General features: G+C 46.7%; 1 protein-coding gene and 1 long non-coding RNA gene across 8 annotated transcripts in view; both read right to left on the bottom strand.

Annotated features, from left to right (window-relative positions):
- Window positions 1-31,837: 31,837 nt before the first annotated feature.
- On the bottom strand, window positions 31,838-113,378 carry LOC134911864 (uncharacterized). The gene is made up of 4 exons (XR_010176913.1): window positions 113,147-113,378; window positions 57,795-57,854; window positions 33,229-33,928; window positions 31,838-32,084 (listed from the first exon to the last, which is right to left on the bottom strand). It is a non-coding gene; the product is annotated as an uncharacterized LOC134911864 (long non-coding RNA).
- Window positions 113,379-133,086: 19,708 nt separating this feature from the next.
- VEGFA (vascular endothelial growth factor A) overlaps window positions 133,087-144,179 on the bottom strand; it is an 18,206-nt gene continuing 7,113 nt past the window's right edge. The window contains exons 4-9 of one of the 7 annotated variants that reach the window (XM_063918885.1): window positions 143,889-143,965; window positions 143,761-143,793; window positions 140,570-140,635; window positions 137,458-137,595; window positions 136,468-136,558; window positions 133,087-135,311 (exon numbers count right to left, since the gene is read on the bottom strand). In XM_063918885.1, the coding sequence (XP_063774955.1) occupies window positions 136,510-136,558; window positions 137,458-137,595; window positions 140,570-140,635; window positions 143,761-143,793; window positions 143,889-143,965 (363 nt within the window). In that variant the 3' untranslated portion in view covers window positions 133,087-135,311; window positions 136,468-136,509. The remainder of the gene's footprint in view (window positions 135,312-136,467; window positions 136,559-137,457; window positions 137,596-140,569; window positions 140,636-143,760; window positions 143,794-143,888; window positions 143,966-144,179) is intronic. The other 6 variants (XM_063918886.1, XM_063918888.1, XM_063918889.1 and 3 more) reach the window with 6 other exon arrangements.

The following is a 144,179-nucleotide window of genomic DNA, read 5'->3' as shown; positions in this document are numbered from 1 at the left end:
AGGCAGCGGGGACGGGCAGTTACAGCCCGCTCCCCTGCCGCACGGAGACGGGCGGCCAGCGGCCGCTCGTCACGTGGTGCCGATGCGCGCGGCTCGGCCGGGCCGCGCGTCCCGGCGCTCGCAGCGGGACGGGCCTCTCCTCTCCCTCCTGCCTCGGGCGTCTGCAGCACTTCCCCTCCGGCGGCCGGCGGCCGCTCTGCACGTGGCGCGGGTGCGCGCGGTCCGGCTGGGCCGCGCTCCCCGGCGCCTCCCGCGGGCGAAACGACTTCCCTCCCTCCTTCCATAAGTGCCTCCGGCCCTCCTCCTCCATCCCCGCGGTCGGCTCTCGGCGGCGTCCTGGGGGCACAAGCTGTGCCGGACGGCCGCAGCAGAGCTGCGGGGGGCGAGGGGGGGGTCAATATGCAGCTGGGGGATATGAGCCCAGGGCAGCGGGTAGCGGCTCCCGCTGTCCCCGGGACAATACAGGGCCCCATACTACCCCCCTCCAGCGGGGGGTTTAGCACACCGCACCTCAATTTAAATAATATTGGGCCGTTTGGGCCTAGTGTCGCCGGGGCGGGGGACGTGGCAGCGGCGGCCGCCACACCCGCCCCGGCGGCAGTCACATGGCAGGGTTTTCCCCCGGCCTCGGTGGCCTGCTCGGGCTCCTCCTGGGTGTCAGACGCCCCGACGCCATTAACGGCGCCCCCGCTCGTCGGTTTTCAAACCCCTCTCCACGCCCTTCCCGGTCCTTTTCAGTTTGGGTCCACACAGACATCCGTCTCGGCGGCTTATATGACGCCCGGCGGGGCGCTTTCGGTAGCAGCGCAGCAAGGCTTCGCGGGGAGCCAGTCCTTCCCCGGGGGTTTTGCGTGGCCTCCGGCTCCAGCATTCCCCTTAGCCGCCAGCATGCCTTCCATGGGCTTCATGACGGTGTCCGGCACACAGTTTTCCCCGCACGGGGCCAGCGCGGGCGCCGGCGTGCAGTCCACGTGGTCGGTCGGTGGCCCCCGAGTCGCGGTGCCCTTGCCGGCCTTTGCGGGCCTGCAGTCAGGGCAGGCATCGGGCGGTGGGTATCAGGTGGCACAGAGTTGGCCCCCTCTCGCGGCGCCCCCTCAGTTCCTTCCGGCGTCATACGGATGGGCGGGGGCGGGCGGCTGCCCGCCGCATACGGCGTGGCGGCCGTCTTACCCCGCGAGTTTCGGTGCAGTGAGCGGGTCAGCCTTTACGCAGTCGATCGGGTACACCTCGGCGGGGGCCCCCTCCCTGCAGCTGCCGGGCGGCCATCCGCCACGGAACGGGGGGACGGGCTCTCCGCCTCCGCATTTGCGGACAAGTGTTAATGATGTTCTGGTTCCCCCGGTGCCGGTTGTCCCCTCTTTTTCTCCCTTGCAGGTTCCGTCTAATTCAGGGGCTACGCCCGTCACGAGGCGAAGGTCACGGACAAGCGCGACTGCGAACGTGGAGGTACGGCCATCAGCGGAGGCGGGTGCAGCGGACGACGCGGTCCGGGTCCTTCAAACTCCGGTGAGCTAAATATTCCTTTACACGTTTCAACTTGTAGTTCCTCGTCTTCTAGCAGCGTATCATCCGGCTCTCCGCGGCGCCCGCGTAAATTAGCTAGGCTCATCGCGCGGCGAATGGCCAAGGAGGCGCACAAGGTGGCCGCTCCTGCGCAGGTGGTCCCCTCCGACCCTCCCCGTTACGGCGAGATGGTACATTGCGCCAACACGGCAGTGACAAGAGGGGTTCGTAAGCGCATGCGGGAAAAAATACGTAAGGGGAAGTATGTAGACATATTCACCCTTACAGAGGAAATGCGGCAGGGTTTTGACGCGGCCAAGAAACCGGGTGGTATTGGGGAAAATGCGTTTCGCAATTTTCACCAGTGGCTGCGTGGGTTTTTGGTGTTCATGGCTTGCTACACGGAATCGCGTCCCGCGGAGTATGCCAACTTGGTGAAATATTTGTTTTTAGTACACGATATGTACTTAAAATCCAAGGGTTCCGCGTGGCGGGATTACGACGAGAAGTTTCGTCGCAATCAGGATGGCAACCCCATCCTGCCCGCGGGTTTTAAGGATGTTGAGGTGTGGTTGGAGGTCACGCAGCAGGTCAAACCCACCCCGGACGTCACGGCCAAGAAGCCCGGGGCGGCCGGGGCGGTGGCTTCTCGATTGACGGGAAAAGGCAAGTGCTTTGCCTACAACGACGGCAAATGCGGCAAAGGAACGGGCTGTCGTTTTCGCCACTCATGCAGGTTGTGCGGAGCCAGTCACCCGGCCAAGGAATGCACCGCGGCGACAGGCGGTAAGCCTGCCGCTTCCACCGAGGCCGGTGGAATTGGCAAGTAAGGCCTTCTCCCCGATTATAGTTCCCGAGTTGCAGCGCTGGCTTACCTTGTACCCCGATGAGTCGGCGGCATTGTTTCTCTTGCAGGGCTTTCAGCACGGTTTTCGTTTGCCAATCCCGGATTCGGTGTATGTGGTTGCACGCCAGAATTTGAGATCGGCTCGGGAATTCCCGCAGGAAGTCCGGCGGAAGGTTGACGGGGAGATTGGGCTGGGGCGCATGGCTGGGCCCTAAGCCCTTTCCCCGTTGCCCTCCTTGTGCATTTCCCCAGTAGGGGTAGTGCCCAAGAAGGCCATAGGTAAGTTTCGTTTGATACAGCACTTGTCGCACCCGCCGGGGCTGTCGGTCAACGACGCTATCCCGGAAGCCCAATGCAGAGTTCGATATCAGTCGTTTGACGACGCGCTGCGATTAGTGCGGGATTGTGGTCCGGGGAGTCTGTTGGCAAAATTGGACGTGGAGTCGGCCTTTCGGCTACTCCCGCTACACCCAGATTCCCTGCGGTTTCTGGGTTTCAAAATAGGGGGCGAATTCTACGTCGATCGGTGTCTCCCCATGGGTTGCTCTGTCTCCTGCGCCTACTTTGAGTGCTTTAGCACGTTTTTGCACTGGTGCGTCCAGACCGCCTCCGGGCAGATGGGGGTGGCTCACTACCTGGATGACTTTCTTTTTGTAGGCCCCGGAGACAGTTCGGTCTGTGGGGACATTCTCTCGGTGGCCAGGTCGTTATTCTGCGCTTTAGGGGTGCCGGTTGCGCAGGATAAGTGCGAGGGTTCTTGCACTTGTCTTAGCTATTTAGGTATCGAGATTGACACGGTAGGGGGGTGCTGTCGCTTGCCCGAGGATAAGGTGCGGAAACTATTGGGTTTGATTACAGACTGTTTAGGAAAACGCAGGGTTCGGCTTAAACAGGTGCAGTCCTTGCTTGGTTCTCTCAAATTTGCGTGTCGGATTATCCCCATGGGTAGGATTTTCTGTCGCAAACTTGAGCGGGCCACCGCGGGGACGGTTTCGACAGAATCACTCCGTGTACCTTTCCCGCGAGATCAAGGATGATTTGCGGATTTGGGTCTCGTTCCTGGTGTCCTTCAACAGGGAAGTGTTGTGGCCCGCTCCTTGTTGTTCCAGTAAGCAGCTGCAGTTGTTCACGGATGCTTCAGGCAGTCGAGGTTTCGGCGCGTTCTTCGCTGGCTCATGGTGCGCTGCGGCCTGGCCGGCATCTTGGGTAACGCGTGGGTTTACCAAGAACCTGCTTCTGCTGGAATTGTTCCCGATCTTAGTGGCGCTTGAGTTATGGGCCGGACGGTTCGCAAATAGGGACATTTTGTTTCTTTGCGACAACTTAGGGGTAGTGCATGCGATTAATAACCAGCGTTCCTCATCTCCGCAGGCGCTGCGATTGCTAAGGCATTTAGTGTTGGTTTGTTTGCAGCGCAATATTAATTTTAGGGCTCGCCACGTACCTGGAGTTGACAATGGAATTGCGGATGCATTGTCCCGGTTCCAGTTTGACAAATTCAGGACGTTGGTTCCGGGAGCGGAGGCAGAGGGGTTACAGTGCCCACCTTCTGTCTGGCAGATGGTCGAAGCGGTCTAACGGCGTTGGCCAGGTGTGCACTGGCTCCCTCTACGCTACGAGCGTATGATGCTGCATGGCGGGATTGGTCAGCCTTTCAGAGTAGGTACGGGGTAGCAGGTGAGTCCTCGGCCGACGCCCTGTTGACCTTTGTTTGGGAGCATTACCAAAACGGTAGGTCAAAAGCGGCCATGGCTACTGCCCTTGCGGGCATCGCCTTTCACTCGCGACTCCACGGGACAACGGACCCCACGGGGTCGTTTGTCCTTTCCAGAGCGCTGAAAGGTTGGGCTAGGTTGCACCCGGCGCCTGCGGATTCACGTAGGCCTATAACGTTGCAGCTGCTAGCGGAATTGCTGCGTGTGCTACCTCGGATTGCGTCCTCGGAATTTGAGGTGGCATTGTTTAGTAGCGCGTATGCCCTGGCCTTTTTCGGGGCTTTTCGGGTGAGCGAGCTAGTGGCGAGCAGCAAGGCGTCCCGGGAATCGGGTCTGCTCTACGAGAATGTGCGCTTGCAGGAGGGCCTGTTGCTCTGTAGGATTGTGCGGTCCAAGACAGATCAAACAGGTCGGGGTCGCTGGTTGTCCTTGGAGGCTCAGGGAGGTATGGGCGTTTGCCCGCTGCGGTTGACGCAAGAGTATGTGCGGTTAAGACCTCCGGGGGGCAACCAGTTGCTGGTGCACGCGCAGTTGGACCCTCTGACAAAGTTTCAGTTCTCATCGGTGTTCAAGAAATGTTTGACGGCGTTGGGCTTGCAGGAGGCGGACTTCGGTACTCATTCCTTTCGGATTGGGGCGGCTACCCATGCGGCGGCCGCTGGTTCATCACCAGCGGCTATTCTGGAGTTGGGTCGCTGGAAGTCGGCCTCCTATAAGTCCTATGTCCGTATAGATAAGTTATAAGTGCGCCTGTTGCGCTAACCCAAAAACGTGTTTACTCGTCGGTTTTTGAACGCTTACCGTTCAGGAATCGAGGGTGTGAAGCGAATTTTTAAAATTTTTCCTCCGAGGGGGCCTAATTTCAATTGGCTGTTCTACCAAGGTCCACGGGAGGTTTTTTGAGTTTTCTCCTTCACTTGGGTTTTATTGGTTACGTTGTGTTTAAGTTACAGATTATGTGCATAATCTGACATTAGGATATTTTCTTTTACAGCTGTCAGCAATTTTGGAGACCACATATGGATGGTTGGTCATTCATATGTTTTTTGGGCGGAGAAACATCCCATGGCATCTAGGGCGACTGAGATTTTTGGGTCCCGGCAATTTAGATGGTTAGGTGTTAGGGGCATGTTATGGGGTGATTTGTTGCGCGTCCTTTTTTCTAGGGAGCGCCGCTGGGGTCGCCCCAGTTGTATTATCATTCATCTGGGTGGTAATGATCTGGGCCGAGTTAAAGGCATAGACTTGATTTTGTCTATAAAGGCGGATGTGGTGGCGATACGTTGTCACTGGCCTGGGGTATGCATTGTCTGGTCGGAAATGGTGCCCCGTTTCCATTGGCGTGGTGCGGTGCGTTTCTCGGCGCTGGAGAAAGCATGCAAAAAGGTGAACTCGACGGTGTCTCTGTTTGTCAAGGCCATAGGCGGAGTGGCAATTAAGCATCCTCTGCTGGTGCTGCGGAACAGGCAGTTCTATAGAGACGATGGGGTTCACCTTTTCGCCGGAAGGAGTGCAGTTTTTTCTGGAAGATATTTTCGGTCTTTTTCGTTAGAGCTAGTTAGTTTCTGGTTGGTTAAGGTTCTGTTTGCGGATGGCGGTGGCGGTTTGGAAAACCTTGGTGGCGGGAAATCGCTGCCAACCAGCTGTCACACAGGCATAAGTGGTCATTGTGGGGCTCCCTCTTTAAATGGACGGCAGGTGTGTCCTTTTCTTGCGGTTGGACATTTAGACGTTCCCCTGCGGGAACCGAACGTTTGCCAGAGAAAGAGGGGTAAGGCCAGCACAATGCGGGTTATGCGGGAAGGAGGCGGGGTATGTGTACTCCCCTCCTTGGTTTGGTGGTTTTCATCTAGGTGACGGGTGCTGGTGTTTGGCAGCGGTTTTCTGTTTGCCATCCTCCAAACTAAAGTTAATATATATTCAATTCAATTCTAATTCGGCCTCAATTATTAGTTTAAAGAGTTGGTCAGCGATTAATAAACATCGTCTGACCTTTAACTCCAGCTACTGTGTCCGTGTCTTTATTTCAGTGTGTGGTGTGGTTTTATTTAGTGATAAGCTAGCTTAAGTAAAAGGTTTATGTAATCACAATAAAGTTATGAGCGGCTTAGATAAGCTGAAGGCTGCATAAGCCTGAGGCCATATAAGCGATCAACTTTTTGTGATTGGTTGTTAAATGACTAAGCAGTTGCTAGGCAGATCAGTTTTCCCGGTTGGTTTTTTCCTATTGGTTTAAGGGGTTGTGCATCAGGATGAAGAGGAGGGTCTTAGGTTAGTATATAGGGGGTGGCCATCTTGCTAGACTCCCTCTTGCCTTTCAGTTTATGCCCGCCCGCCCTCCCAGAATGCGTCTACGTTTTTTGTTCTTGCTGTGGGCTATTGAAAGCCAGATTGGCGGGAAATCGCTGCCAACCAGCTGTCACACAGGCATAAGTGGTCATTGTGGGGCTCCCTCTTTAAATGGACGGCAGGTGTGTCCTTTTCTTGCGGTTGGACATTTAGACGTTCCCCTGCGGGAACCGAACGTTTGCCAGAGAAAGAGGGGTAAGGCCAGCACAATGCGGGTTATGCGGGAAGGAGGCGGGGTATGTGTACTCCCCTCCTTGGTTTGGTGGTTTTCATCTAGGTGACGGGTGCTGGTGTTTGGCAGCGGTTTTCTGTTTGCCATCCTCCAAACTAAAGTTAATATATATTCAATTCAATTCTAATTCGGCCTCAATTATTAGTTTAAAGAGTTGGTCAGCGATTAATAAACATCGTCTGACCTTTAACTCCAGCTACTGTGTCCGTGTCTTTATTTCAGTGTGTGGTGTGGTTTTATTTAGTGATAAGCTAGCTTAAGTAAAAGGTTTATGTAATCACAATAAAGTTATGAGCGGCTTATATGTTATATGAACCTTAATTACTGAAATCATGTACAGTTACTTACTATATATAACTTCATAGCAGTGATGTGCCCTTTTATCCCACAGTCCTAATTACACAGTGATCTATTGTGATCAGCAAATGTCCACATAATCGAGTGATTAATAACAGCACACAGTGAATTACAGCCTTATCGCACTTTTCACCAAAAGAGTTGGTAATCACTAACCTAACAGTCCTGCGCACAAACATATCACAGCCTGTAATGGATTCACTTGACTATTGGCAGCCTGCGTCACTATTGGGATATTTAAATGAGTGCACTGCTGGGATCCTTTGTAGTGAAACAAAATGTAAGCAAGATGCATCGTCACTTTGAGAGTGATAAAATGGAGAGTGATAAACGTCCAGCCGATCAGCTCCTAACTGTCATTTTTCAAACAGGGCCTGTGACATGGCAGTTAGCAGCTGATTGATTGGTACTCTCTCCATTTTATCACTCTCCAAGCAATGATGTATCTAGCCCTGAGTCTTTAGGTTGCAGCACTGTTATGCAAATGTTATGTATAGTAATGTAATTGTGACCAACACAAATTCTAGCTTTATCTCGCCATGGGGCATGTTTATCAATTATCCAGTTTTAGACCTGATAATTATAATTTCTTACCATCGCTTATCACTGCAATAAGTAATGAAGTATCACCAGGATGTATGAATAATCACATCTAGGGACATGGGCTCCGATAAGAGCCTATCCGTGTCATCGCTAACAGGGCCGGTTCTAGACCTTGTGGCTCCCAGTGCGAACTTTTCCTCTGGCGCCCCCCCCCCCATTCAAAACAGGGACAGTGCATGCCAAATAGGGGCGTAACTTAATGATGAAGGGGCGTGGCCACAGAATTGCACCAATTCACATTAAACCGCACAGTGGTGTCCAACAGTCCCATTACCACAGAGTAGTACCCCTTACACACATTATGCCATGTTAGATCCCTTTGCACACATTACTCCACAGTGCAGCAGAGCACCTTATACATATTGCACCAGGTAGAGAAAATCAGAGAGATTGATACTACACATCATGTACATAACACTTTATATCAGTTTTATTGGAGGACACGGCTGCCACCCAGGCCCCTCAGTGGGGGCTCCTACGATAAGGAGGACTCTAGAGCAGGGCAGGCTCGTACAAGGAGGGACAACCGAAGGTAACCCTGATACCGGCAGCACAGGAGCCCCGGGGCCACTCCCTCAGTGACACTATGGACCAGTTCTGTGCTCATGCTGCGGGGGTGAGAGCAGCGCATCCCATGACGAGGATGCCTGTAGTGTACACCACTGGTGCCACCCAGTCCCAGCTGCTTCATCTGCCCCTGGTGCCAAGTAGGGAGGCCAATCCCAGGCCGTTTTTTTCAATCCCGGGATTCGGGATTGCAGTAGGGATCAGTGAAGGTTGTAGGGAGCAGCGCTGGAGGGAGGGTGTAGGTAGCAGTGCGGGAGGTAGGGAGGGTGTAGGTAGCAGTGCGGGCCTCGGGAGGGAGGGTGTAGGTAGCAGTACGGGCCTCGGGAGGGAGGGTGTAGGTAGCGGCGCGGAAGAATTGGTAGGAAGGCTGTAGGGAGCACTGAACTGCACGGAGGGAGGCTGGGTGTAGGTCGCGGTGCGGGAGAAAGGCTGTAGGGAGCACTGACTGCACGGAGGGAGGGTGGGTGTAGGTCGCGGTGCGGGAGAAAGGCTGTAGGGAGCACTGACTGCACGGAGGGAGGGTGGGTGTAGGTCGCGGTGCGGGAGAAAGGCTGTAGGGAGCACTGACTGCACGGAGGGAGGGTGTAAGTAATACTACTTACTATTAGGCGGGCGGCAACCATGGACGCACTGAACGCGGCGGCATTTCAAATGAAGCGCCGGCCGCCAGCCAACCAGAGCTGGCGGACGGCAGCCACTCAGGGAAGCGGCAGCAGCAGTCGCTCCTTATTGCCTGCCGCTGCTACGGCAGCTTCCCTGATTGGCTGGCGGCCGGAGCTACATTTGAAGTGCCGCCACGTTCGATGTATCCATGGCTGCCGCCCGCCTAATATTAGTAAGTAGTATCACCTACCATCCCGCACATGAGCAATGTAATCCAGTGAGAATCAAAGTCAAATCGCTGCATTTTTGGGCCCAAATCCTGGGATCCTCCCGATCCCGGGATTGGCCTCCCTAGTGCAGAATGACTTCCCCATAGTAAGGGTGCCCTATCATTGTGAATGCTGGCATCGCCGCCCTGCAGCATCATGCTTGCAGTTACTCTCGCTGCAGTTTCCTATTACACCTGTGCCTTATGTCACACTAGCCAGACAGTGTCAGAGGGCGGCTGGCATTGCATTACCCCCTCAACAGCCCCTCTCAGTTGTTCCTGTTGCTATAACCACCAGGTCCCCCCATATTAACTGAGCAGAGACAATGAGAAATGTAAAGATAATATGGGTATGTTGTACAGTAGAAATTAGAAGCTCAAAGTAGTAGTTGTTACATGGAACAGAGTCCCAGTGGTGGTGGCAGAGGTAAATAAGTAAATAGCTCACAGAAAGCTGAGATTTAATAGAAGAAAAGTACTTCATATTATCACTGTTTCCTCACCTGGCTTACAGTTTTGCAATGAATGATCATCATAAATAATCTGGAACTTATTAAAAGACAGGGGCCGGGGGGCAGTGCAGGAACAAGCCGCCCTGATCATGCTGTGTGCCAGTGCTGTGCCGCCTGCCGCTGATTCGTGCTGAGTCTGACACTGTAAAGCCCACCGCAGCCGCCCGCCTCACTGATCGTGCCGTGCCGCCCGCCTCCCGCCTCAAGCCAGCGTGCTCTTATCAGTGCTTCTTCCTTCCTCGATGCGGTGCGCGCTGACGTCAGGCGGTGCGCGCTGACGTCATCGCGCACCGTGCGCAATGCATCATGGGAAAGTGGGCGGAAGGGAGGGAGGGAAAGTGGGCGGAAGGGAGGGAGGGAGGGAGGGTCGGTCAGCGCTGATTGCGCTGTGCTCACTGCTCAGAAAATAACATGGCGCACGTTAGGATGCGGCAGCGCCCTCGTAGATGCGGCGCCCCGGGCAAAAGTACTGCTTGCCCGGGGCAAGAGCCGCTCCTGATCGCTAATATTACTTCACTTCTGCACTACTGCGCATGCAGCCTCCCTGGTGACGTGGGTGTATGTACACTACTGGCATAGGGAGGCAGAAAGAAGAAGTAAAGTGATCGCATATGAAATCCCTTTACTCCTTACTGATCGCCAGGATGGGCTCCTAGTAGGAGACCCTGGGATCTATTCATGAAACAGTGAAAAGTGTGGAGAAGTGAGCCAGTGGAGAAGTTGCTCATGGCAACCAATCAGCTGCTCCGTACAATTGTATAATATGCAAATTATAAAGGTTACTTACTTCAATGCTGATTGGTTGCCATCGGCAACTTCTCCACTGGCTCACGTCTCCACACTTTTCACTGCTTCATGAATAGACCCCCCTGTCCTGGCAAGTCAGACTAATTACATTCCAGCAATCTAAGGCCTAGATTTATCAAGCCTTGAAGAGAGATAAATAGCACGGTGATAAAGTACCAGATAATCACCTCCTAACTGCGGGTGGTCTTCAGTATGCCGGCTGTCGGGATCCCGGCGCACAGTATACCGGCGCCGGATTCCCGACAGCCGGCATACCGACACTTATTCTCCCTCGTGGGGGTCCACGACCCCCCTGGAGGGAGAATAAAATAGCGAGGCGCGCGTAGCGTGCCACCTTGCCCGCAAGGGGCTCATTTGCACTCGCCACACTGTCGGTAAGCCGGCGGTCGGGCTCCCGACGCCGGTATGCTGGTCGCCGGGAGCCCGACCGCTGGCATACCATACCACACCCCCTAACTGCCATGTTACAGGCTGTGTTTGAAAAATGACAGTTGAAGTAACATTTATAATTTGCATACTATAAAATTGTACAGAGCAGCTGATTGGTTGCCATGGGCAACTTCTCCACACTTCACTTCTCCACACTTTCACTGCTTCATGAATAGACCCCAAAATGAAAATCAGAGGGACACATGTATTAACCTGTAGAAGTGATAAAGCAGTGATAAAGAAGTGATAAGTGGAAGGTGATAACGCATCAGCCAATCAGGACTCCTGTCATTTTTCAAACCCATAATGATTGGCTGGTGCGTTATCACCTTGCATTTATCACTTCTTTATCACTTCTCCAGGCTTAATACATCTGCCCCACTGTTCCAGCACAAGCTAACTGCATTTAAATTCCAGATTGAGGTGATATACAAGCTCTGCGCTCTTGAGGAGGCATTCCGGTTGGAGAGCGGGGAAAAGAGTGCGGGAAGCAGCCGCGATCATTACTAGAAGCACACAGAGGAAATCGGAGTATAAAAGATGAATCTGCAAAGTGCTCTCGTCTTTCATACATAACTTCCTATATGTCACACTAATTGCACTGGATTCTCTGCCTCTCTGTGTAACATATGGAGTTCTCAGCCAAAAACAACATAGGAAAATGAGTGAAATGTCAGCAGACAAATTGCTGGCAGTAATTACTGCTGTGTCTTTGTTCCCAGCATCGTGTGTTCAGCGTTACAGCTCCTCCCGGAGAGAGATCGCATCTCAGCAACCAGAGATCTCACTGGGGCCGCTCCACAGTTCACGTCAGGCTGAGACCTCCAGCTACACAAATGGGGGCAGGGGGACAGGACCGCCACTCTCTCCTCAGGGGCCCCTGCTGTTGTCTGCCATAGTAGCAGCACATGGGAAGTTACGCAAAAGTCTGGAGACCAAAATGACCAAAGTTACATGTTCTAAGTCTGCAAATGAAACAGAGAACATTTCTAGGTCTTCACAGTGACCACAAAAATGCTTCACACAAACACAAGCGGAGGGGCACACAATCGCTTCTTTTACACGCATCATCATGTCTTACTGTCCAAGGGGCAGATGTACCAGGCCTTGGAGAGAGATAAAGTGGAGAGATACGGTCGGGTTAGGGTTTTGGTGGCTAAATGCATCCTAGATGCCTGAGCAGATAGATCAGTACTGTACCTGCTTTCTACGCGATGAGGTAATCAATTCTAGACTGAAATAGTAAAAATCGCCATTGCCCATTTATGGGGCAGTTCCAGATTTAGCAGTTGGTCACAAAGCTCCTGCCTCTCCTTAACTGATTGGGAGTTATGCCCTTAGCCGGAGGTGACAAAGGGGCATATATATGTATCAGAGCTTGAAGATAGATAAAGTGGAGAGAGATAAAGTACTAGCCAGTCAGCTCCTAACTGCCATGCTACAGGCTGTGGGGCATATGTACTAAAGAGAGTGACAAAGTGGAGAAAGATAAAGCACCCACCAATCAGCTTCTAACTGTCATGTTACAAGCTGTGTTTGAAAAATTACACTGGTACTTTATCTCTCTCCACTTTAGAGAAAAGCTTTGTACATATCCCCTCAATCCAGTATCTCCAGGATGTAAGAAGGGGTGACTGTAGAAGATAGCATCCATTTTTATTTTATTCTGAAAAACAGCCCCCGTACTTTTCTATGGGGGCTGCTAAGCTGTTAAAATAGCGTATGCACAGTAGTGCAGCCGGTATATGAACACGGCAGTAATACGATCCGACGCACAGACAGGCCCCTATCAAAGTCTCCGTCTCTGGATGTGCCTGTTGATAAATTCCAGCCAAACTTATTGCAGCGATATGTGGAGATAAAAAGTTAGAAAATTTGGGAACAATTGCCAAATAATAGTAAATATGTCCCAAAGAGAGTTCACCTGAAGGAAGTGTCAATATAAATAGAGGTGGTAAAGCGTTACCAAATACAGATCAGAAATCGTTTGCTTATGACTGAAGACTGCACTGAGCTGCAGTGACTTCTATTACAGAGGTAATGAAACACTAAAGTTCCACACACTTATCAGAAATGAAAATACTTCAGATAAGGCAGTGACTGTGGGTGGGGCGTGATTTTTCCTATACACATTACACTTCTGGTCAGTAACCCTACTGAAGCAATCTGCTGGCAGTTAGCTGGAGCCAAATATGGTTGATAATTGATATAATAGTACAGTACCTGATCAAGGCAAACACTGTGTTAAACAGCTTATGTTCTGCAATGAGACAGTAATATGTCTGTATACTGCCCCCTTTACACCACCAAGCTTACCTACCACCAAGCTTATCCTTTATGCCAGTGTTTCAGACCCAGTCCTTAGGGAACCCAAACAGTGCATGTTTTCCAGATCAATTAGCAGGAGCACAGGTGTGTTCATTGACTCTAAGGGGTCTATGTACTAATAGGCCCTACACACTGGCCGATTTTCAGAAAGATATGAACGATTTTGTTCATAAATGAACGAGAACTCGTTCATATCTTTCAGTGTGGAGACTCCAGCGATGAACGATGCGCTCGTTCATCGCTGGTCTCCCGTCGGCTGTGCATGCAGGCCAATATGGACGATCTCGTCCATATTTGCCTGCACTTCAATGCAGCCGCGTGACGGGGGGAGTGAAGAAACTTCACTCCCCCCGTCACTGCCCCCCCGCCGACGGGTCGCTCGTCGGCCGTATCCGCCATCGGGCAGCTCGGCGGCGGGTCGGCCAGTGAGTAGGGCCCTTAAGACTTGGATAGAGATAAAGTTTACGGAGATAAAGTACCAGCCAATCAGCTCCTAACTGCCATGTTACAGGCTGTGAGGATTTACTCGCAAAGTGAGGGACAGGCAGGGAGCGTTTGTAGAAAGTATTGGCGGCGTGGCATCTTAAATGCAGACGTATCATCATCGTTTCGAGGGCACGCCGCAGTTTGCGAATGCAGTCCCATATGCAGTTAAATGGCTCTGGCGTCTTAGTTTGGCGACCATGGCGAACACGCAGCTTGTCAAACCGGGTTCGGTTCTCCAGAAATCCGAATCCACCCAAATTTACCAAAACCCGGTACAGATCTCCTGAGAAGATCCAATCAGAACCGAGATCCTGTTCAGATCTTCCCCGTGATTCGGTATTCCAATTTGAAATTCAAATTTCGGGTTTTTGAGTGCAAAAATTACATGATTTTAGCTGTTTTTATTGATTTGTATCACTGAATATCAATTTTATTATAAACTTTTTAACCAGACCAAAACCGAATCTGAACCAAAACACTTGAGGGTTGTTTTGCAGAACCACGCGCATCTCTACTCAGAAGGTCAATTATCGGCCAATGGGCTACCGCTGTGAATATGGGCCCCTCAACCCTCTGGGACCTAGGCGATGATGCAGCTACAGTATATACCTCAGCGGTAATATTTATTTAGGTAGCACCACGATATAATGCAGTGTGCTGTACAGAGTATAGTTAATTATTCACATCAGTCCCCTCCATATTGAAGTACTCATTATTTATTCTAAAGATCAAACTGTCTCAGGGGTCGGTCGTTCCATCAATGCCGAATGTGGTTCTCAAGTGGGGACGTAAAATTTAATGACAAAATTTCTGTAACGGTATCACTAACAGTTTACAGCCTTAGCCCTTAATTAACCTGTTTGCCCTTTATTTTTAATTGTATTCATCGTTACGGTAATTGGCCTCGTTCACTAGGCAGCAACAGCTACATACACTGTTATATCGGGAGTTCTGGACTCCAGTTTTACTAAGTATATTTTTTCATTATTATTGTTATTATGCAGTAGAATGTTTATAAGGTTTACTTTCAGTTTGAGCAATATTTGTTTATTGCTGCATTATTTGCAGCTGGCTGGACCGTCCTGCACACCTGGTCATAGCTCCGTTGTCTTAGCTGGACATAAATATGGTGTTATTTCAATATACTGTAAATAAGTAATGGACAAAAGGTCACAACCTATGAAAGTGATGTTTTTATTGTGATCTCTACTAATAAAGGGCTACATTTACTATGTGGCGCTATTCAAAGCTACTGAGTCTTTGTCGGTTTTGACCGTTGTATTTAAAGGGGTAATAATATTAAATATAAAACACGTGTTTAATACTATTGCCCCTTTTAATCTAACAGCCAAAATGATAGCGATACACATCAAATTCTGTATGTCTCAGCCAGTCATACCATGTAGCCGTGTTTTCTAAATTTCTAGGAATGAGGATTTGAAGTCCAGCATTGACCGATCCCCTTGAACCACTCATAGAACGGGATCCGGTCTGAAGATCGACAGTGTCTAGGTCGACAATGTTTAGGTCGACCACTATAGGTCGACAGTCACTAGGTCGACACGTTTTCAAGGTCGACCGGGTTTCTAGGTCGACATGTTATAGGTCGACAGGTCAAAAGGTCGACATGAGTTTTTCACATTTTTTTATTTTTTTGAACTTTTTCATACTTAACGATCCACGTGGACTACGATTGGAACGGTAACCTGTGCCGAGAGCAGCGGTAGTGGAGCGAGGCACCTTGCCCGAAGCATAGCGAGCGAAGCGAGCCATGCGAGGGGACACGGTGCACTAATTGGGCTTCCCAGTCACTGTACAGAGAAAACGACACCCCCAAAAAAAATGAAAAACTCATGTCGACCTTTTGACCTGTCGACCTAGAAACCCTGTCGACCTTCAAACCATGTCGACCTATAGTGGTCGACCTAAACATTGTCGACCTAGACACTGTCAGTCTAATGATCCACACCCCATAGAACATGGAAGGCAAAAGGATAACAGCTCCAGCTGCATTCATTAAGGCGTTTATTAATTTATTGCAATTGTACCTTAACAACACTTTAAGCTATCTTTTCAACTAAGAATAACGACATAGACACAACTGCATTGGATTAAAAGGTCATTGATATTTATTAATTGGAATGACCCTATTCGTAAAGGGATGGCAAGAAAGGCGCTACATTAACCAGCTCCAGTCAATTAGATCTTATAAAATGGAGGGAACTGAAACGCTCCAGCTGGAAAATGGCGGCGACTTATACGCCCCATCTATATATAAGCATAATATGCGCTGAGAGGGGCTCACCACCCTTTACTATTGCACAGTGCGGACGCTCCCGCAGAGAAGTGCCCACTGTCCCCCCGCAAGGGCAGGACACACCTGCCGTCCTTCAAAAGGGTAAGTGCCCCACAACAACCACTGGTCAGTAGCGCCTTCTGAAGAATTAAGCAAGTCGAATGGTATAAAGTTAAACATTGTTTGGGTGAGTCCAAACCGAACAAAAGGAATATTAATATTCAAATTCCCTTTATATACCCTTACAGAGAAAACCACCCCTATACTCCTTGATAGGCTAAACCTAGCTAACCACAAAAATAAACAAAACTTGATCTGCCTAGCAACCTACTGACCTAAACTTAACCCATCACAAAAATATAAGACTTAAATAGTTTTGTGCCTAATCTAAGTGTTTGAGAAGTTCTTTTTGAAACTAAGATTTCTGTATGTCCATTAAATAAAAGGGAGTTTCTGTTATTGCCTCAAAACATTTCTGACAACTTGTCTTTCTACACCTGTCCCTTTTCCTTCCCTCCCACTCAGTCCTTTTCCCACCGTTTCCGTCTGGCTTTTGCTCCATTCACTAATGAGCTACTCACAGCTAAATCTAGGGGTCACTTTTCACTCTTAGGTGTAAATTTACTAAGATGGGAGTTCTATTTAAGATTGGATGTTGCCCATAGCAACCAATCAGATTCTACTTCTCATTTATCTAGCACCTTCTAGAACATAATATCTGGAATCTGGTTGGTTGCTATCGGCAACATCCTTATACTCATCACCAATCAGCTGCTTCTGACACAGTTACACCCTCTCCTTCTCCAAACCCTCTGTTCTCATTGGCTCCATGACACAGCCTTTATTGGCTGTCTCCCCAACTTTTTTAAACTGCACCTTCTCTGTCTGTACTTTCAACTCTAACCCCCCCCCCCATACTCCCTCTTCCTCTCAGTGATCCCCAAAGCTCTGTACTTTGTCCCCTTATCTTCACTCTCTACACCTCCTCCCTCCCTATTGAACTCAACTTATTTGGTCTACAATACCACCTGGTGCTGATGGTACTCAAATCTATCTCTAAGACGGAACTTATTTCCATCCTCCCACTCTTCTCTCTGCTGCATGGGGGTCATCCTTCACTCCTTCCTCTCCTTTGCCCCCCAAATTCATGCTATCTCCCAATTCTGCTGCTTCCACCTCTGCAACATCTCTAGAATACATCTCTTCCACATCCATGGATATATTAAATATTATAATTATGTCCTTGTCATCTCCCACTTTGGCTATTGCAGTCTCCTATTCTTTGGCCTTCCTCTTTCCTCTCCCACCTTACATCTATCCTCAGTGTTACGGCTCATCTTATCTTCCTATCACATTGCTTTGGTTCAACCTCTCTTCTTGAATTCCTTCACTGGCTACCCTTCCCTTGCAGAGTACAGCTTAAGCTACTCATCCATCAAGTGTGGGACAATAGACCTTAGGAATTTGTCCACCCATGGAGGACATGGGATTTAACTTGTATGAAATGTTCTTCAATGAGGATCCATTGTTTGATCCTCACTGGACATCTCTACTGTTTGCACTAGATGGGCAGAATGGTAATGATTAATAAAACTGGGTAATTGGAGACATCCGTCCAACTTACACCTAACCAGAATTTCCTGCTGAAGTTTGGTCTCTACCCCATCCCCTCCAAATACATCCCTCAACATTTCCCTGAACCCCACCTGAGTAGAGTGATTGTGAGTATGACTGTGCTGACTTTGCACACATTTTACATATGCAGAGAAAATGTGCAAAATCAGGCATGGTGATACAACATGCCTTTGCTCTCTACACTGAATAAGAGAGATTGTATTCTACTCAAATCATTGCAGTACTGTGCTTCAGACCAAGCTCGGCCGACCACATAGCAATGTGTTTATATGTAAGATCTGAACACTTTGGGCAAAGGAACTAACAAGTGTTGAGTCTTGGTACAATGACTCTCAATGCAAAGTTAAACTTCAATGACAGTAGCCACGCTATGGACCACCCATAATGGATGACAAGACTATGGATGGAGCAAATGTTCTGTAGATCTTCTGACATCTTACATTCAATCACAACAGTCAATGTGGGAATGATAGATCAGAGTAACTGCAAGGTGCTGGTGTTCTAATGGGAACCAGTGATCCTGGAGCACTAGTGCATCCTCTCGCTGGGCCTCCTGGGCATACAACACTTGCAGTTAGTAAATGATTGACCATAAAACTAATATTAGTAGCTGAGATCAGCATAGTTCTGTTTCATAGTTATTGACCACCATGAACGCTGAGGTTGAAAGAGAAGCTATAAATACCAACATTTCACTGTTATCTGCACTGACGATATTCTGGCCGTACTCCAGTAGACTGTGAGAAGATCCCATGTGCCGCTCACCAGCCTCCTCTTGACAGCTATGCTGATAATTTTTGTTATTTTTAGCCATTTTTCCCATATTCAATTTCCTAGAAAACAATTGAGGTAAAACTTGTGTGTAGAGTTAGAGTCCTATAGAAGCAATCATATTATGGTATGTGAGGGACATCGCACAGCAATTCACCTCCAAATAGGTGCTAATCCCCCCCACTGGGTCTGTGTACCACCCCTCTAAGGAGCAGGACGATTAATGCCCAGTGGTTCCAGCCGCCTAACCTCTGAATTAGCCACCACCGAAAGCTGAACATATGGTCCTTGAATTGCCAGGCCTAAACGATGGCTTCATACTAGGAACGGGCAGCACTTGCTGTAGTAGTTTTTGTACCTAAAGCAGAAGGTTTATGAGATCCTTCTTTAATTCTGCAAAGACTTGGTTTAACAAGATGGGAGATTCCTCTGCAAGATACAACAGAGCTCCCTTATAACACAAGTTTTCTGGATTCTTACAATATCTTAGTGGACATGGAACCTTAACTGGAAGCCAGCATTCAGTTATGCCAGGTCCTCTCATAGTGCTCTCTCTATGGACAGTGCACGCCTGTTGAGGTGTAGACAAGCAGGGCTATCATATTAGCTGTGCAGCATGGTTGGCATAGTGGGTAGCATGACTATGTGGTATGTGTGATATACAGTGCCAGGTTTGGGTCTGAGATAATGAACTGCTTTCCAGTAGGAAGGGTCACCTACTTGCAGGAGCTGGAGCACCACCCCTTCAGAAGATCAAAACCTCTTTTTCACTTCTGCCATTGTACTAGTGGCGTGTCACAGAGTCGGAGGCCGTCCCCTTCTTTCAGACTGCTCGCACGGGTGGATAGGGCACAAAGGGATCTATGTATTAAGCCTTGGAGAGAGATAAAGTGGAGAGAGATAAAGTACCAGCCACTCAGCACGTGTCATTTTTCAAACACAGCTAGTTAGGAGCTGGTTAGCTGGTACTTTATCTCTCTCCACTTTGGAATATGTGTGCGCTATATGAGATAATGAATAACTATATACAAAGGTTTGGCTCGTACTATCAGTGGGTCTTCTGCGTGTTTCAGGGACACTTTGTACAGGAATTGGTCATTCTAGGTAATGTAACACAAACATTCCGACACACTAGAGTGCCACATGTAATGCAGATAGTCCCGATGTCACTTCACTCTCCTATTTTATCCAGTACGACTAAGCCAAGCTGCATACTGAAAAATAAATGCACATTTCTGAAGGCTGAACACAGTGATCCTAAATTGGTATCAGGATGGAGTCTGATGTGACATTTTCACTCTACATCATTTACAAACTTATCCCGTGCGTATAAGAAGTTGTGGATGTATTAAATATCCGGATTGGTGGAACTTTGAAAGTACTGCACTAGTGTCTGTTTCGACCTCCAAGAAGCTAAACTTACTATCTGACAGTTCTTAAACTGATTCATAATCACTTGCCTGGTGTGGTTGCATCAGATGTGACCACACAAGGCTGGGCTTTCCCTGACATGGTCACTTCTGATGCTACCAGTTAGAAAGCCCACTGTGCAGCTGCTGGAAGACAATCTTCCTGCAGTTGCTGCTATCAGAGGGACCTCCCGGCCCTTCTACTTCCTGTTTCCCTCCACCAGTGCCTGCCGTGTTGCCATTCACTACTGACAGCAATACCCAGTTTGCAGCTGCAGACAGTAGCAGCCTTCAGGGTATATGTACTAGAGCATTACCTTCCCTGTGCACCTCTTTCCTGTGCTCCTCTCTACAGCCACTGGAAAAAAGAAAGTTTGCAATGGTTTTTTATGGGCGATAAAATCTTATTGGATATGTTATAACTAGATTATATGGGGATGGGGGGGGGGGGGGGGCTGGACTGCATTACCTAATTCTAAACATCATAAGAGGTGCTATAACGCTGAGACTTGAAGTGCCACACAGAAAAAGACTGGAAATGCAGGTGCACACTGTAAACACTAAGACCACTGGCAATCAGAACAATTACAATAAACTCTGCAATTTAACATGGAATAAAGCTGAGGTTCTTAGCATAATTTTTGGCCAAAACAATGTGTGCCCACCTACCACGGCCAGGTGACCTCATCAGATGGGTCCCTAACATTCCTAAGGTTAAAGGTCCCGTGCTCTGGACTTGAATCTTTGTAATGTTAGGCACCCACCTGATGAGGTCACCTGGCCATGGCACGTGTGTCCATATTTTTTGGCCAAAACTTATGCTAAGAACCTCAATTTGACTCCATGTTAAATTGCAGAGTTTATTATAATTGTTCAGATTGCCAATTTCTGAGCGATTTCAGACAAAATATTAGCCAGTTCAGTGTAAAAACAGCCAAATCGTTTCAATTATGCACATTTTACTACCACATTTGCAGCAGCTCCTGTATATAGGCCCTCATTCCGAGTTGATCGGTCGCAAGGCGAATTTAGCAGAGTTACACACGCTAAGCCGCCGCCTACTGGGAGTGAATCTTAGCTTCTTAAAATTGCGACCGATGTATTCGCAATATTGCGATTACTAACTACTTAGCAGTTTCAGAGTAGCTTCAGACTTACTCTGCCTGTGCGATCAGTTCAGTGCTTGTCGTTCCTGGTTGACGTCACAAACACACCCAGCGTTCGCCCAGGCACTCCCACCGTTTCTCCGGCCACTCCTGCGTTTTTTCCGGAAACGGTAGCGTTTTCAGCCACACGCCCCTGAAACGCCGTGTTTCCGCCCAGTAACACCCATTTCCTGTCAATCACATTACGATCGCCGGAGCGATGAAAAAGCCGTGAGTAAAATTACTTTCTACATAGCAAAGTTACTTGGCGCAGTCGCAGTGCGAACATTGCGCATGCGTACTAAGCGGATTTTCATTGCGATGCGATGAAAAATACCGAGCGAACAACTCGGTATGAGGGCCATAGATCTATGAACTGGAGTTGTAGCATCCAGCTTGATTCCCATGGGGGGAAATGTATCAAGCCTTGGGGGGAGATGTATCAAGCCCCGAAGAGCGATAAAGTGGAGACGTTTTCCAAAGCAATCAGCTTCTAACTGTCATGTCATAGACTGTGCTAGATAAATGACTGTCAGAATCTGATTGGTTGCTGTGGACAACTACTCCACTTGATCTCTCTTCAGGAGGGAGATGTACTAAGACTTGAAAAGTGAGAAATTGGAGAGTGAGAAAGTACCAGCCAATCAGCTCCTAACTGCCATGTTCCAGGCTGTGTTTGAAAAAAGACAGGAGCTGGTTGGCTGGTAGTATATCACGCTCCACTTTATCACTTTTTACGGTTTAGTACATCTGGCCACAGGTCTTAATACATCTCCCCTCTTGTCACTTTCTGCTCTGGCAGCACCAGATAGTGACTGTAGTCTGTAGTATCAGTGAAGGAGTATCCTATTTGCTTCCAGTAATAGCTGTGTCTGATCTAGTCCTTGTATATTGTGTGTTCCCCTCTCAGTGGGGGTCATTCCGAGTTGTTCGCTCGCAAGCTGCTTTTAGCAGCTTTGCACACGCTAAGCCGCCGCCTACTGGGAGTGAATCTTAGCTTATCAAAATTGTGAACGAAAGATTAGCAGAATTGCGAATTGACACTTCTTAGCAGTTTCTGAGTAGCTCCAGACTTACTCGGCATCTGCGATCAGTTCAGTCAGTTTCGTTCCTGGTTTGACGTCACAAACACACCCAGCGTTCGCCCAGACACTCCCCCGTTTCTCCAGCCACTCCCGCGTTTTTCCCAGAAACTGTAGCGTTTTTTCGCACACGCCCATAAAACGTCCAGTTTCCGCCCAGAAACACCCACTTCCTGTCAATCACATTACGATCACCAGAACAAAGAAAAAACCTCGTAATGCCGTGAGTAAAATACCTAACTGCATAGCAAATTTACTTGGCGCAGTCGCACTGCGGACATTGCGCATGCGCATTAGCGACTATTCGCTCCGTTGCGATAAAAAAATAACGAGCGAACAACTCGGAATGACCCCCAGTGTTCCTGGCGCACATATGTGAAATGTATTTTCTTTTCCCCGTTACATTGGCCTAGTAATAATGACGCAGACACTCCCTCACAATCTCCTGACAGTAAGATAAATACGGCTGACTTATTTCAGCAGTAATTATGTTTTTACACCATAGGCCTATTGAAGATTGACACATAAAGGAGAATTACTGCTAATAAAACCCTTTAATTACTCTTCTTACCCATTTAATGCCAGAGTAATTTATGGGAGAAAGCATCCCCTACTGTGTAATACAAGGATATTACAGGACACATAAAGCAGAAGGCAATGGCGGAACGGTGACTTCAGTCATCCTTGTATGTCACACTAATGAGGCCATTATTCCTCAATACATGAAAGAGTCGCTTTTGATAAAGAGATGAAGCATTGTGGTATGTTTAGTACTCTAATTAAAGAACACTTTAATATACTTATTTCTCTGCTGTGTTGGAATGGCTGCTGTGACACTTCACTCTATTTGCTTTAGTATTGTTCAACAAATAGTATCAACTTCAAAATATAAAATACATAGATACAAAGTGGGCGGTAACTTGTACAAGTAATGATTCGTATCCATAAATAAATATTTACTTTCCATATATGATTTAGATGACAGTTGTCCATCAATAAATCGGATGACGTATTAGGTGGAAAAGAAAAAAGACAAGTGCCTTATAACAGAGCGATAAAAGGACTTAAATGCCTGTGTCTGGCTCCGCCCCCTAAACTTGCAATCTAATGATGTCACACATAGGGGGCGTGGTCTGCAGCACTGGTAAGTAAAGAGCTGAATGGGGCATCCTGAGGAAGCTCCATTTGGCTGCACAGACTGCAGACACCTTGCTAGCTAGAATCAAGGGCGATGGGGAGGCTACGGTTCCAGCCAGGGCCGATGCTAGAGTGTTTGGCGCTCACCTGCAAATTATAAATTTGCGCCCTCCCATCCGTAAAAAAGGGACAGCACGTGACGCAAAAAGAGGTGTGGTCACACAAGGAAGGGGCGTGGCCACAATGGTACCCACAATTCAAATTACGCCACACAGTATTATAATCTTATTTACTTTTCCCCAAACATAGTGCTCATGATTCATATTATACCACATAGTAGTGCCCCTTATTCACGTTACATCACACAGTAGTGCCCCTTATACATGTTACACCAGACAGTACTACCCATACACAATGCCCACAGTAGTGCCCCTTATCAGAGGTGTAGCTAGGTGCCATGATGCCTAGAGCCAGGGTATGTTTCAGCACCCCTTCCCTGTATTGATTTGGGGGCATGTTACATTTGAAAATAAAAATATACTTTAAAATCTGCGACAGGGCCAGTTCTAGACTTTGAGGAGCTCAGGGCGAAAGTTTCCTTCGGCACTTGCCATGCTCAAAAGAGGGACATGGCCACAGAATAGTAGTACCAATTCACATTACACCTCACAGTAGTGTCCATTAGCCACACTATACCGCATAGTAGTGTTCTTCAGTCACATTACACTGCACAGTTGTGTCTATTAGTCACATTACACCGCACAGTATTGTCCATTAGTCACATTTCACTGCAAAGAAGTACCCTTATACATGTTACCCCACACAGTAGAGCCCTTTATACACATTACACTATACAGGAGAGCCCTCCATACATGTTATGCCACACAGAAGAGTCGCTTGTACACATTACGCCACAGTAGAGCACCGTATACATGTTATGCCAGGAAAAACTGCATATACACATTATGCCACTTAGAGCCCCTTATACATGTTATGCCAGGTAGAGCAGCTTATACACGTTATGCCAGGTAGAGCCAATTACACATGTGATGCCAGGGAGAGCCCATTATACACATTATGCCAGGTAGAGTATATTATACACGTTATGCCAGGTAGAGCCCATAATACACGTTATGCCAGGTAGAGCCCATTATACAGATTATGAAAAGCAGAGCCCATTATACAGATTATGACAATAAAATCACTTTTTGTACACACACAGGTGCTCGAAGGGGCCAATGAAATAAAAACCTCTACGTGCATCTGTGCTTATACAATTTCCAGGCGCAACAATAAAAAGATTATATCAACAGATATCCTAATTATTCAATCTCAATACAGTGTACTGATCGCCAACCATTAGAACAAACTGCTCCCACTTAATAGCCTGAAGTGAACTATAATTATGGAACAATTAGATATCTAAAGAGAGCGCATATATTCCAATAACATTTATTGTATAAAAAAAAATTATTTTATTTTTTACTTCTTAAAAATCAACATAAATAATGCATACACATACATAACAACACTTATTATGCTAGGAGACACTGCAGTGTCTAATAATCAATTTCACAGCTCCAACATGATCTCAAGATTCCTATATAACATGGCAGTCCAGAGTCAAGTATTAAAAAGTCTCTTTTTATGCTCCTGTGGCCAAAGATGTTTTATGTCCCGTTGTTATTTAAATGGCCTAATTTCTTCCTATGGCTATAAGGAATATATTTGATGACCAGAAAAATGTGTGATTTTTGATCCGAGCGTATTGAATTGTAATTTATGGTGCAGTTTCTAGATCAATAAGACCTGGTGTATAAAATCACCAGGAGCCCGCTGCGCCAAGCCGCCGCTCTAAATCACTTTTCTATTGCCAGCGTGTAGTGTGGTCCGAACAGGTACAATGGGGGTAATTCCAAGTTGATCGCAGCAGGAAATTTTTTAGCAGTTGGGCAAAACCTTGTGCACTGCAGGGGGGCAGATATAACATGTGCAGAGAGAGTTAGATTTGGGTGTGGTGAGTTCAATCTGCAATCTAAATTGCAGTGTAAAAATAAGGCAGCCAGTATTTACCCTGCACAGACACAAAATAACCCACCCAAATCTAATTCTCTCTGCAAATGTTATATCTGCCTCCCCTGCAGTGCACATGGTTTTGCCCAACTGCTAAAAAATTTCCTGCTGCGATCAACTTGGAATTACCCCCAATGACCGGATAGGTCAATGCAGGGTTTCTCACCTCACTTCCCCGCTGACCGCATCGTGAAGCCTCTTACAGGATGGAGCGGCCGGCAGCTGCAGCGGCACAGAGCGGGACGTCTCTCCACCGGAGGGGCCCCCGGACAGGTGGCCTCCCTTCTCTCCGGCCAAATGGACCTGATGGTGGACGTCAAAGTCAGCTGTGTTAGTCTGCCAGGTGTATTGATTGCTCGTAGCCAAATGGGATAAATGCGGCCAGGGTAGCAGAACTTAGGAGTCAGCAGATGGTTCCTAGCACGGTGTCTGATCCTTAACGCGTTTCTCCGTTATAGCATTTAGAACGGTTTCCTCAGAAGGTATACATCAGTTGTTCACACTCTGATATTTAAACATACTGTCCTCCAATCGTGTGCTAACACTCATTATGACATTCAGGTGTGATAAAGTCTTCTATGCATAGGTAATCTTATGACAAAAGCGATTCTCTTTATAAAAGTGCATTATAGGGAACATGCCCCTTATTAACATTACAATACAGTGTAATACACATATTATAATTTTATTAATATACATTTACTCATTAAAAAATTAACTATAAAAGAAATCTATTAAAAAAACCATTTCATAACTATAGCAACACGTAGGTCTGTGAGAGAGACAAAAGGAATATTGTGGAGACCAATATAAGAGATAAATGGATGTGAGGCACCACTTGTTATTTATGGTTAATATAGCCAAATGGGTAGAGCTTCTGCCTAGCAGTCTCCAACCCCGGGATCAAGACCTACTCACCACCACTTTCTATTATATTAAAACTTTATTTTAATGAGTATTATTATATTCTTTATTTTTTATATATATAAATTTATATCTCAGCTGGTTCTTCTCATTTCCATTACTCTCTCTATGGGGTAAATTTACTAAGGTCCCGATTTTGACCGAGATGCCGTTTTTTCATCAAAGTGTCATCTCGGTAATTTACTAAGCAATAATCACGGCAGTGATGAGGGCATTCGTAATTTTTTGGAAGTCCAACAAAAAAATTACGAATGAATACACCATCGGTCAAAACGCGGCTGTTTAACTATGAATCTCGGTAATTTACTAAGAAGTGCAAAGCAAAAAAAAAACAAACACTGCCGTGAAAAATTACAACTCGTAAAAAAGTGCTAAAAAAAACAGACCTGCTTTTTTAATCCGTGATTGTATAGGCATGCACTGATCCATGAGATCCGTGCATGTATATCAGTGGGAAGGGGTGGGAAAGTGATTATGGTGGGAACTTTCTGCTCAGCGGTGACGTCACTTTAGGTCAACCGCAGGGCAGAAAGTTCCCACCATTGGTTACAATGGAGCGCATAGGCGCTACATTGTAACACTGCCGTGTGCCGCCTGTCAGACAGTACAGGAGCACACAGCCGATCAGGAGGGTGCTACAACGTAGCGCTCCCTGATTGGCTGAAGAAACCCACTTAGACAATCAGTCAGAGTGGGTTTCTGGCATTCGGGGAAAGGAGTCCCATGTGAAAACATGGGGCCCCTTTCAGTTCGTGGCTCGGCTTTCCGTTTTGTTATTTTATTCAAGTACCTGGATTACAAATGGTTGCCCCGAGGACCCTGGGACCCGGGATCTGGTGAGTAGAATTTATTCAACAGGTACCCCTTGGATTCTACTGGAGAAGAGGACAGACCCTCGTGTGAACATAAGGTAAGTATGTATGTATGTTTGTGTGCATGTATGTAATAAATCTTTACTTTCACGGTGTGTGTGTCTTGTCTTTTTTTGGGTATTTTTTTAGTAGTAGTACTACAGGTACCAGCGGGCCCGTTTTTCCGCCGCATGCTGGTACTTGTGGTTCTCCAAGTACCAGCATGCGGGGGAGGCTTGCTGGGCCTTGTAGTACTGCTACTAAAAACAATATCTTTTCATTTACAACAAAGGCTATCAGCCCCCCCATCCGCAGCCCATTGGATGGGGGGGGACAGCCTCGGGCTTCACCCCTGGCCCTTGGGTGGCTGGGGGAGGGACCCCTTGATTGAAGGGGTCCCCACTCCCCCAGGGTACCCCGGCCAGGGGTGACTAGTTGGATATTTGATGCCACGGCCGCAGGGCACTATATAAAAGTGACCCGCGGCTGTGGCATTATCTGTCCAGCTAGTGGAGCCCGGTGCTGGTTTTAAAAATACGGGGGACCCCTACTCTTTTTGTCCCCCGTATTTTTGGAACCAGGACCAGGCGCAGAGCCCGATGCTGGTTGCTTAAATATGGGGGAACCCCTGTCAATTTTTTCCCCATATTTCTGCAACCAGGATCGGCTCAAAGAGCCCGAGGCTGGTTATGCTTAGGAGGGGGGACCCCACGCAATTTTTTTTTGGGATTTTACAGTGTTTAATTTAAAAAAAAAAAAAAAAAATGAACCCCAGCACGGATCACACAGATCCGGCCGAGATTCATTGTAAAAAAAGTCGGCAGTGTTTTGCTAATCACTGCCGTAAAAAACAGAAAAAAAAAACGAATGACATCGACATCGGAAAACCCGAAAAGGCTAAATACGGCAGCTTAGTAAATTAGACGTAATCAATTCAAAAAGTTGCAATTTTACACTGTCGATGTCATTCGTGATTGAACTTTGACCTGAAACGGGAAAATACGAATCTTAGTAAATTTACCCCTATGTGTCATCCACGCTACATTAAGGTCCTATCTACAAAACCCAAGTAGGTACATATTTTATTATAAATAAAGATTTAACCCTTTAACAGCCCAATTGAACTTTAGGAGGCTAATAATGACATACGAACTAAAAGGATCCTTGAAGACAGTCAAATCCCCCAGATATAAAACTCAGTTCTAACTTACTTCATCCCTCTTATTTCTGTATATGTATACCACTACATATGTATCTCTAGTGGCAAATATACACAAAATCATTCCAAAAAATTCATTATACCATCATCTTCTTCTTCTACTGGCAGGACCGTTTCTTGGGGCAGGCGAGCAGTGCAACCGCACTGGGCGCCCACCGCGGCACTAACTGTGGCTCCCTGCTTCCCCCTCCTATTTCTCCCGAAGTAACCCGCTCGAGGGGCAGAGTTTCGCGGAATAACGCAGTTGCGTCGTTACGTCACGACGCAGCCCCGTCACTCCGCGAAACTCCCCCCCCCCTCCGAGCGGAGTACAGAGGGGGATCCAAGTTAAGAAGAGGGAAAGGCCGGCGCGAGGAGCGACTGGTGAGGCGGGCCGAAGAGCTGTAATTGCCTCTGTAAGTATTCTCTCTCTCTCAATGTGTAAAATGGGGACACCTGCCGTAATGCGTGAAATGGGGACTCTTGCCTGCCATAGTGTTGGGATTTAATGTATCAAGGGCATTGCAGTTTGTGGTATAATATGGTGCAGGGGGCATTACTGTGTGGGGCTTAATATGGTAGAATTTTTTATTCCTGTGGTGGTCGTGACCTGTTGGAGCAGGGTCAAAAACTGGATTGTGAGGTAGTCTTTTCAGACGAGGCCATGCCCATTTAAATGAGGCCACACCCATTTCGATGAAGCCACGCCCCCTTGCCAGGTGCGCGCGCAAGTTTTTTTTTATCTAGGTGTGTGTGGGGGGGGGGCACATTTTTTTATGTCATGGGGGGGGGCGCATTTTTAAATCTCGCACTGGGAGCCAAATTGGCTAGAAACAGCCCTGTCTACTGGCCCCCCTCCATATATTTACAATAGACCCGAAAACCCGATCTGAATAATGTTGAGCAAAAACCCACCAACTATTATTAATTCAGATGTTTTACCCATCTACTAAAATATTTTTTTTTCTTATTTCCTTTGTAGTCTCATATGTTGTTCATTTCTATATTATCATTGAGACCCAGAGGAGATAGGGAGCCCAATGAAAAAATCCAAAAGGCCTCTCTTTTGCTTAGTCTATTATATCTGTCGCCACCTCTAGCTGTACTGGGTATATGCTCAATCCCCTGTAGCACCAGGCCATCCAGGTTACCCTCATGTTTGTTTTTAATATGTGCTGACAAACTATGTGTTCTAATCCCTTTCATTATATTTCGTCTATGTTCAGAAAAAAACCTAGTGTTAAGTTTTCTAATGGTCCGCCCTACGTATTGAACTCCACATCTACAGGTAATTACATAGATCACATATGTCGTGTTACAATCAATATGTCCTTTAATCTCAAACTCAGTATTATAGGTAGTGGAACGAAAATGCATGCTGTTATGTGCCATGTATTTACATGTCATACATTTTGAACGGCCACACCTGAAGCAACCCTTTTTCAAGGGGAGGGCATTAAGCCACCTGTTGTCCATTGTTTTAGGTAGAGAAGAGCTCACATAATGGCTGGGGGTAAGATAGCTCTGTAGGTTTCTAGCTTTTTTATTAGATTATGCAAGGTAAAGCCCATTATAAACATTATGCCAGGTACAGCCCAACCACCTCATACCTACCACCCCACACCCACCCCGCTACTGTAAATGTAGTACTGTACCTTCTGCATCCACACTTTGTAGGCATAACTCTAATTGATGCTCTGTCTTGGACTCTACACACTCCGGCTGAGTGGCTTTGCTTAATGGATGCTCTAGCTGCAAGCACCAGCCAGGGTGGCAGGCAAACGGGTGGGCTCATGTGGATGTGCTGGTGCTCCTCTGTTTGTCATCTCTTCCCCCCGTGGCTGCTCCCAGAATGCCCCCAGCACGGCTCCATTGGCATTCTGAGAAAGTGGGAGGGTCGGGAAGACGGGATCAGCAGCACTGTTACCAGTAAATAAAATATGACAGCGGGCAAAAGCAAGCGGGGCAACTGCGGAGTGCCCTCTAACCTTTTTGCTGCCCTGAGCTTGTGCTCCACCAGAGTCGCCCTCCATACACTCCTTCCCCTTATACACATAATGTCCGCATTAGAAGTGCCCCTTACACATAATGCCCACAGAAGTATTGCCACACATAATTTTCACTGTAGTATTGCCCCTTATTCACAAAATGTCCACAGTAGTAGTGCCCCTTACACATACTACCCACTGCAGTAGTGCCCCTTACAAATAACGCCCACAGTCGTAGTGCCACACATAATGACCACAGTAATAGTGCCCCTTACATATAATGGCCACAGTAGTGTCACACATTGGGGGGTATTCATTTGTTTTAAAAGTCAGTTGGATGTCTGTTTTTTCCTATCTAATAGACAGGAAAAAACAAACACCCAACAAACTTTAAAAAAAAACACCCAACCAACTTTTGAATTCCCCCCCATAATGCCCACAGTAATAGTGCCCCTAAGATATAATGGTCACAGTGGTGTCACACATAATGCCAAAAGTATTATGTGTGCCCCTTACACATATGTCTGCACAGCGCGGCCCCGGTACCTGCAGGAGGTCCCAGCTTGGGCGCTGCACCTCCTCTGCCTTCTCCTCCTCTTCCCTCTTGGAGGCTCTGTTATTCCAGCAGCAGCGGCTCTGTAGGATGTTGGCAGTGACGCTGAGAGGGGGGGTTAGGTACAAATTACCCGGGACTGATGAATGGTCCCGGTGGGGGCCCTGGTCCGCTGCACTCCTTCCCTTCCTCCTTACTGGGAAGCAGTAACAGCATAAGCTCTCATCTTGGCAGCGTGTGCTGTGCTGCAGTGCCAGACGCAGAGAGGCTGCTGCTGAGCCGCTGCCTGTTCCTGTATGGGCAGGTGGGGGGAAAGTGATCACACTGATCACGCTCCCCACTCACATTGCCCCTACCTTAGGGCTCTAACACTAGGAAAACACTATGTCGACATTATGGCCATGTCTGCACTGTGTATCGGGTTTAGCCCTGCAAAGGACTGTTCTGGGTGCACAAACTCCGTTTTGGGTGCCCAAAGGGCCTAATTCAGAGTTGATCGCAGCAGCAAATTTGTTAGCAGTTGGGCAAAACCATGGCCCTCATTCCGAGTTGTTCGCTATTTTTTTCGTTCGCACAAGGTATGCGGAAAATTGCGAACATGTTGCAAAATAGCGAATATCCGCCTCCAACGTATTTTTGCTAATTCGTCCGCAGTATAACACAAAGTGGGCGTACGCCAAATGACATCGCAGCAATGCGAAACCATCGCATTAACACAAACCGCAACGTAAAAATACAAAATTTTCGTAGATTTACACATTCTTCTTAAAAGTGCACACTTTTGCGGAAAAACGCACAACAATGGGTTTTTTTTTCTATTAAGTGAAATTACACCTTTCAGTTTAAAGTCCACAAGCCCTCCTCAATTACGAATCCAATTAGTGTAATGAATGACAATGGTCCTGACCAATTAAGTCTTCAAAGAATACCAGAAGAACACTTTGTAGGCATAATTGGCCATAAACATTGATCTGGAAAAATTACAAATATAGATATGGGAAATGTGCCTGGTCTAATGCAAATGTTTGAAGTATCGTGTAGATGTGTAGTGTGTGAATAAATGTGTTTACATGTATTTATAATCCATAACCTCCTAACGGTTTGTTTGTTGTTTTTTTTTGGTGTATTTTTATGAAATTATTCTTAAGTAAGATGTGTGAACTGTTTTAGGTCACCAATTTCTGCATGCCAATGTGCTGTTCCTTTATAGCATAAATAAACATAACACCCGCTTAACTTCAACAATTTTTGTTTTGTTTTTTGTTTTGTTTTTCTGAAATTAAAATGTGAACAAAATAAGAATTATAAACTTAAAAAAAATTCTCAATTGCCTCAATATCAGCAATTACTGCCCTTAAATTGCCTTTAGGCGTTGTAAAAGTGCAGGCAAACTGGTGGGATCTCCAACTGCAGCATCTGAAAAGAAGAGTCAAAGAAAACATTACTAACTTACTCACATTACCTATTATACAAGCAAGGCACAAAGCACACTTTAATGCAGGCATGTCCAAACTGCGGCCCTCCAGCTGTTGTGAAACTACATATACCAGCATGCCTTGACACAGTTTTGGGGTCAGAGAATACAAAAGCTGTGTCAGGGCATGCTGGGATGTGTAGTTTCTCAACAGCTGGAGGGCCGCAGTTTGGACAGGCCTGCTTTAATGGCAAAGTGACTACATCATGGCTGTTTTAAGGATAAATCAGTAGCAGAACAACACACAAGCCTGCTCAGCAATGTTTTTTTTTTAATTATTCTTTTTTTATAAAGTGTACCACACCATGGGGTACATTTACTACTATGGGAGTTCTATTTAAGATGGGACGTTGACCATAGCAACCAATCAAATTCTACATATTATCTTGTATAAGGGGTCAAAAAAATTACAAGTATAATCTTATTGGTTGCTATGGGCAACATCCCATCTTAAAGAGAACTACCATCTTAGTAAATGTAACACCATGTTGGCATTCATTCACATCTGGAGTGAAGGCAACTTATCTTTTTTTGGGTTGGCCCTGCATCATCACACTGCATATCAACATCTTCAGAAGGACAACATATCCTAGCATGGCCACACTCCCTGAAAGCCTGCCTTACTACATAAGGTCAAACAGGTTTTGAAAAATCAAATAATCATTTTGTGAGTGTAACTTTCACAGCACAAATCATTGTGTCGTTAGGCTGGCTAACAAAGTGAAGCATGTGAGTTGAAAGTGCAAATATTATGAATACCCAGGCACAAGTGTAAAAGACCAACAACATACTAAACTCCACTCAGGTCTAACTGTTTCACTGACAACCTAGCACATATAAACCCTGTTGTCCTGGCAACACTGTCGACCTAATGAGTGTCGACCTAGAGTGGACAGACAAAACATTGCACACATAGACACTGTACATCTAATGATACTCACATAAATGTAAACGCAACATCTAGACCATGAAGAAGAACACAAACATTTTTCCTTGGGCCAAGATTGCCCACAGTACAACACTGCATGTTTTGTAATTGTAAGTGTAAGTAGGTAACCAATACATTTTAAATTTTAAAACACTTACTCGCATCTGCCACATGCGGACTCCCCGGAATATCCGCAGGGGCTTCTTCGGCCCATTCACTGGGTGGGGAAGGCGGCTGGATGGGGGAAGGAGGCTGGATGGGGGAAGGAGGAGGGATTGGGGAAGGAGGAGGGATTGGGGAAGAAGGAGGGATTGGGGAAGGAGGAGGGATTGGGTACCTGCTTTCAGAGGGTGGGTCTGATTGAGAAGGGGAGGAGGGCGGAGAGGGTGTTTGGGCAACAGAGGGGGAGGGGGCCAGTGATGGGGTCTGGGAAAGAGAGGGGGAGGGGGGCTGAGAAGGGGACTGGGAAGGAGAAGGGGATTGGGCAACAGAGGGGGAGGGGGCCAGAGAGGGGGTCTGGGAAAGAGGGGGAGGGGGGCTGAGAAGGGGACTGGGAAGGAGAAGGGGATTGGGCAACAGAGGGGGAGGGGGCCAGAGAGGGGGTCTGGGAAAGAGAGGGGGAGGGGGGCTGAGAAGGGGACTGGGAAGAAGGGGATTGGGCAACAAAGGGGGAGGGGGCCAGAGAGGGGGTGGGGGGCTAAGAAGGGGACTAGGAAGGAGAAGGGGATTGGGCAACAGAAGGGGAGGGGGGCTGAGAAGGGGACTGGGAAGGAGAGGGGGATTGGGCATCAGAAGGGGAGGGGGGCTCAGAAGGTGACTGGTCAGGGCTCCCAGCAGCAGCTTGCCGTTGTGGTGGTCCTAGAATGACATATGTAATATTTTGGTTGTAGCATGACAAATTTTAACAACACCATTTTTCAATTACACTGTTCTGTCCCATGTTAAAGACACAGGGGTAACATTAATAGGTTTTTCTAATTTTTAAACTGGTGATGTTGGCCATAGCAACCAATCAGATTATACCTAACATTTATTAAGCTGTTTATAGAATGTAATAGATTGAATCTGATTGATTGCTCTAGGCAACATCACCAGTTCTAAAAACCTCCCACCTTATTAAAATTACACCACTGAGCAAGTTATTGGGTTCAGGTGACAGCCTGTGTAGCAACTCTGTACAACAACATGCACTTTTTCAGAAGCACTTTGCTACACAGTCACACCACACACACTGTGTCATGTTTATTCTACAATAGTTCATTGTCAGTGTGCAAATTTTCACACTATCACTTAGTGAAAATATGCAAAGTTTTTGCTAATAATCTCAGTGTTATGTAATGTATTAAACTTACTGCGTCTCCGTAATTCCCGGATTTGTTGGCGGAGTTCCGCCAACAGGTCCGGCGTCCGCCTGCGGAGGTCGCTCCACCGCCTCTCTAACTGTATGATGGTCCGCCTGCTGCGGACGCGGGTCCTCAATAAGCGGCGGACCTCCGCGTAGGCCTTGCGCTTTACCCTATTTGGGACAAAGGGCCCTGCGCGGCCTACGCGGCGGTCCATCACTGCCACCAGGACGCGCAGCTCGCAACGTGTGAATGCTGCTGCGCGCATCATGGCAATGGCGTTTTCCATATATGGGCTTATATTTATAGTTTGTGGTTGCATGTGATTGGTTGGAAATGTATGGTGTCATCTGTAATAAACTTTATTGATATGTGTACATTGATGTGCAGGACAGTTTGTATAGTTCTCATGGGCGGTGATTCGCACACGCGGACACACACACACAAACACACACATATCATTCAAATATGGCTTCAAATCATAAACATATTAGTCTTCACATATATATAAAATAAAAACATTTTAAAATAATAAAAACCATTGGATACAACAATCTTACACAACATACATGAGAAGGAGAATATTGCATTAAAAAATGTACTGAAAAAATATAAAATACTCTCAAAACTCACTCAGAAATGTGCTCACTCAGAAATGTCCACCGTGCTTCAGTAATTTTACGCATACACCCACACACAGGCTGCATGCAGGGCGTTCATATAGCCAGTGCAGCAATTACTGGACCAATTAGCATAATATACACCTGCGCGGAATTCCGCACCGGAAAACGCAATCAGCTATAAATAGCTGAACACTCGTGCATACACACATGCTACCAGCAACATGGCTACTCGTGAGCAGACGGCAGCAGAGATGGACGAGGTGCAGGAGCAGATGGCAGCTTTAGCACACAGAAGCTTATCACTGCGGATGCAGATGCTTGAGTTTGCAAATGCTGACTCTGAAATAGCAGGACCCAGTACTATACAAACTCCTTCTTCTGCTACCCAGGAGTTAGGAGTGAATCCCCTGCCAGACATAGCTAGTGGGGAAACTGAGGGTGATTCTGGACTAGCAGCTCAAACACAAACTACACAAGCAGCTAGTGAAGGGGAAGATGGTGATGAAGGTCAGGATGATAGTTCACAGGCTACTTCAAAAAGAAAGAAAAGACAGCCCGCCTTCACTAAGAGGGAGTTACGGATTTTGGTCACACAGGCCATGCAAAAAATACATCGAGGACCCAAAAACATGGGTGCTGCAACCAAAGACAGAATTTGGAGGGACATCACTAATTCTATTAATGAAGTCGGCTCAATAGTCCGCACCTCGCAGGAAGTTCGAAGACGGTAAGTGTATATTGCCAGTCCATTTTCTGTGCCAAGTATTAGTAAAAAGTATCTTAGATGTGTTGTTGCCTATAGCAACCAAATGCATAGCATGTGTACTATATATTAAAGCAGGTTTCCAAAATTTAACACTACCTTGCCCCTATTTTTCACCACATATGTAGTTGGGCCGACTTCAAATCCCGCCTGAAGGGCAAGAGGTCTGCGGAGTGGAATGCCTCGAGGGCAACAGGGGGAGGACCAGCTGCCACTGTGGAATACACAGATCTGGAGGAGATAGCGATGGACTGTGTGAGCTACGAGGAGGATGTTGGGGTGTCTTATATGGACACGGACCTGCCTGAAATACTCCATGCACATGACTTGCCAGGTAAGTTTACACACATATTTTTTTTTGTTTACATTTTTTTGAATACAAAAGTCTCATATTGTTTTTATCTACTCTTTTTCCACTCATTCTTCTATTTGCTTTGCACATAACACATCACAGGGGGGTGAGCAGGTAGAGTCACAGGAGGGTTATGTGGCTGAGGCTGAGGTGGAGGGACCTAGTGTGTCTGGCAGTGTGGGACCACAAATCCCACCCATCCAGATTCCAACTGGCCCCCCCACCCAACCCTCTGCTATCCCGGAAATCCTGACTGAAATAGCCAGGTATGGTGAGAGCCTGAATGCTTTTCAGGACAGGATGCTCCGGGAGGTAAGCCAGATACCTGTCCGGCTCACTGAGCACAGAACCAGTGTGGAGCAAGGTGTAGCTCAACTCTGCCAAGGTCTGGCAGAGATCAGGCAGGGACAAGATCAACTCGCCTCCTCCTTCCATGAACTTGCCAATTCCTTTCGGCAAGGGCTCCAGGACATTGCTGTCTCCCTTGCCCACAGTGGCAGAGAGCCAGCCACATCGGCTCCCTCCCCTCACCCTGCCCAGGAAGAACATCCCACTGGGCAGGGCACTCGAAGGTCGCTCCGCAGACCAAGCCAAGAAGAACATCATCAGGCGGGGGGGAAAAAGAGAAAGTGATGTCTCTCCAGATGGGCAGCACCCATGTTTTACATGTTGCCTCAATGTATTTTTTTATTTTGGCTTGTGTGGCCAGAATGTAGAACTCCCTCAAAGTGAAAGGTTTTCTTAAAATTGTAGCCTGTGAGTTATTTGTGCCTACACCTGAGCCATCTTCCTCTTCCTAGCGTGCTGTGTATGTTTGTGTTTGTGTGTTTGTTCCGGAATCTACCTCAGTTCCCCTAAATGTTTAGTCTGGCTGGGGGTTCACTTACTTAATTGAAAACATCATATTTTGTTAGAAGAAGGGGGTTACCATAGTACTGGGTTCTGCTATGTGCATATGCCCAATGCCATCTGCTTGCTGCTATGTCCATCTCTGTATGTGATGCTCATTTGTAGCCATGTTGTGTAGTTGATTTTGAACTTTTTTTGAAGTAAAAAAAAATTACTTTACAATTGTTTGTGTGTTTTATTAAAGGTTATGCACTCATTAAAACTGAGCCCTGAACATGGTATATTGACATTTGTGGAACAAGGGAACAATCAGAATATTAAGACAAACATTGCATAGTGTAATTTTAAATCTGTATGCCTTGCACAACACTTAATTGACCATATAAAAAAAAAAAAAACTTGGATTACTAGGGCCAACATGCCATAGTATTAGATATGGACACATATTCACAAAAAAATAAAAAATAAAAACATATTAAGTCACATGAAATGTAGGCTGCCTTATGGTGCTCATGTTATTTGGTATGTACAAAGGAATATGTCTATGTTGAGAAGATTTAGCTGATGTAGTTTATAAGTATTGTTTAGTCACATTTGAGATTATTAAACAAATAATTAAAACATGCATTTAACATCAGTTAATTTTTATTGGTACAAAAAATACAGTGCATTATTTGTGAGTGTGTCAGATTTGTTTGTGCTAACAATACAAATATGAAGTGGCCATATAATTGCTGTTTGTATTATTTTGTAAGAGCAGTGTTTTGCGAGTAAATGCTCAACAGGTGAATTCAGTTGCTAATTAATTGCTAATTAGAGCAGACACACACTTGTAACATTACTTCGCAAGTGCTGAGTAGCTGCAGACTCACTCTTCGGCTGCGTCAAGATAGCGAACATTTGTTATGTACTTTTAACATAGGATACGCATTTTTGCCAAAAACACGCCTACTGCTGGATGCATACTCCCACACTAGCCGCCCACTTTCACGCCCATTTCGTAGGATTGCGAAGCCGTGCCTCTGCCACGCCTCCGTCACTCCCCGTTTTCGTTTGTGTATTACGAGCAGTTTTTCTTATAGTAATTCTGCACAAGTGTCGTATCGCTATCTTTGCGCATGCGTATTTCCGCTTTTGCGCTTGCGCAGTATGAGATTTTCCTGCCGTTTGCGATGCGATGATCCGCTGCGAACAACTCGGAATGAGGGCCCATGTGCACTGCAGGGGGGACAGATATAATGTGCAGACAGAGTTAGATTTGGGTGGGATGTGTTCAAACTGAAATCTAAATTGCAGTGTAAAAATAAAGCAGCCAGTATTTACCCTGCACAGAAACAAAATAACCCACCCAAATCTAACTCTCATTGCACATGTTACATCTGCCCCCCCCCCCCCCTGCAGTGCACATGGTTTTACCCAAATGCTAACAAATTTGCTGCTGCGATCAACTCTGAATTACCCCCAAAGTGCTGACATCATACATTTCAGCTCGCCACCTCAGGAGACTGCGAGCTAAAATGTCCGCACCCCCCCTGACGTGTATCAATTCAGGCCCTTAAGAGCAACAATTGAATTACTCTGTCGGGTGCCATCTAGTGGCAGCCGCAGGGAAAAAACTATTTCATTACCCCCTGCATGTGTCTGGTTTGAACAGTCCTGTCTAGTCGATCTTTAAGTTTCCTCACATCATTCATTTGTACCTTACAGGTACATTGCTGTACTGGGTGTTGCCCGTGGCTTCCTCTGAGACAAAGTCACTTCTGCCTTTTTTTCTTCAGGTGTTTTAATTGCATTGAGGAATCTAAAAAGCATATTTATTGCATTTGCCATTTTTTACATGCAAATAAAGTAAACAATTAAATTATCTTGTTAAAACCAGGAGATAGTCATTAAGTTTCACAGCCAGTGGTATACGTATCACTTAGGAGCCTGGTTGCGCCTGACCCCCACCACTCACCCCATGGCCATGTGACCCTGTAGGTCATTTATCAATGAGTGATAAAACTCGTTGTGAATGATAAAACTTGTTGCGTCTGATAAATGGTACTTCAGCCAATCAGCTCCTAACTGTCATGCGTTTGAAAAATTTCAGTTGGGAGCTGATTGGCTGGAGCACCATTTTTCATATGCAACAAGATTTATCACTTGTTAATAAATGGGACCTGTAGTTTACTACTTACCCACCTTTAGTACCGATGTGATGATATATAGCCTATCCTGTTCCCTGATATATACCAAATTGAATAATGAAGGTTTTTATCAGAATTGGTACAGCAGTTTCAGCGTTAGCCTTGAACAGACAGACATACAGACATTCTAAAAATGGCAAATTTTTTCTACTTACCCTGCAAACTATGGGGGGATTCAATAAAGGGCAAAGGGTGCAAATTGTTGTTGCGGCTGCATTTAAACGCCAGCAATGGCAGCCCGACTTTACCCTTCACCATGATTTGCTCAAAGTGCTCCCTACCCTATGGGTTAGCAAACACTTTGGAATGAGATCCCGCTGCCACAAAACGTGGCGGCTGCCACCACACATATTCGGCCGGACAAATCCATTCACCCTCAGTTGAATTCCCCCCATGCGTCTAAGTTAAAATCACCTAAAAAGTACAGTTACAATTTTATCTATACGTACTGATTGTGCATTTGAAGGTTTTTATTACATCAGCATAAATGTGCTTATCTATATAAAGTGCCTCTGGCTAGTCCAAATTAAGTCCATCTGAACATAAAGGCTGACACTCATTCTGAGGTCACCTCCAACCAAGGGCCTAATTCAGTAAGGATTGCAGCAGTTTTGCCAATGCAATCCTTGGCAGTGCAAATGCTGGATTTGTGCATCTGCAATGCGATCGCAGCTGTGATGAACATCTGTTGCGATGTTCATCTGTGAAAGCAGGCTGAGCTTACTCAGACTTGCTGTCGCAGGGCGGCACACAACGCAGTCCTTGGCCTCGCCAGTCCCACAAGACACGCCCCTGTTACCGGCAATGCTGGCTGCCCCCACCGTCGTCCCTTCCTGTGAATGGATGTGCCTGTCAATCATACAGAGGCGTTCGCATCCCTGTGATGCGGTCGCAGGACCCCTTCTGCACATGCACGGTTCCCTGACCATGGGGAAACTGCAGTAAGGATCATATAAGCGATCTTTACTGAATTGGTGCCCACAGGGCCATAACTAGGTGTGGGCAGATGGTGCTTTGCCCACAGCGCATTTGCCCTGTGGGAGCACCATCTACATCCACCCTGATTAGCCAGCTGTCTTTGCATTTTTAGAGTTCAGACACCTGCTGCTCTGGCTGCTGTGTACATTACAGCAGTAAGTCTATCCCCCGTGTGCTCCACCCCCACCCTCCTGCTCTGCAACGTGACAAGGGACTTCTGGAGATTGGAGGAGCAGTGCTGCCGGCCTGAAGCGTGTCCTGCCTGTCTGCTCTGCTTGCGGCGGCTATCTTTGTTTCCATAACCTGCATACTGAGCAACATCTGAATCGGTGCACTGCGGAAGTCCGGTGCCCTTTCTCCCAGCATGCTCAGCCATAGACTCCTACAATTACTCCACACCTCACCAACCCTCCTGCAGCCCCACAGTCACTGACTGAACCATGACTGTATAACAGCTGTAGCTCCTGCATAGGGTCCCTGGCACCCTCTGGATCCTCAGGTGTGAGTTTATATGTCGTGACTCTGTCCCTCTGCTGCATCTTTGTGACTAAAACCTCCTTCCTGGAGCAAAAAACAAAAACAAAATTGGGCGCTAGTGTTTAAATCAAACGCTAGCCGCACGTTCCTGGGGCCTGGTTTGTAAGCCTCCAATTAATTAGAACAAGAAAAAACAATTTGGAACTGCGCTTAGCATTTAATTATAGCTATTTTATTTGTTATAAAATTAAATAAAAAAAATGATAAAGATAAAATTAAACAGATTATACAATTATACAATTACCGGCCGGATTTACCTAACCTTAGACTAACCTAGTGGATGACAAAATAAAACTAATAAAGCATTACGAAGAATATCAATCGACAATCACTCGTAAGAAGGCACAGTTCCTGTCAAATGAGATCACAGCAGCAAACAATAGGCCAGCTCAGCTTTTCCGCACAGTAGAGATGCTTTGCAAGCCAGCATGCCTGCAGACTGATGAGACCCTCTCCCAGGCAAGATGCAACGAGTTTGCAAACTTCTTTGCAGATAAAATATCCACCATCCGGGCTGGAATCTCCACAGTGCCATCAAAGGAGTGCCAAACAACAAAGCCTGCCAATATAAGCTACCTGCCTTCATGGACCAGCTTTGACCCAGTGGATGTAAAGGACACTGCTGAAATTGCTCGAATTTTGCGTCCCACCACCTGTGATCTGGACCCAGCCTCAACCAAGCTTCTAATAGGTTGTATGGATATAATTGGTCCTGTCTTTACAAAAATTGTTCAATGCTCTTTGCAGACAGGCATTTTTTCTGGACCCCTAAAGGAAGCAATTGTTAGACCGCTTCTTAAAAAACCTAATTTAGATCCCGACTGCATGACCAACTACAGACCGGTATCAAACCTTCCTTTCCTAGGAAAGGTTATTGAGAAAGTTGTTGCAAATCAACTGGAAACCCGCCTGACAACCCATGATGTTTATGATCCATTTCAATCAGGATTCAGGAGAAGACATAGCACTGAAACAGCCCTGGTGTGTGTGTTAAATGATCTTCTGATGGCAAAAGACAGAGGTGACTGTTCAATATTAATCCTTCTGGATCTCTCGGCAGCATTTGTTACCGTGGACCATGGGCTTCTGATTGAGCGACTGATACATTTCTGTGGTCTGGATGGCACAGTCCTAAGCTGGTTCAAATCATTTCTCACAGGCAGGTCACAGAGAGTATCATCTGGATTATACTCATCACCACCAGTGCCATTGCCATGTGGTGTCCCACAAGGTTCTATACTATCCCCCATGCTTTTTGCAGTATACATGCTCCCAGTGGGCGAAATAATCAGGCGCCATGGCCTGGTCTACCACTGCTATGCAGATGATACACAACTGTACTTGTCCTTTGCTCCGGGCACTGATAACCCAATAGCAACCCTAAATGGCTGTCTAGCTGAACTACAGGAGTGGATGAGCGCCAGTTGGCTGCGACTGAACCCGGATAAAACAGAGGTCCTTTTGATACGACCGCAACATCAAAGGACAAGACTGCAGCATAGCCAACCAACTGGACTTACACTGGGGGATTCAGAATTACAGACCAGTGATCGTGTGCGGAATCTTGGCGTTGTCCTGGATGGTGGCTTGACACTTAAACATCAGATATCAGCCACAATCAAATCCTCATTCTTTCACCTGAGGAACATAGCCAGAATCAAGCACTTAATTCCCTCAGATGACATGCCAAAAGTCATACATGCATTTGTATCATCTCGTTTAGACTACTGTAATGCCCTCTACCTTGGTCTACCAGCAAAAGAATTGCAACGCTTACAGCTGGTGCAAAACACAGCTGCCAGGCTATTAACCAACCAGCCCCGTTCTAGCCACATAACACCCATCCTCTACTCCCTTCACTGGCTGCCTGTAAGATGGCGAATCATCTTCAATATTGGCTTACTGAGTTTCAAAGCATTACATGACCAAGGCCCAAGGTACCTGAAACAGCTTCTGACCCCATACTGCCCCACTCGATTACTGCGATCTGTAGATGAAGGACTTTTAGCAGTACCTAGAATCTACCGTAATTCATCTGGGGGTCGAGCTTTTAGTAATGCGGCTCCGACTCTATGGAACTCACTTCCCCGCACAGTGCGAGAGGCCCCAACTATAGAATCCTTCAAAAGTAGACTCAAGACTTTTCTGTTTACTAAAGCATTTCCATAGTGTCCCTTTTAGTATCTTCATGCTTCTGTATTTTATGAAAATGTACTTCATTATTTTCTGTACTATATTATGATATGTATCTGTTAAGCGCCTTGAGTCCTATTGGAGAAAGAGCGCTATATAAATAAAATTATTATTATTATTATTATTATTATTATTTCTTGTATTATACAGTCAATACATAAAACATTTGGTATGTATAAAATACATGATTATTGCGCACAGCGAGAATTCCTCTCCTGTAAATGTATATTCATGCACAACGGGGTATACTCCACTAATTAAGAGAAACCGCTTTGATAACAGTTATAACTTCGCAGGCGTCCCTGCACTGTAAATTGCCTCATATAATGTCCGTTTAGTTTAAAGAAGAAAAATTAGTGAATTATTACTTAGATTAATAAATCATTCCGGGCTGTCCTGAAAATGCAGATAACAGCACAATATTTAGACGTATCTTATATACTCTGTCCTTCCTTTAAGCAGCGGAATATAACAACAGTCTCTGTGTAAAATATAAGGGAGTTCAGGTATCAAGATGTCCAAATGTCAGCACAACGGTATTCTCAAAGCTGTTATGTTAAGCTGATATTGTGATCATCCCTTTATCCCCAGGTGCCGCACCAGCCTCTATATTGTGATGTAATTTCGCTCAGATAAAGGAGAGCCCTCCTTATTCCCCCTTAGCACTGGGGTCCGGACAACCGGGTACTGAGACAAATGATGTAATGGAGGCAGCAAGCGTTTCCTGGAATGATTGAATATGCCGGCCGGCTATAAACTCACTTGTTTTCACATACGCGTTTCTCCGCCTTCATGTGTCCTCTGCGGCTTCCTCAGTGTGTAAGCCGCCGAGGACACATGAAGGCGGAGAAACGCGTATGTGAAAACAAGTGAGTTTATAGCCGGCCGGCATATTCAATCATTCCAGGAAACGCTTGCTGCCTCCATTACATCATTTGTCTCAGTACCCGGTTGTCCGGACCCCAGTGCTAAGGGGGAATAAGGAGGGCTCTCCTTTATCTGAGCGAAATTACATCACAATATAGAGGCTGGTGCGGCACCTGGGGATAAAGGGATGATCACAATATCAGCTTAACATAACAGCTTTGAGAATACCGTTGTGCTGACATTTGGACATCTTGATACCTGAACTCCCTTATATTTTACACAGAGACTGTTGTTATATTCCGCTGCTTAAAGGAGGGACAGAGTATATAAGATACGTCTAAATATTGTGCTGTTATCTGCATTTTCAGGACAGCCCGGAATGATTTATTAATCTAAGTAATAATTCACTAATTTTTCTTCTTTAAACTAAACGGACATTATATGAGGCAATTTACAGTGCAGGGACGCCTGCGAAGTTATAACTGTTATCAAAGCGGTTTCTCTTAATTAGTGGAGTATACCCCGTTGTGCATGAATATACATTTACAGGAGAGGAATTCTCGCTGTGCGCAATAATCATGTATTTTATACACACCAAATGTTTTATGTATTGACTGTATAATACAAGAAATCCGGCCGGTAATTGTATAATTGTATAATCTGTTTAATTTTATCTTTATCATTTTTTTTATTTAATTTATAACAAATAAAATAGCTATAATTAAATGCTAAGCGCAGTTCCAAATTGTTTTTTCTCCTTCCTGGAGCTATTGACTCCCACAGTGTTGTTGTTTTTTTTACTTACTCTCTGGACATATTGAGCTGCTTGTACTGAAATTCCCGGGGCCCTATAACCAGGTGTGGGTGGGCGGAGGATGCATCGCACAAAGTGCATTTGCGCTGTGGGCACACTATCCACATCTACCCCAATTGGCCACCACCAGTTGCAGCGCTGCCTGCTATAATAGCAGTGTTGTGGTCAGCTCCTCTGACAGATGCACAGCTGCTGATGTACATTATAGCCGGCAGTGCTGCTCGGTCTCCCCGTGTGCTCAGCCACGCCTCCTCCTGGCAGGGGATGCTGGGAGCTGTGCAGGGGATGCAGGGAGGATGAAGTGGCGGCAGCTCCAGCAGCAGAAGCAACTCTGTACCACAGCTACAGCCATCACCAGCACAGGGACATCCCCCCTCAGCCGCCAAATGCAGAAGCCTCCCTAGGCCATGCCACTGCGCCACGTCACCAGTCATCTTCACATAGGTACCGCTGTGTGTGTGTGTGTGTGTTTCCTTCCTCTCTCTCTCTTTCTCTCTCTCTCCGCCCTCCCACCCCTCTTTCTGTCTCCTAACCACCACTACTCTCTCTCTCTGTCTCTCTACCTACCACCCTTCTTTCTCTTTCCCTCCCTCCCTCCCTCTCTCTCTCGTGACTCTACCTGGCGTAATGTGTAAAAGGGGATTCTACCTGCCATACTGTGTAAAAGAGGACTCTACCTACTGTAATGTGTAAAAGGGGACTCTACCTGGTGTAATGTGTAAAAGGGGACTCTACCTGGTGTAATGTGTAAGATGGACTGTACCTGTCGTAATGTGTAAAAGGGGACTCTACCTGCCCAATGTGTAAAAGAGGATTCTAGCTGCCATAATGTGTAAAAGAGGACTCTACCTGCTGTAATGTGTAAAAGGGGACTCTACCGGGCGTAATGTGTAAAAGAGGACTCTACCTGCTGTAATGTGTGAAAGGGACTCTACCTGGCGTAATGTGTAAAAGAGGACTCTACCTGCTGTAATGTGTGAAAGGGGACTCTACCTGGCGTAATGTGTGAAAGGGGACTCTACCTGCCATAATGTGTGATAGGGACTCTATCCGGAGTAATGTGTAAAATGGGGCTCTACCTTGCATAATGTATGACGGACTGTACCTGGCGTAATGTGTAAAAGGGGTTCTACCTGGTGTAATATGTGTAAGCGGCACTACTGTGCTGCATAATTTGAATAATGGAGACTACTGTGCAGCGTAATATGAACTGGTATTATTTTGTGGCCACGCCCCTTCACCATGAAGCCATGCCCCTGTGCACGCCTACTGGCCCTATTTTAAAATATTCTGGGGGGCACCAATGCTATTTCTTGCACACAGCGCTAAAATGTCTAGTTACGGCACTGGGTGCCCAAGTGCATAAATTATGATCAGTTAAGGAGAGGGAGGAGCTTCTGACCAGCTGCTAAATCTGGAACTATCCATAAAATGGACAATGGTGATTTTTACTACAAAGGGCCTGATTCAGCAAGGATCGCTAAATAATGCAGACGCGAGTTAATTTGCGTTTATTTGCGATCAATCATCAATGTGCTAATAGACACAATACACACCCACAACACAAACCTGCAATAAAAAAACTTCAGTACATAAAAGAGCAGACACCTGGAGTACCTAGTTATTCATCGATGCGTGTGTATCCATCAGCAACTTTGTTCGCAATTTAGCGGACATTCGCAAACAGACCATTGGATGTTTTGGGGGTTTCTGTCTGCCTAACCGAAGAAATATCTAATAGGCCCTTACACACTGACCACCGAGGTTCCCGTCGGCCGATACGGCCAACGGACAACCCGGCGGCGCGGGCAGGGGGGAGGCTGAGACGGGGGGAGTGAAGTTTCTTCACTCCCTGACGTCACCCGACCCCATAGCCCTGCATGCTAATATGGACGATATTGTCCATATTGGCTTGCAGGCATAAACGAGCCGGCACCAACGATGAACGGGGCCACGCATTGTTCATCGTTGGTGCATACACGCTGAAAGATATGAACGATAAAAGTTTTGTGTAAAACAAGACTAGCCCTGCAGTTACTCTGTGTGATGGATCCAGCGATGAAGGTCCCGGAATTGATGTCAGACATCCGCCCTCCAAACGCCTGGACACGACTGCGTTCGGATCTCCACGCCCGGAAAACGGTGAGTTGACGCCCCCCGGAACGCCTTCCTTCTGTCAATCTTCTTGCGGTCGCTGCTGCGACTGCTTTCTTCATATGCGGCGTCGCTGTCCGGTGACGCCCATCGTCGGGCAATGACGCGCCTGCACAATGCGGCTGCCGCGCATGCGCAGTTCCGACTCGTTCGCACCACTGCAATGAACCGCAGCGTGTGAATGGGTCGGAATGACCCCTCCATGTGCACTGCAGGGCGGGTAGATATAACATGTGCAGAGAGAGTTAGATTTGGGTGGGTTATATTGTTTCTGTGCAGGGTAAATACTGGCTGCTTTATTTTTACACTGCAATTTAGATTTCAGTTTGAACACACCCCACCCAAATCTAACTCTCTCTGCACATGTTATATCTGCCTCTCCTGCAGTGCACATGGTTTTGGGGGTCATTCCGAGTTGATCGCTTGCTGCCGATTTTCGCAAGGCAGTGATAAGGTGAAAAAACGGCATTTATGCGCATGCGTATGCCCTGCAATGCGCACGCACGACGTATGGGTACAAAGCTCTTTGTGGTTGTGCTCAGGTTCTAGCAAAGTTTTCCTTCGCACTGGCGGCCGCAGGAAGATTGACAGGAATGAGGCGTTACTGGGTGTCAACTGACTGTTTTCAGGGAGTGTTTGCAAAAACGCAGGCGTGTCTGAAAAAATGCAGGCGTGGCTGGGCGTTCGCTGGGCAGGTGTATGACGTCAAATCCGGACAGGAATAGGCTGAAGTGATCGCAAGCGCTGAGTAGGTTCAGAGCTACTCAGAAACTGCACAAACTGTTTTTGCAGAGCTCGGCTGCACATGCGTTCGCACTTCTGCTAAGCTAAAATACACTCCCCAGTGGGCGGCGGCATAGCGTTTGCATGGCTGTTAAAAACTGCTAGCGAGCGATCAACTCGGAATGACCCCCTTTGTACATTAGCTAACAAAGTTGCTGTTGCAATAAGATCTGAATTAGGTGGTAATTCAGACCGGATCGCTAGGCGGTGTTTTCGTACAGCGGGCGATCAGGTCACTACTGCGAATGTGTATGCACCGCAGAGTGCAGGCGCGTCGCACAGGTACATAGCGGATCGCCACTCAGCGATGGGTATGGTGAAGGATCCATTCGCAGGGGCGTTCGCAAGGAGATTGGCAGGAAGGAGGCGTTTGTAGCTGGCAACTGAACGTTTTCTGGGAGTGTTTGGAAAAACGCAGGCGTGACCAAGCTTTTTCAGGGTGGGTGTCTGACGTCAATTCCGGTCCCGGACAGGCTGAAGTGATCGCAGCGGCTGAGTAAGTCCTGGGCTGCGCAGAGACTGTACAAGATCAGTTTGTACAGCTCTGCTACACATGCGATCACACACTTACACAGCTAAAATACCCTCCCCTGTAGGCGACGACTATCTGATCGCAGCAGTGCAAAAATCACCTGCTAGCGATCAGGTCTGAATTAGGCCCTTAGACACCAAACATATCAAAATAGCATTTTTGAAGTCCTTAAGCTCAGCCATGCATTTACACATCAATGTAAGTGATTTTGCACTATTTGTTCAATTATTAGCTGAAACATTGATGGTAGTGCACCTGTCATGGTGACTTTCACAGTCTGCGCAGCTTCATAGCTACTCATAAGCTGCGATCACTTTATGAGTATTTAAGGTTGCCTCTTAGCAGATTAGCGCTTGCAGCTCCCAGCACACAGGCAGGATACACCCACTACACGCCCCGTAACACATCACATTTTGCAGAATTACGAAGCTGGCCCACTGACAAGCCTCCGCCACGCCTTTTCCCCGGTATCTATTTGCAACCCCTTTTTGGTTCGCAAATCTGCTAAATTGTCTCAGTTCGTGATCTGGCACATGCACAGTGTGATGTTTGTGCATGCGTAGTTTGCTAAAAATCGCCAATTGCGTGATTATTTCGCAAGTACGACTAAAGCTGAATCAGGCCCAGAACCCACTCTTCTGTGGTTGACGTCATGTACACGTGTGTATTTGTGCAGAATGTGGACCTAGGATCTTAATTTTATGCACTTTTAAAAATCCCCTTATGTCCAATTACCCCAAAGTACTGGAGGAAAGGGAGCAGAGTGACCGTGTTCACACAGCGTTCAGATGCAGGAACACAAAGTCATCAATCTTGTGTTGCGCTAACATGACTGGTATAGCGTCATCTAAGGGGTTTTAATATTCTTGCAGTATATATACTATGTGGGATCCTTTATTCTGCTCCAATATAAAGCAGATGTTATTGTGACATATGTCAACCGTTAGCTGTCTAAACAAACTGTCCCCACCTGATCTCAAGAGATCAATCTAAACTGCTTTTTAATAATCCGTATGTTACTTTCTGAGCTTAAATTAGCCTTCATTAACAGTAAATGCAATGTAATTACCGGCATTAAAATAATAAGCCCCCTGTGGCTGTTAGAAAGTCGAGTGTTTCCCGCTGCACTTGATGTCCTTTTATGTGTCATAGCTTAATAATATTTGTGTCCCAAAATCCACCTATTCTTAAAGGAGGAGATGTGTCAAGCCTTGGAGTGACATTAGAAACTGCCCAAAGTAACAAAATCAGCTTCTGTCATTTATCTAGCGTAGGGATCAATTTACTAAGCCTTGGAGAGAGAGAAAGTGACATTCAATCAGCACCTAACTGCCATGTTACAGGCTGTGTTTGAAAAATGGCAGTCAGGAGCTGATTGGTTGGTACTTTATCTTTCTCCACGTAATCTCTCTCCACTTTATCTCTCTCCAAGTTTTGATAAATATGCCTCCTAGTCTTGTGTTCTCAGTTCTACCCACCCTGGATCTGACATCGTTGTCTCTGCTCTATTCTTAGAATTCAGTAAAATGTAAATGTCCAAAACCCTGATACTTGGCACCTTCTGTTTCTGCCATCAAACACGATTCACGCGAATTTCTGCTGCCATTTTGCTAATCTCTAATATTCATTTTCCACCATCTGAACCACTATACCACTATACGCTGGGCAAAGTTTGAGTCGTAATCAGCTGGTGACTGCTGCCTCTGGCCTGCAGTACTGACAACCTAGTGCAGGGGGCACTAAGTACATACAGTATAAACAGACATATATATGTAATATATGTGCCGGCAGTGTATCCGGATCGGCAGCGGCGCTGTGCAGCACAGCCGCCACGGTGAACCCGAGACTCGGCATTAGGCTTCTCTGTCCTAAGCCCACCCCCAGACTCTCATTGGCTAGTTTAACAGGTGTCTGGGGGCGGGCTTCGGAGCGGGAAGCCTACTGCCCATTCCTGGGTTCTGCATGGCGGCTGTGGCACTGCCAATCCTGATACACTGCCAGCCCATTATATTACATACATCTACACATATGACCCGGCCGCCTTAGAATCCCGACAGTCGTCATGCCAACTAGCAGGGACTATTCCCACTGTGGCGAACGTAGCGACTCCGCAAAGGGCTTGTTGCGCTCGCCCCTCACCGGCCATCTCAATGCCAGGATCCCGGCGTTGGTATGGTGACCGGCGGTCACGCATACTCAACTCTACACATATAGGTAGTCTTGGCTGCAATCGCCTTTGGTCATAATCTTAATATTCTCACTTGATAATAGATTGAGCTCCGTTGGGAGGATTTCGATATATTAATGGACATATAATAATTTAATAATTTAATAACTGTTAATACTGTTATAACTCACATAACAGTTTTACCAGCTGAAGTAATTGCAGCCAACATTACATTAAGCTAAATAAATATAATACATGTTTGTTGTTTATGAAAGATACAGATTAGCGTCTAAAGAAAATATAGACTTTTGCTTTGCTTTGTTTGTTTCTTTCTTTCTTTGTTTTTTTTTTATTTTTTATTGTGTATACTAATTACATCGTTACTCAGGAAGACTAAGCCAAAGGATAATGAGGTACAGATAAGATCAAAATTATACAGGAAACAAAATGACTTTCACAGCAATTGCCGTTCCCAGCAGAGGGTAATTTACTGATACTTTTCTAGTCTGCTGAAGAGCATGCACCCAATGATGGATTTTGGGGTCAGTGTTTACGAGGAAGGTTCCTGGCACCTCTGTTACTGCTACCATTTATTCCCTCCATGTCTACTGGGGGGAAATTTACTAAAAGTTAGTTAAATCTGGCATGGCGTTAGTGGGTGTTCAAACATCCTAAGGAAGGGTCCTTGAGTTCTAATTAGAGATGTGCGGCGGGCACTTTTTCGTGTTTTATGTTTTGGTTTTGGTTCTAATTCCACTTTCGTGTTTTGGTTTTGGATCTGGATGATTTTTGAAAAAACCATAAAAACAGCTAAAATCACAGAATTTTGGGGTAGTTTTTACTCCTACGGTATTATTAACCTCAATAACAATAATTTCCACTCATTTCCAGTCTATTCTGAACACCTCACACCTCACAATATTGTTTTTAGGCCAAAAGGTTGCACCGAGGTTGCTGGATGACTAAGCTAAGCGACACAAGTGGACAACACAAACACCTGGCCCATCTAGGAGTGGCACTGCAGTGTCAGACAGGAGGGCAGATATAAAAAAAAAGGCCCCAAACAGCACATCATGCAAAGAAGAAAAAGAGGTGCAATGAGGTAGTTGTATGACTAAGCCAAGCGACACAAACAATTGGCCCATCTAGGCATGGCACTGCAGTGGCAGACAGGAGGGCAGATATTTAAAAAAAAGGCCCCAAACAGCACATCATGCAAAGAAGAAAAAGAATTGCAATGAGGTAGTTGTATGACTAAACCAAGCGACACAAACAATTGGCCCATCTAGGCGTGGCACTGCAGTGGCAGACAGGAGGGATGATATAAAAAAAGGCCCCAAACAGCACATCATGCAAAGATGTAGAAGAGGTGCAATGAGGTTGCTGGATGACTAAGCCAAGCGACACAAACAATTGGCCCATCTAGGAGTGGCACTGCAGTGGCAGACAGGAGGGCAGATATAAAAAAAAAGGCCCCAAACAGCACATGATACAAAGAAGAAAAAAAGGTGCACAGAGGTTGCTGTATGACTAAGCTAAGCGACACAACCACTTGGCCCATCTAGTAGTGTCACGCAGTGGCTGAATTTCGAGAGTGGGCCGCAATTGTTCGGTCCACTGACAGCATCTCCAGCAAGCTCCAGTCATTTAAAAAAAATTCTGCAATTGGTGGACTTATACGGCAGTACCCCAGGACTAATACAGCAGTACCCCTCGACTCATATGGCAGTATCAGACAGGATGGCACTTTTCAAAAACTAGGCCCCAAACAGCACCTCATGCAAAGATGTCGAAGAGGTGCAATGAGGTTGCTGTATGACTAAGCCAAGCGACACAAACAATTCCAACTGGAATTATACGTCCAAATCACTGGAAATAATTGGCAAAATCACTGGAATTATACGTCCAAATCACTGTAATTAATTGGCAAGATCACTGGAATTATAATTATACGTCCAAATCACTGGAATTAATTGGCAAAATCATTGTAATTAATAATTTTACGTCCAAATCACTGGAATTAATTGGCAAAATCACTGGAATTATACGTCCAAATCACTGGAATTAATTGGCAAAATTAATTATAGGTCCTAATCACTGGAAATAATTGGCAAAATCACTGTAATTAATAATTATACGTCCAAATCACTGGAATTAATTGGCAATATCACTGTAATTAATAATTATATGTCCAAATCACTGGAATTAATTAGCAAAATCACTGTAATTAATAATTATACGTCCAAATCACTGGAATTAATTGGCAAAATCACTGGAATTATACGTCCAAATGACTATAATTAATTGGCAAGATCACTGTAATTAATAATTATACGTCCAAATCACTGGAATTAATTGGCAAAATCACTGGAATTATACGTCCAAATCACTGGAATTATATGTCCAAATCACTGGAATTAATTAGCAAAATCACTGTAATTAATAATTATACGTCCAAATCACTGGAATTAATTGGCAAAATCACTGGAATTATACGTCCAAATCACTGTAATTAATTGGCAAGATCACTGTAATTAATAATTATATGTCCAAATCACTGGAATTAATTGGCAAAATCACTGTAATTATATGTCCAAATCACTGGAATTAATTGGCAAAATCACTGTAATTAATAATTATACATCTTAATCACTGGAACTAATTGGCGAAATCACTGTAATTATATGTCCAAATCACTGGAATTAATTGGCAAAATCACTGTAATTAATAATTATACGTCCAAATCACTGGAATTAATTGGCAAAATCACTGTAATTATACGTACAAATCACTGGAATTAATTGGCAAAATCACTGGAATTATACGTCCAAATCACTGGAATTAAATGGCAAAATCTCGGTATCGCCTGCCTAGTGAAGTGGAATCTAGATGGGATTTGGTACCGGGGACACAATACCTTCATCAATTGTCTAAATCCCACTGCACTAATGGCGAATACCGGATGCACGTCTAACACCAACATAAGTGTCAAGGCCTCAGTTATGAGGGCTTCCATGGTCATGTGAAGCTGAACCATTAGTCATGAACATAGGGCAGGGCCTCAGCCGCTCCTTGCCACTCCGTGTCGTAAATGGCATATTGGCAAGTTTACGTTTCTCCTCAGACCATTTACATTTCTTTTTTGGGTCTTTTTACTGAACTTTGGCTTTTTGGATTTTACATGCCCTCTACTATCACAATGGGCATCGGCCTTGGCAGACGACGTTGATGGTATTTCATCGTCTATGTTATGGCTAGTGGCAGCAGCTTCAGCACTAGGAGGAAGTGGTTCTTGATCTTTCCCTATTTTATCCTCCAAATTTTTGTTCTCCCATTATTTTTCTGGAGTTATATAACACAATATGCGGTACAAGAAAGAGTACCCCTACACCTCACAGGGCAAACACTAAAAATTATTTGGATTAAATATTAATAACGCCTTTATTTGGAGTAAATAATATACAGCACAGGACAGCACCACTGAACTTATATGGCAGCACCACTGGACTGGATTTATACGGAATTATATGGATTTATATGGAATTATACGGCAGGATAACTGGAACTATACGGCACTATCGTGGGAATTATATGGCAGTATCACAGGAATTATAAGACAGTATTCTGAGAATTATACGGCAATATCACAGGAATTATACGCCAGTATCACGGGAATTATACGCCAGTATTCCGAGAATTATATGGCAGTATCACAGGAATTATACGCCAGTATCACGGGAATTATATGGCAGTATCACAGGGATTATACGCCAGTATCATGGGAATTATATGGCAGTATCACAGGAATTATACACCAGTATCACAGGAATTATATGGCAGTATCACTGGATATATGGCAGCAGAGGACACCACCACTGTGACTGGTCACTGGATTGATGCTGCACAAGACACTTCCCCTGGTCTAATGCAGGACAACACAGCAACAATGCAAGGGACTTATACAGCAGCCAGCAGCACTTGGGACATATAGCAGCAGAGGACACCAACACTGTGACTGGCTGGACTGATGCAGCACAATACACTGACTACACTGGACTGGACTGAGCAGCACAGCACAGCACTAGACTCGCCACCCCAGTTTCCCCCACACAGACACTGAGGACGGAGACACTTCCTCTCACTACACTCTCCGAGACTGGAGTGAAAATGGCCGCGACGCGCGGCTCCTTATATGGAATCCAAATCCCGCAAGAATCCGACAGCGAGATGATGACATTTTGCCTCGTTTAGGTTTCCGAGTCAGGCAGGAAAACCCGAGCCTGACTCGGAACCGGGCTCTGTGCGTGAAGTCCGGTAGGGTTCGGATCTCTGAGAACTGAACCCGCTCATCTCTAGTTCTAATGTGTGAATGATGGATTCTATTAATTTATTTATATATTAACAGTTTCTTATATAGCGCAGCATTGCGCTTTACAATTAGAACAACAGTAATAGAACAAAACTGGGTAAAAACAGACAATCATAGAGGTAGGAAGGCCCTGCTCGCAAGCTTACAATCTATAGTTACATTATCTACACTTGTACACGTGATTGTTATGTCAACTGCAGACAAAGTCAGATTTCTCCTCCTCAATTGTGTGTTCATTTGTGATAATTGTTGTATTTGTGTAGACTCTCTCCTCAAATGAAGCAGTTGCTTACAGAAATTGGGTCCCAGATCTGCAGCAGGTGTTGGCAGTGGTGTTTGGGCTTCAGGTCTTAGTGGTGTTGGGATAACTGAAGAGCAATGAGGTCTTCTGCCTCTTCTTGAGCAGGCCCTTCTGCTGCATCGGCCATAGGCAAATGCAGACGGGGGGAGTTCTGGTTGCCTGGAAAGCCCCCTTCTCTTGGCAAATGACTCAAATTATGACAATAATAGCAATGGTATATAATACGATTGCTAGAGCTGCCGCCACATCATGCAGTTTAAGGGACAGAGCAGAACTGCTGCACATGCCCAGTGGTAGGAGCTTCTTCTTCCAAGTTAGTTGTATGTGTGGTACTGACTCCTCAATCAGTGCACTATACCAGACAGTGGCTACCAGGAAGAAGAGACAGGAGCCTTACCATGAGGTGGGAGAATGTGTGGTTAGAAAGTGCAGTACTGATTCTATTATGTTTGTGCATTTATTACGGTATGGTATGTTTAACCTTTTCCTGACTACTTATTTTTTTTTATTTCAATCTGTTTGATACAGCTTATACTATAGACCATCTATAGTGTTAAATATTAATACTATATTCCATACAATATCCAGTATATAATTACACCATTGTTTACAATAATGTCTACAGTCAGCACTAGGTTCTTCTGCCGCTCCCCCAGACTCCCGCCCTTGCTGCAATGTTCGGCAGAGTGAGAGATTGTGTACTGCATATGGAAACCCCCTCTAGAAATCCTGCGTTTGCCATCGGCATCGGCTGCAGTTGCAGGTGTAACGAACGGGAGTCACTGGATCTGTGCAATGCAAGTTATATCTCCAAAATAGGGAGGCCAATCCCGGGCCATTTTTTCAATCCTAGGATTCCCGGGATACCCGGGATTGGCTTTTAACTCACGCTGCGCTGGGAGCCGGAAGAAGGAAGCCGGGCAGCGTCTGAGCGTCCTGTGGAGCTTCAAATCCCAGGATTGAATCCCGGCTGTTTTTGGCCCTAAATCCCGGGATCCCGCCGATACCGGGATTGGCCACCATACTCCAAAATAATACTTTTTAAACTTTTTAAAGAATACTGCTGTATGTTACTGTATATTGGGGGTAATTCCATGTTGATCGCAGCAGGTATTCTGTTAGCAATTGGGCAAAACCATTTGCACTGCAGGGGAGGCAGATATAACATGTGCAGAGAGAGTTAGGTTTGGGTGTGGTGTGTTCAATCTGCAATCTAATTTGCAGTGTAAAAATAAAGCAGCCAGTATTTACCCTGCACAGAAATAAAATAACCCACCCAAATCTCTCTCTCTCTCTGCACATGTTATATCTGCCCCCCTGCAGTGCACATGGTTTTGCCCAACTGCTAAAAAATTTCCTGCTGCGATCAACTTGGAATTACCCCCATTGTTTCGGCAAAAGAGGTTAATGCAATGGATTTTGGGTAATGTATTTAAGGACACAACAGAAATTTTGAGGAAAAAAAAATAGTGTGCTCTCTGTGAACACATACAATATACATACAGTTTCACATCATTTACTAGGTCAAAAACCAGAAACCTACATAACCATACTCTATTAAAACAAAGCTATTTTACAACACTATAATCCTCACATTTAAAAGACATTTTTGTGTTTACATTTTGAAAAAATACCAACTGTCTGCGCACAAGGTGGAGTAGATGTGTTCCTCAACGACTCAGCGAACAGCAGCCTTGGTTCAGGTTCACAACGGGTGTGGATTAAACAGATCGACAGAACATAGGGGTCTATTTACTAAGCCTTGGATGGAGATAAAGTTGCTGGAGATAAAGTACCAGCCAATCCGCTCCTAACTGTTATTTTTCAAAAACAGCCTGGGGCATGGCAGTTAGGAGTCGATTGGCTGGTACTTTATCTCCAGCAACTTTATCTCCATCCAAGGCTTAATAAATAGACCCCATAGTCACTAGGTTGACATCAGATGGTCAACAGGCAAAAGGCCAACAGGTTCAAAAGGTCGACAGTTAAATGGTTGAGATGGACTTATGTCGACATGGTCAAATGGTCGACATGCAAATGGTCAACACAGAAAAATGTTGACACTTTTTTTTTGTTATTTTAACCCAAATCCTAACGCTCACCCTCCACCTAATGCTTAGCTCTCCCCATGGTGACTAACCCTAACCCACCTCCTAGTGCCTAACCCTAATTGTCCCCTGCCGCAGCGTCACCCTATCCCTCCGCCTAATGCCTATATCTCTCATCATGGTGCCTACCTCTAACCCTTCCCATAGTGCCTAACCCTCTTCCTAGTTTCTAACCCTAATTGTCCCCTGCTGCAGCCTCACCCTAGCCCTCCGCCAAGTGCCTAACCATAACCCTTCCCTCCAGCATCCTAACCCTAACCCTCCCCTTAGTGCCTAACCCTTCCCATGGTGCCTAACATTAACCCTCCTCATGGTGCCTAACCCTTCCCCTTGTGCCTTCCCCTCCCCCTAGTGCCTAACTCTCCCCATGGTGCCTAACCCTCCCCCTAGTGCCTACCCCTAATCGTCCCCTGCTGCAGCCTTACCCTAATCCTCCGCCAAGTGTGTAACTCTAACTATCCCCTCTGGCAGCCTAACCCTAACTCTCCCCCTAACCATAACCTCTAACCCTAACAATCATGAAAAATCATGTGTCGACCATTTCTGTGTCGATCATTTGCATGTTGACCTTTGAACCTGTCGACCTTTTGACACTGATGACCTATTTTCTGTCAAGCATCTGGTGTCCACCAATTGACTGTCTATTTACTATCTATCTACCATCTGGATACCGTTCACAAGAAGGGGACTGCAATGGGGTAGGTAGATCTTCACCTGGCGGGCTAACATAATAAAGATTTTTTTTATTTTTTTTATGTATCATGTGAGCATTCTGTATAATACATTGGTACAATTATATTACCTGCTGCCTCATCATCCTCAGTTATAGCTGGGCGGGATTTGGCAGACTTCTTTTTTGGTGCTGTGAATAAACAAAAAAAAACATTTCATAAAATAAAATGGAACATTCATCAAACAAGTTTAAAATGTTCTTCAATACAAAAATGGTTCTTCTTTCAATACAACATCTGCATGGCGTCACAACAGCTGGAGTCACATAGGTGGTACAGCTGCTGTGGGCCAACGGTCATATATGTATTCTTGTTTGTAGAAGGAATTAATCAGCATTACTGTATGTATAACTGAGGGGCCATTAATAATGCAACAGACAGCAAAAGCCAAATTTAAAGTAAGTAGGAACAATGGGGGTAATTCCAAGTTGATCGCAGCAGGAAATTTTTTAGCAGTTGGGCAAAACCATGTGCACTGCAGGGGGGGGCAGATATAACATGTGCAGAGAGAGTTAGATTTGGGTGGGTTATTTTATTTCTGTGCAGGGTAAATACTGGCTGCTTTATTTTTACACTGCAAATTATATTGCAGATTGAACACACCACACCCAAATCTAACTCTCTCTGCACATGTTATATCTGCCCCCCCTGTAGTGCACATGGTTTTGCCCAATTGCTAACAGAATTCCTGCTGTGATCAACTTGGAATTACCCCCAAAGTACGCCAGGTCTGCAAACAATATTTTGTACAATACGTTCTGTACAAAAAATATACACTCACCAGTGTCATGCATATGGAGGACCAGGACTAATTCTGGTGGTATGGTGGCATACACCCGCTCCACATAAACCAACCGGAGAGGCGAACCCTCACCCATCTGTCTTGCAGTCTTCCTCTCTTCATCTTCACTCTTTCTTTTGATATTGCAGAAACTTTTTTACAGAACTTAATATCCCTCTTAATATGTCCAATGTCATTGATATTGTTTTTTTTTTTTTTTTGCTTTTTCACAGCACCACAAAAAAATTCTGACAAATCCCGCCCACCTACAATTGCGGATGATGAGGCGGCAGGTAATATAATTGTACCAATGTATTATACAGAGTGCTCACATGATACTTAAAAAAAAAAATCTTCGTTCTGTTAGCCCGCCAACTGAAGATCTACCTACCCCATTGCAGTCTCCTCCTTGTGGCGTCCTGTAATTTAGGCAGCCAGCCTAACATATAGCACATCATAGTGCTTCATTATTGCACATTTTTGGCATAATTAAAACATATATTGCAGCCAGCTTTTGTCTTAGTAGGTTGATTTGAATCATCCTGCTCCTCGGAGTCTAAAACCCCTCCTCCTCTATCTCTGCCTCTGCCTGCATTTCCTCCTCTCTGTTCCTGCGCCTCTCTCCCTCCATATCAACACTGAACATATAACACAGACAAAAGAAAGAAAAAAAAACATAAAAAAATTAAACCTACTCTAACACTAACCACGGACACAGCCCAGGCACACACAAATACAGACAAGACCAAAAAATTTTTAAAAACCACAAGTGACCAAAATATATACAAACGTTTAAAAGACACTACACAATCAAACATCTGATTGGTGGATAGTTCCAGCCATCTACCAATCAGCATGCTGACAGCCGTTCACTGTCTGGCTGCAGGCTGGGAGGCAGATAGAGAATTCTGAACTGTGATTGGTGGATTGTGAATTATACACACAATCAGAGGAGCCAGGCCTCATTCTCTATCTGCCTCCCAAGAAGTTCTGGCACCACCACAGGGAAGCAGATGCCCCCTGGCCCAGCCCGGCCCATAGAATCATGGAGCCATGGGCAGCTGCCCAGTGCGTCCGTATATTAAGATGGCCTTGTACACAACACACAAATAGACAAGACAACTTACAGTCCAAATAAGTTTTCATCGCATTCACGCGTCTATTTGACTGCAGAGTCTATTGTAAAGGGTTTATCTGACAGGGTTGTAAACAGAAAACAAACAATGGTTGTTGCAGAAATTTTAAATAGACACTCAGATACAATGGTTAGTAGAAACTGCATTAACGCCAGTCCTGTTCAGCAATTTACCCCTCGTGTCCATGTGTGCACAAAGCTGATTACATGGTTAGATGTGGTTACCAGCGATGTGATATCTGAAAGAAGTCCGAATTCTCTCAGCGACTCCTGTATAATATTTCCCATCAGATAATTGGGTTTATTACCATTGTGGGAGTTCAGGAAACACTGTAGTTCATTTTTGCCTTTGTGTAGTGTGAAATTTCCCTGTGATTCATTATACCCAGGAAACTTTTCCATATTCCAGTACAATACGTCTGTTGTTTCCAGCCGGCTGACAGGAATATTTCATTTCTGGAGAGATTTGGATCATTCATGACAGCCACATTAGGGAAAAATTGTGGCTCACAAGTGTTAGCACCTGCTACTGCTTCTCAGCGCCAGAGAACAAAAGGACGGGCGCTACTAATCACCTCACATCGCTCAGTTTCCAGAGATTCCAGCATAATAACGAGCCACAAGGACTGTCATACCCAATGCTCTGCGTCTCAGATATGGGGCAGGCATACGGAGAGCGAAATGACAGCATAGGAATGGAGAGAGTTAAACCTCCTCTGAGGGGTGGACCTAAATGTTATGAAAAGTACAGCCAATGGTAGAGGGGAGGGTTCAGTATATATAGGGATGTATAGGCTAGCTGAGTCTCTCTTGCTGCTGGTTTGCCTTCTGGTGAGTGTTGCTGAATTGCATATTCACTAGTGTTTTAGCTAGGCTAGTTAGAGTATTCAGGTTTACACTGAAAACTGTTATACTGTTATATAGTATACTGTTATACTATTATAGCTGTTATACTGTTATACTGTTGTACTGTTATAGCTTCACCCTCCTCTCTCATCTCACCACACACTGCTTGGGATAATGGCCGCCTCTCGCCCCCTCCGTTCTGCCGGGACCCCAGCTCGTTACCGCTTACCAGGTGGTGAAGCTGGGTCCGCGGATGGGCCTGCTGGCTCATCTGCCTGTTCGCCGTCCACCGGCGCCGACGCGGGTGCTCGCGCGGCGGTGGCTGGACGGACCCGGTCTTCCCTGCCCCTGGTTTCGGGTCCGGTAATAACCTCCGGCCGCGAGCGGCAGGGGGGGCTGGGGGCACGGGGGAGACGACCGGAGGTGGCCGGGCATCGGCCTTCACCTCCACCTCTTGAGGGTGAGACGCCGTTGCCGGGAGCAGGCGCCCGCGTGCGCGCCAGAGCGGGCGGCCGATGGGGGCTCCCATCCCATCTCCCCACCCGTCCCCCTTGTCACGGCCGCGGGGTGATGCCGGACAAGGGGGTCGGGGTGGGCGGAGAGCGGCGGCGGGTCGGACGAGGCCTGTCGCGGGGTCTCGTCCGGCGGTCCTTTCCGGTGGCCCAGACGCTGGAAGGATGGTGGCGGGAAGCGGCGGGGTGCACGCACACCCGCGCTCTCAGCCAGTGGCGCCATTCGCGCACGTGTAGCGGTGCCGCCAGTTTCAACGTCTCCCCTGCTGCCTCCCTTACAGCCGGAGTCTGGCGGGGAGCGGCGGGGGGGGGGGGTGTCCCAGGATAGAGCGCGGCAGCATTGAGCCCCGAAGAGGTGCCTTCCCTGCAGACGGAGAGAGCTCCGGCCTGCGGGGGGAGGGCACGCGCGCGGGGGGGGGGGGGTAGGCACAGCAGCGATAGTGAGGGCCAGCAGGTGCAGGATAGGATAGATGATTGGTGGGGGGCCACGCCAATTGTGGTCAGGGGGGCCAGCAGATCACCAACAGGCCAGGCGGAGCATTGGCCGTCGGGTCCCTTATCGGCGCCTGCCGGCCGACGGGCCAGGAGAGGTGCGCCGGCATCTGCGGGGGCTCCCGCCGGTGCCGGCCGCGACTTTTGGGGAAGTCAGGAGGCTTCCGGAGAGTTGGCGTCGGCTCTGTCGACGGTGGTGGCGGCATTGGGCCCATTGACCGCAGCCGCATTCTTGGGGGCAGCAAGGCATTCCGGCGCGCGCGCAGAAGCAAGGGCGTCTGGTACGCAGCTGGGGTCAGCGGCTCAGCGAATAGCGCACGCTTGCCGTGACCTGGGGGTGGCCGCGGCGCAGTTGGGACACCGTCCAATACGGACGGAGCGCGGACGCGAGGTGGGGACGTCTTTGCCCCGGAGTGCTAGGCATGCCCGGGAGTGGTTTTCGGGTCCCGTGCTTTGTCTTCTTCTTCAGGTGATCGCGGAGAAGTTGAGGTGGACGTGAGCGATGAGGAGGATTTCGAAGTTTCCACACCGGAGGACTCCCAGTCCGAACAGTCGACAGCGTCAGGTGAGGTTGAGCAGTCGGCGTCGGGCTCCAGCGCGTGCTCCAGTTCTCTCAGTTCCTCCTCTTCTTCATCCCTGTCGTCGCAAGCGTCCGACGTCAGTAGCACGACTAGGGCAAAAAAGCGTGCAACGAAGTACGCTAAGAGGGCCGCAGGGCAGCAGGAGAGGCGGAAGAGACGCAAGCGGCTTAGCGAGGATGCTCGCAGGGCCAAGAAGCGCCGCGATTTGCCGGGAGTAGTCCACTGTGATTATACGGCAGTGTTGAGTGGGATGCGGGATAGCTGCCGTAGGAAGATCTGCAGAGGCGATTACGTTGATATGTTCGTGCTGACTAAGGACGCGAAGAAGGAGTTTAAGGCAGCGACAGCTAAGAAAGGCATCGGAGCTGAAGCTTTCCGTACTTTCGACAACTGGCTGGCCGGTTTTTGCGTCTTTGCGGCGTGTTATCTGGAAGATAGGCCTGAGGAACATATGAACGTCATACGATACCTGCACTTGATACACGATATGCAGCGCACATCGTCAGGAATCCAATGCCGGATGTATGATGAGAAGTTCCGAGAGAAGCAGGACTGCTTACAGATTATTGACTTTGGTTGCAAGGACGTGGAGGTCTGGCTCCAGGTCACCCGGGCTTCTCAACCCGCAAAGGAGCCCCGGAATCCGGGGGCGGACGGGCAACGCGCAGGGTCGTCCGCCCAGGGGAGTAGCGCGGAAGAGGGACCGGGTAGGAGAGGTAGGTTGGCTATCCGCGGGGGAGGGCAGGCCGCCGCGAGGGGGAAGTGCTTCGCATTTAATAATGCGACCTGTTCCTTCGGCAAGCAGTGTCGGTTTCGACATTCGTGCTTGCAATGTGGCGGCTTCCACCCAGCCTCAAACTGTTTTAAAGGAAATCGGCAAGGCGCGAGGGGAAAGCAAAGCTACGCAAGACCCGGCGCGAGCGGGATCGCTCCGCAGGGCCCCAACGCCAATTGATTTGGACGCCATGTCCAAATGGTTGGATTGGTATCCGAATAGTACGGACGCTCAGTTTTTGTTTCAGGGTTTTAAGTTTGGTTTCCGCTTGCGAAGTATCGGTCAAGGCTCTCCGGAATCTTCAGTCCGCTCGCGCCTTGCCGTCTGTTTTGCGCGAGAAGGTTGATAAAGAGGTGCGAATGGGTAGGATGGAGGGCCCGTTTAGCTCGCCCCCAGTGGATGACCTGGTCATCTTCCCAAGAAGACTCCGGGTGCCTTTCGGCTCATTCAACATCTTTCTTACCCGTCAGGGTTGTCGGTCAACGACGCGATACCACCGGCACACTGCTCAGTGGTGTACCAGTCGTTTGACGAGGCGCTGGAGTTGGTTCGTAGTTACGGCCCGGGAGCTCTGATGGCTAAGATCGATGTTGAATCCGCGTTTCGGTTGCTCCCGTTGCATCCGGACTCATTCCGTTTTATGGGTTTTCGAATCGGAGCGGAATATTCCATTGACAAATGTTTGCCGATGGGATGTTCCGTTTCATGCTCGTTTTTTGAAAGGTTTAGCACGTTCTTGCATTGGTGCGTGGAGTCTTCTTCAGGGGGTCATGGAGTTGCGCATTACCTCGATGATTTCCTGTGTGTGGGACCGGCGAATTCGCCGCGCTGCAGCGACTTGCTGTTCAGCATCCGAGCGTTGTTTTATCACTTTGGCGTTCCTGTGGCCGAGGATAAAACGGAGGGGCCGGTTTCCTGTTTGTCATTCTTGGGGATTGAAATCGACACGGTGGCGGGATCGTGTCGCCTTCCTCAGGCCAAGGTCGCGAAGCTCCGCGAGGTTATTTGCCAGTTCGTGATGTCGCACAAAGTCACGCTTAGGCAGGCGCAGTCCTTGCTGGGCCTCTTGAACTTTGCTTGCCGGGTGATCCCGATGGGCAGGGTTTTCTGCCGAAAGCTGGAGAGGGCGACGGCGGGGTGTGCCAGGCCGCATCATTTCATTCGCTTGTCCTCCGAGATTAAGAGGGATTTGGCCGTCTGGGCCTCGTTCCTGCAGTACTTCAATGGGGTGCGTATCTGGCTGGCCCCAACGATCGACAATGCTAGGTTACAGCTGTTTACCGAAGCGGCGGGTTCCTCTGGGTTCGGTTGCTACCTAGAGGGATCTTGGTGCGTGGCCTCGTGGCCTGAGGAATGGCATCGCAAAGGTTTCACTAAGGACCTTTTGCTGCTGGAGCTTTTCCCCATTATGGTAGCGCTGGAGGTTTGGGGCGATCGTCTGGCTCATCGCAGCATTTGGTTTAGATGTGACAATCTGGGCGTGGTGCATGCAATCAATAACCAGAGGGCGAAGTCGCTGGTGGTTCTGAGGGTGCTTGGGCGATTGCTGCTGACATGCTTGCATAAGAATGTATGGTTCCGCGCGCAGCATGTGCCAGGACTTGAGAACGGAATTGCTGACGCGTTGTCCCGCGGTCAGTGGGAGAGATTTCGTTTGTTGGCACCCAAGGCCGATGAGCGGGGGTTTCAATGTCCCGGTTATGTCTGGCAGGTGATCGGACCGGACTGGAGGGTCTAGCGATGCGGTCAGTGGCTCCGAACACGCTCAAGGCTTACGGTCAAGCTTGGAGCGAGTGGGAAGAGTTTGTCCGAGGACATAGTCAAGAAGGTAAGAGCGGGCATCGGATGATGCTTTCTTTTATTTGGCAGCTTTTTGTCATGGGTAGGTCCAGAGCTGTGGTGTCCCGGTACTTAGCAGGGATTTCGTTTTTTAATAGAATCAAGGGTGTCCCTGACGTGACAAAGAGCGGGCTTCTTGTAAAGACGATGAAAGGGTGGGCGCGCGTGGTGCAAATGCCGCCTGATAGGCGACGCCCCATCGATGCGGCCTTGCTACCGGCCGTCATCGATGCGGTAGGCAGTATCGCGTCGTCAATTTTTTAATCGCTTTTGTTCCAGTTGGCGTTCTCCATGGCTTACCACGGAGCCTTTAGGGTTTCGGAGCTGGTAGCGCCATCTAAGCGGGCAGACTCTCGCATGCTTCTGGATGACGTGGTGGTGGGTGAGAGGGCCTTGCTGTGCAGATTGCGTCGCTCTAAGACAGACCAAGTAGGTAGAGGGCGATGGGTCACTCTGGTACCGTCTTTGGAGGGGAGCATTTGCCCGGTGAGATTGGCATCGAGATATGCAGCAGTTCGGCCCGGTGTGCAGGGGTCGTGGCTGCTGCATTATGACGGTTTACCTTTGACGAAATATCAGTTTCGTTGGATGCTGAGCCGCTGTTTGGCGAGCTTGGGCCTTTCACCTGCTGCTTTCGGTACGCATTCTTTCCGAATCGGGGCGGCGACATCGGCAGGTTTTTCCGTTGCGGAGATTCAGGCAGTGGGGCGATGGAAGTCGTCAAGTTACAAACTATATATTCGCCCAGTTTCATGAGTTTTTAGTTTGAGTAACAGTTCAGTTTTATTAGACGTTGTATAAGTTCATGTTGTAAGGTTAAGTACGTCCTTGTGCAGTTTGTGTTTGTTCGTCTCCCTTGTTCATCCTACTCAGGGATTAGCTACTCACCGCTGCTGGCAGCGGGGGTCTGGAGTTCTTTTGCGATTTTTTGCCTGACTTGACGGACTGAATTCCAATCTACAATTCGGCTGATTAGTTACAAGTTAACACAAAGTCCCTCAGCAGGTTTTTACGCTTTCACCTCCAGCTGAGTTCTTACATGTTTTTTCCATTTTAAACCCCCCCCCTTTTATTTTTCTTATCTTACTTTGATCTTTCCCGTTGTGTTTTTATGTTATGCTTCGATTGGCTGGAAGCTTGTTTAGATCGGCTAGGCCGTGACTTATGCAAGACACGAAAACCCCTTTTTTCTTTTGGCAGATCCTTCAGGTTAATGCATTCGATAAGCTCCTGTTAGGATACTTATTAACCGATTTTTACTCCTTTCCTTCTCTTCAGGTTGGGTAGAAGACGATTTGGCAATCTGGGTAGTTGGCCACTCTTATTTATTTACTGGGCAGCCAGGTTTTTGGCCTCGGAGGGGGCGCAGTTTGTTCCTTGGGCTCATGGCGTTCGTTGGCTTGGTTGGCGGGGGATGATGTGGCAAGATTTGAAGAGTAGATTGGTCAGTCAGGTCAGCGAACATGGAGTCCCTAGGGTGCTGGTTGTCCATTTGGGTGGCAACGATCTGGGGAAGAGGATATCTTTGGAGCTGCGATGGGCCATGATGGAAGATCTGGCCAGTGTGGCCGCAGCGTGGCCCAATTGTGTTTTGGTGTTCTCTATGATGGTGCCAAGGTTGCGTTGGCAAGGAGTGGCGGACGGTCGCCCGATTGATGAGGCCAGGCAAAAGGTGAATGCGGCGGTGGCGAAGTGGGTGTTGGCTCACAGAGGGAAAGTGGTTCGCCACCCTAGGATTCGGTTTCGTGCCAGTCACCTTTTTCGGCCTGATGGTGTGCATCTGTCCAAGGAAGGGATGTTGTTTTTCCTAGAGGATCTGTTTCTGGTGTTGCAGGAGTTAGGTTGAGGGTATGGTGGCGGTGCGAAGACTCTGGGGAAGAGTCTTTCGCTGTTGGCGGAAAAGAACGGCAGGTTGTAGTTTGACTTGTTAGTTACAGTTGTTTACAGTATTGGTGTGGTTTAGGTGCACTCACCTCCATTGACTTTTAAGGCCGCTAGATCACCCATCAGGGGGCAGCGTCATCACCCATCAGGGTGGGCAGTCAGCGTGGAGGTCTGAGTCGGGCACCTATTACCTATGTATGGTTTGTGGTAAATTAGGATCGTTTGGGTTTTAATGTTTTTTGAGGTTATCGTCAGTGGAGTATAGCCGTTCTTTTTTCTGCCACCATATGCCGGCTGAATCGACATGTTAACTTAAATTTTACTTTACAGGTTTTTTCTAATGGTTAGGGTACAATAAATAGCTAACAATTTTCTGCCAAATTCAAGTCTCTGTGTCATTATTTCTTGGTATTAAAGGTATTGAATGCTTTACTTTTTGAATAAGGGTCCATACATCATTAGGAGGTTTAGGAAAGCGAAATGACAGGCATAGGAATGGAGAGAGTTAAACCTCCTGTGAGGGGTGGACCTAACTGTTATGAAAAGTACAGCCAATGGTAGAGAGGGGAGGGTTCAGTATATATAGGGATGTATAGGCTAGCTGAGTCTCTCTTGCTGCTGGTTTGCCTTCCCGCCCTCCCACCCCATTTGGTAGAGGTTTTGGCACGGAGTGCCTTGGCTCTAAATTGTTAGTTGTGGTTTATCGTTGGCTATTTGTTGGCGGAAAAGAACGGCAGGTTGTAGTTTGACTTGTTAGTTACAGTTGTTTACAGTTTTGGTGTGGTTTAGGTGCACTCACCTCCATTGACTTTTAAGGCCGCTAGATCACCCATCAGGGGGCAGCGTCATCACCCATCAGGGTGGGCAGTCAGCGTGGAGGTCTGAGTCGGGCACCTATTACCTATGTATGGTTTGTGGTAAATTAGGATCGTTTGGGTTTTAATGTTTTTTGAGGTTACCGTCAGTGGAATATAGCCGTTCTTTTTTCTGCCACCATATGACGGCTGAATCGGCATATTAACTTAAATTTTACTTTACAGGTTTTTTCTAATGGTTAGGGTACAATAAATAGCTAACAATTTTCTGCCAAATTCAAGTCTCCGTGTCATTATTTCTTGGTATTAAAGGTATTGAATGCTTTACTTTTTGAATAAGGGTCCATACATCATTAGGAGGTTTAGGAAAGCGAAATGACAGGCATAGGAATGGAGAGAGTTAAACCTCCTGTGAGGGGTGGACCTAACTGTTATGAAAAGTACAGCCAATGGTAGAGAGGGGAGGGTTCAGTATATATAGGGATGTATAGGCTAGCTGAGTCTCTCTTGCTGCTGGTTTGCCTTCCCGCCCTCCCACCCCATTTGGTAGAGGTTTTGGCACGGAGTGCCTTGGCTCTAAATTGTTAGTTGTGGTTTATCGTTGGCTATTTGTTGGCGGAAAAGAACGGCAGGTTGTAGTTTGACTTGTTAGTTACAGTTGTTTACAGTTTTGGTGTGGTTTAGGTGCACTCACCTCCATTGACTTTTAAGGCCGCTAGATCACCCATCAGGGGGCAGCGTCATCACCCATCAGGGTGGGCAGTCAGCGTGGAGGTCTGAGTCGGGCACCTATTACCTATGTATGGTTTGTGGTAAATTAGGATCGTTTGGGTTTTAATGTTTTTTGAGGTTACCGTCAGTGGAATATAGCCGTTCTTTTTTCTGCCACCATATGACGGCTGAATCGGCATATTAACTTAAATTTTACTTTACAGGTTTTTTCTAATGGTTAGGGTACAATAAATAGCTAACAATTTTCTGCCAAATTCAAGTCTCCGTGTCATTATTTCTTGGTATTAAAGGTATAGAATGCTTTACTTTTGAATAAGGGTCCACACACTATCATTAGGAGGTTTAATGCTGTCTTAGTCAATATAGGGCTATATTTATGTGTGAAAGCCTACAGTGATAGGGCTTTTGTCAAATCACTTTGTCTGTCCAGCGATACCTTACTGTACTGTAGCTCTTGGATAGATAGATAGATAGATAGATAGATAGATAGATAGATAGATAGATAGATAGATAGATAGATAGATAGATAGATAGATAAATCTAGCCTGGGATTAGCACACTGGGCCTAATTCAGGCCTGATCGCTGCTGTGCGTTTTCGCACAGCAGCCGATCTGGTCTGAACTGAGCATGCGCCGGTGCCGCAGTGCACCGATGCATGCCAGACAGCCAACGGCCGTCTCAGCCCTGCAATTTCCTCTGCTTGATTGACAGGCAGAGGCGGTCGCTGGGCGGGAGGGGGCGGGCCGTCGGCGTTTGGCTGCCATTTTAGGGGCGCGTTCCGGGCAACGCAGGCATGCCCGGGCCGTGCGGGGGGCGGGCCGCAGCTGCTTCATGACGTCACACGCAGCCGCTGCGACCAGGACAGCGACGAGTAGCTCCCTGCCAGCGCGCAGGAGCTGCGCTGGCAGGGAGCTACTCTTCAAGTACAAAAGCATCGCCGCCGTGCGATGCTTTTGTACTTGTGCGGTGGGGTAGGGCCTGACATGCGGGGCGGACTAGTTCTGTGCTGGGCGTCCCCCCCCCGCATGTCAGGGAAGGGAAGCTGATCGTAGATATGCTAAATGTAGCACATCTACGATCAGGTCTGAATTAGGCCCATAGATTGTTCAGTCTAGGGCAGGGGTGGCCAAACAGTCAATCGCGATCGACTGGTCGATCGCGGACATGCGACCAGTCGATCGCGATCCGCCGCCCAGCCACCTGAAGCCGCGCCTCTCCTGCCTGCCGCTCTGCCTTCTCAGTGACGGCAGAGTGTATAGCTCAATCAGGTGCCGGTTCGTTAGCCAAAGAGAGCTCGCGGACCGGCGCCTGATTTGAGCTATACACGCTGCCGTCACCGCCGGAGATTAGACTGAGAAGCAGGGCAGAAGACAGGAGAAGCGCGCGCTGCGCTGCGCTCTCCACTCCGGTGAGCTCTACTATGGGGGCATATCTGGCATTGTGGGCACATGGCTCAGTGGGGGCATATCTGGCAATGTGGGGCATATCTGGCACTGTGGGGTCATATGTGGCACTGGGGGCATATCTGGCTCTGCGGGCACATGGCACTGTGGGGGCATATCTGGCACTGTGGGGGCATATCTGGCACTGTGGGTACATGGTACTGTGGGGCATATCTGTAATATCTGTAATCTGGCGCTGTGGGGGCATATCTGGCACTGTGGGCACATGGCAGTGTGGGGGCATATCTGTATCTGGCACTGTGGGGGCATATCTGGCACTGTGGGCACATGGCACTGTGAGGGCATATCTGGCACTGTTGGCACATGGCACTGTGAGGGCATATCTGTATCTGGCACTGTGGGGGCATATCTGGCACTGTGGGCACATGGCACTGTGAGGGCATATCTGGCACTGTGGGTACATGGCACTGTGGGGGCATATCTGGCACTGTGGGGGCATATCTGTAATCTGGCACTGTGGGGGCATATCTGGCACTGTGGGCACATGGCACTGTGGGGGCATATCTGTATCTGGCACTGTGGGGGCATATCTGGCACTGTGGGCACATGGCACTGTGGGGGCATGTGTATCTGGCACTGTGGGGGCATATGTGTTTGAGGTTTTTACCTGTGGGGTCCAATGTGTTATTTCGTGTGAGGCAGTCATTACACTCTGTGCAGCAAGGCTACGTCCCTTTTTTTGTTATACCACGCCCACTTTTTGTTATACCACGCCCACTTTTTGTTATGCCACACCCTTTTTGTTGTGCGCGCGCCGCAGGCGCGCGCTATTATTCCTCCTAGGTAGATCACAACAGCTTTTTAGCTTTCAAAGTAGATCGCCAACTCCAAAAGTCTGGCCGCCCCTGGTCTAGGGGCTTCAGCTAATAGGTAAATGTATCAAACCTGGGAGAGAGACCTTTGGGTCTATGGCCCAAATGTACTGTATTAAGCCTTACAAAATTGATAAAGTGGAGATGAATAAAGAGTGATAAAGGACCAGCCAATCAGCTCCTAACTGTCATATTTCAAACACAGCTTGTTACATGGCAAGTAGGAAGCTGATTGGCTGGTCATTTATCACTCTTTATTTGTCCCCACTTTATCACTTTTTAAGGCTTAATACATTTTGGCCTATGCACTAAGCCTTGGAGAGAGATAAAGAGGACAGAGATAAAGTGCCAGCCAATCAGCTCCCAACTGTCATTTTTCAAACACAGCCTGTAACATGGCAGTTAGGAGCTTATTGACTGGTACTAAATTTATATCAGTCCACTTCATCTCTCTCCAAGGCTTAATACATAGACCCCAAAGTACCAACAACTTAGTTTCTGTCGTGTTACAGGCTGTGTTTGAAAAATGACAGTTGGGATCTGGTTGGTTGGTTGGTACTTTATCTCTCTCCAGTGTGTTTAGTACATCTCCCCCTAGAAGCGTTAATACATCTCCCCCACAGTCTCTTAGAAGCCGTGTTTGTGCGCATGACCGCTCGCTAGCACTGAATAGAGCAGGGGTTCTCAAACTCGGTCCTCAGGACCCCACACAGTGCATGTTTTGCAGGTAACCCAGCAAGTGCACAGGTGTATTAATTACTCACAGACACATTTTAAAAGGTCCACAGGTGGAGCTAATTATTTCACTTGTGATTCTGTGAGGAGACCTGCAAAACATGCACCGTGTGGGGTCCTGAGGACAGAGTTTGAGAACCTGTGGAATAGAGGTATGCAGCCGGCAGCCCCCCTCAAAACTATAGGTTTGTGCCACCACTGATTAGGTAGATAGATAGATAGATAGATAGATAGATAGATAGATAGATAGATAGATAGATAGATAGATAGATAGATCGATCTGCGGAATACTGATATATTTCTGGAGATACAGTAAATTGTCCATGGTGTGAGTGAATAATACAGCTAAATAGAGATCCATTGTTCTGTCTGTCTCATTTGTCTCCATAAATAGACACTTCCCTTTCTGAGAAGAGACCACTTCATGTCGCCATCCGCAAAGGCCTACGACGCCAGAGGCCTTTGACGACACCAATTTGTCCGTCTCACGGCCACCCAAAATGTCTGCTCTGAGCGTTGGTAAATCTTTTCAAACACAAAGGCTGTAATCATGGTTTGTGCTAGGCGGCCAATAGCAACATGAAGAGGTTAGTGTTGGCTTCCCACCAGGAGGAAGTAGCGAAAATCACTGGGATCGCTTATAAAAGCCAAATTCTCCCTTTTTCCACCTTTTATTTTGGGTCTTCCACCTGATCATTGAGCAGGCAGGAATACTTTGCATGAGAGAGGAGCCACTTTCTGATTTAGTGACAGCTGTCACTTTAATTCAGACTCATCATTGATACATAGCCCCGAAAAAATATTTGGTGATAAAAAAAAACATACATTTTCAGTGACAGATCGCAAGTTTTAGTAAATAATAGGCCCCTCATTGTGTGGCAGTTAAGTGAACATACCTTTCTGTAATTGGCCTTTGCTTGCCTATACTGTCCTACCCACGTTCCATCACTGCAGGCATAATAAAAGGCGAGCAAAAGATGGCGAATGTCTACATGCATGCATACATACATGAAGTCACAGATGTACATACAACTCTAAATTAGCCCCTAAAATTCCATTAATCAACACAAATTTTATTTCATGATTAATAAAGTGCTGGACAAGGGTATTTAGAGCAGTCCAGGTGTCACAAACTCCCTCAACAATAACCCAATTGTCCCAGGGGAGGGTTGGGGGGCAAGATATGGTAAGGAACTAGGGATGATTTTGTCATCGATGGTGGAGATCCGAAGGTTTCTTCAGAATCAATGGTTTTGTGTATGTTTTTATTTTGTGACAGGACCCAGTGGTGTAGCTAGATGCCATGGTGCCCGGAGCAAGGGTATTTTTTGGTGCCCCTCTCCCCTATACTGATTTGGGACTACATTTGAAATAAAACAATATTTAAATTGGTGATGGTCAGTTCTAGACCTTGTAGAGCTCATAGCAAAAGTTTCCTTTGGGTGCCCCCATCTATAAAATATGGACAGTGCGCGCCGAAAGGTGAGCAACTAAAATATTGGGCGTGGCCACATAATAGTACCAATTCACATTACACTGTACAGTAGTGTCGATTATTCACATTACACCACACAGTAGAGCTGCTTATACACGTTACGCCACACAGTAGAGCCGCTTAAACACATTATGCCACAGTTGAGCTCCTTATACATATTATGTCACAGTAGAGCCCCTTATACATGTTATACCATGGTAAAGCCCCTTATACATGTTATGCCCTGGTAAAGCCCCTCATACACGTTACACAACAGTAGAGCCACTATGGAAGTAGCTGTATTCAATTATTTACTTTTTTAATTCAAATAAATTAAAAACACTATGTATGCCATGACTGATCTGACCTCACAACCCTCCAATCCCTTAATGAAAATAATGCTCCAAATGTGACCTCAAACAGACCTGATAATCCCCCCAATCTCTTAGTGAAAATAATGCCTCAAAACTGACCCCCTCCCCAGATTTGATAATCTCCAAATTTCTCAATGAAAATAATGTCCCAGAATTGTCTGAGGGGCAGAAATAGCTGCTCCGCAGCAGCTTGAGGGGCAGAGAGAGCTCCAGCATATATAGTCTCAGAGTCCGAGTCAGTGTGCGCCTCCTCTGCTCCTTCTCCTCCTGCTCTGCGGCGCACCCTCTAACTTTTCTGGCGCCTGGAGCTCATGCTCCACTGGGGCCACCCTCGCTACACCCCTGACAGGACCCCAGTAGTGTAGCCCTGCCCATCCGTGTGCAGCTAAGCCCCCGTCCTCTCACCTGATTTGCCTGCTGTCTGCTGGTCCCCACAGGGCTGTCCAATGATGGGTGCAAGCTCCCCATAGTTCCCTGTTGATAGCTGCATGCTATTGTAAGCACTATTGGCAGCATCAGTGGTCATTATTGATGGCTAACACATGGATGTCCATCCCTAAGGAGGACAGTCTCAGTCTCCGGACCTGCTTTAGACTAGTTTCCATTATAGATGGGGCGTTCCCCCATCTGAATCAGCTTTGGTTCTCTAATGCTGTGGTTGAAGAAGGAATTTTCATTGTATTTAATCTTTGGGGGGAGCAGGGGGTTTGGTCTGGTGAACAACTCATTTTCATTTGTCCTCAGGGCTGTAACAAGGAAAAGGTTATGTGACATTTTCTAGCTGAGTGTTGGTGAATGAGGAAATCTCAGAAGTAAACAGCAGACAGACTTAAGACCGGGAGGTTACAGTTTGTGAAATGCTCAGATATCATGTACAAAGTGCCAATGACAATAAAAGGTTTAGTTACTGAAACAGTGGATCCGATTATAACTATTGTGAAACACCTGCTTACAAGCACGAGAGTACCAATTAAGTTTGAGCCTTGCCTATATATGATAACAGGGAATCTCACTGTGTTAGAAAGGGGAACATTTACTGATAAGAACGGAGAAGTGAGCCAGTGGAGAAGCTGCCCATGGCAACCAATCAGCAGCTCTGTATCAATTTATAGTATGCAAATTATAGATGTAACTTCAGTGCTCATTGGTTGCCATGTGCAACTTCTCCACTGGTTCACTTCTCTGCTCATATCACTGCTTAGTAAATATCCCCCTAAGGCTGATCAGGTTGGGATTGAAATGCCGGCGGTCAGGATATCGACCGTAGCATCCTGATGTTTATAATCCCGACAGGGGAAGGTAAGTATGCTTACCTTCCCCCAATGGCCCCCTAACCCTCCCTTCCAGCAGCTTAAACCTAACATCCCCTTCCCCAACCGCAGCCTAACCCTAACCCTCCTTGGTGTTGCTTAAACCGAACCCCACCTCCCCGCAGCCTTAACATAACCCTCTCCCCTTGCAGCCTAACCCTAACCCACCCCGTGGCAGGGCTGGATCTTCCATTAGGCAGCTTTAGGCGGCTGCCTAGGGGCACCGGCCCTTGGAGGATGCCACTAAATTCATCAAGCAATAAATGAATTTAGTGCACGAGACATCCTCCTTTTATACTGCACTGGCAGTGGCTGCAGGTCTAATCAGGTACAGATGCCGCTATCAGGCTGCGCTGCATAATGCCTCAGCACTTCCTCCGTGCCGACACGTGCATCATCAAGTCATGTGACGGCACATACAGTACGAGGCAGATGTAACTATGGCTCCCGAGGGACCCCCACTGTCACTCCTCATAGCCCTGATGGACCTCCTGCAGGCACCTGGATCCTGGCTCTCCAGCAACAAGCTGAACCTGACTACACGTCTGTACCCAGCAGCATCATTGTAATGCTGCGGCCGACTGTAAGAGGAACCCTGCCAATGATGAGGGAAAACAACATAAGGTAAGTAACCCATGGCCATTTCTGCGGGACCACAAATGGTGGGGGTGTGGGGGGGATTTGCATAGCACATTAGAGAAAACACAGGAACATAAAAATATATGTAGGTGCGTATATATGTATGTATACCATACTTACCGACATTTTAAATCTCCTCTCCAGGAGATGCCCCGAGAGTAGAGGCAGGTGGGCGGTGACGATGGCGGGGTTGAGATAATTGCATCATAAAGCCCCGCCTACTCACCAGGAAAAGTCCATGATTGGTTGATATTTGCATAGGGGTGGAGCTAAAATGGCGCAATTATCATATAATCGCATCATTAGGCTCCGCCCCCTTCGCCAGTCCGCAATTTTGCTGTGTTTATCTCCACATTCTGCCCACTTCACTAGGAACCCGGGAGAGTAGGTAAGTATGATGTATATACACATACAATTAAATATCCCCACCAGATGTATATCACTCAGCATAAAAGTGAAACTGGCCTCAGTGTCCTATTCGATTCCTAACATGCCATCTAACATTTATACTAGAGATGAGCGGGTTCGGTTCTCCGAGATCCGAACCCCCCGGAACTTCACCTATTTTGCACGGGTCCGAGGCAGCCTCGGATCTTCCCCCCTTGCTCGGTTAACCCGAACGCGGCCGAACGTCATCATCCCGCTGTCGGATTCTCGCGAGATTCGTATTCTATATAAAGAGCCGCGCGTTGCCGCCATTTTCACTCGTGCATTGGAGATTGAACGGGGAGGACGTGGCTACGTTCTCTGCCTGAAAAGCTCCATATCTGTGCTCAGTGTGCTGCAAATATCTGTGCTCAGTGTGCTGCAAATATCTGTGCTCAGTGTGCTGCATTTTGGTGACCAACCGTATATAGTTGTACAGTACAGTAGGCCATTGCTGTATCTTGCAGCTCTGTGCACTGCAAGTATCCATTCCATATCTGTGCTGCATTTTTGTGAGCAGTATATAGTAGTACAGTGCAGCATTGTGGTGACCAGTATACTACAGAACAATAGTCCAGTGCTGTTCTCGCTGCTCAGTGTCAGTTCTCCGTAGTATCATCAGTGCTCAGTAAAATCAGTGCTCAGTAATCAGTGATTGGTCAGTATAATCAGTTCTCAGTATAATCAGTGCGCTGTTAGAAGTGCGCCCGTTTTCCGCCATTAGTGCATTGGGATTTAGACAATTGATGAAGTTATTGTGTCCCAGTACAAAATCCCATCTAGATTCCACTTCACTAGGCAGGCGATAGCGAGATTTTACCAATTAATATCAGTGGTTTATAATTCATTATTAATTACAGTGATCCTGCCAAATGATTCCAGTGATTTTGTAATTTTCTTCCAGTGATTTGGACCAATAATACCATTGATTAGAACGAATAATTCCTGTGATTTTGTCATTTTCTTCCAGTGATTTGGACCAATAATACCATTGATTAGAAGAACGAATAATTCCTGTGATATTGAGGTGTTTGTGTTGCTTAGCTTAGCCGTCCAGCGACCACAGTGCACCTCTTTTTCTCTTTTCTTTGCATCATGTGCTGTTTGGGGCCAATTGTGCCATCCTGTCTGACACTGCAGTGCCACTCCTAGATGGGCCAGGTGATTGTGCCGCCCTCTTGGGTCGCTTAGCCTAGTCATCCAGCGACCTCGGTGCAAATTTTAGGAATAATATTGTGAGGTGTGAGGTGTTCAGAATAGACTGGAAATGAGTGGAAATTATGGTTATTGAGGTTAATAATACTATAGGATCAAAATTACCCCCAAATTCTATGATTTAAGCTGTTTTTGAGGGGTTTTTGAAAAAAAACATCCCGAATCCAAAACACATCCGAACCCGACAAAAATTTTTCAGGGAGGTTTTGCCAAAACGCGTCCGAATCCAAAACACGGCCGTGGAACCGAATCCAAAACTAAAACACAAAACCCGAAAAGTTTCCGGTGCACATCTCTAATTTATACATATTACAATATATCTTTTCATTTTAAAAGTCGTTGAGTGTCATCCCTTTTCTCTGTCTATGTAAAATGATACCTCCGAGAGGTGGTGAGGGTTTTTTTGTTTTGCATATTAGGGGGCGCTAGGCTGAAACTTTGCCTAGGGTGCAGAGAGACCTTGCACTCGGCACTTTCCCGTGGGTTCCTGAACTAACCCTTCCGACCGCCGGGATTGCGTAATTAGTAGTTAAGAATTGATGAATAGGGTATGTTTAAGGGAAAGTATTTATTCCTAGCAGCTATTGAACCTTACATGTTTTATACTGTATAGTACTTTGGCAAGCATTGGGATTGATAATTCTGCACTGAAAACTATTACTAAAGGGCATTACACACTGGCCGATCCGCTGCCGAGCTGCCTGACGGCGGATACGGCCGACGAGCGACCCGGCGGCGGGGGGGCAGTGACGGGGGGAGTGAAGTTTCTTCACTCCCCCCGTCACGCGGCTCCATTGAAGTGCAGGCAAATATGGACGAGATCGTCCATATTGGCCTGCATGCACAGCCGATGTGGGACCAGCGATGAACGAGCGCGGGGCCGCGCATCGTTCATCGCTGGAGCCTCCACACTGAAAGATATGAACGAGTTCTCGATCATTTATGAACGAGATCGTTCATATCTTTCAAACAAATCGGCATGTGTGTAGGGCCTATTAGAGTGATAGAGGCAAGTTTTGTGGACATTGTGGATTTTTCATTACAGTACTCTTAAATCTTTGCTCCGTGTGCTGCAAGTCACGTTACACATAACACGTGAGTGCCGTGTGACTCAGTAGGGCCGAGCGTCTTTTATTTTTTCTGTGAAAATGTGTCTTAGACGCACAGTAATAAAGGACGCACAAGCAGCTTCTGCTGATTAAAATGACATACAACATGCCTATATTCTGTGTATAATTGTGACTGTATTTGCATACAAAATGCTGTGCTACAGTGTTATCCTGGAAAACACTGTAACGTGGCATTTCGGATACAGATAGTGCTGCTATTACAGGTCGGGTATCCGTTATCCGGACACCCGTTAACCGAAATATTCCGAAAACCGGAATATTTCAGTCCTGTAGTGACGTCATGACGCGGCCGGCGTCATGACGTCACTGGAGTCTGTGGCCAATCACAGACAGGTGGGGGAGTGGCTTTTCAGCCATTCCCTCACCGCCGCTGACTCCCAGTACCCGCCGCTGACCCCTCGGACTCCCCCACTGATGCGCCAGTTCCCCGGGACCCTCAACGTCATGCTGGGCTCACGGCGGTCCCCCCTGCCGACTTGCTGGATCCCCGAAACCCATACAGATAACAGGTAATCTGTTATCCGGAAAAATCCCATATCCGGAATGCTCCTGGTCCCGAGCATTCCGGATATGGGATACTCAACCTGTACAAACAGAATATAGTCATGCTGCATATCATTTTAATCAGCAGAAGCGGATTGCGCGTCTTATTACATTACTGTGCATCTATGACGCATTTTCACAGAAAAAAACCTCAGAAAAGAAGCTCTGCACTACCGAGTCCCACCAGGGCATGACGTGACTTCAAGGGCTGTTTAGCGTGACTGCAGCAACGATGTCAGAGGACACATCTGTATTGTGCTCCTTGTATTACTCCATATACCTCATTTTATTACTCCATATAATACGCCTTGTACCTGATATAGCACCTCTGTATAAATCTTCCTATTACTGTATTGAATACCTCAACATGCTCCTCAATATAATCCTCTGCATTACCTTATATAACCCCACCCTGTGACTCCTCCTATTATGCCATTTAACTCCTCCTACAACTCTATATAATTCCACCTATTACTCTATTATGCTTTATAACTTCTCTTATTACATTATATAAACACTTCATATGGCTCCTCCTATTGCTTCATGTCACCCCAATACAAGGTGTGGCTATTAAATAACAATTTGGATGCTATAATTACCATTTAGTTATATTAAGTACACTTTAACTCCGTTCTCCTTTTATATTCTTTCTTGCGTCCACACACCGCTGCTTTCTTGGTCAAAAATTGGTCAAAGGCGCGCTATAGCTCATCTTCTGCCGTCTGTTTCAATGGGATATGGCCCTTAGGTCGACACGCAATTGGTCGACCACTATTGGTCAACATGCATAAGGTCGACACCTGGAAACGGTCGACATGAGTATTAGGTTGACATTGCAAAGGTCGACACATGAAAAAGTCAACATGAGTTTTTCACATTATTTTTTACCTTTTCATACTTTACGATCCACGTGGACTACGATTGGGAATAGTAACCTGTGCTGAGCGCAGCAGAAGCGGAGCGAGGCACCTTGGCCGAAGCTTGGCGAGCGAAGTGAGCCATGCGAAGGGACGTGGTGTACTAAACTGTTTTAGGATAGTCTAAGGTCAATGTACCCCCACTCCCTTATAACTCACACAGTATGGATTATTTTACACAAAGTACAGTCTTGTTATATAACAGCCACACCTAATATTGGGGCAGATGTACAGGGCCGGTTCTGGGGCTTCTTGCGCCCCGGGCGGCATTAGGGGGCGTGGTTTCATACAGGGGGCGTGGTCAGTTACGCCCCCTGTACTGTATTAGGATGTGTGGTGCGCGATGACGTCATCTCGCACCGCACAGCAAAGGTCCTCTCCACTAAGGAAAACTAGACGCTAAGCGTCTAGTTCCCTTCGTGGAGAGGACTTTGCTGTGCGGTGCGCGATTACGTCAACGCGCACCGCACATCATTACAGTTAAGGTCCTCTCCAGGAAGGGAAACTAGACGCGTAGCGGCAGCGGGGGGCACCACAGCAGCAGCGGATCTTGCCATGGTGCGCCGCCCTCCGGATGGCGCCGGTGCCCTCCGGAAGGCGGCGCCCCGGGCAAAAGTCCTGCTTGCCCGTGGCAAGATCCGCTACTGCAGATGTATTAACCTGGAGAAGGCATAAGGAAGTGATAAACCAGTGATGTGTGCAAGGTGATAAACCCACCAGCCAATCAGCTCCTAACTGTTAATTTACATACTGGAGCTGACTGGCTGGTTTGTTTATCACCTTGCACATATCACTGGTTTATCACTTCCTTATGCCTTCTCCAGGTTAATACATCTGCCCCATTGCTCTCTATCAACCCGCATATGACTCCTTCTAGTGCTTCATGTAACACCTCTTATTACACCATAGCCTATACCTTGCAATGAAATTCATCTTGTTATTTTATATTCCCCCTCAGTGTATCTGCTCCTATTATTTATATTACACCTCCCCATGGCTCCAGATAATCCCTTGTGTAACTCTATCATTATGTATATCCCCTTGTATTACTTCATATAATACCTCTTACTCTTTTGTATCATCCGCTATATCAATCCTTTTATTATTGTATATAACATTATATATTTACACTCTGTATAATGCCTCATATTACTTGTCGAAGTCGAAAATATTACGCCCACATGCATCACGTGCAAACACCACACAGAGTGGCCTCCGTGTGTGTGCTTGTTCTGCCGTGCGTGCGCATACCCGCACGCTGCGTACATTGGCTCACGAAGCCCTGCGTGTTAGCGTGTGGTATGAGTAAATACGGTAGCATACGCATTCGCATGGAAAAGCCACAAAGACATATCTGATATTTAATCCACATAGCGCATAATTTACACATAGTCTACACACACCACACCAGCAAGTTACATTTACTTCAGAGGTATAGCAACAGATGGATTCAACTTTACAGGATGTGAGGGGACAGAATTAGGTTAGGAGGTGGTGTTTGGTATCCAGCTGTACAGTATTTCAAGAGCAATATTCTGATCGCAGGTTGCAGAATGTAGCATGCTCCTGCGCAAATACAATATTAATATCTCACTGTAGTTACTGTACTGCTGATATTCGGCGGGAACCCAGTGGAGAACATCTGCAAGTACACCTGGACCAAGCATCGCCCACCTATTCAAACTGACCTATGGCCCCTCATGTACTGTTAATGACCAGCCCTCTGACCTATGAAAGAAGAGCTTACAATTTCCTTTGTACTATGTTTTGGACAAATATATAAAAGCCAAGCCTCCTGGCCGGTCCCAGTCTAATTCTCTGAAGGTCATCTGGCTAGACTGACTGAGGACCGGAGCCGGGTGGCGCAGGCGAACAAACGTATGTATCCATTGGTTGTAGCTTTTCTCTTGTATTGTTGTATTTCTGTTGTACCCCCTTTTAAGTAAATATTTGTTGCTGCGTTGGACCACAACATAACATATAAAATTGGTGTCGCATTCCATTCCTGTTAGGGGTTTAAGGTGCATTCAGCCACACGTGTAGCTACATTGTGCTCACAGCGTGTCGGCGTGCTTACGCAACGTGTATGCATTCATAGAGGTTTATCGCACACACTTAGCGGTCGCAGCGGCCCGAACACTGGTGTAATAAGGTACTGCTTTTTCCTGAAAGTTAAACGAACTTAACATACTCCATACAATACTCTCTGTAGTCCATCTGTAGAATTTCTTTCATTACTCCTTATAACCAGGGCCACTGGCAAAATCTGGTGGGCCGCACTGCTGGGTGGCCTCTTTAGCAATTCGGCGTATGGTCACGAGTAGTCAGGTTTCTTGGGCATAAATTATGGGCTGTTGCTTCACAGCAGTATGTGACAATGGGGGCGTGGCTGTGACATATTGGGGGCGTGGTTATGCACATACGTACTTATGCCACTCACTCTCACTACGCCTGCTTGTAACTAGTATATTTTTATTACTTCCTGTAACTCCTCCATATTACTCTATATTGATACTCAGTATAACACTTTTTATTACTTCATATAGATGAAGATATTAGCATGATACTAAATCCAGGAGTAAAATCGGTTTTGTGCCTTCGGTTTGACTCCTATTAATGCATATAACCCACCATATTACCCCTCCATTCCTTCCATACTTGACCATCTCTTACCGCCACCATAAACCACTCTTTATGACTTCTCCTATTAGTCCATATTGCCACTTAGTATACCTCCTCTTTAATTTCTTGATGCATAACTCATTTACTGCACATATCTCCTCTCTAAAATGTCTTTCTGTATCACTCACCCTTTACAGCCCCTATATTCTAGGGCCCATTCATCACCCCTTATGGACCCGTTACACATGCGGAAACTCTAGTTAATGCGTTTTATAAGTAACAAGCTTAATTGTTACTCTGGGCGCGATCCAGTCGCCTACTAATCTGCAAACTCCTGCGGGAACCAACACCATCTTCAAATGGGGCTGGTTCCTGTAGACTCGCTCCTTAATATGGTAAGGAGGTGCCGGGTTGCAAAGAGCGGATTCAATCAGATTCCTCCACCCCTGTTCGGATCCCTCCATAGGGTGTGGAGACCTTTGTGTGCATGCATGAACCCAAATTCACGAATGCGCACTAACACTGGCTTGGGGTGCAAAACTGACTCGCAAGTTTGGGGTGCAAAGTAGCATGTGACCAGATTGTATAAATAAAAAACACAGAGCTCAGCAGTAGCACTCACCATAGTTTTAGTTCATGAATTGATCAGTGCATTTAAGCTTGCAGACCACATCAAGGGACCCCATGTCTCTGCAAGTCCTACTCTTATCACTCAGAATCACAAAGCTGGTAACTGCTATCACATCATAATTAAACTTAATGTACTGTATAACTCCCCCGCCAACTGACTTATAGTCCTATAACTCCACATAACTTCATTACTGTATATAGGGGGTCATTCCGACCCGATCGCTCGCTGCAGTTCATCGCAGCACAGCAATCGGGTCGGAACTGCACACTGCGCATTCCAGACGGCCAAAGGCCGTCGTTGCCTAGCAATCGCCTCTGCCTGATTGACAGGCAGAGGCGGTCGCGGGGCGGGAGGGGGCTGGACGGCGGCGTCAAGCTGCCGTTTAGGGGGCGCGATCTGGCCAACGTAGGCATGGCCGGACCGTTGGGGGGGCGGGCCGCGGCGGCTGCATGACATCACACGCAGCCACTGCGACCCGGGCAGCGAAGAGGTTCTCCCGGCCAGCCAGAGGAGCTGCGCTGGCCGGCAGTTACTCCTCAAATGCAAAAGCATTGCCGCTGAGCGATGCTCTTGCATTTCTGCGGGGGAGGGGGGCTGGCACTGACACGCGGGGCGGACTAGCCCTGTGCTGGGCGTCCCCCCGCATGTCTGAGCACAGCTACGATCAACTTGGAATGACCCTTGTAGTCCCTATGTATAATATTTATATACATTTTGTGTGTTTGTGTATTTACATGTCTGTGCTCTTATTTCTCGCTATAGATGTCTGTGTATTATAGATAGATAGATAGATAGATAGATAGATAGATAGATAGATAGAGAGAAAGATAATCGATAGAGTAAACTTTCATTTTTTTTATATTTTGTTCTCAGTATTAGGACAGCTCATTAGGTGAGAGCGTGGAAGAGTAATCCCATCTACTTAAATCACACAATAAATCATTATTTTTTGTTATCATAAGGGTTAATGTCAGTGCAATTATGCAGGGAGGGGATTATCTGTGATTGGCGACACAGTGGACGGATTGAGGTGAGCGTGTGATCTGTCTCATTACTGTGTCCGTGGACGGGATCATATGACAAGCAATCTCTCTCATAACACGTTTATCAGAGCTCAGAGTGCTACCTGCAAACTAGCACGTCCCTAAGCTGGAGGGAGACAAAGAGGGCGAGAAAGAGGCGCAGGGTGAATGAGGGAGAGAGAGAGAGAGAAAGACAAAGGGTGAATAAGAGAGTGGGAGGGAGAGGGAGATAAGCAAAGGATGAATGAGGGAGAGAGACAGAGAGAATGGGAGGAAGAGAGATGGTTATAGTCAGAGAGAAAGACAAAGGGTGAATAAGAGAGTGGGAGGGAGAGGGAGATAGGCAAAGGATGAATGAGGGAGAGAGACAGAGAGAATGGGAGGGAGAGAGATGGTTATAGTCAGAGAGAAAGACAAAGGATGAACAGGAGAGTGGGAGGGAGAGGGAGATAGGCAAAGGATGAATGAGGGAGAGAGAGAGATTGTTATAGTGAGTGATAAATACAAAGCATGGGATGCATCATTCCGTCTCTCATCACATGCTCATCGGCATTTACTAACGCCGTATGTATGATTATTTCATAAGAGAGAGGTGGATACAGGGAGAGAGCGCGTAATGGAGAGGGGTGATTGGGGGATACAGGGCAGTATGCAGCAAAACCTATTTTGCTGTCAAACCTCTGAAAACCTTTTCGGATGTTTGGACGCTTACCGCATACGGTATGCACCAAACTCCAAATTGCGATACATTCCGGAGCTAGCATGCTGTGAGCAACACAATATTTAGATGGCATTACCCTATAGAAGTGTTTTCCACTGAAATGGATCCAATCAGATCCCTCCCAGCATGCGCAGAAGGATTCCCAGGTCCAAAGCACTTCTATCGCAAAAAGGACAGCTCTTAATGGGAGAGGGGGATCAGCCTACACAAGGCTTGAATAGCCATTAGTGATCATGTAACTGACCCTCTAATAGTGTTACAATCTATAATCTGAGTGAGAGGTCTGGAACCTGGCTTTAGAGGATGGAGTGGGACCCTCAGGCAGTGAGAGATAAATCATTACAGGTAAGGAGAGATAGAGAAGAGAGAGGGAGAGAGGTATAGTTACAGAGAGAGAGAGAGAGAGAGAGAGATGGTCACAGGGTGGGATGGAGGAAGATGATTACAGGTAGAGAGAAATGATGGAGAGCAAAATGGTTACAGGGAGAGAGATAGAGATGATTACAGGGTGGAATGGAGAGAGATGGTTACATGGAGAGAGAGAAACTAGGGAGAGCAAGATGGTTACAGGGAGAGATAAATGGTTACAGGGTGGGATGGAGAGAGAGAAATGAGGGAAAGCAAGATGGTTACAGGGAGAGAGAGAGAAATGGTTACAGGGTGGGATGGAGAGAGATGGTTAAATGGAGAGCAGGATGGTTACAGGGAGAGAAAAAAGAGAGAGCAAGATGATTACAGGGAGAGAGAGAGAGAGAGATGGTAACAGGGCGGGATGGAGAGAGATGGTTACATGGAGAAAGAGAGAAACGAGGTAGAGCAAGATGGTTACAGGGAGAGAAAGACATGGTTACAGGGTGGAATGGAGAGAGATGGTTACATGGAGAGAGAGAAATTAGGGAGAGCAAGATGGTTACAGGGAGAGAGAGAAAGAGATGGTTACAGGGTGGGATGAGAGAGATGGTTCCACGGAGAGAGAGAAATGAGGGAGAGCAAGATGGTTACAGGGAGAGAGAGAAAGAGATGGTTACAGGGTGGGATGAGAGAGATGGTTACACGGAGAGAGAGAAATGAGGGAGAGCAAGATGGTTACAGGGAGAGAGAGAGAGATGGTTACTGGGTGAGATGGAAAAAGATGGTTATATGAAGAGAAAGAGAAATAAAGGAGAGCGAGATGGTTACAGGGAGGGAGAGAAATAAGGGAGAGAGAAATGGTTACAGGGCGGGATGGAGAGAGATGGTTACATGGAGAGAGAAATGAGGGAGAGCAAGATGGTTACAGGGAGAGAGAGAGAGAGAGAGAGAGAGAGAGAGAGAGATGGTTACAGGGTGGGATGGAGAGAGATGGTTACATGGAGAGAGAAATGAGGGAGAGCAAGATGGTTACAGGGAGAGAGAGAGAGAGATGGTTACAGGGTGGGATGAAGAGAGATGGTTGCACGGAGAGAGAGAAATGAGGGAGAGCAAGATGGTTACAGGGAGAGAGAGATGGTTACAGGGTGGGATGGAGAAAGATGGTTAAATGGAGAGCAGGATGGTTACAGGGAGAGAGAGAAACAAGAGAGAGCAAGATGGTTACAAGGAGAGAGAGATGGTTACAGTGTCGGATGGAGAAAGATGGTTATATGAAGAGAAAGAGAAACAAAGGAGAGTGAAATGGTTACAGGGAGGGAGAGAAATAAGGGAGAGAGAGATGGTTACAGGGAGAGAGAGATGGTTACCGGGAGAAAGAGAGATGGCTACAGGGAGAAAGAGAGATGGCTACAGGGAGAAAGAGAGATGGCTACAGGGTGGGATGGAGAGAGAGATGGTTACATGGAGAGAGAGAGAGAGACAAAGGAGAGCGGGATGGTTAAAGGGAGAAAGAGATGGTTAAAGGGCGGGATGGAGAGAGATGATTACATATAGAGAGAGAGTCGAGGGAGAGCGAGATGGTTACAGGGATAGAGAGAGATGGTTATAGGGCGGGAAGAAGATAGATGGTTACAGGTAGAGAGTGAAGAGAGGGAGGGAGAGATGGTTACAGGGGGAGAGACAGAGGGATGGTTACAGGGAAGGGGGGAGAGGGATGGGTACAGGGAGAAAAAGTGTGACAGTGAGTGGTGAATGAGAGATACAGAGAAAGAGGGAGAGAGATAATTAAAGGGATGAAGAAAGTAGAGGGGGTGAATGGGGGAGGAAATAATAACTAGAATACCAGTAAGAGAGAGACAGTAAGGGTGAAAGTCAGAGGGAATATAAAAGAAAGGTTAATGAAGAAAGAAGGTAAGAAGGGGGGGGGGGGGTGAGGACAGCAGGGAGTGATAGAGAGTGGGTGATACAGGAAGAAAGGTGATAAAGAAGCAGGAAAAGGCATAGATGTCGGTGGCGACTTTTGATCATGGCTGACGGGTGTTTGTGAGTGGAATATAAAACGGAAATAGCTGATAGAGGGATTGGTTCTGATTTGGGAATTCAGTAAGAGAGGGCAAGTAACTTTGTACCTGGACAAACCATGTTGCAGTGAAAGAGGTGCAAAGACAAACTTTTCATTGCACGTGGGGTAAATAATGGCTGCTTTTGCATGTAGCCCACACATGCTTGACAGCTTTATGTTTACACTGCAATTTAGATAACAGTTTGGAAACACCCTACTCAAATCTATTTCTCTCTGCACATTTTACATCTGCCCCACCTGCGGTGCTGTATGGTTCAATATTTGCTCATTGTAATTTATTCCCATATCAGAATCAGGCCCAGACTTGGCGAACAGAGTAATATGGGCTGTGGGGTAATAGAGATTGCAAGAGGTGACAGTGGCAGGAAGGGTTCTTATACAAAGGGCTGGCCACCCGTCTCACAGTGCCGATGCGCTGTCTCACCCGTGGCATCTGCTGTCTGCACTTCCTGGTCATGGCAGGCGCCACTGACACATCTTCTGGTAGTGGCAGCACTGTGTCTGCTGCATGCCTCTCCCCAGTATCTCAGTCGCCTCTGTTGAATCTACTTCGCTCCACCCCCCCACCACCACCCCCGCCTCGCTCTAGGCTGACGCAATCGATTGCAACATACTTGCCTACCTGACCCTCTCCATGAGGGAGAAAATGCTCTGTTCCTGGTAGTGATGTGCGGGTTCGGATCCTCGGAATCTGAACCCGCCCGAACTTCACCTTTTTTTAACACGGGTCCAAGCGACTCGGATCCTCCCACCTTGCTCGGTTAACCCGAGCGCGCCCGAACGTCATCATCCCGCTGTCGGATTCTCGCGAGACTCGGATTCTATATAAGGAGCCGCGCGTCGCCGCCATTTTCACACGTGCATTGAGATTGATAGGGAGAGGACGTGGCTGGCGTCCTCTCCGAGTCCGTTGTATTATATTAGAACTTAGTTAGTTATAATTGTGGGGAGGATTGGGGACGGGGAGCAGCTGTTAGGGAGTACAGTGCAGGGTTTTGAGTTTAATCCGTTGTTTCTCTGCCTGAAAAAAAACGCTCCACCATATCTGTGCTCACTCAGTGTGCTGCACTGCTGCATGATATATCTGTGCTGAGTGCACTGCTCACACTGCCTAATTGTGGGGACTGGGGAGCAGTTATACTGTAGCAGGAGTACAGTGCACAGTTTTGCTGACAGTGACCACCAGTCCAGTATACGTTTGTCTGCCTGAAAAACACTGTGGTGTTTTTTTTTTCTTTCTTCATGCTAGTTTGTTTAGCAGTCTGCAGACAGTGTCCACCAGGTCCGTTATACAGTATATTATATATATAATTAAGCACTAAGCAGCAGTATGGTAGGCCACGGCTGTACCTACCTCTGTGTCGACTCGTCACTCGTCGTCCATAAGTATAAGTAATACTATCCATCCATCTACATTGTATACCTGTGGTGTTTTTTTTTTTTTTCTTCATACTAGTTTAGCAGTCTGCTGCTGACACTGTCCACCAGGTCCGTTATACAGTATATTATATTTATATATAAGCACTATGCAGCAGTATGGTAGGCAACGACTGTACCTACCTCTGTGTCGTCACTCGTCGTCCATAAGTATAAGTAATACTATACTATCCATCCATCTACATTGTATACCTGTGGGGTTTATTTTTTCTTTCTTCATACTAGTTTAGCAGTCTGCTGCTGACACTGTCCACCAGGTCCGTTATACAGTATATTATATTTATATATAAGCACTAACCAGCAGTACGGTAGGCCACGGCTGTACCTACCTCTGTGTCGTCACTCGTCGTCCATAAGTATAAGTAATACTATACTATCCATCCATCTACATTGTATACCTGTGGTGTTTTTTTTTTTCTTTCTTCATACTAGTTTAGCAGTCTGCTGCTGACACTGTCCACCAGGTCCGTTATACAGTATATTATATTTATATATAAGCACTAAGTAGCAGTACGGTAGGCCACGGCTGTACCTACCTCTGTGTCGTCACTCGTCGTCCATAAGTATAAGTAATACTATACTATCCATCCATCTACATTGTATACCTGTGCTGGCTTTTAGTTGTGCGCAAAATATGGAGAACAAAAATGTGGAGGTTAAAAAAATAGGGAAAGATCAAGATCCACTTCCACCTCGTGCTGAAGCTGCTGCCACTAGTCATGGCCGAGACGATGAAATGCCATCAACGTCGTCTGCCAAGGCCGATGCCCAATGTCATAGTACAGAGCATGTAAAATCCAAAACACAAAAGATCAGTAAAAAAATGACCCAAAAATCAAAATTAAAAGCGTCTGAGGAGAAGCGTAAACTTGCCAATATGCCATTTACGACACGGAGTGGCAAGGAACGTCTGAGGCCCTGGCCTATGTTCATGGCTAGTGGTTCAGCTTCACATGAGGATGGAAGCACTCATCCTCTCGCTAGAAAAAAGAAAAGACTTGCGGCAAAAGCACAGCAAAGAACTGTGCGTTCTTCGAAATCACAAATCCCAAAGGAGAGTCCAATTGTGTCGGTTGCGATGCCTGACCTTCCCAACACTGGACGGGAAGAGCTTGCGCCTTCCACCATTTGCACGCCCCCTGCAAGTGTTGAAAGGAGCACCCGCAGTCCAGTTCCTGATAGTGAAATTGAAGATGTCAGTGTTGAAGTACACCAGGATGAGGATATGGGTGTTGCTGGCGCTGGGGAGGAAATTGACAAGGAGGATTCTGATGGTGAGGTGGTTTGTTTAAGTCAGGAACCCGGGGAGACACCTGTTGTCCGTGGGAGGAATATGGCCATTGACATGCCTGGTGAAAATACCAAAAAAATCAGCTCTTCGGTGTGGAAGTATTTCAACAGAAATGCGGACAACAGGTGTCAAGCCGTGTGTTGCCTTTGTCAAGCTGTAATAAGTAGGGGTAAGGACGTTAACCACCTCGGAACATCCTCCCTTATACGTCACCTGCAGCGCATTCATAATAAGTCAGTGACAAGTTCAAAAACTTTGGGCGACAGCGGAAGCAGTCCACTGACCAGTAAATCCCTTCCTCTTGTAACCAAGCTCGCGCAAACCACACCACCAACTCCCTCAGTGTCAATTTCCTCCTTACCCAGGAAAGCCAATAGTCCTGCAGGCCATGTCACTGGCAAGTCTGACGAGTCCTCTCCTGCCTGGGATTCCTCCGATGCATCCTTGAGTGTAACGCCTACTGCTGCTGGCGCTGCTGTTGTTGCTGCTGGGAGTCGATCGTCATCCCAGAGGGGAAGTCGGAAGACCACTTGTACTACTTCCAGTAAGCAATTGACTGTCCAACAGTCCTTTGCGAGGAAGATGAAATATCACAGCAGTCATCCTGTTGCAAAGCGGATAACTGAGGCCTTGACAACTATGTTGGTGTTAGACGTGCGTCCGGTATCCGCCATTAGTTCACAGGGAACTAGACAATTTGTTGAGGTAGTGTGCCCCCGTTACCAAATACCATCTAGGTTCCACTTCTCTAGGCAGGCGATACCGAGAATGTACACGGACGTCAGAAAAAGACTCTCCAGTGTCCTAAAAAATGCAGTTGTACCCAATGTCCACTTAACCACGGACATGTGGACAAGTGGAGCAGGGTAGACTCAGGACTACATGACTGTGACAGCCCACTGGGTAGATGTATTGCCTCCCGCTGCAAAAACAGCAGCGGCGGCACCAGTAGCAGCATCTCGCAAACGCCAACTCGTTCCTAGGCAGGCTACGCTTTGTATCACCACTTTCCAGAATAGGCACACAGCTGAAAACCTCTTACGGCAACTGAGGAAGATCATCGCAGAATGGCTTACCCCAATTGGACTCTCCTGGGGATTTGTGACATCGGACAATGCCAGCAATATTGTGAGTGCATTACATCTGGGCAAATTCCAGCACGTCCCAAGTTTTGCACATACCTTGAATTTGGTGGTGCAGAATTATTTAAAAAACGACAGGGGCGTGCAAGAGATGCTGTCGGTGGCCAGAAGAATTGCGGGCTACTTTCGGCATACAGGCACCGCGTACAGAAGACTGGAGCACCACCAAAAACACCTGAACCTGCCCTGCCATCATCTGAAGCAAGAGGTGGTAACGAGGTGGAATTCAACCCTCTATATGCTTCAGAGGATGGAGGAGCAGCAAAAGGCCATTTAAGCCTATACATCTGGCCATGATATAGGCAAAGGAGGTGGAATGCACCTGTCTCAAGCGCAGTGGAGAATGATTTCAAAGTTGTGCAAGGTTCTGCAACCTTTTGAACTTGCCACACGTGAAGTCAGTTCAGACACTGCCAGCCTGAGTCAGGTCATTCCCCTCATCAGGCTTTTGCAGAAGAAGCTGGAGGCATTGAAGGAGGAGCTAAAACAGAGCGATTCCGCTAGGCATGTGGGACTTGTTGATGGAGCCCTTCATTCGCTTAACCAGGATTCACGTGTGGTCAATCTGTTGAAATCAGAGCACTACATTTTGGCCACCGTGCTCGATCCTAGATTTAAAACCTACCTTGGATCTCTCTTTACGGCAGACACAAGTCTGCAGAGGTTCAAAGACCTGCTGGTGACAAAATTGTCAAGTCAAGCGGAACGCGACCCGTCAACATCTCCTCCTTCACATTCTCCCGCAACTGGGGGTGCGAGGAAAAGGCTACGAATTCCGAGCCCACCCGCTGGCGGTGATGCAGGGCAGTCTGGAGCGACTGCTGATGCTGACATCTGGTCCGGACTGAAGGACCTGCCAACGATTACTGACAAGTCATCTACTGTCACTGCATATGATTCTCTCACCATTGAAAGAATGGTGGAGGATTATATGAGTGACCGCATCCAAGTAGGCACGTCAGACAGTCCGTACGTATACTGGCAGGAAAAAGAGGCAATTTGGAGGCCCTTGCACAAACTGGCTTTATTCTACCTAAGTTGCCCTCCCTCCAGTGTGTACTCCGAAAGAGTGTTTAGTGCCGCCGCTCACCTTGTCAGCAATCGGCGTACGAGGTTACTTCCAGAAAATGTGGAGAAGATGATGTTCATTAAAATGAATTATAATCAATTCCTCCATGGAGACATTCACCAGCAGCAATTGCCTCCAGAAAGTACACGAGGACCTGAGATGGTGGATTCCAGTGGGGACGAATTAATAATCTGTGAGGAGGGGGATGTACACAGTGAAAGGGGTGATGAATCGGACGATGATGATGAGGTGGACATCTTGCCTCCGTAGAGCCAGTTTGTGCAAGGAGAGATTGATTGCTTCTTTTTTGGTGGGGGCCCAAACCAACCAGTCATTTCAGTCACAGTCGTGTGGCAGACCCTGTCGCTGAAATGATGGGTTCGTTAAAGTGTGCATGTCCTGTTTTTACAACATAAGGGTGGGTGGGAGGGCCCAAGGACAATTCCATCTTGCACCTCTTTTTTCTTTCATTTTTCTTTGCGTCATGTGCTGTTTGTGGAGTATTTTTTTGATGGGCCATCCTGCGTGACACTGCAGTGCCACTCCTAGATGGGCCAGGTGTTTGTGTCGGCCACTAGGGTCGCTTAGCTTAGTCACACAGCTACCTCATTGCGCCTCTTTTTTTCTTTGCGTCATGTGCTGTTTGGGGAGTATTTTTTTGAAGGGCCATCCTGCGTGACACTGCAGTGCCACTCCTAGATGGGCCAGGTGCTTGTGTCGGCCACTAGGGTCGCTTAGCTTAGTCACACAGCTACCTCATTGAGCCTCTTTTTTTCTTTGCGTCATGTGCTGTTTGGGGAGTATTATTTTGAAGGGCCATCCTGCGTGACACTGCAGTGACACTCCTAGATGGGCCAGGTGTTTGTGTCGGCCACTAGGGTCGCTTAGCTTAGCCATCCAGCGACCTTGGTGCAAATTTTAGGACTAAAAATAATATTGTGAGGTGTGAGGTGTTCAGAATAGACTGAAAATTAGTGGAAATTATGGTTATTGAGGTTAATAATACTATGGGATCAAAATGACCCTCAAATTCTATGATTTAAGCTGTTTTTTAGGGTCTTTTGAAAAAAACACCCGAATCCAAAACACACCCGAATCCGACAAAAAAAATTCGGTGAGGTTTTGCCAAAACGCGTCAGAACCCAAAACACGGCCACGGAACCGAACCCAAAACCAAAACACAAAACCCGAAAAATTTCAGGTGCACATCACTAGTTCCTGGACTTTCCTGGTAATGTATGATTGCCATCACCTGTGGTGAAACACCTTTCTTATCAATTAACTAGCTCACCACAGGTGATGGCAATCATACATTACCAGGAAAGTCCAGGAACAGAGCATTTTCTCCCTCATGGAGAGGGTCAGGTAGGCAAGCATGGATTGCAAACGGCCGGTGAATGTGTACAGTGCGGCACTGGGCTCAGTGAGCGGCAGGTTTGGCCTGATCTGCTCCTTGTCTAGTGCACGCTCTTCCCGGGAGTCTTTGTGTCCTCCGCTCCTCGCACCCAGCCATGGCAAAGTCAGTTGTCTTTGTGCATGAAGTGCAGGGACAGCCGCAGGGGAGAGAAGGAGGAGGAGCAGCACCGTAGCGTTGAGTGACGACGTGTGGCCGCTCAACACATGGCCGTCCGCCCACAATAACCCCATCTGCAGCAGCCTGCCTGAGCCCCTGGTCATGAGGAGACACGTCACCCAGGCAGTGCCGGATCCCAGCCCCTAGTAGCAGGGCCAGCTGCAGCATCAGCACTGCTGGGAGATAGGAGCAGCCTTGAAAAGCTCACTATCAACATGGAAAGGAGATCTGCCAGGGTGAGTGGCTGACTCTCTCTCGCTCACCTCTTTCTCTCTGTCTCTCCCTCACCTCTTTCTCTCTCTCCTCTTCACCTCTCTCTGTCTCGCCCCTCTCTCTCTCATCCTCACCTCTCTCTCATCCTCACTTCTGTCTCTCTCTTACCTTTCTGTCTCTCACTCACCTCTTCCTCTCTCTCGCACACACCCCTCTCTCTCGCCCACACCCCTCTCTCGCCCACACCCTCTCTCCCGCACTCACCTCTCTCTCCCGCCCTCACCTCTCTCTCTCGCCCTCACCTCTCTCTCTCTCTCTCATACTCACCTCTCTCGTCCTTACATCTCTGCCTTTCTCTTTCTCTTGGCCTCTCTCCCTCTTGTCCTCACCTCTCTCTCATCCTCACATCTCTGCCTCTCTCTTTCTCTTATCCTCTCTCTCTCTCGTCCTCACCTCACTCTCTCTCCTCTCTCTCCCTATTCGTCACCTCTCTCGTCCTCACATCTCTGCCTCTCTCTTTCTCTTGGCCTCTCTCCCTCTTGTCCTCACCTCTCTCTCATCCTCACATCTCTGCCTCACTCTTTCTCTTGTCCCCTCTCTCTCTTGTCCTCACCACTCTCTCTCTCTCGCCTCTCTCCCTCGTCCTCGCCTCTCTCGTTCTCACCTCTCTGTCCTCTCTCTCTTGTCCTCATCTCTCTCTCACCTGTCTCTTGTGCTCACCTCTCACACTCGCCTCTCTGCCTCTTTCTTTCTTTTGTCCTCTCTCATCCTCACCTTTCTCTCACCCTCACCTCTCTGTGTCCCTCTCTCTCCTGTCCTCTCTCTCCCTCATCCTCACCTCTCTCTCTCTCTCTCTCACTCTCACCTCTCTGTCCTCTCTCTTGTCCTCATTTCTCTCTCCCACCTCTCTTACCCTTTCCTCTCTGCCGCTTTCTTTCTTTTGTTCTCTCTCTCTCTCGTCCTCACCTCTCTCTCTCTCTCTCTCTCTCTCTCTCCCTCACCTATCTCTCTGTTGTCCTCTCTCTCTCGTCCTCATCTCTCTTTCTCATCCTTACCGTCTCTCTCTTTCTCATCCTTTTTCTCCTCTCTTGTGCTACTTCCATAGTGGCTCTACTTTGGTGTAACGTGGCTAAGGGGCTCTACCATGGCATAATGTGTATAAGTGGCTCTTCTTTAGTGTAATACAGTGGTTCCCAAACTTTCTTGAATCACGGTGCCCTAGAGTATCAGCATTTTTTTCACGGCACCCGTAGGATAAAAGTTCATTTTTTATATATTTGAAAAAATATAAATAAAATTAAGTAAATTGTGTTTATATGTTATCCTTAGGTTCAGTTATGTGGTGGTGTACAGATGTGCTCCTGTTTGTCCACATGTTTTATGATAGGCAAAACCAGTGCTAGTGGCTGACAATCACTTTGGCCATAAATAATTTGTTTTGCTGTTTGACCACCAACCCGGGGCATCCCCGCAAAATCCTTGCGGCACCCCAGGGTGCAACGGCACACAGTTTGAAAACCACTGGTGTAACATGTAGAATCGGCTGTACTGTGGTGTAATGTGTATAAGGGGCTCTACTGTGGTGTAACATGAATAAAAGGTTGTGTTTTTTTTCATGTGAATCATGTGTTTTATTTTTTTCTTTGATCTACAGATTCCTTTGTGTCATTGTTACATTATTATTTGTACACCCCGAGTAAATTACAGTTATGTCAATATATGACAGTTTCTTACACCAAGGGGTGCCAAAATCTATATCCGCCTATCAAAAAATGTAGGCTTGGGCCAGCCCTGCTTATACAGCATGTAAGATAGTTATACACAACCTTGTAAGAAAGTATGAGAGACTGTAGAAGAACAACAACCTCTGACTCCAAAATGTCTTAATCCAAGGTTTAGGGAGATTACAAATTTTCCTCAGTTAGCAGTATACCAGGGTAATATATTCCAGGGCAGAGGGCACTATGTAAGGGTAAAATATTCCAGGGCAGAGGGCACTATGTCAAGCTAATACAGTTTATGCAAGAGCAAAGGACTGTACAGTATGTAATAGATTCCCGGGCAGAGGTCTGTATATCACTGTGATAGATTCCCAGGCAGAGGGCTGTATATCACTGTGATAGATTCCCAGGCAGAGGGCACTATGTCAGGGTAATACAGTATATGCAAGAGCACAGGGCTGTACAGCATATCAGAGTAATAGATTCCCAGGCAGAGGGCAGTATATCACTGTAATAGATTCCCAGGCAGACGGTAGTATATCAGAGTAATAGATTCCCAGGCAGAGGGCTGTATATCACTGTAATAGATTCCCAGGCAGAGGGCAGTGTATCACTGTAATAGATTCCCAGGTAGAGGGCAGTATTTCAGAGTGATAGATCCCAGGCAGAGGGCTGTATATCAGAGTAATAGATTCCCAGGCAGACAGCAGTATATCAGTGTAATAGATTCCCAGGCAGAGGGCAGTATATCACTGTAAGAGATTCCCAGGCAGACGGTAGTATATCAGAGCAATAGATTCCCAGGCAGAGGGCTGTATATCACTGTAATAGATTCCCAGGCAGAGGGCAGCATATCAGAGTAATAGATTCCCAGGTGGAGTGCAGTATATCAGTGTAATAGATTACCAGGCAGATTGCGGCATAACACTGTAATAGATTTCCAGGCAGGGGACAGTATATCAGAGTAATAGATTCCCAGGCAGAACGCTGTATATCAGAGTAATAGATTCCCAGGCAGAGGGTAGTATATCAGAGTAATAGATTCCCTGGCAGAGGGCGGCATAACACTGTAATAGATTCCCAGGCAGAGGGCAGTATATCAGAGTAATAGATTCCCAGGCAGAGGGCTGTATATCAGAGTAATAGATTCCCAGGCAGAGGGCTGTATATATCAGAGTAATAGATTCCCAGGCAGAGGGCTGTATATCAGAGTAATAGAGTCCCAGGCAGAGGGCTGTATATCAGAGTAATAGATTCCCTGGCAGAGGGCTGTATATCAGAGTAATAGATTCCCAGGCTGAGGGCAGTATATCAGAGTAATAGATTATTAGGCAGAGGGCAGTATATCAGAGCAATAGATTCCCAGGCTGAGGGCAGTATATCAGAGTAATAGATTTATTAGGCAGAGGGCAGTATATCAGAGTAATAGATTCCCAGGTGGAGGGCTGTATATCAGTGTAATAGATTCCCAGGCAGAGGGCAGTATATTAGAGTAATAGATTCCAAGGCAGAGGGCAGTATTTCATAGTAATAGATTTCCAGGCAGAGGGCAGTATATCAGAGTAATAGATTCCCAGGCATAGGGCGACATATCACTGTAATAGATTACCAGACAGAGGACAGTATATCACTGTAATAGATTCCAAGGCATAGGGTAGTATATCAGAGTAATAGATTCCTAGACAGAAGGCAGTGAGTATATCAGTGTAATAGATTCCCAGGCAGAGGGCAATATATCAGAGTGATAGATTCCCAGGCAGTGGGCTGTATATCAGAGTAATAGATTCCCAGGCAGAGGGGGGTATATATCAGAGTTATAGATTCCCAGGCAGAAGGCAGTATATCAGAGTTATAGATTCCCAGGCAGAGGGCAGCATATCACTGTAATAGATTCCCAGGCAGAGGGCAGTATATCAAAGTAATAGATTCCCAGGCGGAGGGCAGTATATCAGAGTAATAGATTCCCAGGCGGAGGGCAGTATATCAGAGTAATAGATTAATAGGCAGAGGGCAGTATAGTAGAGTAATAGATTCCCAGGCAGAGGGCTGTATATCAGAGTAATAGATTCCCAGACAGAGGGCAGTATATCAGAGTGATAGATCCCAGGCAGAGGGCTGTATATCAGAGTAATAGATTCCCCGGCAGACGGCAGTATATCAGTGTAATAGATTCCCAGGCAGAGGGCAGTATATCACTGTAATAGATTCCCAAGCAGACGGCAGTATATCAGAGTAATAGATTCCCAGGCAGAGGGCTGTATATCACTGTAATAGATTCCCAGGCAGAGGGCAGCATATCAGAGTAATAGATTCCCAGGTGGAGTGCAGTATATCAGTGTAATAGATTACCAGGCAGATTGCGGCATAGCACTGTAATAGATTTCCAGGCAGGGGACAGTATATCAGAGTAATAGATTCCCAGGCAGAACGCTGTATATCAGAGTAATAGATTCCCAGGCAAAGGGTAGTATATCAGAGTAATAGATTCCCTGGCAGAGGGCGGCATAACACTGTAATAGATTCCCAGACAGAGAGCAGTATATCAGAGTAATAGATTCCCAGGCAGAGGGCTGTATATCAGAGTAATAGATTCCCAGGCAGAGGGCTGTATATCAGAGTAATAGATTCCCAGGCAGAGGGCTGTATATCAGAGTAATAGATTCCCAGGCAGAGGGCTGTATATCAGAGTAATAGGTTCCCAGGCAGAGGGCAGTATATCAGAGTAATAGATTCCCTGGCAGAGGGCTGTATATCAGAGTAATAGATTCCCAGGCTGAGGGCAGTATATCAGAGTAATAGATTATTAGGCAGAGGGCGGTATATCAGAGCAATAGATTCCCAGGCTGAGGGCAGTATATCAGAGTAATAGATTATTAGGCAGAGGGCAGTATACCAGAGTAATAGATTCCCAGGTGGAGGGCTGTATATCAGTGTAATAGATTCCCAGGCAGAGGGCAGTATATCAGAGTAATAGATTCCAAGGCAGACGGCAGTATATTAGAGTAATAGATTCCAAGGCAGAGGGTAGTATTTCATAGTAATAGATTTCCAGGCAGAGGGCAGTATATCAGAGTAATAGATTTCCAGGTGGAGGGCAGTATATCAGAGTAATAGATTTCCAGGCAGAGGGCAGTATATCAGAGTAATAGATTTCCAGGTGGAGGACAGTATGTTGTACCCTGATATGCCCCTTTAATACCTGACTCACAGGTCCGCTGCAACACAGGGGGACAGCGCGCCACAGCAGGAGTTAAAGTTGAGACCCTGGTCCAATCACATGGTAGAGATACAGAGCGCTGATTGGACAGGTTTAGCCTTGGAGAAGGGAACCTTTTGGAAAAAAGGTTGAGCAGTGCAGAGCGAGTGGATGTTTTGGAATGGTGGGTGAACATGGAGCTGAGAAACCAAGTGATAGCCTCGGTACTCTGGGCAGTGAGAGCATCGCTGCAGAGTGTGAACAGCGGGGTGCTGCTGGAAAGACAAATGCCGGGTGAGCGGATGTTGAGATGCCACAGCCGGAGACTAGACACCGCCAGACATGGTGAGAACCGCGGCTATCTTGTAACTGAAAGGAGCCATTAAGGACTGGCTGAGCAAGTGAACACCTCCGCTTAAGAGGGTCTGAGTGAGTACAAAAGTATACCAACAACAAAAGCCCCAGGCAAGCTCGATTTCCAGGCCAAGGGACCCCTATCCATAACTGTAAAAGTAAAGGGTGCAGACAGCATAACGCCACATTGCTTTAGTTAGACACTGCAACACTATCATTCCGCCAGCTACGCACTGCATGGAGTTTATTGAGGCAACCCTTCCATCTACCACAGTGAGACTATGTGATTCAGTAAAACTGCATTGTGGTATCAGCGCAAGTATGGACATTTATTTTAAGAGACTGAGTTGTGACAAGTTTGTGTACAGCCCTGTAAGCATGCAAAGAGACAGAGTTTGCTGCATTGGAAAGTCCCCATTGCTAAGTAAATTGAATCTGTTATGGAGAGACACTACCTTTCCTTCGCTAGTTACATCCTCTTTGAATAGAACTATGAACAATTCATCCAGAATTACCCCTTTCATTTGTGTGCCAATTCCCCAGTGCCATACTGTGGCACAGAAGACCTCTACCTGAGCTCCAACGTTAATTGTCGTTGAAGATTGACATAACTTGGCTAGGGAAAGCTAAAAAGTTAGTGTTGATTATTGCTAATTGTATTTTGCATCACTCTCCTCATCACCACATTATGAATTCTATTATTTTATGCCAGTAGGATTCTAATTAATATGTTCATCTGTGATTCTAATGATATTCTGCCTTTCGTCTGTAATTCCAATAAAGTGTCTTTTGTTTATTGAATGCTCCTTTGTAGTGTGAACTATAGCCAACTGTCTTCTCTTTGTTCATCTTTTGCACTCGTAATTTTTCTTTTTTGTGAATATCCAAATTTAATGGCATTTAATCATCATATTCAATCCAGAGTTCATTGCAGCTCAATAAAAGACATCCTGTTGGAATTGATGACTCACTCCTGTTTCGTATATCAATCTATCCTACCTCTCTGAATACAGTACTGAAGGACAAGGGGGGTGATTCAGATCTGATCGTAGATGTGCTAAATTTAGTTCCCTTGGTACGCACGCGCAGTGATCACTGCCACTGCAGCGCTCCAGTCTGATTTAGGCCCAAGATACGGTGAGCAACATTTCATGGGAAAGGTCCATCACATAGCCACCTAACACCTGTGATACCTCTCTCAACCACTTAGACATACCTGCCAACCCTGGGGTGTTACAAGTATATAAAGTTCCCAGGCAGAGGGAAGTATGTCAGAGTAAAAGATTCCCAGGTATTATTTGCCAGTAAAAAAATGTACAACTTTTGGAGTCGGGGAATTGGGACAACAAAGGCAGATTTCCCCAAAACACCCCTAACCTTATTCATTCACCCATTCTCCATTACTATCTTTTAAGAACTGCTATGAATGGGACTTCCTAGCCATCTGGCCAAAAGTAAAAACCTGTTGGGTCCAGGACAGCAGGAAAGACTCAATTCAGACATTTGTTTGTGAATTTGTGTATCTTAGTCCATTGTGTTTTAACCTACTGTACATCATTCATATTTATTCTGTTGTGTTACTCTGTTTATACCTTTGTGCTATTCTTTGCAATAGGCTCTGTGTGCACTATCAATTTTATTAGTCTATACATACATCTTTGTTGTTTGCTTACTGTTGTGACGTTTAAGGATTTGTCTTATTGTGAGTTGACTTTGAGGACACCTAGGAGATGCATGAAATGACAGTGATTTTCCAGAACGTCCGGTAATTATATAAAGGTCTAGCTGTAACCTGTAATTGTGCAGCGCTGGCTGCGTCCTAGACTCAGAAAACGAGCTAGGAAGAGAAAATGTTTCCATGTAGACCGCCTGACCCCATTGCTCCATCAGCTTGGTGAACAGCCATCATATCTCCATGCAACAGGAGATCTATAGGGTTACTGCAGAAGGGTGTTCACCCTAGGCAGAAGTAAGGGCTACTGTAAGTAAGTTTCTCTTATGAATATGTCCGTGTTCTGGATACACAATATCAGAATGTGAGCTATTTTAGAGTGGATTATAGCAAATTTGGAAAATCCACATAATCCAAAACCTAATCTTCTCAATGCATGGCAGTTTGGGTCGGGCCATGTTTGTGGCCTCCTGTGCTACATGAGACTGCCCTGAGAAAATAAAGATTGTTTGTAGAAGGTGCAGTGGGTAAATGATCCTGGTCTGTTACTTTTTTTAATTTTTTTAATCTGTTTTATTATGTCAAAAGAGAAGAGGGAGCTGAACAATGAGACTGCTTATGGGTTGCAGCTGCCATCTTGGGACTGTGAGTGTCCCGCTCCTGACGCTGGTGCTGCTGTTTGCTGGGCATGGGAGAAGTTAAAAACCTCTCTATCTACTACTGGGATGTTCCCCTCACTGGTGGTGGCCATATTCTGGTTTTAGGGAGCCAGTAGGCAGAGGAGCAGCTATGGTTTTTCAGGAGCAGCATCTAGCTGCAGCTATCTCTGTTGGGGCGGGGCTGGAAGTAGAGATGAGCGGGTTCGGTTCCTCTGAATCCGAACCCGCCCGAACTTCAGGTTTTTTACACGGGTCCGAGCAGGCTCGGATCTTCCCGCCTTGCTCGGCTAACCCGAGCGCGCCCGAACGTCATCATCACGCTGTCGGATTCTCGCGAGGCTCGGATTCTATCGCGAGACTCGGATTCTATATAAGGAGCCGCGCGTCGCCGCCATTTTCACACGTGCATTGAGAGTCATAGGGAGAGGACGTGGCTGGCGTCCTCTCCGTTTAGAGAAGAGAGAGACACAGTATTTTGGGGAGCATTATTAGGAGGAGTACTACTATACTGTATACTACTATACTACTTGCTGAAGTGATATTTATAGATTAGATAATAGATAGTGTGACTGTAAGTGTATTATCTGACTTGTGGGGGAGACACTGACAGTGGGGAGCAGTTAGAGTCTGAGAGCAGGACTCAGGAGTACATATAACGTACAGTGCACACTTTTGCTGCCAGAGTCAGTGCCACACTGCCATTGTTGTGACCACACTGACCACCAGTATAATAATATATTTTGTGATTGTCTGCTTAGGCCTCGGAGTACTAGTTGCAAGTTGCAACGTGACCTGAAGTGACCACCAGTTTAATAATCAATCACCACCAGTTTAATATATATATATATATATATATATATAATTGTATATAATATATATATATATATAATATTGTATACCACCTACCCGTGGTTTTTTTTTTTTTTCATTCTTCTTTATACATACTACTATAGTAGCTTACTGTAGCAGTCTGCGGTGCTGTGCTGACCTGACAGTGTCCAGCAGGTCCGTCATCAGTCATTACATAATAAATATATATAGTACCTGTCCGGCTGCAGTACTAGTGATATTATATTGATTTCATCTCATTATCAATAATTTATCATCCAGTCTAGACTCTATATTAGCAGCAGACACAGTACGTTAGTCCACGGCTGTAGCTACCTCTGTGTCGGCACTCGGCAGTCCATCCATAATTGTATACCACCTACCCGTGGTTTTTTTTTTTCTTTCTTCTTTGTACATACTACTATAGAGTATAGTAGCTTACTGTAGCAGTCTGCGGTGCTGCTGAGCTGACAGTGTCCAGCAGGTCCGTCATCAGTCATCATTACCTAATAAATATATTATCTACCTGTCCGGCTGCAGCACTAGTGATATTATATATACATACATATATATATTGATTTCATCTCATTATCAATCATCCAGTCTATATTAGCAGCAGACACAGTACGTTAGTCCACGGCTGTAGCTACCTCTGTGTCGGCACTCGGCAGTCCATCCATAATTGTATACCACCTACCCGTGGTTTTTTTTTTCCCTTTCTTCTTTGTACATACTACTATAGTATAGTAGCTTACTGTAGCAGTCTGCGGTGCTGCTGAGCTGACAGTGTCCAGCAGGTCCGTCATCAGTCATCATTACCTAATAAATATATTATCTACCTGTCCGGCTGCAGTACTAGTGATATTATATATACATACATATATATATATATTGATTTCATCTCATTATCAATCATCCAGTCTATATTAGCAGCAGACACAGTACGTTAGTCCACGGCTGTAGCTACCTCTGTGTCGGCACTCGGCAGTCCATCCATAATTGTATACCACCTACCCGTGGTTTTTTCTTTTTCTTTCTTCTTTGTACATACTACTATAGTATAGTAGCTTACTGTAGCAGTCTGCGGTGCTGCTGAGCTGACAGTGTCCAGCAGGTCCGTCATCAGTCATCATTACCTAATAAATATATTATCTATCTGTCCGGCTGCAGTACTAGTGATATTATATATACATACATATATATATATTGATTTCATCTCATTATCATCCAGTCTATATTAGCAGCAGACACAGTACGGTAGTCCACGGCTGTAGCTACCTCTGTGTCGGCACTCGGCAGTCCATCCATAATTGTATACCACCTACCCGTGGTTTTTTTTTTTCTTTCTTCTTTGTACATACTACTATAGTATAGTAGCTTACTGTAGCAGTCTGCGGTGCTGCTGAGCTGACAGTGTCCAGCAGGTCCGTCATCAGTCATCATTACCTAATAAATATATTATCTACCTGTCCGGCTGCAGTACTAGTGATATTATATATACATACATATATATATTGATTTCATCTCATTATCAATCATCCAGTCTATATTAGCAGCAGACACAGTACGTTAGTCCACGGCTGTAGCTACCTCTGTGTCGGCACTCGGCAGTCCATCCATAATTGTATACCACCTACCCGTGGTTTTTTTTTTCTTTCTTCTTTGTACATACTACTATAGTATAGTAGCTTACTGTAGCAGTCTGCGGTGCTGCTGAGCTGACAGTGTCCAGCAGGTCCGTCATCAGTCATCATTACCTAATAAATATATTATCTACCTGTCCGGCTGCAGTACTAGTGATATTATATATACATACATATATATATATTGATTTCATCTCATTATCATCCAGTCTATATTAGCAGCAGACACAGTACGGTAGTCCACGGCTGTAGCTACCTCTGTGTCGGCACTCGGCAGTCCATCCATAATTGTATACCACCTACCCGTGTTTTTTTTTTTCTTTCTTCTTTGTACATACTACTATAGTATAGTAGCTTACTGTAGCAGTCTGCGGTGCTGCTGAGCTGACAGTGTCCAGCAGGTCCGTCATCAGTCATCATTACCTAATAAATATATTATCTACCTGTCCGGCTGCAGTACTAGTGATATTATATATACATACATACATATATATATATTGATTTCATCTCATTATCATCCAGTCTATATTAGCAGCAGACACAGTACGGTAGTCCACGGCTGTAGCTACCTCTGTGTCGGCACTCGGCAGTCCATCCATAAGTATACTAGTATCCATCCATCTCCATTGTTTACCTGAGGTGCCTTTTAGTTGTGCCTATTAAAATATGGAGAACAAAAATGTTGAGGTTCCAAAATTAGGGAAAGATCAAGATCCACTTCCACCTCGTGCTGAAGCTGCTGCCACTAGTCATGGCCGAGACGATGAAATGCCAGCAACGTCGTCTGCCAAGGCCGATGCCCAATGTCATAGTACAGAGCATGTCAAATCCAAAACACCAAATATCAGTAAAAAAAGGACTCCAAAACCTAAAATAAAATTGTCGGAGGAGAAGCGTAAACTTGCCAATATGCCATTTACCACACGGAGTGGCAAGGAACGGCTGAGGCCCTGGCCTATGTTCATGGCTAGTGGTTCAGCTTCACATGAGGATGGAAGCACTCATTCTCTCGCTAGAAAACTGAAAAGACTCAAGCTGGCAAAAGCACCGCAAAGAACTGTGCGTTCTTCGAAATCCCAAATCCACAAGGAGAGTCCAATTGTGTCGGTTGCGATGCCTGACCTTCCCAACACTGGACGTGAAGAGCATGCGCCTTCCACCATTTGCACGCCCCCTGCAAGTGCTGGAAGGAGCACCCGCAGTCCAGTTCCTGATAGTCAGATTGAAGATGTCAGTGTTGAAGTACACCAGGATGAGGAGGATATGGGTGTTGCTGGCGCTGGGGAGGAAATTGACCAGGAGGATTCTGACGGTGAGGTGGTTTGTTTAAGTCAGGCACCCGGGGAGACACCTGTTGTCCGCGGGAGGAATAGGGCCATTGACATGCCTGGTCAAAATACAAAAAAAAATCAGCTCTTCGGTGTGGAAGTATTTCACCAGAAATGCGGACAACATTTGTCAAGCCGTGTGTTGCCTTTGTCAAGCTGTAATAAGTAGGGGTAAGGACGTTAACCACCTCGGAACATCCTCCCTTATACGTCACCTGCAGCGCATTCATAATAAGTCAGTGACAAGTTCAAAAACTTTGGGTGACAGCGGAAGCAGTCCACTGACCAGTAAATCCCTTCCTCTTGTAACCAAGCTCACGCAAACCACCCCACCAACTCCCTCAGTGTCAATTTCCTCCTTACCCAGGAATGCCAATAGTCCTGCAGGCCATGTCACTGGCAATTCTGACGAGTCCTCTCCTGCCTGGGATTCCTCCGATGCATCCTTGAGTGTAATGCCTTCTGCTGCTGGCGCTGCTGTTGTTGCTGCTGGGAGTCGATCGTCATCCCAGAGGGGAAGTCGTAAGCCCACTTGTACTACTTCCAGTAAGCAATTGACTGTCCAACAGTCCTTTGCGAGGAAGATGAAATATCACAGCAGTCATCCTGCTGCAAAGCGGATAACTGAGGCCTTGACAACTATGTTGGTGTTAGACGTGCGTCCGGTATCCGCCGTTAGTTCACAGGGAACTAGACAATTTATTGAGGCAGTGTGCCCCCGTTACCAAATACCATCTAGGTTCCACTTCTCTAGGCAGGCGATACCGAGAATGTACACGGACGTCAGAAAAAGACTCACCAGTGTCCTAAAAAATGCAGTTGTACCCAATGTCCACTTAACCACGGACATGTGGACAAGTGGAGCAGGGCAGGGTCAGGACTATATGACTGTGACAGCCCACTGGGTAGATGTATGGACTCCCGCCGCAAGAACAGCAGCGGTGGCACCAGTAGCAGCATCTCGCAAACGCCAACTCTTTCCTAGGCAGGCTACGCTTTGTATCACCGCTTTCCAGAATACGCACACAGCTGAAAACCTCTTACGGCAACTGAGGAAGATCATCGCGGAATGGCTTACCCCAATTGGACTCTCCTGTGGATTTGTGGCATCGGACAACGCCAGCAATATTGTGTGTGCATTAAATATGGGCAAATTCCAGCACGTCCCATGTTTTGCACATACCTTGAATTTGGTGGTGCAGAATTTTTAAAAAAACGACAGGGGCGTGCAAGAGATGCTGTCGGTGGCCAGAAGAATTGCGGGACACTTTCGGCGTACAGGCACCACGTACAGAAGACTGGAGCACCACCAAAAACTACTGAACCTGCCCTGCCATCATCTGAAGCAAGAAGTGGTAACGAGGTGGAATTCAACCCTCTATATGCTTCAGAGGTTGGAGGAGCAGCAAAAGGCCATTCAAGCCTATACAATTGAGCACGATATAGGAGGTGGAATGCACCTGTCTCAAGCGCAGTGGAGAATGATTTCAACGTTGTGCAAGGTTCTGATGCCCTTTGAACTTGCCACACGTGAAGTCAGTTCAGACACTGCCAGCCTGAGTCAGGTCATTCCCCTCATCAGGCTTTTGCAGAAGAAGCTGGAGACATTGAAGGAGGAGCTAACACGGAGCGATTCCGCTAGGCATGTGGGACTTGTGGATGGAGCCCTTAATTCGCTTAACAAGGATTCACGGGTGGTCAATCTGTTGAAATCAGAGCACTACATTTTGGCCACCGTGCTCGATCCTAGATTTAAAAACTACCTTGGATCTCTCTTTCCGGCAGATACAAGTCTGCTGGGGTTCAAAGACCTGCTGGTGACAAAATTGTCAAGTCAAGCGAAACGCGACCTGTCAACATCTCCTCCTTCACATTCTCCCGCAACTGGGGGTGCGAGGAAAAGGCTCAGAATTCCGAGCCCACCCGCTGGCGGTGATGCGGGGCAGTCTGGAGCGACTGCTGATGCTGACATCTGGTCCGGACTGAAGGACCTGACAACGATTACGGACATGTCGTCTACTGTCACTGCATATGATTCTCTCACCATTGAAAGAATGGTGGAGGATTATATGAGTGACCGCATCCAAGTAGGCACGTCACACAGTCCGTACTTATACTGGCAGGAAAAAGAGGCAATTTGGAGGCCCTTGCACAAACTGGCTTTATTCTACCTAAGTTGCCCTCCCACAAGTGTGTACTCCGAAAGAGTGTTTAGTGCCGCCGCTCACCTTGTCAGCAATCGGCGTACGAGGTTACATCCAGAAAATGTGGAGAAGATGATGTTCATTAAAATGAATTATAATCAATTCCTCCGTGGAGACATTGACCAGCAGCAATTGCCTCCACAAAGTACACAGGGAGCTGAGATGGTGGATTCCAGTGGGGACGAATTGATAATCTGTGAGGAGGGGGATGTACACGGTGATATATCGGAGGATGATGATGAGGTGGACATCTTGCCTCTGTAGAGCCAGTTTGTGCAAGGAGAGATTAATTGCTTCTTTTTTGGTGGGGTTCCAAACCAACCCGTCATTTCAGTCACAGTCGTGTGGCAGACCCTGTCACTGAAATGATGGGTTGGTTAAAGTGTGCATGTCCTGTTTATACAACATAAGGGTGGGTGGGAGGGCCCAAGGACAATTCCATCTTGCACCTCTTTTTTCTTTAATTTTTCTTTGCGTCATGTGCTGTTTGTGGAATGTTTTTTGGAAGGGCCATCCTGCGTGACACTGCAGTGCCACTCCTAGATGGGCCCGGTGTTTGTGTCGGCCACTAGGGTCGCTTATCTTACTCACACAGCTACCTCATTGCGCCTCTTTTTTTCTTTGCGTCATGTGCTGTTTGGGGAGGGTTTTTTGGAAGGGCCATCCTGCGTGACACTGCAGTGCCACTCCTAGATGGGCACGGTGTTTGTGTCGGCCACTAGGGTCGCTTATCTTACTCACACAGCTACCTCATTGCGCCTCTTTTTTTCTTTGCGTCATGTGCTGTTTGGGGAGGGTTTTTTGGAAGGGCCATCCTGCGTGACACTGCAGTGCCACTCCTAGATGGGCCCGGTGTTTGTGTCGGCCACTAGGGTCGCTTATCTTACTCACACAGCTACCTCATTGCGCCTCTTTTTTTCTTTGCGTCATGTGCTGTTTGGGGAGGGTTTTTTGGAAGGGCCATCCTGCGTGACACTGCAGTGCCACTCCTAGATGGGCCCGGTGTTTGTGTCGGCCACTAGGGTCGCTTATCTTACTCACACAGCTACCTCATTGCGCCTCTTTTTTTCTTTGCGTCATGTGCTGTTTGGGGAGTGTTTTTTGGAAGGGCCATCCTGCGTGACACTGCAGTGCCACTCCTAGATGGGCCCGGTGTTTGTGTCGGCCACTAGGGTCGCTTATCTTACTCACACAGCTACCTCATTGCGCCTCTTTTTTTCTTTGCGTCATGTGCTGTTTGGGGAGGGTTTTTTGGAAGGGCCATCCTGCGTGACACTGCAGTGCCACTCCTAGATGGGCCCGGTGTTTGTGTCGGCCACTAGGGTCGCTTATCTTACTCACACAGCTACCTCATTGCGCCTCTTTTTTTCTTTGCGTCATGTGCTGTTTGGGGAGGGTTTTTTGGAAGGGCCATCCTGCGTGACACTGCAGTGCCACTCCTAGATGGGCACGGTGTTTGTGTCGGCCACTAGGGTCGCTTATCTTACTCACACAGCTACCTCATTGCGCCTCTTTTTTTCTTTGCGTCATGTGCTGTTTGGGGAGGGTTTTTTGGAAGGGCCATCCTGCGTGACACTGCAGTGCCACTCCTAGATGGGCACGGTGTTTGTGTCGGCCACTAGGGTCGCTTATCTTACTCACACAGCTACCTCATTGCGCCTCTTTTTTTCTTTGCGTCATGTGCTGTTTGGGGAGGGTTTTTTGGAAGGGCCATCCTGCGTGACACTGCAGTGCCACTCCTAGATGGGCACGGTGTTTGTGTCGGCCACTAGGGTCGCTTATCTTACTCACACAGCTACCTCATTGCGCCTCTTTTTTTCTTTGCGTCATGTGCTGTTTGGGGAGTGTTTTTTGGAAGGGCCATCCTGCGTGACACTGCAGTGCCACTCCTAGATGGGCACGGTGTTTGTGTCGACCACTAGGGTCGCTTAGCTTAGTCATCCAGCGACCTAGGTGCAAATTTTAGGACTAAAAATAATATTGTGAGGTGTGAGGTATTCAGAATAGACTGAAAATGAGTGGAAATTATGGTTTTTGAGGTTAATAATACTTTGGGATCAAAATGACCCCCAAATTCTATGATTTAAGCTGTTTTTTAGTGTTTTTTAAAAAAAACACCCGAATCCAAAACACACCCGAATCCGACAAAAAAAATTTGGTGAGGTTTTGCCAAAACGCGGTCGAACCCAAAACACGGCCGCGGAACCGAACCCAAGACCAAAACACAAAACCCGAAAAATTTCAAGTGCACATCTCTAGCTGGAAGTCCTTGGTCTGTTACTTTAAACATTGGAGTAGTGTGGGATGACTTACTGGTGGATTGAAGATTTTTGCTGGTGTTTATCTAGCAAAAGTGAGATCTTCCATTTCTACTTCATTTTTATTAGTAGTAATCTTTATTTATATGGCTCCACAAGGGATCCGCAGCGCCCAATTACAGAGTACATGTAGGCAAACCAAGAAAACAGTGACTTACAGTTCAAGACAATACAGGACAAGTACAGGTTATATAAACATATCTGCATAAGCAGACGACACTGAATTGCAGTAAGTATCAGGATGGCAGAAAACTCAGGAAATTGGTGCAGCCGAAGGAAGTATGGAGTAGACCAGAGGCTCTCAAACACGGTCCTCAAGCCACCCCAACTGACCAGGTTTTAGGTATATCCAGGGCCGTTTCTAGACAATTTGGCTCCCAGTGCGAGATTTCAAAATGCGCCCCCCCCCCCCTATTGCTCTAAAAAAAAAAAAAAAAAGTGTGCCCCCCCCCCACCCCCAAATTAGTCAAAAAAAGAAAAAGCATGCGCGCGCCGTAGGCGCGCGCGCTCCCGACAAGGGTGTGTGGCCTGATTAAAATGGGCGTGGTCTCATTAAAGTGGGCATGGCCTCATCTGATATCATCACACCCACCACAGTGGGGAAAAAATAAAAATAAAAAAGTCCCCTTTTTACACATTACAGCAGGCAAGTGTCCCCATATTACACAGCGCGGCAGGCAGGTGTCCCCATTTTACACAGCGCGGCAGCCAGGTGTCCCCATTTTACACAGCGCGGAAGGCTGGTATCCCCATTTTACACAGTACGCAGGCAGGTATCCCCATTTTACACAGTACGCAGGCAGGTGCCCCCATTTTACACAGTACGCAGGCAGGTATCCCCATTTTACAAAGTACAGCAGGCAGGTATCCCCATTTTACACAGCACGGCAGGCAGATATCCCCATTTTACACAGCACGGCAGGCAGATATCCCCATTTTACACAGCACGGCAGGCAGATATCCCCATTTTACACAGTACGCAGGCAGGTGCCCCCATATTACACAGTACGCAGGCAGGTGCCCCCATATTACACAGTGTGGCAGGCAGGTGCCCCCATATTACACAGTGTGGCAGGCAGGTGCCCCCATATTACACAGTACGCAGGCAGGTGCCCCCATATTACACAGTGTGGCAGGCAGGTGCCCCATATTACACAGTACGCAGGCAGGTGCCCCCATATTACACAGTGTGGCAGGCAGGTGCCCCCATATTACACAGTACGCAGGCAGGTGCCCCCATATTACACAGTACGCAGGCAGATGCCCCCATATTACACAGTACGCAGGCAGGTGCCCCCATATTACACAGTACGCAGGCAGGTGCCCCCATATTACACAGTGTGGCAGGCAGGTATCCCCATAGGCAGGTGCCCCCATATTACACAGTGTGGCAGGCAGGTATCCCCATAGGCAGGTGCCCCCATATTACACAGTGTGGCAGGCAGGTATCCCCATAGGCAGGTGCCCCCATATTACACAGTGTGGCAGGCAGGTATCCCCATAGGCCAGTGCCAGATTAAGGTCCATATGGGCCTGGAGCTGAAATTTAGGAAGGGCCTATTGTGTGCCTCGGCAGGAGGTGTGACAAGCGCTGCGGTGGTGTGACTAGTGATGTGGGTGTGTGATCAGTGTGGTGTGGGTGTGGTCTAAATAGGGGGTGTGGCCTATGCCATGTGAGTGACACAGTCACCACTTACTGACAGACACTACTTACTGACACACACACACACACACACACACACACACACACACACAACACAAAGCTTACTGACACAATCACCATTTACTGACAGACACTATTTACTAACACACACACTCACAACACAAAACTTACCGACACAGACACTTACTGATAGATATTACTGACTGACACACACGCACAACACAGATAAACTTACTGACACAGACATTACTTACTGACACACACACAACACAATACTTATACCGCTCTCCCATCACAATGCCAGGTCCCACCTGGGAATTGGAAATGGGTCCATTCCTGGGTGGGACCCGGCATTTGACCCTACACACCGCCAACCCGACCCGGCAATTTGCCGGTTCGGGTTGCCATCTGTGGGCGGAGATGGAGTCGGCATCAGGTGCGGAGGCGGCGCTGGGAGATGAGATCATACCTATGCAGTGAACGGGTCCCGGGTTGCATCGACCTGGGTGATCCGTTCACACTGCACCGGACCTGGGGCCAGATGTACTAAGCCTGAAAAGTGATAAATATCACAGTGATAAAGTACCAGCCAATCGGCTCCTAACTGTCATTTTTCAAACACAGCCTGTAACATGGCAGTTAGGAGCCGATTGGCTGGTGCTTTATCACAGTGATATTTATCACTTTTCAGGCTTAGTACATCTCCCCCCTGGTATTTAACCCGAGAACAACCCTTCTTTATTCCCGGGTTGAATTACTGGGTCAGGCAATCCAGAATTCGCCCATGACCCCTTTCACAACACACATCGGGACGTGTCGACCCAGCAATATACCCAGTCTATACCAGGTTATTTTTGCGGTGTGAAAGGGGTATTACTGACACAGACACCCACCACTTACTGACAGACACTACTTACTGACACACACACACAGTACAAAACCTACTGACAAACGCTACTTACTGACACACACAAAACTTACTGACACAGACACCATGCAAAATGTACTGACACAAACACTACTTACTGACAGACACTTCTTACTGACACCTGTGGTGCACACAGCATTTTTTTCTCAGTGGTAATGTGCCTGCATGCCGTGGGCGTGGTCACGTGTCATTAAGGGATGTTACCATGTGACACTAGGTGAAGTGGTTATATATTATGTGAATCCATGGCACAGACACCCCCTGTCCCTGCGGACTACAGAGACAAGGACAGCAGGATGTGACACTTGTTATAGAATAAAAAATATGATATATAAGCTGTGTACCCAGCACTCATCCTGTTATGATGTGAATATTTGCTCCAGTGCCCTCCTTCCGTTTTTCAAGCTGTGGACAGAGTACAATGAGGCAGCACTCCCGAGTCTTGCTGGTGCAGTAAGATTTATTTAGTAAGATTCTGGATCAATAAATCTTACTGCACCAGCAAAACTTGGTAGTGCCGCCTCATTGTACTTGTGGGGAGGGGTCCCGACCATTAGAGTTACTCACCGGGGTGTAGTATGAGTTCCCGGCGGCCAGCATACCGGCGCCGGGATCCAGACTGCCGGCTTCCCGACAGCAAAGTGAGCGCAAATGAGCCCCTTGCGGGCTCAGTGGCGCGCCTAAGCGCCACGCTATCCTCCCTCCAGGGGGTTCGTGGACCCCCAAAAGGGAGAAAAGGTGTCGGTATGCCGGTTGCCGGGATTCCGGCGCCGGTATACTGTGCGCTGGGATCCCAACAACTGGTATACTGAATACCACCCACACACTGCTGGCCCAGCACCCCATCGTCACTTTTTCTCTGCCAGTCTGCCAGGTGCGGGATGGTGATGACATCACCTTCATGCTCCCAGCAGTCCTTTTCCTGGAAAAGGAAGTAGGTGCTGGCGGCGCCTCCGAGCAAGATCTATGAGCTTGGTGGTGGTGTTTTACAGTGTGGCGGGGGTATGGCGTACTGACGGACACATTCTTAATGGTACGCCATATCGGAGCGTACTGCCATACTTGCAGGACTGACTAACACACACACACAACGCAAAACATATTGACACACACGACACAACACAAAACTTACACAGACACACACAAAATGCAAAATTTACTGACACAGACACAATGCAAAACTTACTGACACTACTTACTGACACACACACACACACACACACACACACGCAAAACCTACTGACACTGACACTACTTACTTAGCGACACACACACATCCCCCCCCCTTCCCCTTCAAAACTTACTGACATAGACACCACTTACATAGCAGACCTCGGGGCCTGGTGTGGGCTGCTACTCACATGGTTTGCATGCCCCCTCAGCTCTGACATCCAGGGACCCAGCTCTCCTAAAAGACAGCAGCCTCCTGTCAAGACCCTCCTGTCAAGATATCTCCGAGGCTCCGCCCCCATGCCCATCCGAAGCCCCGCCCCCTCGCCCATCAAAACATAATTGCTTTTGCTGCAGCATACCTTTCCTGCTGCAGCTTTCCAACAATAACATGCCTCATGAAAGAGGGGCAGGGTCTTGACAGGAGGCTGCTGTCTCGTAACTATTTACGTGGCTCCGCCCCCTTGCCCGTCCGAAGTCCCGCCCCCTCGCCCATCAAAACATAATTGCTTTTGCTGCAGCATACCTTTCCTGCTGCAGCTTTCCAACAATAACATGTCTCATGAAAGAGGGGCAGGGTCTTGACAGGAGGCCGCTGTCTCGTAACTATTTACGTGGCTCCACCCCCTTGCCCGTCCGAAGTCCCGCCCCCCTTGCCCATCCGAAGCCCCACCCCTTGCAATACAAAGCGGTCAGGACACAGGCTGACCAGTTTGGGATGGGGGTGAATGGGCAGCCGGAGGTGAGTGAGCTGATGTATGTGCTGACAGGAAATGTTTTTTTCCTGACAGCACTGGCTACTGCCTGCACTGCAGGGAGGTCTGTGGGCCTATTTTCAATGGGGGGCTTGGAGCTGCAGCTCCATCCGCCCCATTGTTAATCCGGCCATGCCATAGGCAGGTGCCCCCATATTACACAGTGTGGCAGGCAGGTATCCCCATAGGCAGGTGCCCCCATATTACACAGTGTGGCAGGCAGGTATCCCCATAAGCAGGTGCCCCCATTTTACACAGTGCGGCAGCGGCAGGCAGGTTTCAAGCTGAGGAGAAGGAAGGGGGAGAGGGGGGGGGGAGAGAGAGAATACTTACGTCTTCCCGCTCTTCGGTCCCGCCGCCTCACGTCCCTCGCGCCGGCCGCCTCCTCCTTCTTCTTGCTTCTCCTTCTCGCCTCTCCCGAGCGCTCCTGCTCGGGGGGCGGGGCTTTGCGGAATGACGCGTTTGCGTCGTGACGTCACGACGCAACGCGTCATTCCGCGAAACTCCGCCCCCCGAGCAGGAGCGCTCGGGAGAGGCGAGAAGGAGTAACATAGTGCCGCGGCGGGCGCCCCGTGCAGTTGCACGGCTCGCCCGCCCCTAGAAACGGCACTGGGTATATCCATGTCTCAGCACAGATGGTTAAATCAAATTTACTGAGGTGCTAATTAAGTCACCTGTGGCCAAGCATGGAAAACCTTAAAACCTGGACCGTTGGGGTGCCTTGAGGACCGTGTTTGAGAACCTCTGGAGTAGACGATAGTTTGAGTACGAGAAGGAAAATCACATGAGGAAGAGGGCCCTGCTCGTGAGAGATTAGCTGCTTCTGATCCATATTAGCCTATACTCAGAGAACGTGCTGCAGGAGAGCATCCATTCCCTGGTGAAGTGGGCTTAAAATAGGAAGGCCCCCTCCTAGTAAGCTGTATACAATACAGAATGTACCCTAGTGAGCACTACACCACTAGATACAATAGAGAGCAACCTAGTGAGCACTACACCACTAGATACAATACAGAGAGCAACCTAGAGAGCACTATACCACTAGATACAATACAGAGAGCAACCTAGAGAGCACTATACCACTAGATACAATACAGAGAGCACCCTAGTGAGCACTGCACAACTAGATACCATAAAAGTGAACACCCTAGTGACCGATATACAATACAGTGAGCATTCTAGGACTAATATACAATATAGTGAGCTTTCTAGCAACTGATATACAATACAGAGCATATTCTAGTAACCAATATAAAATGCAGTCATATAAATAACAAAGATGGTGGACCATAGTGGTAGGAGTGGAGCCAGGTCACCCAACATTCAAACTATGCTTCTAGGGCTTAGTGGTCGCTAGAATAACCTCTATTAATATATGCAGGGACAGACTGGGGAAGTATCTTTCCCTGTCCAAGTACTTTGAACTAAAAGCAGCCCACAGGCACTGGGCCTAATGCATGTTTGTGTACAATTGTGTTAACACCTCCAAACACCCTGCCAATCACTTTTCAATAAAATCCTCATTGCGAGCAAGATTGCATGCACATTGTGACTGCAGCACATGCGCAGTCTGCAGATAATTGCTTTGTTGCGTGATAATCACCCACTGCAGACAAACGTGACTTAGACTTTCTACGGAAGGTTATGCTTTCTGGCTGGATCCATGCAGGCACATCGCAGCCCCATACATTTTCGGTATTTGCTGAAGACCATTTAATATATATGGGGTAAATATGCATTGCGAATAGCCTTAGAAAATAGCAGTTGTTGCAGCTTGTACTGCATTTTTAGTAATGCTACATTCCCCCGAACAGGGAACCTCATTCAGGTCTGATTGGAAGTTCGCCCTAATGTGCAAAGCCCCAATGTTCGGTACTTTGCACATTCGCAGGACCCGTTCTGCGTGTGCACAAACGCGCCCTTCGACACAAGACTCAGGGAGGGCATCAGACTGTCAGTGATTGACAGTCTGATGTTGTTTGGGGGCGGTGACAGCCTCCGTTTGCGAAAGTCCCTCCCCCATTTACAGGAGGGAAGAGGCCAGGGATCTCCACCGTTGAACTGAGATTTCTTGGCCTCTGCAATGGGCGGCTTGCGCGTCCACACGGGTGATGATGAGTCAGTAATTAGATACCTGCGTCCTAGGACACAAGTCGGATCACTACTGCAGCAGGTGGCATGTGCTTGTAACAGACACCGCCTGCTGCATCACCGTACAGCGCTATCACTGCTGCTTCCTAGGAAGTGATGGCACCTCCATCCACATCTTAATGACCCTCCGTATGTCAGTGTGCTAGTTCATGTTCACTATACACTTGGGTACATAACAATTTAACTCTTATATGGTAGAGAATTGTCATTGTCAGAAAGTGTCAATCCCACTCCGCGGCACTTGCGCTTAACGAAATCTGCCCTTAAGTGTTCCAGTTACTTTTGAAGATACACTGGTCATTTTACTGGCTTGTGACCAGAGTAACAGTGTGTGTTTGTTCCTAGAGAAATTAGATTGTAAGCTCTGTCATGACGGACATAAACTATTCCAATTCTGCCCCGCAGCATATGTCGGTGCTATATAAATAAAGCAAACAATTCTCATCCCGTGTAATAACATGTCACTGCACAAAAGGTTCATGAATATACAGTACATTTATTCAGAAACACTGTGGTTCTCCGGCCCAGGAGGGGCTGGGTCGCCGGCTAGTAATATCTCTGCCTACAGCACACAAAGGGTTCGAACAGGGAAGACCTTGACTGCGGGGATTTGTGTTGCACTGTTGGGGTTTCCAGTAAATGTCTGGAAGGTTGAGGAGAACATCTGGTGGAGAAGCTACTCAGGAGCTGTGAGATCCACTCCCCCATGGGATTTGAACATCTCTTGAGAAACTGGCAGAGCCACACAAACTCCTCATTCAATGAATCCCCCAGCCTGGCAGTATTCCCTGAAAGGAGGGGAAGTTAGAACAATGTTATATACATTCCAAAACAATTCATCCAGCCCAGCTGACCAATCGTAACCTCAGTCCACATCAGCGCACCCTGAGCACAGGACGCTGGTCAACTGTTCGCTTCAGGAATCCAGGGCCTTATTGGTTGCTGGAGGGAGGCAGTGGCTGGGTGTCATCTCTGCCTCCTGCTGCATTGTTTTGTGTATTGGGCAACAGACGTGCATGGTTTGTTAACCCTTACCAGGGCTCAACCCTAACCACGCTGTGGTAGATATTTGTCATATGGCTGAGAGGTTTCCTAAAGAAACCAGGCAACCACAGGAGCACAGAAGGGGCAGTCATTGTGCCGAGTGGTGAGGAAGAGACATGTCAACATTCAGAAGAAAGAAAACTGATAGATGATGTGGTTGAGAAGAAGGTAAGGAGAGGAGATCAAGAAGAAATAAAAGTGTCTTCATATTAGGGTTTGGTGTGGACCTTGGAATGGAACCTTTACTCCCAATAATTCCCCTAGCCCTTGCCAGCATCACAGTGGCTGTATGGAACACTTACCCTTTTCAGTGTGTGGGATGTTTGTGTTTAATTATGCGGTAAGTCTTACATTTTGGTCACCAAATTCATGCTCATTAACAGACCCTGGCTAGCACCTGTTCTGGTGAAGAAAGGGAGACGGACATGTGAATGGTTTGTAGTCTCCTAGGTAACGTTCAATGGCTGGTAATGTTGGAGGAATCATAGTGGACAATTCTTTGTATGAAAGCTATGGAATGTCTTCTGTTGTTGGTGGTGAAGAGATGTTTCAATTAATTTTACCTTGAGCTGCGGTGGAAACTTAGATCCACTTTATGGGGGGAGATGGGTCTGAAATGGAGAAGTTGCCCATAGTAACCAGTTTCTCGCCATCATTTATCAAGTATATTCTATAAAAGGATAGCCATAAGTGGATCGGTTGCTATGGGCAACTTTTGCATCTGTCCTTTTTAGAAGATTTAATATATCTCCTCTTATATATCTGAATAGTAGTGCTTTCTCTTAATTGTCCCATATCACTCATTGTCCCTCTTGACTTATCCATCATGCAGTACCATCAGGGAGGCGTCTGATTGGCTTAACATTTATTCTGCAGCAGGACAATGACTCCAAACATACAGTACAGCCAATGTCATTAAGAACTATCTTCAGCGTAAAGACATACAAGGAGTCCTGAAAGTGATAATATGGCCTCCACAGAGCCCTGATCTCAACATCATCGTCTGTCTGGAATTACATGAAGAGACAGAAGGATTTGAGCAAGCTTACATCCAGAGAAGATATGTGGTTAGGAACAACCTCTCTGCAGAGTTCCCACAAAAACTGTGTGCAAGTGTACCTAGAAGAATTGATGCTGTTTTGCAGGCAAAGGGTGGTCACACCAAATATAGATTTGATTTACATTTCTCTTCTGTTCGTTCACTTTGCATTTTGTTAATTGATAGAAATAACTATTAACACTTCTGTTTTTTAAAGCATTTTCTCCACACCTGCCTAAAACTTTTGCGTGGTACTGTATGTTTTTCTGCTGCGTATGTGCGTAACAAAATAACTGCTAATAAATAACTACATTTGCCAGTATAATAACCCATAAAGTTTCTTGTCAACTGCTGTTAAGTGAAACTGTGATTTACAAGAGGAGATTCTGCAGTCTGGAAGCCAGTTATATGAGCAAAAACTGGTTTTCTAGCAAATTGTGTACAAAACATGAAGAAACAGATCTAATACATGTTGGAGCATAGACGCAACGTAGCCATACATTTCTCCAGTGCAGTCTCTGTTGTCTGTTATGCAATGATGAGTTATGATCTCTGTGCGTCTGTAAACAAGGGTGGGACACCAGTGTAGAGTCCAAGTCCCTGCTTATTAGACCAGGACAGTGGTTCCCAAACAGGGTGCTGTGGAGCACTTGCAGGGGTGCCATGGGCTGGTGATCCAGGACCAAATCAAATTATTTCTGCTCAATGTGATAAGCTAAACCAGTGCTGGTGGCAAGGGCTGTCATCAGAAATTGTGGGGCCCGGGACTGACAAAACAGACAGAGCCCCCCCAAAAAAAAAAAATTCTACCGCACCACTGTTACATACAGGTTAAGCGTTGCGGACCTGCAGGAATGATCCACGGAGAGCTGATGCACACGGAAGGCTTGTTTATAGAAAACCTTCCTGGGCATCAGCCTGCAGCCTGGTACAGCTCTCCTGGTATTGGTGGTAGGAGCCAGGGATGGGGCCCCCTCTCTGTAAGGGTCTGGGATTTCAGTCCCCGCAGTCCCCCCCCCCCCCCCCTCCCGATGGCTGCCCTGCTGGTGGCTGCAGGGCCTACAACAGATGTCTCCGCTACCCTGCCCCCCCCCCCCCACAACCACCACCACTTTGAAGCTACCACCCTCAACCCACGCACCCACACCTCCCTCCCTGCATGTGCCAATACTTGAACCTCCAGATAGAATGGTAATCAAATAAACCAAACATACACACTTACCTCACACTGTCACTGATGACAAGGAACACTTCTTCTGGACTGTCTGTTACATATCCGAATAGACACTCCACCGCTGTTGTAGGCAACTCAGTGGCTTGGTAACGGACCTGCTGCTGTGCTTCCTCAGGGGTGTGGAGGGTTACTGCAGCAGTGCAGTGCTGCTTGACCTGGTTGGTCATGCCACGCACTTGCTCCCACCTGGCTCATGCTCCTCCTAGGTCACCATGGCGGCAGGGACAGAGAAGTTCCGGCATGGCGCCACATATCTTTGACGCTTTCACTGTGTCATTGAATACAGGACATGCTCAGTGGCAGCGCATTAGATGATGTTCCCTTGGGGGAGGGGCGGTGACCTAGGATTTCTTTTTTGTACTTAGTAATACCCCCTAGTACCCCACCGTAATCTGGGGGTGCAGTATGTTTGCAGCCTGACGTAAATGTTTATGGCTATTGTACACTGTTGCCCCACTTAGGATGCACATTTTGGAAGGAATCGAGGGAAGGCATCCGGCACGTATGGGGAGAGAAGCAGCTCTCCCGAACCAAAGCCGTGTAATTGACCAGGTGGGTCATCTCAGGGGCCAGAAAGCAGTGCGGACACTCTCAGGACTGGGGGGTATATTTACTAAAAGTCGATTTTGGGTCTATTTAAATAGACCAGAATAGAACCAACATCCCCACAAAATTGACTACAGCGTTTCTATTCCAAATAGTTAATTGATTAAAGTCGATTTTGAGTTCCATTTTAAAATCACTGGGTGATGGAAATTCTATTTGAAGTTCTAAATGTGTTCTATTCACCAAAAATCGACCAAAAAACTATCAATAATCGACCCATAATAGACAAAATTATACAAAAGCATTCCTATTGGCCACAAATACCTTCATTTCTGGGCTAATTTGCACATCCACGATCTCATGTATTTTCTAACATATTGAGGCTTCAGACAATTCCACCTGATTTAAAATCAAATAGAACGGTTTCTGATGGTTCTATTGAAAATGGTGATTTGTGATCAATTTTGAGTCGATTTTCAAATCGACTGTTAGTAAATATGGGTTGGGAATTGAACTCTATGTTAAAGTATTGAAAGCTCTATTGAAGGTTCTTTTTTAAGTGTAAAGTTCTATTTCAGTCAATTTTTGTAAATACTGGTCATACAAAATCGACTGAAAACCAAAATCGACTTCTAAGTAAAAATACCTCGGGTCTCACAGTGGGTCCGGCAAGGGAGCAGAATTCTGTAGCTGCCGCTACGTATTTTGGCTCTGGGCCCCTTGAAACCTCAGGACCCCTGTGTTCCTCCTCCTGTCGCCGAGCCTGGGTGTCTGGCAATCATAAAATATGTAAAACAGAAGTGTAACCCTATCCACCACCACACAAGTCAACATAAGGATGTACGTCATTTAATAATTTTTGTTGAATTTCTGAAACTTCTGACCTAGGGGTGCCGTGATTCATGAAGTATGGGAAGTCCAGTGGAACAGACATTATCAATCTAGTTTTTCCACCAGGTTTCATTTATTTATTATTCATTGTTAAATGCTGAAGATTTTAGACCTAGATGAACCTACAATCCCTAATATTTGGAGTCCGATATGCTGGAATGGACAATTTAAAGTCCACATAAATCCGACACCGGAATATAAAAGTGGGGCATTTATCCAAATTGCTATTTCTATCCTACTGTATGTGCCAAGCAAGTAAGAAGCATACCAGGTACACTGCCATCCATTAATGCTTCACTAGTTCTCTTACCCCCTTGCCCCTATACCAGGAACACTGCAATGTCATTAACAAAGCTTTTCTTTTTAGTAATAAACTGAAAGATTCTCCTTTTTTATCATATCTCTAAGTACAATTAAGAGGAAAGTGAATGCAAATAATGTTCATCTTTTAGTTAAAATATTTATGGTAAAACAGAGTTACAAGATACTATGTACACCTGACCTCATCAAGCCACTGATTTCTCCCCAATTTCACATCCCTTCTTCATGGGTCACTAATTCCTCCCCATGTGTGGTACAACTGACCTTCTCAGGGCCAACAATTCCTCTCCATGTGTACACCTGACCTTCTCAGGGCCAACAATTCCTCACCATGTGTACAACTGAGCTTCTCAGGGCCAACAATTCATCACCATGTGTACAGCTGAGCTTCTCAGGGCCAACAATTCCTCACCATGTGTACACCAGGCCTTCTCAGGGCCAACGATTCCTCACCATGTGTACACCAGGCATTTTCAAGGCCAATGTTTTTTTTCTCAGGTGTACACAAGGCCATCTCAGGGCCAACAATTCCTCACCATATGTATACCAGGCCTTCTCAGGGCCAACAATTGCTCACCATGTGTACACCTGAGCTTCTCAGGGCCAACAATTCCTCACCATGGGGTATATTTACTAAGCTCCCGATTTTGACCGAGATGCCGTTTTTTCTTCAAAGTGTCATCTCGGTTAATCTCGGTCATTTACTAAACACTAATCACGGCAGTGATGAGGGCATTCGTAATTTTTTGCTAGTTCAGGTAAAAAATTACGAATGAATACACCATCGGTCAAATTACGCCTGTTTAGATATGAATCTCGGTCATTTACTAAGAAGTGCAAAGCAAAAAAACACAAAACACTGCCGTGAAAAATTACAACTCGTAAAAAAGTCCTAAAAAAAAACAGACCTGCTTTTTTTTTCCGTGATTTGAGATGCATGCAGGGATCCATGAGATCCGTGCATGTATATCAGTGGGAAGGGGTGGGAAAGTGCTTATTTTTGCCAAAAAAATTGCGTGGGGTCCCCCCTCCTAAGCATAACCAGCCTCGGGCTCTTTGAGCCGATCCTGGTTGCAGAAATATGGGGAAAAAAATGACAGGGGTTCCCCCATATTTAAGCAACCAGCATCGGGCTCTGCGCCTGGTCCTGGTCCCAAAAATACGGGGGACAAAAAGAGTAGGGGTCCCCCGTATTTTTAAAACCAGCACCGGGCTCCACTAGCTGGACAGATAATGCCACAGCCGGGGGTCACTTTTATACAGCGCCCTGCGGCCGTGGCATCAAAAATCCAACTAGTCACCCCTGGCCGGGGTACCCTGGGGGAGTGGGAACCCCTTCAATCAAGGGGTCCCCCCCCCCCAGCCACCCAAGGGCCAGGGGTGAAGCCCGAGGCTGTCCCCCCCCATCCAATGGGCTGCGGATGGGAGGGCTGATAGCCTTTGTTGTAAAATAAAAGATATTGTTTTTAGTAGCAGTACTACAAGTCCCAGCAAGCCTCCCCCGCATGCTGGTACTTGGAGAACCACAAGTACCAGCATGCGGCGGAAAAACGGGCCCGCTGGTACCTGTAGTACTACCACTAAAAAAATACCCAAAAAAACACAAGACACACACACCGTGAAAGTATAATTTTATTACATACATACACACATACATACATACTTACCTTATGTTCTCACGCAGGTCGGTCCTCTTCTCCAGTAGAATCCAAGGGCTACCTGTTGAAGAAATTCTACTCACCAGATCCATGGGTCCAGGCTCCTCGGCAAATCCAGGGTTAATCCACGTACTTGAATAAATAAAAAAAAACGGTGTCCCGACCACGAACTGAAAGGGGACCCATGTTTGCACATGGGTCACCTTCCCACGAATGCCAGAAACCCACTTTGACTTCTGTCTAAGTGGGTTTCTTCAGCCAATCAGGGAGTGCCACGTTGTAGCACTCTCCTGATCAGCTGTGTGCTGCTGTCCTCACTGACAGGCAGCACGCGGCAGTGTTACAATGTAGCGCCTATGCGCTCCATTGTAACCAATGCTGGGAACTTTCTGCTCAGCGGTGACGTCACTTTAGGTCAACCGCAGGGCAGAAAGTTCCCATCATTGGTTACAATGTAGCGCATAGGCGCTACATTGTAACACTGCCGCGTGCTGCCTGTCAGTGAGGACAGCAGCACACAGCTGATCAGGAGAGTGCTACAACGTGGCACTCCCTGATTGGCTGAAGAAACCCACTTAGACAGAAGTCAAAGTGGGTTTCTGGCATTCGTGGGAAGGTGACCCATGTGCAAACATGGGTCCCCTTTCAGTTCGTGGTCGGGACACCGTTTTTTTTTATTTATTCAAGTACGTGGATTAACCCTGGATTTGCCGAGGAGCCTGGACCCATGGATCTGGTGAGTAGAATTTCTTCAACAGGTAGCCCTTGGATTCTACTGGAGAAAAGGACCGACCTGCGTGAGAACATAAGGTAAGTATGTATGTATGTGTGTATGTATGTAATAAAATTATACTTTCACGGTGTGTGTGTCTTGTGTTTTTTTGGGTATTTTTCTAGTGGTAGTACTACAGGTACCAGCGGGCCCGTTTTTCCGCCGCATGCTGGTACTTGTGGTTCTCCAAGTACCAGCATGCGGGGGAGGCTTGCTGGGACTTGTAGTACTGCTACTAAAAACAATATATTTTCATTATCACAAATGGCTATCAGCCTCCCCATCCGCAGCCCATTGGATGGGGGGGGACAGCCTCGGGCTTCACCCCTGGCCCTTGGGTGGCTGGGGGGGGGGGACCCCTTGATTGAAGGGGTCCCCACTCCCCCAGGGTACCCCGGCCAGGGGTGACTAGTTGGATTTTTGATGCCACGGCCGCAGGGCACTGTATAAAAGTGACCCCCGGCTGTGGCATTATCTGTCCAGCTAGTGGAGCCCGGTGCTGGTTTTAAAAATACGGGGGACCCCTACTCTTTTTGTCCCCCGTATTTTTGGAACCAGGACCAGGCGCAGAGCCCGATGCTGGTTGCTTAAATATGGGGGAACCCCTGTCAATTTTTTCCCCATATTTCTGCAACCAGGATCGGCTCAAAGAGCCCGAGGCTGGTTATGCTTAGGAGGGGGGACCCCACGCATTTTTTTGGGGGATTTTACATTGTTTAATTAAAAAAAAAAAAAATAAGAACCCCAGCACGGATCACACAGATCCGGCCGAGATTGATTGTAAAAAAAAACGGCAGTGTTTTGCTAATCACTGCCGTAAAAATAGGTAAAAAAAAACGAATGACATCGACATCGGAAGCCAAGAAAAATACGAATACGACAGCTTAGTAAATCCATCGTAATCAATTCAAAAAGTTGCAGTTTTACACTGTCGATGTCATTCGTGATTGAACTTTGACCTATTTTCGGAAATTACGAATCTTAGTAAATATACCCCCATGTGTATATCTGAGCTTCTCAGGGCCAACTATTCCTCCCTATGTGTACATAAGGCCATCTCAGGGCCAACGATTCCTCCCCATGTGTACATAAGGCCAACTCAGGGCCAACAATTCCTCACCATGTGTACACCAGGCCAACTCAGGGCCAACAATTCCTCACCATGTGTACATCAGGCCTTCTCAGGGCCAACGATTCCTCACCATGTGTACACCAGGCATTTTCAGGGCCAACGTTTTCTCCTCATGTGTACACCAGTCCTTCTCAGGGCCAACGATTCCTCACCATGTGTACACCGGACCTTCTTGGGGACAATGATTCCTCAACTGTACACCCACCCTCCTCAGGCTACCAATACTCGATTTATACAGCCGTCCTTCACAGATCATATGTTCCTCTCAATGTAACACCCAGCTTTCTCAGGCCACTGATTCCACCTCATTTATATAATCAAAATGTATGAGGAAACTGATTCCTCCCCAAGTGCACAACAGACATTCAGAGGACCACCAAATCCTCCCCACTTATACACCTGGCCTTCCCAGAGTCACAGATACTCAGCCTTGTATACACCCAGAATTCACAGGGACACCAATTAATCAATATGTATACACCCAGATGTTACAGTGTTAATGGATCTTCTTTCAGCTACCGCATAACAGGAACCAATACAGATGGTGATGCATTATTCACTGGCAGCCTTGGTACCGCATACTATACACTGTACATATTGCAGAGCTGTTTAATCACAGGTGAAGTATAGAATATGAGCATCAAAGTAATCAAATCCAAGTATATGATGGTAGTATCTAGTATGGTTCCAGTATGACTGGTCGACCATGTTATGGTCAACAGTCATTAGGTCGACCACCATTGGTCGACATTGGCGTGGTCGACATGGACACATGGTCGACACATGGAAATGGTCAACACGTGAACGGTCGACACATGACAAGGTCAACATGAGTGTTTTTACTTTTTTGGGTGTCGTTTTCTGTGTAAAGTGATGGGCAACCCCAATTAGTGCGCCGCGTTCGCTCGCCATGCTTCGGGAAAGATGCCTCGCTCCACTACCGCTGCGCTCGGCACAAGTTACCGTTCCCAATCGTAGTCCACGTGGATCGTAAAGTATGGAAAAGTTCCACAAAAGATTTTTTTTTTAAACTCATGTCGACCTTTACATGTGTCGACCATGTTAATGTCGACCAATAGTGGTCGACCTAATGATTGTCGACCATAACATGGTCGACCATCCAAACGGATCACTCTAGGATTGATCATATTGTGCCAGAAGGAGTAACAAAAGCAATTTCATAGTCCATTAGCATGTTGATAATAGCTTAAGAGCATCTGATCAAGATGCTCTTTGTCCTGCATCAGTCAGGAACTTAGACCTGTTTATATTGTCAATAACCCTTTACTAGTGTCCTTCCCAGAACCGTCTCCCAGGGGAAAAATGTATCTGTCCTCTCTTTGCAGAAAGGATCTACTGCAACTTCTATTAGAGGCGCTTCTGTCTATTGCAGATAACAGGATTGATAGTTTGCATGCTTATGGGTACATTTGTTAAGCAGCACTTTCCAAGCCACACAGCTTCCGTTGCTGAATTTAAAAGGAAAAATTATTATTAAATGCAAAACACACCTGTCTTTCTTTTTTTTTAACCTAATTTTATTGCCCCTTCAAATCCAACGGCCAGAACCACTCAATGGCATGGCAACTTTTAAATGAGCCGCTTATTAAAATTTAAACCCTACCTGTGATCATTTGTGTTTTTAGAATGAAATGTTTCTCCATTTATTCTTGCGATAAGAATAGAGGTTGTGGGACATAGCAGTGACGTGTGGTGATGTGAATGGCTGGGGAGGCACACATGGGGATGGGGACGAATGATAGGAGCCTCTCTCGCCCCCTACTCACTGTAACTTCCCTCATTACACTGTGATACAGTGTCCATTAAGTCTCCTACCTGCATCCCTGTGTCTTCTCTTACAGCTGCTGACTGAGCTCCGGCTACAGTGCACTTCCTGGTCACATGACACATCCAAGTGTCCATCAGTGCACAAGGCCCGCCTCCACACTCAGAGGCATGCCTCTATTGGCTCCCTTTCTTAGCAGCGTTACTGCCCGTGGTGTTGCCCCAGCTCTGCACATCAGAGAGGTCCATACTATCCGCTTCTTCTACCTCATTCACCTCCTTGTGGCAGTGATATACCGCTCCCCTGGCCACAGTTCACCTTTCCTTGACAACTTTGCTGCCTGGCTTCCCCACTTTCTCTCTTCCAACCTCCCCTCTGTAATCCTCTGTGATTTTAACATCCCTATTGACATCACTAATGCTGCTTCCGCTAATCTTCTCGCCCTTTCCACATCCTTTGGATTTTCTCAATGGACCTCCACCCCTACTGACAATCTCGGCCACTCCCTCGACCTTGTCTTCACCCACCGATGTGATCTCTCTGATATCTCAAACTCTTCCTTCGCTCTCTCTGACCACCATCTGCTTTCTTTCACCCTCTCATCCTCCTTTCTCCTCTCCACGCCCAGACCCACCATCACCAGACGCAATCTCTGGTCTCTTGACCCCACTTTCATGTCCTCCCTCAAGACTTTCCTCTCTCCTCTTTCCACTATGACCTGTCCCAACCAGGCAGCCTCCTTCTATAACTCTTCCCTAACCGCTGCTCTCGACTTTGTGGCCCGCCTCTCCTATGTCCCCCTCCGCCACTCCAAACCCCAACCCTGGCACACCAAACTAACAGGTTTCTTACAAAAATGCTCACGCTCCACTGAACACTCCTGGGAAATCTCACTCTCTGCCAGACTTCCTCCATTTCAAGTTTATTATCTCCTCCTACAGCTCTGCTCTTTCCCTCGCCAAGCAATCCTTTTTCCAAGTACTCATTTCTTCTCAGTCCTCCTGTCCACGCCGTCTCTTTGAAACTTTCAACACTCTCCTTTGCCCCCCTCCTCCTCCCCTCCCATCCTCCCTCACTGCCACGGACTTTGCCTCCTTCTTCATCTCCATAATTGAGGATATCCGACACAACATTTCCCCCCATCACCCCTCTTCTACCCCCCCTGCCCCCATCATCCCTCCCCTCCATCTCTCCCACCCTCTCCTCCTTCCGTCCTACTTCAGACAAGTAAGTCTACACCCTCATCTTATCCTTCCTCCCCCCCTCCACCTGCCCCCCCCCCCCTTCCCTCCCGTCTTCTCCACTCCTTTTCCCCCACTGCCTGCTCCCACCTTGCTCACCTCTTTAACCTGTTGCTCTCTACCGGCATCTTCCCCTCACCATTCAAACATGCTCTGGTCTCACCTATGCTCAGAAAAAACCCAACCTGGACCTTTCATCAGCCACTAACTACCGCCCCATCTCTCTTCTCCCTTTCGCCTCCAAACTACTTGAATTACTTGTCTACAGCCATCTCACAAGCTACCTCTCTGACAACTCCATCCTCGATCCACTACAATCTGGCTTTCGCCAACTCCACTACACTGAGACTGCCCTGGTGAAAGTCACCAATTACCTGCTTTCGGCCAAATCCAGGGGCCACTTCTCTCTGCTCATCCTTCCTGCTGCCTTTGACACCGTGGATCATCCTCTCCTCCTCCGCACACTCCAAAACGCTGGCCTCTCTCTAGCACTGTCCTTGACTGGTTTTCTTCTTACCTCACTAACCGCTCCTTCTGTGTCTGCCTCGAGCACCACCTCACACCTTTCGATTTTTCCTGTTGGTGTCCCTCAGTTCTGTCCTTGGCCCCCTTCTGTTCTCCCTGTACACCTCTTCCCTGGGTGCACTCATTAACTCCTTTGGCCTTCAATACCACCTCTATGCTGGTGACACACAACTCTACCTCTCCTCTCCTGATCGGTCCCCCTCTGTCCTCGCTCAGGTTTCCAGCTGCCTCTCCGCAATCTCCTCCTGGATGTCTGAGCGCTCTCTGAAGCTCAACATGGACAAAACTGAACTCATCATCTTTCCCCCATCCAGAGCAACTCCCCCTACCAATATCTCTATCACTGTTGACAACACTATCATCTCCCCCGTTTCCCAACTCCGCTGCTTGAGCGTCACTCTTCACTCCTCCCTCTCCTTTGCACCCCACATCCAAGCTCTAGCACAATCCTGTCAGTTCCAGCTACGCAACATTGCTCGTATCAGGCCATTTCTCTCCCAGAGTGCAACTAAACTTATCATCCACTCACTGGTCATCTCACGACTTGACTACTGCAATGTTCTCCTCACTGGCCTCGCTTGCTCCCATCTTGCTCCCCTCCAATCTGTCCTGAACTCCGCAGCTAGGCTTATCTTCCTCTCCTGCCACTCCACATCTGCCACTCTCCTTCGACAAAATCTACACTGGCTCCCATTCCCCTACAGAATCCTCTTCAAACTCCTCACCCTCACATACAAAGCCATCTCTAATTCCACTGCTCTCTACATCTCCAACCTCCTCTTCCGTCATACTCCCTCCCGCCCCCTACGGTCGGCCAATGACTGTCACCTCTCCACTGCCCTGGTCACTGCTTCCCATGCTCGAGTTCAAGACTATGCCCGTGCTGCACCCCTTCAGTGGAACGCACTCCCCCCCCCGCTCCATTAGACTCTCCCCGGCCTTGCAAAGCTTCAAACGGGCACTAAAAACCCACCTATTCATCAAAGCATACCCTTCCGATGCATAATCTAGTCCTTAGGCTGCTCTTCCATCCCCCTGCCTCATGCCTTGAACATCTCAGCTTTTCATACATACTGCCATCAGGCTACCTCCCGCTTGCTTGCACCTCATGTCATCTGTCTGTCGACTCTTTCCACTAGATTGTTAGCTCTTCAGAGCAGGGCCCTCTTTCCTCGTTACCTAAGCCCTCTTCTCGACACATTTCACTCGCAGCTCTCCCCTACTCAGTGACCATCTTTACCCGCTCTTTCTCCTGCTGGTAAAGGCTCATCTCCATCTATGGCTCCTAGTAATACGATGATCACTCCCTCACTGCTTACATCTTAGCTGTATTATGTCTTGAGAATGTGTGGTGCTCTCTGTTACCTGTACTCTATTTCTGTTATTTATTTACTGTAATGCTAAGTTTTGTCTCCCGGTACTGTCCTTTGTACGGCGCTGCGAAACACTTGTGGCGCCTTATAAATAAAATGTAATAATAATAATCAGTGCCTGACTCTAGAACGGAGGCCTCATCTCTCGTTTTCCCGCAGCTCCAGGGATCTCCACAAAGTTGGTGAATGTTAACTATAAGGATTACAGTAAACAAAGAGGTCTATGTTATAAATATCTTTGTATTATTCTAATCACTTTTATATAAAATCTCAGGAGTTTGACAGGGAGTATGACAGGGGAGCATCTGCCTCTGCCTACCCTTACCGCACATCCCTGGGCCATGGACCTCATGTTATCGGAGCAAGGTGAGTTAGGGGGAGATGCAGTGAAGTGTGGAGAGATAAAGTACCAGCCAAGCAGCTCCTGTCATGTAACAGGCTGTGCTTTGATACATGTGCACCATTATCTCTCTCCACGGCGGAGTACTACGCCATATGAATGTTTATATGCACAGCCTGCTGACAGGCTCATACATAATCCTTTTTCAAGCAAACCAAGCAGACTAGATCGGTGACCCAGGGGTAAAGTGCTTCGCTTCCTGCCATCGGGTGCGCAGTGCATAAATTCAGCAATAAGTATTAGGACGCAAGTACGGCAGAGGGTCGAGACTGAAAATGTCAGCAACACAAAACTAATATGAACGTTGCTGTATGAATGCGAGCAATTCAGGGAAGGGGCGATTTCAGCCTGCGCGGTTCTATGCAACGCCTCCTTCCCAAATACTGCCGCACTTTGCAGTTTTTAGTTTTTTTTAATGAAAACAAAGCAAACAGACATTTTGAATATTGTATTTATAGTTTCTTTTAAAAAATAAATATGTTTCTACATAATAATTAATCTGGAAAGAAAGATGTGTTAATGACTCAAAACAATAACAAATGGTAGCACCAATAAATAAAACACATATTACAATAAAAAAAAAAAAAAAATTGTTAGGCAGAATTAATTTTTTCGTCTATTTACAAAAGGAGAAAATGTGTAGTGTTTATGCTTAATATACATATATTAAACCCTGGGCTGGAATAGATTCCATTATCACTATGCAAGTTTGATGGCTTATATTGATTACTAACCGTACTATAATGGTCAACATGCAGCTGTAATGCGCAAGTCTATTCAGCGTCAGGGCTGATTATTATTAACAATTATTTATATAGCGAGATCGTACGCCACAGTGCTTTACAGTAGGCTCTTCATTTTTGAGGGTCATGGATTTCTGGGGAGAAGGCTCCTCATATAATTGAGGGTAGAGCATGAATACAGCCATCCAGTCATGTTCAACCAAATTACTTAGGGTAAAAACAATAGATTTGTCTTTATAATGCACTATAACAAAGACATATAAAACAAAATACTCATAACGTCTAAGTGTATGGCAAATCTTTAGTCAGAGGAGGGGCGAAGGCCACTGTCCAGGACTTGGAGAAAGCGATAGTTGACCCAACAGGATACTGAAGTCACACCATCTGAAACGAAGTTATTAATGGAGTCTTAAACCCTATACACGGTGGAGGCAGCAGATTTAAGGGTAAAGCCATTATTCTACACCATGAGCTTTATTGTGCCTCATAGTCTGCTATGACTCTAGGACGTGATGGAATTCTTGCAACTCTGTTTACAGGTAATGGATCCACTCAGCCTCAGTGTAAGTTATCAGATTCCACCCAAGGGTGGGGACTCACTGGCTCCTAATGATTCAAAGCTCAAACTTCACCAAAGGTGCAGACTCTCTACCACTCACTCACTCCTAGTGATTCAAAGCTCTACCTACACCAAAAGGTGCAGACTCTCTCCAATCCTCGGGGTCCTAGTGATTCAAAGCTCAAACGTCAAAGGTGCAGACTCTCTCCAACCCACTGGCTCCTAGTGATTCAAAGCTCAACTTCCACTAAAGGTGCAGAGTCTCTACCACTCACTCGCTCCTAGTGATCCAAACAAAGCTCAACTTTTACCAAAAGCTGCAGACTCTCTCCCACCCACTGGCTCCTTGTGAGTCAAAGCTCAATTTTTACCAAAAGGTGCAGACTCTCTCCCACCCACTAGTGATTCAAAGCTCAACTTTTACAAAAAGGTGCAAACGTTCCGCTACTATTGGCCTCTAGTAACGGTCATGCTTAACGCTGCACACAACCATTTTCGTCCATAGAAAGCCAGAATAGAAGTTTGAAGTGGGAAAAGACGGAACAAAGCTACACAAGACGCACCCTTTAAAAATACTGCTGATCATCTTTACACTCCAAAACCTCATTAAAAATGACATCTGGAAAGTTGTCTTAACCCTATCACTGCCAGAGAAGTCCACATTGTATTATACTGGGGTGTTATCAGCCGCACTTCCTTCCTTACGCTCACTTTGATGTTGCCTCATCTACAAAAGGTTAAGATTGCCTTTGAAGATAACAACACTTCATCCACGAGTTCCACATGGTGAGATGTTCGGCACATCCCAAACCTCCCACAGGTATTGTGTGCTCAAGTGCAAGTATGCCGAGACAAGCTCACACGAAACAAGAGAAAACAATCAGACATTCCACACTGTATTCAGTACTTTTGGGATCATTAACATGGTGGGGGTGGGGATGCTTTACTTTTTGCACAGGTGAGTCAACAAAAAATGGATTGATTTGTTGGATTCACGTAAGAAGAATAAATGATCCGGGCCACCATTACTCCATCACAGAATTCACACAATAAATAAACTTCAACCTAAAATATGGATGCTTCAACTCGCCAGGCTTCATGTGCGCAGCGGTTGGAATAAAACAAAAATAAAACGCGATTTGTGGATTGCTCCTGCCTGTAAAACTGTAGACTCCTTTCTTAATAAATCTGGTGCTATCTCGCAATAAAAAAAATCAGCTTACACTATTACACAACAGTACGCTATTTATCAAATAAATAAATAAATACTGCCATTCAGACTTTTTCTCCTTTGAATAATTGGTTTTGCAGTCAAGCGGACTTTTGGTGAGGGAATCATACATACAAATGTACTGATTATACATTGCTCTAGGTGATGGGTTCCACGGGCCAGGCAGCCCAGACAGAGTGGCAAGATTCTTCCGAGAGACACACTGATCATCCTACCTGCAAGTATGCAAGAAAAAACTGAAACACTTCACACTGCTGTGTAGTTACCCTTTCTATAGTGCAAAGTTAGGAAATACATGGTTCGCTAGTTGTGGTTGAACTACAAGGCACAGAATGACTGGGCATGTTGGGGCCTGTAGATTAACGACAACCGGGGAGCCACGGATTACTTATACCTGCGCCAGAGGAACGTTCAGAAACAATATACAGTACTCCCATCTGTGCAGGACGCGAGTCAGCAGGTGCAGTAGATTATGCGGTAGTAAAATCGGGCAGGGCCAACGTCCGGGTCACCGGGCTGGTTAAGCACAGATGCGACGGTAACATGTGAACACTAATGGCTGCGACAAGGAGATTGGGAGTGTTCTGATCTGAGAGAGACTATAAGTGACCGACCCTCTGAGTTTGCAGCAGCAGAACTGGCTGGCGCAGTTAGAAGGAAATTAAAAGACCACCACAGGAAACAGATAAAAATATTGGACAATTCATGTATTTTTTTTCTTTTTTCCATAAATTACTTTAAATATAACAAAAGAAATACTGTAGACTTCCATCCTCATCTCAATTCATGTATCAGTTTGACAAAAGGGACATTAAATAAAAGAACGTTTTATTTAAACGTTTTGTGCACCCATGTACACACATACACACACTACAGCTTCTGCCGTGGACGGGTTACTGTCCGTGCACAGAGCTGGAATATGATGGGACTATATACAATGGATGGACATTATAACACTATGGGTGTGAGCTGAAAATATGGAATTCCCTCTGTTCTGTGCATCAGTTGAGGCTCATGACAAATACGAAAGGACCTTGCCTAGCCATGGGTTGAAGATTTTGTGTTATCAGTAGCATTGCAATGTGCTCTACATCCAAGAAAAAGGCACTTACTGTACATGACTAATAGTATAGTAACTCCGTGTCTGTATTTGGCACTAGAAAGTTCATTCTCTTTGTATATGTGGGTACTGTTGGAATCACGTCACTCTTCCTGGGGGAACTTACCAATCACACCACCACTTGTAAGCTTCCTTGCCTTGAATTAGGTAACACTGATCACCGCACGTACACATCCATACAGATACAAATGTAACCCCCAGTGAAAAGAGTTCCCAGACAACTAAGCCGTTTGCACGGGGTGTCCATTCTAACACAGTCTAGCAGCAAAGGAACCAAGTCCCTCAAACAGGGATCAACCCTTTATTTGTGTCATTGTTATCACTTAATCTTTCATCGGCACTATAGTCCTTTAAACATATGTCAGGGTCTCTTTGTGCAGAAGCAAGAGCCTCACTCGTTACTAGGCTGCAAGGCACGTGGAACCTTATAACAGGTGTGTATGTCTGTATACATGATTTACATGACCAAGGCTACAGTGAATACGTCCTAAATACTCCAGTGATTCCATAAGCCGCAGCCTCAGGACTCATGGTAAAATTTAGATGGCCGGTGCCTGAAACAGGTCACTTTCAGATTCTCAGACATGCTAAGCCAGTCCTGGTTCTGTGATTTGGGTGGGGGAACCATTCACCCACTGGAAGGCAGTCTCACTCAACATAAACAAGTCTCATTCATTAAAGAGCAAGCTGCACTCATTATGAGTGAGCGTTACTCTTATTATAGACGTTTCCACTCATTATGAGTGAGTCTCCTCACTGGGGTAAGTAATTAACTCAAATGTATAAGAGTTCATGTTATTTGCCGATTGCTCACTGGGAGAGCACCTGTCCCAATGGGTTCTAAACATCAGGCCAGGTCTGATCTGGAACCTTTCCTCTTGTGACCTGGATTTTGGTCAAGACTTTGTCTTTGCTCGAAGGAGATCTTGGGCTTCTAGTGTTGCATTAAGACCACAGAAAAACCAGTGGTACTGGCTCAGCATATGCCTGACAAAATGGAGCCAACAGGTCACATCATTAAGAAGAAGTTGTCTTTTTTTTTTTTTTTGGCCGACAAGAAGATGAAAGTGTCCATCGGAAACAAAGTCATTAGAGGTTTTCTTAACGTGGAGAGCATGCCCGAATCCAGAACACACACACCAACCTGGTGACTAAACGTCACAAAAAGTTCCTCCATTTTGAGAATGATGGGCCAAAGGCCAACATACAACACTGCTCAGTCTCCATTGCCTCAAAGTCTTTATGTCTGGAGGGGGCATGGGGCATGTTTCATGAAGGATCGAATTTTGCAGTTGCATGATTCCAGAACATCTCAGCAGGGATTCTTTGACCTTTGATCTGAACTTTGCCAGGTAAGTATGGGCTTAGCAGAGATATAGCGACAACAGGTTACAATCCAGAAAAAAAATAAAAATTAATATTATTAGAGGTTAGCCTCCACTGAGCGGCTATACCCCACGTACGTCAGTTTAAAAAAAAAATAACCAATATATATACACAAATATATATATATTTATATCTATATTTACTTATTATAATAATAATAATATATTTATAAGAATCCGGAAAAAAGATATGACCCCCGCTGTTCTGGCTCTTGGTGTGTAGCAGCATCAAATTTGTTAAAGATAAGGAGAAATAGCATTTTACTGAATGATGGCGCTATTCTTCCCCTCCTGAGGGACACGGAATGCATGTAAGACAAAGTGCTGTGCGGAGTTTCGATCCTTCATTTTGACTCCATCTGGTCTCTTCTTGGGAGACTCTCCCCTGTTTCACCGCCGTGGTTTTTCACATCTAAACGGAATTGAGAGAAGGGGTGGGAAAAAAAAAGTTTAGTTACAGATAACGTATTTCTATAGATTATTCTAGAGTGACAATAGGGAATAGGGAGCAATACGTTCTATCGGAATGTCATATGGCCTCCATACACCAGGCTATACCCAAGCACACATATAAAACTACAGCTGATCTAGATCTCCCCACATTACATTTATTGTCCTTTCCACAATGTACACAGACGATTTTTCTTTACACCCTCTCATTTCCACAAAGCCCGGAAGCGTTTGCCAGGAAATGTCACAATGAGGAGATGGAATAATAAGAAATAAGAAGCTTGAAACAATTCCTAGGGGTAAATTCACTAAAGCTTCTAAAAGTGAAAAGAAGTGCCATTACCAATAGCAACCAGATTCTCTCTGCAGTTTCTTTATTGCATCATAGGAAATGATAGAGAGAATCGGATTGGTTGCTACGGGCAACATCACTTAATTTCAAAGCTTGAGTAAACTTAGCCCCTTATGTATAGATAATGATGAACCATCTGAACAAAGGTCCCTAGACGATAGCAACTACAGGAGAATTTTGGGCGTTTTTTTTTCTTTTATATAATGTGTGCAGGGTCATTTCTGGCAAGAGGACGACTGCAGCGCTTTTTAAACTGGACGAGAGGAATGTGCTCATGCTAAAATCAATGACTAGAAGGTAATCGCTGGTTGACATGTTACACACGGGTCAACGCTTGGCAGACAACACTGAGAACGCTTGTGACTTATCGCAACACACAAAGAACACAGACATGATAGAGAATGCACATGAATCGATATTACATGATCTAGTCTGCGATTCTATCCGGGCACTAGCTGTATACAAATCAGCTAGGTCGCTGGAACGGCAGCGCTCTACGGCTGGGCGGTCAGGAATTAGGGACATCAATGTCACACACGCAAAACCCGTGCCGTCATCACCGTCCAATTGTTTATTATTTTTTGGACACTTGAGAGGCGACCTGGGAGACCACTGTGAAACATTTTAGGCATTTACGCTTATTGTGTTGAACGTCAATAACTTCCATCCCTCCCAAAAAATGCTGCAACATCTCTGGTGAAACGTAGAAGGACATTAAACGGAGAAGCAACCAGGGTAGAAACAAGGGTTATTTGGGGTAACTTACTTTGCTGCACAGAGGTGGCAGGGCACATGTTAATGAGCGAGGTCAGCAGAAAAGGGGGCCCCATATAGCTGGACTAGGCTTCTTGTCTCTCCTAGTGAAAGACAACATACTGCTCTAATTGGGTGACCTGTGGAAGCTACATCAATACAGCTGCAACACTATGCATGTGAGAAACTGAGGCTTTCTACATCCCCAGTCACCAAGAGAACACAGAAAGAACAAACTGTAAAATAACACTACGAGGGACTTGACTGGGTACAAGATAGCTTCTGAATGGCGCTACACAAATACATTTAGAACAATCTGGGGCTGTATAAAACACCTGCCCTCCTGGATTACAAGACCTGGTTTATCAAACTTTAAAGTGGAGAGAGATAAAAGTACCAGTCAACCAGCCCCTAGCAGCCTGTAACATGGCAGCTAGGAGCTGATTGGCTGATACTTTATCTCTCTCCACAGCTTAGTAAATCTGCCCCTTATACAGAAAGATGGAGAACAAAAAAAAAATACTAGTAAAAGGATGTAGCACATTCTACAAAATCAAAGCCAACATATCCTCAATATACTCTGCCATCTTGGTTGAGGCAGGCTGGTGGGCACAGGGGGCTGCTTTACACGCTTATCCGTGTCCTCTAAAAGCCAACAATAGACATACCAAGTATGACCGACTTCTACAGCCTGTGAGCTCTGTAAGAGTGCAGGCCATGTGTAATGGGGGCGACTACTGAACATCTACAAATGAGAACCCTTCCTGCTCTCACAGTCTAGCTTAGAAGTCATTGGCCTCCAATTAGCACCCCCCCCCCTCCCCTCCAGAAGTGCAATGGGTGAGGAGCGTTATTCTAGGGACATGAAGCACACGGAGAATGAGCAGAGAATACTGGAAACGGAGGTTTAGGTGCCAACTTTGAAGACAGAATCTCAAGCCCCAGTAAGCAGCAGCGTCATGGTTGCATTGCATTTTACTTCCCACATAAGTGAAAAACCAACCTGCAAGTCCTTTCGTTTAACTCAAGCTGCCTCGTTTTACAACGCGAGTCTGTGTTTTTACAGGAACATTTACAGGTCTGGGGGTCTTGGACAAACAAGTGTTTTCTCCTCTCTGTGTCTGTGCAAGGCTCGCAAGGACTGCAAAAAGCAAAAGGAAAAAACAATAGAGTTCTAAGCTACAGCGCATCAGCAAGAGAAATGGTCAACATGCATTACTCCTGAACACATTACAAGCAATCCCCTCCAACCCCGCAACGTGCCAGGGTGACCACTGGCCTGGCCTGCTCCTAGAACTCCCATCCTAGCGTGTCTGTGGATATAAGAGCAGAACAGCTCCCATTCAGTAGTCACCCTGACTCATAACACATCAGAGAGGCATTACCATCAATTACAGTAACGCAACTCCAAGGGCGACCACCAGGCTTAGCTTCTAGGGAATCTACGGACAAGTGGTGGCTGGCGGCTTCTCACTCCCTCTATGCGGACCACTTGCTAGCCACCAAGAGGAAGCAGATATTGCATAGCGTTAGTAAGCTAGACTTTGCATTTGGAAGGCAGAAAACGTTATCATAGCCAAATGTTTTGGGAAGATCAGCTGGGGTTGAAGATGTTGGAATATATACATATAATAATAATAATTCATAGTGTTAGGTTTTGAGAAGGTTCAAGTGGATAATCTGGGGAGATCAAGAGACTTTTTTCTTTAATCAAGCCTTCCAAATGCAGTAGTTTAGAATTAGAGAAAAATGAAAGTAGAGCGAACATACATATGTCACCATTAAACATGCTACACGATGCCCCATAGTACGGTTAATGAGGTTACAATTAACGCCGCAATGTACCAACATAATAACCAGCAGATTACAATTTAGCTGCCTCCTTCTGGGTCATTTTTACTCTGAATCTCTCTCTCCTAGTTTTGTGTAGCTGTTAGATAAGGGCACGTGGATCAAACTTTGCTTCAACTACTTTGATGCTAATTGAAAATGAGTTCAGGGATCCCAATTGCATACATCATCAGATTTGGCAGAGGCAGCAGTCATCCACTTTATAGATTGGCCACAATTTTTGTGAACTCTCCACAACTCGGTGTAAAAAGTTGAACACAGAAAGATGGTTTTGTACTTTGGGACTGCAGTCTCAAGTAGAATCCAAGGTGAAGCTGATACATCTGCAGGAGTGGCCCCCTTCAGTCACTCTTAGGGGGTATATGTAATGGCCAGGTTGGTTTTACCTTCTGATTTATGGGGGTTTATTTACTAAACCTTGGAGAGAGATAAAGTACTAACCAAGGAGCTGTTGTCATTTTTCAAACACAGCCTGTAACCAGTGCTGTAGAGTGTACTTTCTGGGGTACATTGCCTAATTGTGGGAGACACTGCCATGCCCCCTTAGGAAAAGGAAAAAAAACTTTACTAGTACTTTAAGCGCTGCACAGGGGGGCGCAGTGAGCCTCTCAGCCAGGAGCAAATCCAGGAGGTGGACACACAGGCAGAGGAGACTGCTGCTGCTCCATGGCCACACTGCAGCCCTGCACACAACAGTACGGCTGAGAAGAGCTGCAGCCAAGTAAGAAGGAAGTGGTGGTGAAGGGGGGGGAGGGCAGAGTGGTGGTGGACCCAGGCCCCTCCGCCGGATAATTTGTACCTGCTGCTCCAACCCCACCACTTCCAACGGCACTGCCTGTAATATGACAGTTAGGAGCCGATTGGTTGGTACTTAATCTCCTTAACTATATAAGGGTCATCTACATTTTCAGAAATTCTGTGCACTGGGACAATACTTCATTTTGGTTTAGGGAGAGACCGCTGCTTATGAAGACCCCTATACTGCTAGAAGTCATTTGAGCAAAGGTCACTGCATCACTGATAACCAGTAACATTTCAGATCTGGTGTCCAGCGTATACCGCCAGGCAACAACTGAACCAGTGAGCACACCAGCAAAGAACGACTGCTGCCAACCCAGGTGAACGTCTCCATCTCTTGTGATTGCAGCACAACAAATACATAAACACGCACTGATCGGTGAAGCATACAGAGGGACACCACTCTCACATAAAGCAGCCACCAATGTCCAGGCATACGTGCTGTGAATGAAGGGAGCATCCCACCACCAAATCTCTCTCACACCTCATCCTCGTGTAATGTAATCATGAGATCTGACGAGACAGGGACATAGTCTGGCATTGTTTTGCTGGTGATCCGGAAAACAGCGGGTCAGAGCCAGCACGAGGCCATATCCTTTTTCACATCACCACTGATTTTTGCTTATGGTCCAATAACGAACGCACATGAAAGGCGGCAACTGCAAGAGCTGGACCCAATGCTTCCCGTATACCTCCGAAATTGGGAAGTAATGTCAACGGATTATTTAGGGCCAGATTCAAATTGCTGTGATTAATTACCGCGGACTAACTCGCGATCGGCCACCAGGCTGAAATTAACGCAGATTTCAAACAGAAGTCTGCATTATGGGGGGACATTTACTAAGCAGTGATAAGAGCGGAGAAGTGAGCCAGTGGAGAAGTTGCCCCATCAACCAATCAGCAGCTCTGTATAATTTTACAGTATGCAAATTATAGATGTTACTTCAGTGCTGATTGGTTGCCATGGGCAACTTCTCCACTGGCTCACTTCTCCGCTCTTATCACTGCTTAGTGAATGTCCCCCCTAAGTATCCTTAGCGTGGGTGCCAAGACCGAGTTAACCCATAGCTCCAGGTACTTATCCCAGATTTCAAGGGTTAATGCGCGTGAGCAGGTAAGTCACCGCACGAAGAAAAGGGGCTGTAAACAGAATAGCCTGGGTGTAAAAGCCAGAGGCTTCCACCCGGATTACCATGGATAATTGACTCCGGCCCCTAGTCTCTCTCTAGCTATAACGTGACACTGAGTAATTACAGTAAGTCTCATGATGACATTAAGAGGATACAGGCACCCCCCGTCCTTATCCGCTCCCACCGCCACCAACAAGACCAAGAGGGCGATTTCTCATTGACACCAATCCGCAAACCACACAAGTAGATTAATGAGATTAATTTATGAAGTGATATGGTGCAATGCCAGATTCATTTGGGGGAGAAGGGTTTAGTGAGCACACGATACAAACGTACAAGCGCTGTGATTTGTACCGGATTTTCTTGCGCTTTCGTTTAAGGCCCTTCCCTCGTTTTGCTTTTCTGGAAGAAAAAAAATAAACAAAGAGCGAGAGAGAGAGAGAAAGAAAAGGGCAGAAAACGGGAGAAACTAGAGTACAAATGGGTGGTGGGGTCTACACAGATGTGACGGATAATGCTGTGTAGTGACAGAGCAGCATTACTATCTAGGAATCTACTACTAATGGAGTGTCAGAAGGTTTGATTGGGTTTCTAGACCAGCAGGGCGGCGCTCTACCCGAGCGGCAGTAGACAATGAACAGGTGAAATACTCTGAATGACCTGTTTAACACATGGTCAATATCAACAGTGCCTGGCAAATTACTACTGCTAAGTTATAATGGCCCACGTGCTGCTTAATGTAATTGTCGGGGCCTACACTCTGAGCAAGCAAGACATTACATCAGGCATTCCCAACATCGGTTGGTGATATCCATGCTTGAGCACAGGTGAGTTAATTCATACCTAACTTATTTTGATCTGTGCTGAAGCCTGGATATTACGAAAACCTGCACTGTTAGTATGCCTCGTTTCCATGCAGTCTAACAACATCCACGCACACAACGAGGCAGTCACCGGTCCGGCAATTGTCTCAATGGAGGGAGATGTATCAGACTTTCTAGAGAGAGAGATAGAGTGACGTTGCCCAGAGCAACTTAACAGCATCTGTCATTTTATAAATTGTGCTACATAAATAATATCTAGGAGCTGATCAGTTGCTATGGGCAACTTCCCCACTTTCTCTCTCCGAGGCTTGATACATCTCCTCTAATGTCACTAATCTACAGTGAAACCTGGAAGACCAATGTTTAATACAATGCCACCTTGGGGGTCATTCCGAGTTGTTCGTTAGCTGCATTTGTTCGCAGCGATCAGGATAAAAAACGGCAGTTCTGCGCATGCGTATGCACTGCAATGTGCACGCATGATGTACGGGCACAACGACCGATGTAGTTTTGCACAGGGTCTAGTGATGCATTTCAGTCGCACTGGTTGCCGCAGAGTGATTGACATAAAGTGGGCATTTCTGGGTGTCAACTGACCGTTTTCAGGGAGTGTTTGGAAAAACGCAGGCGTGCCAGGGAAAACGCAGGCGTAGCTGGGCGGGTTTGTGACGTCAAATCCGGAACTGAATAGTCTGAAGTGATCGCAAGCGCGGAGTAGGTTTTGAGCTACTCTGAAACTACACAATTTTTTTTTGTAGTCGCTCTGCGATACTACCGTTCGCACTTCTGCCAAGCTAAAATACACTCCCAGTGGGCGGCGGCATAGTGTTTGCACGGCTGCTAAAACTAGCTAGCGAGCAACTCGGAATGACCCCCCTTGTACGCTATAATCCGGGCCAAAACGTAAGTTTATTAGTAAATGCCCTGCTAAGAGAGGAGACGGGACACAATGTGCTGTAGAAGACAGCTGCAGGTACTGTTCGGATGGATTGGCCGCCACTGGGCAGATACATACAGGCCTTTGTATCTGCAAACCCTGCTGGAATGCATGTGTGAGCCCTCGTGACTTCTTCATGACTGGGCCCTCATACACAAACAGGAAAGCTGAAGATAGCGGCAGCGTGACCGCTCCTAAATCTGCTCTGCCGTCTAACCCAGGTGTGGTCACGGGCCGTGAGCATGAGGAGACTGCTGCAGAACAGAGCGGTCCCTAGTAACGTTAGACCTCTGCGCTACCTCCGCCTGCCTCATTATGAAGCTGCATGGACAGCAGAGGTGACCTTTCCCACACACGTGGCTGGATATTAATAGAAAACCTAATAGGAAAAACATCTCTCTCCAAGTTCTGGAGCCGAGCATTGTGGGACGTGCACTGGAGTAGTGTTTCCAAGACTTGCTCAGACACTTTCAGCAGGTGACTGGGTGCTTTTAGTCTCACTACAAATGCCACGGCATGACCAGAGAAAGGACTGCCAATTAGCATATGATGTGCGGCGGACATTGCTTCTATACTATGGTACAAGTAGCTCCCGCCCATATCCGATATAGAGGTACAGTAGTAAGATAAAGGAGACAATAACACATAAAATGACCAAAACCCAGAAATTAGGCGATTAGTACCTGCAGAGATTATTGACCAACTACTGGGACTATATAAGTATACAATTGCATAGAGTGAACACCTGAGCGCACAATGTCAGTGCAGACTATGAACAGGTTAATGCATCTTCCTGGACCCCCTCTGCTTCCTAGCAGAATAGTAAGCGTGCTGCAGCAAGAGCAGGCTTCTGGAGGAAGCTTTTGCTGCATCGGTGCCAGTTGACAGGCCCCGACAGGGTCTAGGAAAACGCCCTCACCATATCCCCCTGGGCTCTTGTCCCTCCCCCTCCTCCTCTCCTCTGAACTTCAGCTGGGAAGTGAGGAGGGTGGTTGCTGTGAAGATTGCTGGGGCCACAGTTTTATTCAGTGTACAGTAGACTATGGCTGAGCCAGGAGGAGGAGGAAGAAGAGGGAGCCAGCCTGCGATATCATTGTGCGCCATCGGTGATCAAGGGGAGAGAATTTTCAGGCCCACGTAGAAGGGCGAGTAACACACACAAAAAGCACCATAAATAAAAATCAAATCAGATGACTGAAAAAAAGAAAAGTAGTACATTTACAATCCTGTGTAGAATTGTAGCACGTTTCCCCTCCAGAACTGTACATGCGTGTAATCCGAGCCCCAAGGTTAGAATTATCCACAACCCGTCACCACTGCAAAGGCTGGATGCACCAACAGCCAACACCAAATGTTACCCAGATTACAAGCACCGCATACACCTCACCGCTACAATACAGTTGGAGCAGCAGAGAACATCCGGACATAAGGCTGCATAATATGGAGTGACTAATAGGAGATATTATATTGACCATTTATTGTGCACCAAAAAGCATCAGTGACAATACTCTGGACTCTAAACGTGCTCAGCAGCCGATGGCAATTAATGTCCTGCCCTCTCTGGCCATATCGCCACATTAGCGTCCGATGATCCGAGAACTAGTCCGGTTCTGCAGGATTAGCGCGCAGGTGGCACACAGGTCAGCCAATGTCATACAATGACTCTCCAAGAGCTGCAGACTCTTTCAGTGCATGAAGGGTTAATGACAGGGGTGTAGCTCTAGGTGGATGTGAGTGAACAGTGATAAGAGAAAAGGGTCACTTACTTTTCCTGTTTGCCTCTAATTTCTTTCTTTTGCCTAGAGAAAATACATAAATAAATAAATACATAAAAGCGATTGAATGAGACGGAGCAAACGTTTAGAGTGAATAATTAGTGTGCAGCGGCCCTTACCTGCACTCACAATGACTGTGCTGCAGGAAGCTCTTGTGCACATACACGTTACTCACGTGAGGCTTAAACCTCGCGATCTGAAAGAGAAAACAACGGTTATTGGTTTCAAATACCGATGAAAGCGTCAACTAAACTGAGTTTAGGTCAGGTGTCAGCCGGGTGCTGGTCACAGGTCAGGTGTCAGCCGGGTGCTGGTCACAGGTCAGGTGTCAGCCGGGTGCTGGTCACAGGTCAGGTGTCAGCCGGGTGCTGGTCACAGTCATGTCCTACTTAATGCGGAATGTTAATCTG

This window comes from Pseudophryne corroboree, chromosome 4 (genome assembly GCF_028390025.1).
Source record: "Pseudophryne corroboree isolate aPseCor3 chromosome 4, aPseCor3.hap2, whole genome shotgun sequence".
NCBI lineage: Eukaryota > Metazoa > Chordata > Amphibia > Anura > Myobatrachidae > Pseudophryne > Pseudophryne corroboree.
Note: the sequence above shows the minus strand (reverse complement) of the source record. Positions and strands in the feature narration are given on the sequence as shown.